The sequence below is a fragment of the Hermetia illucens genome, chromosome 5 (genome assembly GCF_905115235.1).
Source record: "Hermetia illucens chromosome 5, iHerIll2.2.curated.20191125, whole genome shotgun sequence".
In the NCBI taxonomy this organism is placed as follows: Eukaryota; Metazoa; Arthropoda; class Insecta; order Diptera; family Stratiomyidae; genus Hermetia; species Hermetia illucens.
In genome coordinates, this window is record NC_051853.1 from 46,913,803 (window position 1) to 47,057,981 (window position 144,179).

A 144,179-nucleotide genomic window follows, 5' to 3' on the forward strand; every position below is an offset into this window, starting at 1 on the left:
GATGCTGAAGAGCGCTGGCAGCTGAAATTGTGTCGCCCATTATGTTCGGGTTTTGCTTGTTGCGAAGAACTCGACCGGCGGAGGGACCGGGCGGTAAGGGGTTCCTTGAACTAACAACTCCTTTCCTTCCCTCCCCTCCCGTTGGTGAAGGGGAAGCCGGGAGAGCGGGAGGGCTACCCCGAAGTAATGTGTCAAACGGTTCCAGGCTAGTTCTCTGATGACAGGGAGGTGTCTAGTTGGTAGTCCGACAGCGTATTGTTGCAGGAGTCCAACACTGTGCTCGCAAACGCATTCACCTTCCCTATTTCAAAAAAAAACTGATCCGTGCTAATGTTTCCTTCGGGCTGTCGTGCAAGCAGTGCGTTCAAAGTGATGGTTAGTGGAGAGCTTTAGTCTTCCATCAATATTTACTATGACGCACCGTTGGGTCCATCCAGTGTAGCGTCGCCACACAGGCTAGATACCTTTGGGCGCGGTGGATGAGAAAATAAAAGCATGGGTTATACATTAAGAACAAACCACATTTTTTTAGCTGGTTAGCTGCGATGGAATCCACTATGCGGTGGAATCCAATCTTTCTGATATTTCGATGGATGGGTAAGTTGCCCTGGGTAATATGGTTTAGACCAGTTGCGGTAGTTCTAGGCGAGCTGGCGCACATTAATGGGAATAGGCAACCCTTGGGGTATTGGATGAAACGATTGTAACGTTGTCATATAGACACCCTCGAATAAACTTTTAAGTGAATATAATTATAAACGAATATTTCGTAATATTTATTCCTTTATTTCTTCATCTATTCATTATCTAATATGCTATTTTAAGTATTTCTTATAAGGTTCTTTTGGTTTGTCAACATTTGAGTTTATTGTATTTACGTCTACAGTTTTGCAAATTGATGTATATGTTCAGTAAAGTAACAATTGACAAAGCTTTTGCTTTATGTGTTTTACAATTTAAATTCAAGTCAACTTCTTACGGATAGAGTTGTTCTACTTGTAGATTTTAAAATCACTTCAAAAATATCTTGTATTTCCTTTTCTGATGAGATGAATGTGATGATGATCATGCTAAATTGCAAAGTGATATTCATGAGAAATTCTTGTTTGTACAGTGAACATGTCAGAAGTAGTTTGTTACGTGTGTTGGAACTTGTGTTGCTGTTTTTCAACTATTGTAATGATATTGTAAGAAAACGATTTAGCTGGTCACTGTTTCGGGATTATGCTGTGAATGATGTATATTTTTTCCTCGTTTTTTAGTGCGTTATTATGGATGGAGATACAGAGTTTTGCTAATAAATTACGGAGTGTATGGAAATATTAGATTAACTGACGAAGTTTATCAGATAATCAAGTTAAGCTGTCGTTTTCTGATCAGCCCAGCCTTTTCACTGTAATGTGGAATCACTGAAAGTGTTGAAGATTACTCAGTTTAATTTGGAAGACAAAATTGGAACTGATTGAGCAGCAGTAGTCGAGAACTGTTCAACATAATTTTGTTTTTGGATGTTATAAGAATTTATCCTAGGTGGAAAAATCCGTTTAAATATTCATGTTATGTTATAAGAGTCCTTCATTGCATTTGAGATTTGTAACTGCTAAAAAATAAAATTGCAAAGTTGAAACTTTTTTAATTTAACATGCGCCTTTAGATATTTAAGCAATATTTAAACATCATTCTATATGATCACATTTATGAAACCGCTTCATCTTGAGCCTCGACGACTTTAAATTCTTCTCCTTTGTATAGTAGATAATTCAGGGAGTACTTTCCGCACAATGAAGCGTACAAATAAAATACAATTTAGGATACGCAGTATTTCCACGAATACAAAGTACGAGCCGACCACATTTATTATTTTGATAAGTATAATACTTTACATTTTACTTTCCAATATGCGTAAATGTGCGAGGAGTTGAAACCGAAAAAAAGAATCAAAAGAGAATCCAAATATATCTAATCAATGGAAGCTGGAGTTTACTTCAACAAAAAGTTCATATATTCCTACATAACTTCACTGAGCATCACACTTCGCTGCCTTTGAGAAAAAAAAACTCAATTTCGAACAGTCATCCTATCTGCCAAGTACTCAAAGCACGAGGAAGCAGGTTCACGAGGAATTAGAAGGAATTTCCAGAGCTTCTTATCAACGGCTTCCCAACTTTTCTCATTGGTATATGCGGGTAATCGTTCCCTTTTAATTGAAGATATTTATTTTGGAGAAATTACTTTCAAATTTTGGACATGATGAAGAGCAAATTTCACTCTTGTTTATGTCATGTTACGGCTCCTTACGGCTCGCAGTTTCCGATGACAAGTACTAGCACATAGGGTCTAAAAATTGGCAAGAACTTCACTGAAACAAAAGTTCTTCGAGTGATCCGTAAAAGGAAGATGCGGCAGAGAAGAGTAAACGGACAATAAACAAAATTGATGCCAGTGAATCACTCATATGAAAGCGAGTGTAAGTTTTTCCCACTGCACATGACCGGCAAGGAGAGAAATCAACCAAGGAAAATTCTAGGAGGCCCTGACAAACGGCTATAAACATTTTGCAAAACTTTCCTCTCACCACTCGTAAGCTGTTTGCCGGATTTGCCTGGATTTTTCCCGGACGTACAGACATCCATAATAACGACCTTTTTGAGTAAAACATTTCTGAGTACACGATGCATAATTGTAAAATATTGAAAGTAAGATACTCGTAATGTAGATAGTTTAAATCAGTCACTTTTAATTATACATAACAATATATTTATCGCTTGGCGTGTTTTCTTCATTAATTCTACGATATTGGTTACAAGTAAATAATTAACATCTAAAATATCAAAACAGAATTTTCGCTTACAATTCAAAAATTATGTTACACGAAAAGTATTACTCAAAATATCTGAGGATCTAAGTAGATTAGAATTGATATTTAAAAACGCACATCAAATCTAACTTTTTGCTTAATTTTTTTTTCATTTCATTTTAACTTATGACGATTATAAAGAAGTTATAAATATTTCTAAAATTTCGCAGGATCAAAACTTTATACATTGGCAGGCATTACCTGTAGCCTGTGTTACCTTAATGCAAATTCATTAACAAGTAAATCATTAAATGTACTTATCAAGCATTTGGGCTCATCATCTTGCGAATAATGGCAATGTTGGGTTCATTGGGGAGTCTAAAATGAAATAAGCAGGAAATGAGGCACCTGGTATGCACAAAGCTAGTGCACGTAATGTGAAAAGTATAAATCATAGTAGATATGTATGTAATGTAAGAGAAAATAACAGAAATTTCAAACATCAACCAATTGTGCAGATTTCAAAACAAAATGTTTCTGAAATTTGAGAGTAGTATTCCTAACAACTTACATTTAAAACAACTTGAAAAATATTTGCTTCAGTTTTGTGGACCGAATTTACTTGTTATTTTGTGTGACACATTTACAATTGCCATTTCATGTTTTGAATCCAGTTCACAATCGTAAAGACCACTTAAGGAATCTAAACTGAGAAGACGCGAACTGGCACGGCTTGATATTGATGTGTCGTCGACATCGGGCGCATTGTAGAGAGAATTTACATCTGAGAGAGCACCTTCGGCATCTGTTAAGCCAGCTTCATTTAATAGCGAAATATTTTCTAAACCAGGCTCGTCTGTGATGTAGCCAGTCGATTCAGCACCACCTGAAAAAAAAACAAGCACAAAAAAGGTAAATGTTAAATACTGAGTTCTTTTTCTTTATATAAAATGAAATTGGGGGAGTCGGATTGCGCAGTACCGTGAACGGCGGAAAAGTATAGAACAATCATTCAGGAGTTTGGGAGACACATGTCGGAAAGACACGAGGGTTTTGATGACTTGTAGATCCATAGCAGGAAAAAATGGGTTTGCAGCCCGAAGATACTACTTTGGATATATACTGCAATAGTAAGGCCAATGATTACCTATGGAGCGGTAATCTGGGCAGAAAGAAAAGAACTCAGCACACAAGCCAGGAAATTATCATACATAAGCTCCAAAGACTGGCTTGCGTGTGTATCAGTGGGGCAATGAGGACATGCCCAACGGCATCCCTGGAGGTCCTTCTGGGATTAACCTCTTTCCATCTGCCCATACAAATACAAGCAAGGAGGGCAATAATCAGGATGGCCGGTAGTATCAGTGAGGCGGGGAGCTGCCTAAACTGAAGGAAGATTGATATTCTTTCTAGGCGGTATCCCGAAGTACTGATACCAAGGGACAACGAGGTTTCACTTCGATAAGAAGTTTGAAACACGTTGGAGTAACAAGGCAAACTCGGAGAGTGTGGCTGCGACATACAGCTTAAACCAGCAACTGATTACTTGGTCCACTGACAGCAGAGGGTGCCGGTGTCATTGGTCGAAGGAAAATGTACTTTGAGCCAATGGGCCGATGCACTAGCATATTTCAGGCGGAATAAACGCTATAAACAGATGTACCTCTTTTAAACTCCAAAGAAACTACAGGGGGCAGAACATTGCTATTCTCACCGATAGCCAAGCAGCGATCAAGGCACTTAGGTTCAACCAGGTGAACTCTAAACTGGCATGGGAATGCCTTGAGAGACTGAATACACTCGGCTTGACCAACAAGGTCTGGATACTCTGGGTTCCAGGCCATGTTGGTTTGGGAGGCAACGAGGCAGCGCACGAACTAGCCAAGAAGGGAGTGGGGGCGCCTTTACACGGGCCAAAACCCTTCTCTGAAATCGGAGATGGTTTCATGGCTATAACACTAAAAAATGAAGAGGAACGGTTGAGGGAACTATACTGGGTGAAGTAGTCCAGGGTGCTTATTGGGGGATACGAACCCAGCTGTCTTGAACCCATGCGGATAAAGGATTGCTTAAACCTCACCAAAAAGAACCTCCGAATCATAGTGGGAATTCTCACTGATCACTGTCGGCTAAACTATTACCTAGGGAAGCTGGGGATATCTACGGGCACTGCCTGCAGGTTTTATGCAGAGTATGGTCAAACCTCTATACACGTCCTGGGACAGTGTCCGGCACTTGTGCAAAGTAGATTGAGGCACCTGGGAGAACACTTAATACCAGATGCCAGGTTGCAAGATCTGAAAGTAGGGAACATACTAAAATGCCTGACGGTTATAGGCTTGCTTGAGATACTATGATTAATAGGTATACTATAACCAGTAAAAGGGGCACAATAGTTCTTTAAGGACGCGGTGTGACTTTCCCTTAACAGAATAATAATAATTTCAGCTAATTAACTATTTTTTCTTTTCTTTTTTCCTGTTATTGACAAGTAAGCGAGCTGCTCCGCCGTAGTGAATTATGCTGCGATTTTTTTGTGTGGAGCTCGACTGAATCTCCTCTAAGTCGCCCACACACTGCAGCGCCTCTACACTACCCCACCCCCAGCTGATACTGGGCTTCGGCGACTAAACCTGACTGTTGGCCCGCCAGCTCTAGGGACGCAGATCAAATCTCATGCGCCGTGCCCTTCTCTTCCCCGAACCTTACCCCCGGAGACAAAAGGCTTTAGCTTGGACACGGAGACGTTCTTGAGCCTGCCGTCGACGTCAAGCCTAAAGAAGTGCTCGCCTCTGTTTAAAACTTCATATGGACCCTCATATGGTGGTTGCAGGGACTTCCGGGAAGCATCCACGCGAACCAAAACATGTGTGCAGACACCCAGGTCCTTGGAGGCATTAGCCTTACTCGAAGAAAGACGGGATGGCGGTGGTGATTTTAATTTGGCCATGGTGTCTCTGAACAAGCGCAAAAGCCCAATGGTGGAAAGGGCTGAGGCCACCGCGTCAACCTGTCGATGCTTATAAGGCAATACTTGAAGTCATGCGAATCTCGGAAGCAGTCAATAATATCGATGTGGATCGTGTGAAAACGCTTGGTAGACCGAGGAAATAACCCTACTTTTTCCTGTGCTTGTTTGGTGACTTTACATTTCTGGCACGCAAAGCACTGTCTAGCCTAGGAATAAATTGCTTATTTATTGAGGGCCAGGAATATTTGCAAGTGACCAGTCGATTCGTTGTTCGGATGTCTGGGTGCGCTAGATCATGTACTGCGTGGAATACTTCCTTACGAAAAGTAGCCGGAATATATGGCCTAGATCCCTTTTCAGAGGTCTCGCAGAGTATTTCGGAGATTGGGGAAAAGGGAAAATGCCCCGAAATTTCTACTTGGAATTGTCCATGAGGCTCTGAAGCACTGTGTCATCCTTCTATGCTTCGGCGATTGAAGAAAAATCGACTGCGGCAGTGATTTCGATCTCTGAAATGCGTGACAAAGCGTCTGTAACTACATTGCATCCAGACACGTGTTGGATGTCTAAAGTAAACTAACTTATAAAGTTCAGGGGCCGAACCTGGCTAGGGGACGCTTTTTCGGGCTTCTACTTAAAAGCTTAGGTAAGAGGCTTGTTGTAAGTGAATACCGTGAATGGACTGCCTTCTAGGGAATATCGGAAGTATTTGATTGTCATTTACGTGGCTGTAGTTCCGTTGAGCTGTATTCAATTATTTGGAGAAGAAGAGTATTACTCTGCGAGGGGAGCAACTCAATTGCTGTTTCTTCTTTGATGTGCACTGTGGGCAGTAGTTATCCTGTACACCTGTGCAACACAATTTCTGAGATTGGGATCGAACTTTGGCCATCCACGAGTTTTGCCTAAATAGACAAGGAATTGAAAATTTAGGGACATCCTCCAAATTATGGCTTTAGGATGTCAAGGAAGGGAGGGAACCTCAGAGGCCACGCCTCATTGAATATCTGAGGCAGTGAAGACAATAATTGAGGTTGTGATCCGTTGTGGATCCCTCCCCCTCCATCGCGCCACTCGAGTCCGGAGATGGATCGCTCCATTCGCGCGGTTGAACCGTCTTTTTTTTTTCATTTTTCAGGTTTTAGCTCGCGTTTTGGTTTATCTCATAAGGCTTACGCGAATTTGAATATTTGCAGGAACCGGTGCGGACCGTCAGAGACTCACAATTCGGATCTTTACCTTCTGGCACCAGTCCACAAATAACTTTGGATAGATGATAAAAGCTTTCTAAAATTTTTGACCACTGTAGCAGGATTTGAATTGTTTGTAGAAATGCACAGTATTAATTCTCCATTTTAAGAAACAGGCTCGAAAGCATTTGAGAAACCTTCGATGTCCCAATTACCATCTAAATTTTTTTCATGCTGCGATATTTTAATTCATAACTCAATAAATGCGTTCTGATAGTATAACAGGATCTATCAAATCCGTTTGCACATCACATGCTCATTTTCCAAGTATGGTCTTTTTAATGAAGCTGGGGTTCAGCAGATTATCAACATTTAACTTTGGAACAGCTTTTTACCTACTGATAAATCACTTGGACTGCATGTATTAGCGGCTGCATGACTTCACAAGGTAATCCATATGCAGAAATTGTAACCAAATACACTCTTTTTTGATAAAGATCGAAGGACAACTAAGGCTCTCTTTATAAAATAGCTTGGGAAAAGGATTCTGCTACTTATCCCAATCAGCCCTAAAAATGGTTTTCAAGATAACGTTTCACCGTAAACCTCTTGTCACACAAATCGTACAAACGATGCTATGATTTTGGCCATTGTTGTAGATCCCTACATATAGATTTTTTGTTTGCTTTGTTTTCTTTACTCTATCAACTTAGACTATGCAGGTCCAGCAATGCTCCTAGTTGTATATTAATGAAAGATTTCACGTTCGGTTTTTAAACTAAGCTAACTAAGCAATATTATCTAAATAACATACCTGTTGCTTCTTCACGACAGTCTTCATCTGACCACTCCGATTGGCTTTCGACTGGATTCGAGTCGAGTGACTGATGATGGGCAGCACCAAACTTCAGTTCATCGTTTATCACATTTAACTCAGAGCCTTCATTTTGATCATCTCCATGCTCCATACTCCTTCCAGACGCCTCGAATCGATTATCATCCACATCTTCTTCAAATTCGTCATCGTCTAAATTATCCTCGGTGTCATCCCGTTCGCCATTCAATACATCTAAACTATCTCTACTATTTTCGCATTCACTTGACAAACAGCGTCTTAGCCGATGATTGTGATCTTTGGCGTAGTTACTCGATTTTGATTTTGTGTGGCTGTTTGTTGTTTGTGACTGTGGCTGATGTTGCTGTTGTTTTTGCGCATTATTTAAGTAATTGTTGCTACGATTCTCGTGAAGAATTTCACATGATTCCGTGTCAGACGTTTGCCTGGAATGTGGGAAAATATTTGTTAGCCTTGTTCAGAAAAAATTTAAATATGTTGTGAGGGCTCGTTAATTTCATTGGGATATTTAGACTGAAAATGTTCGAAATGCATTGCGAAACAGAGAACATCTAGAAATTGTAATTACAACACCAATTGCAAATTTGAATACATTTTAAAAGCCTTCACATACATAGTTGCATAAAGCGTAAAACAACTTACATTTGACTGGATTCCGAAGGATTCTTATTTCTTGTGATTTCCTTGATTGCCTCCAACCCAACCGGATGTTTCGTGATAAAACTCGTACTACCTCCAATCCGCGATAATCCGCCACCTTTGTCCACCGATTCCAGTTCATATTTGGTTTTATTATTATTTATGCCTATCTTATTGTTACCGCTAGCGTAGCCTAATTCTATATTATTACGACAATTATTTAGTACGTTTGCAGCATTAGCTGTTGAGGAGAAATGATTCAAACCATCCTTTGTACGTGCTGATTCATTCAGGATACGTTGAATTTCACGTTCAAAGGGAGACTTCGCTGCCGCCATAGCATCACTAACGCCGTTACCGCTCCCACTGTTACTTCCATTGCCACCGCTATTGCTTCCTAGTCGTTCATGATATTCAAAGCTGGTGCACGAGTCGCCTTTATTTTGAGTAGTTGTTTGTCCCTGACTCTCAGTTGTCGAGCTTATTTCGTAATCCTTTAAATTAGCAATATCGATCACGGGACTGAGTTTTGGAGATGTCGGATCAACTTGTATATCACAAGGGTACAGCCACTGGAGTGGATTAGCATTTTTCGTTAGGTGATTTGGTGGCCTTGGTGAATCCTCGTCACCTTCACCTTCGGTCGTTTTTGAGTAGCTTTCATCAGAGGAACTTACACTTGGCGAATGTGGGCGGGAACTGAGATCATCTGTTGACGACATTTCGCGCGTTTCTTCAATATCAGGCGGTAATTTTGGCAACGGCTTCATGTAGGTACGAAGTAGAGGAGTATTTGACCGTAGATTCGATGTGACGGTAGCTTTCGATAGGTTCGGTGCTTGTTGCATTGGAAGCGGAGTACTCACTGGTGAGGGGCAGGTGTATCGTGGTGGTTCGTATTTTGGTGGATTCTGTTGACGTGGCATTACCTGATTATTTATCAATTGAAAATGATATTTTGTTAACACAACAAACCACAAACAAATAACCAACATAAATGTTATTTACAAACATTGAGAAAGCATCACTGAACTAAAATTTACATCTGGAGGCTACATTTTAGTGGAAAGGTAGAACGAAGATAGAGAGGAAATTGAATTTTGATATGACACTAACAACATATGGAACATTCACTATATGAGTAAGGATAGTAATAATTCAAAGGAGAAAGAATCCAAAATAGAGATTTTACCTACATGAACATGTTAAGATTTTATCTTGACATTGTTTCATGTTTGATTCTCAAACGTGGGTCGCCATGACAAATACAAAAAATGCCTTCGCAAATTGGTAGAAAATTTTAGGGAATCTGATGAGAGATTTCTGAGGAACTGATGAATTTGAGGGTAAGTAAGGTAATCAAAAGTGGAAAAATCAAATTGTCGTTAATAATATTTCCAATAAATTTACCAGTTGGATTGAATACCGTTTATCCCAATATAAACAAGTCGGGGGAAGCTTGATGCTTCAGGTTTAAAAGGTTTTGTGTTTCCCTATGTGAGAAGCATAACGCAGTTCTCCATCGGTTGACAGCATTGACTCGAGATAATTAAATCGCTCAGTGTTGTCAGCTTCCGTAACCTGCCCAGAACTGAGCGAATTAAATATCTCGAGTCAATGCTATCGGCCAATGGAGAACTGCGTAACGAAATTGCTTCACGCATTAATGCGACCTGCATAAAGTGGCATTCCACAACTGGTGTTCTTTGTGATTGATGTATCAGCGATCATCTCAAATCTAAAATTTACCGCAATGTCGTCCGTTTGCCGCTCTCTATAGTTCCGAGTGTTGGCCGACTATAAAAGACAATGAACGGCGTCTTGCGGTAATGGAGACGAAGATGTTGCATTGAGCTGGTGGCGTGACACGTTTTGATCACATGGGAAATGAGGATATCCGCGACCGATATGAGGTTGCACCAATCGTAGAAAAACTGCGAGTCAGGCGTTTTCGATGGTGTGGTCCCGTAATTCGCGCTAACGAGAATTCACTTGTCAATATTGGTGTGAACATCGAAGTCAACGTTAAACTACCGCCTCGCGATAACATCCAGATGATCAGGCGTTTGATAAAATAAAATGGCGAAACCGATCACGACGAACCGACCCCGCTTTTGAACGGGACAAAGGCTGAAGAAAAAGAAGATGTGAGGAGTGACGAGTGTATGATAGCTCCGTGTCACATAGTTAAAAATTCGATTGCCCTCTATTTCTATGAAATATATCCGGCGAAAAAAATGTTTGAATACCCCCTTTGCATATATGGGGAGCCCCTTTTTAAACTCCACCTAAATTTATGCTACTCACTGTATGCGTGGGATTGCACTTTATAAAGATGAAGATGGTTTTGCTGCTGCAACAGGTGGGTTTTCTTATGAATCGACAAGGAGTTTCCGAGAACAGGATTGAAATGCAATAGCGTCTCCGTCGTTAGTAGTAGTTTTTATTTGGTAAATGTCAAATATTTTGCTGGCTGGTAGACATCCGCAACTTAAGAAGGGAACAAGGTATTCCCGAAATATCGGTATTTGCAAAATAGAAACTACTACTAGCGACGGAGACGGTGTTCCGTTTCAATCGTTGAATTTTTCCGCTAGAAACACCGTGAACACATATTGACACACATTGACTATAATTGAAATGAGCACCAAAGAGCGCGGGTTTGATTTCCACAGCAAATTTTACAATGATCCGATTATAAAACTATCATTGATAATGTCAAAGAATATGTTGAACTCAGAAGCGCGACAGCGACAGTATTATGACAAAAACTGTAATTGAACAAATAAGCTCTAATAACAGTCAGTGCAGTTATACTATTAATCGCTCTGCCATACTTGAGCATGGACACTCGATTGAAAGAAAACCTAACACGACACCAACCCCTAAGGGTTCCATCATTTAGGCATCGACAATTAAATTTTTCACATCAAAAGGAAAGTGAATACGCATTGCCAACAACGAGAAAATGTGCTTACCTACATTTATTTTTCGAACGTTTCATCGGAAAATAAAAATAATTTTTCTAGCAAATACCAGAGGAGGAGAACATTTTGAGCGACTGTAGTGAAATTATCATCTGCTCTACGCTTTGTTCAATTTATAAAGTAGTCATTTAAATTTCAGCAAAAACGGTAATCGCTCAAATTCATGACTTTCATTGGAACAAGGTGGAAAGGGGAAGCTCCAATCAATTCCCCCACCCTTTCAAAGTTTTATATAAGCGTCATAGGACGAAGGGAAATATTTCTACCTAGAAATTTGTCTAATAATAAAAGAAACCAAAACCTAAAGTCTGCATGGAAGTTTACGAGTTGTAAGGAGTTTGTGTAATTTTCTAACAGACTCAAGATGGCACGCTTTGCGACATTCTCACGGTCTTGTCTTTCATGGATAAGTGCTCTCCACCCGATTTTGACAAAGAGAGGGCAATATTCTATTTGTTCCTCTTCATCAATTATGGGAAGAGCAGAAACAATATTCCACTTATCCCCTCTGTTGTTGTTCATTCAACGAAATGAAATGAATGATTGAATACCGATTGGGGTCGTATTTATATTAACATTTTAACCATGTCAACAGAGTTGTTTGTATTGATTGATTACAAGATATAGATCATCTCTCATGGCGGCTTCATATTCTTCAAGCTAAATTGTTTTAATTTTGAGATATCACGTTTAACGAGATTTACCAGGGGCTCTGATGATTCTTACCTAAGCTGCCAACAAGCTTTATAGGAGGAAACTCTGGAATCTGGGAGAAATTTAGGCGCCTCAAACCTCCCTCCAATTTATAAATCACCGAAGGACGAATCAACCAACAACATCAAACCGCACTGGTCAAACACGAACAAGAATAAGGATAGGAGAATACAACTTTGAGACCGTTGACAATTTCTCCTATCTAGGGTCGAAAGTCACAACCGATAACAACTACGATGATGAAATCCGCGCACGGTTGTTGTCAGCCAACAGAGCCTATTTCAGCTTACAAAGACTGTTCCGCTCGAAACGTCTCACCATAGGGTCAAAGCTCTTACTGTACAAGACTATGATCTTGCCAGTCCTCATGTATTCCTCGGAAACTTGGGTTCTTAGCAAGAAAAATTGCGAACTCTTGGCCGCGTTCGAGAGAAGAATCCTCCGAAGAATTTTTGGCCCCCTACATGAGGATGGACGATTCAATTCAATGACGAAATCTATGAGCGATACCATGACCGTCCGGTTGTGGATAAAATCCGGCTCAATAGGTTACGGTGGGCGGGTCACTTAATCCGTATGGATTGATCCCACCCGGAAAGTCTATAAGGGCAATATCTATGGTAGGAAAAGAAGACGAGGCAGACCCTGTCTAAGATGGGGCGATGGCCTGGGCCAGGACGCCAGACAGCTTTTAGGGATATCGAATTGGTGGACCTCGGCGCAAAACCGGGATGTCTGGAGTTCCTTATTAAGGCAGGCCTAGACCGGATACCGGTTGTTGCGCCGTTGATGATGATGAAGGAGTGCTTGAAAGCCATTAGCGTTTAGCAAAACTTCCTTTGTTTGGGTCTAAGTTTCAAGTCAAGCTTCAACGTAGGCAGAGTTGACTTTCCGGTGGTTCGTATACACCCACACCTTACAAGCTGAGAGCAATTTTTAGTGATCCCGGAATGCAGTATACTACGATGACTGGCTGCTCTGCTAAAAACTATTTGCCGTTGTGTTATTCTGACGAAGAACTCTAGTGCGAAGATCAGCCTAGAAACAGTTGATCTTAACCAGATCGAGGAAATGTGAAAATGTTACTGAGGTTCAGTTCAGAACATACTTGACTGCCACGAGGGTGATCGGGCTGAGGCAAGCCTTGTTTGAGGCATTATTTTTTGAAATAACTTCTTAAAAGGACCTGCTGCTCTGTATTTCAGACTTCTTCTTTCAGTGAACGAAGGCCACCACACAAAGCAAACGAAGTCATTTCTCCAAGTACTTGTGTAATAGGTACGGAGAAAATACGGGATATGAAAATTATGAACCACACCGTGTAATAGAACAATCAATCTAATTTTGTTAGTCTTTCTATTCCGGCTCCCGAGAAAATTCCAGATTCAAGGGAATTACCCCCGTTCATCCCACCCCGAGTCTTTTGGATTTTTAGTTCTTTTTCAAGAAAATCAATTATTCTTCCTGAGAATGTAACTGAGCACCGATTTATGTTTTCTTAATCCAGGTGGTGAATAAGTGCAAAGAGGACGATTTTTTGTTTGATCGAAAGTGGAATAACTCTGAAAAATGAGGAAATAAATTATTTACTCCACGAGTTTGCAACTGCCTTCGATTTCGGAAACGGAAAAAATCCGCACTAAGTTTAGCCCTGCTCCTTGCGGCTAGGAGAAACAAAACATTGGATTTGAGATGCTGTAAGCGGATATACTTACTAAGCGTTCGCCAAGACCAAAGCTCATGTTTTACTGAAAAGGTAGCTATATGAAAGCGAAGAGGGCAAGCAGCTTGTTCAATTAGAGCGAGATTGTTAAGATTTAAATTCACCCGCTTTGTACTTGCACTGCTTTAAGCGACCGGGATTCAAATAGATTAAAGGTCATCTTTTCTTTCACCATTTCACTTTTACGGCTTACGTAAGCCGCAGAGGAATCCTTTATTTAAAAATTAATGATGAAATTGTCCTTGAGGAGCCGGAAATAATGGCGATTATAGTTGCAAGGAGGAAGCTGGAAGATTTCATATATCATCTTTGAAGAGTATAGCATATCCACACCGCGGTCTCCTTTGTTATTATGTATTTTTATTTTTTATTTTCTTCCTATTCGCTTGCTCGTGGGACGGTGCTTCATTTTCATTATTATCACACTTAATGCTGTGCAAATGATAAGCGGGATTTGAAATCGAGACTTAAATTTAATCAACTCGATCATCACAACCAATTCGACAATCTCATTGTGGTATATAATATTGGAAACCAGTGACTTGTACATCACCGTCAATGATTATGATAATTAACCGATGAGTCCATCTCATAGAGGTATATTCGTTACAACATCATGCATGCCGGCCAGTCCAATTTCTTAATTTTGTTCGTCCTAAACCAATCTGTGGTCACTTTGGAGGTCATTGGAGGACATTGTCTTTTTCAGAAATATACTGTTACTTTCGATGAAATTTAGTAATCTGGCAGCATGGCTTACAGATAAATACAATTTTTCTCTAATTTGCCTACAACTAAAGTTGTTTTCGATTATTTCGTGACCTATTTGTATTTTCTGACGCAGTGTTACCCCTAGTGGGAGCCTTAATACCATACTCATCGCCTTTCCGTATATAATTCCTTATGAGGCACTCACTTCGATTCATCCTCGCAGCGATTAGCGATCAGGGCCTTGAAGTGTGTTAGAGCACTTCATTCAAGACCGTAACGGTACACTGTAGGAGGCAATGTGGTCAACATTGCGCTCGCAGCGATTTGGCGATTAGAATAGCCCCCTTCTTTCAGAAAATCCACTTTAGCTGGCTCGTCATTGGATAATCGCTTTACCTTTGTCATTTTTAAAAAAATCCTATTATATAATTATTTTAATAGTAATAATTTCAAGGAATGAATACCAAGTGTTTTTACTTTTATTCAAATACGTAGAAACGAGCCTTTTTAAAAAAATCACTTAATTTCATTTTCACTGATAACATGTGCGTATACGAATGTCGCTAATATTTCTATGAAATGGATAGAAACAGTCGCCTAATTGCCTATTTCTGAAGAAAATCCACCATTACTTATAATCGAATTCACTTCATCCAGCGTAGAAGATCTCGAGGCGATCAGTTATATATAAAGTTCTTCACTTTTGATGATAACAAAAGAGTAAACCTCACATATTTGCGATAGGCAAAGTGCGCTTATATGAATGTCTATTACTATATGCCCTTGGGGTGGCCCAGCCGTCGGCCATCTTAGGATAGTGGATTCCACTGCATGGCGTAGCCTGTAATACAGTTTTTGCCCCTCCTTAATGTGTGAACAATCACCTGCCACACCCACCTTTGCGCTGACCAAGTTATTCGCTCGAAATATACATCAACGGCCTTCGTCGAAACGTCACCGACAAATGTTGACGAAGGCTTACCGCTTTTGAGAAACTGTGGTGGGTACTTTCCATGTGCAATAGCAACACAGTTTTAATTTAATCTTGGTGTTGAAACTGAGAACCTGGGAACCATTTTGTGCCATCATAAAACTAACGGATACCGGTGCCAGCAGCAAAAAGAGCAAATGCCATTAGATGGAGGAAGAGTATTAAGATGTTACGAATATCATCCAAACAAATAAGTCGATGCTAATAGATGCTTATAGCAAGTGAATGTAATCCCTCAGCGCACCAGGTAATAACTACGGCTTCTAAGGCAACGGCTAAAGTCGAAATATGAATCAAGAGCTAATTCTGATGTCAAGTAGGAAACAGAGCTGGTGATCAAAAACTGGGGAAGTACTGCAGAGTAATATGTAGGGTATCCACAGTTCCACCACCTAACCCTACTCACAATTCCTTGTGGTGATCGCTGGAGGCAGTTAGTCTGCTGCAGATCAGGAAGCGGCGAAAAACGCGTCGGAGTCGTTCTCAAGGTTGCAGGTTGGACGAAAAGCTACCACTTCATTCCCAGAAGAAACCATTGTTACGAAACCAAATAATTAGCCTTGACTCGGAGGAAATTCGATGGCAGAGGCTTTTGCAAATGACCTCGGATTATTCCATTAGAGCTTGAAACGTTAGAAACCTTAAAAAAACAGGCGCACTGAGCACTGAGAGGATTATGACGACAGGCAAGCATACGATAGTATCGACCGCGACGTAATATACAACACAATGTCTGACTGCAACTCCTGTAAAGTCAGTCCATATTACAAAGGTGACATTAGTGAGTAGCCTTCGCAGACGATGTAAATTCAGTGGCAGGACCAGTTTTTATTTCCAAGGAAAAATTTATCTCTCTGCAGTCAGAAGTCAGACATGTCGGACTACAAATGATTAAAAAAAATTGATTTCATGACCTAGACAAGAAAAAAGAAGACAGGCAAAAAAATTTAGTGTCGTTCTATACTAATCAAGTGAGAAGGGACTTATTTTCAGAACTCTAATCGTAGTTTACAAGGCTACATACCAAAGAAAAAAAGATAACTATAGATAACGATCATTTATGATTAACAGAAGCTGTAATTCAAAGACCAAGATATATGTACCACCCAATGAGGGCAAGGACTCTTATCACTGAAGAATTAGCAATGCTAGTTGTTCTGGGCAAAAAAGCTTAGGCGGTAGCTGAACCGTGTATCCCTTAATATATTCAAATTGCAGACTAAATTCAGAATGGAATTTCAGTACATCGAACTCATGGAAACAATGAAAATATGGGTGATCTACGCTATTTTCGTAACAACGTCAATATACGAGATCATCGATAGCTGGAAAACTAATATCTTACATCAAACAAATTTTTTTTCAATATATTAGGAAAATACGAGGGTAAAAAGTAAAGAACATAACAGATAATTAAAGATGAGTAAAAAATCTATCACAGTTTCCTACCAGGACCTAGACCAACTTATTACCAATGGAAAATTTCTCTCTGCTCCGTTCTCAAAATTTGGATGTAACTGACACTAGTTTTTAAATCAAGGGATTAATAAGGTCGAATTTATAATTAGCTTAGCAAGTACATGACCTTGTATCTAAATTCAATGGCCTACGATTACCTTCAATTTCATATTTAATGTGTTTATTTCGAAAAGTATAAACGGAAACTGGAAAATGAAAAATAGTAGAGAATCATCAAATGTTTGGAAGAAAAGAAGAATAAATATCATAAACAAAAGGTAGATAGATTGAAATGGAGACAAAAACTTCAAGATAGTTGCCTCTTTGCAGGGATACCAGATATTTATCGCGTTCAGTGATAAGCATATAAAACAAAACTTACCTTGGCTACCGGGCCAGGATGTAAAAGCGGTTCATTTTCACGACAACTGCTATAGTTGTTATTAAAATGGTTCCTTACATTCAATTGATCACGTCTACTTATATTATTATAGCTTTCCATTTGCCCATAACTCTCCCTGATATTGTAACTTTCATGATTATTCATAATGTTAGGATTTTCAGTTATGTTGAAATTATCACGAAGCGATTGCTGATGATTATGATGGTAGTTATTGGTGTTGTAATGATCTCTTTTAAAGTAATTATGGTTATTTTCACGAAGGTTCAACATCTCACGATTGTAGTTCTGTTTAAATTTGTACCTGTGATCATCGTGATGGGATGATGGCGCCTTGAGTAAAATATTTGGATTTCCTAAATAATTGAAATTATCTTTCTTTATGTTATAGCTCTCAGAATTAATCATGTTCGGGTGATAGTTTTTCTCATTGATATGAGACTGTTTCTGATAGTACTCGGCTGGATGAGGTTGGTGTGTTGTAGCCTGTTGCTGCTGTGATGGTTGCATGTAGTTTGACGGTTGATTAGGACGATTTCCCAACATAGCGTTGCGAACTTCACCATTTAATGCGTTATTTTGTTGTTCACAAAGGAAGTAAGTAATCATATCACCCTTGCCCTTAACCTTAATTTGACCACGACATCTGTAGCGAAGAAAACAATGTGAAAAAAGATTGGCCGCGCTTGTTAGATATTACATACCTAAATTCAAAATGTGAACCTTGAAGACTATCTACTACTTCTTGTGTAACTTGAGTATATCCTGGAATTCCTGTGGAATCCATGCGACTGGCAACGTTTACAGTATTTCCCCAAATATCATATTGGGGCTTTCTAGCACCAATAACACCGGCAACAACTTGGCCGATATTTATTCCTGTTGAAAAAGTGTATAAAAAGGTAAGGTAGGTTAACTACTTAACATAGTAATGCAATTGCTAAATATAAAATGCTATTCACTCTGTTTTGTGTGTGGATAACTAGAATCAGATTTTCAGTTGCATTATTTTGGAGGGAGAGTCTTTTTAAAACAAATCCCAAATAAAGTAGTTTGACAGTAGTTTCCTTATTCATTTTTATAGCAAGAAAACAAATATATTCAAAATAGAGTCTTTTCTCCTTGTGACTTTTTAGATGGTCAAAAAAGCATCCACTTCAACTTGAACATTCGACTAAACATAAATTCAAAGTATTGACGCTTGTTTCATGATTGGACTGTGATAAAACCGTTTTCTTCATGATCCCGGCATTTATTGCATTCTTAACAACTTCATTCACATAAATTTCCATAAAAAATGAGAAACCCTGGTACTTACCTACTCTCAACAAAAAGTTATTATATGAATGATTATTTATTTCTTGTAATGCGATTCTCATGGCTTTTATATACTCAACTAAAGCCGTCATATGTCGTCGAATAGAGTTTTGGTCGCTTGGATTCATTTTGTACTCTATAAGGAAGATTAGTTAATTTCAACCGGTAGATCACAAACCAAGCATTTGCATATTTACCTGGAATAAGACCTACAGCGGCCATAAATGTACTACCAACAGTTTTGATTTTATCAATTGCATGAAAGCGATCCTCTTTCAGTAGCTGTGGAATAGGGACAATATTTATTTTTTCAAACTCTCTTTCCAATTAATTAATTTCAAAGATACATACTTCATCAAAATCGGCAATGATTTCGTTCAGTAATCGTAAACATTCCAATCCTTGATCCGAACCATCCAGTTCCGTATAAAATTCATGAAAATTGGGCACAGATGCAAACATTACACCCACTTTTACATAGCTTTGATGGTATAACTCCTGTCCAGGGTTACCCTAAAAATATTAGCAAACCAATACTTCGAAATAAAACAAGCTGTAGGGGAATTTGAAGTGTGCAACAACGCTTTCATTCCGTAATACATTACAGATTGAAAATTCTTCAACACTCAGAAAATATGCACTAAACATTATGTACGTGTATATGGAAGCACAGTGTAGAGAAGATGTCGCAAACAATCGTTAAAAAAGTGATAACATTCTGTGATAGTAGAAAAAATATATCAATAGTAGTTCACACTTCAAAAATAAACAAAAGTTCAGACAGAATAGTTTAGGTATCTTCTGATTGTACAATTTTTATTATTTGGAATTTGCATTCATTTAATAACGCATTGCAGTTTAAAAGTTATTTAAAATTGAAAACTGAATTCTGAGGAAACGTTTGAAGGGTTTGGTGTTACACCAAGGATCCTTACATGATAGCATACTAACTTGTTACTTTACTTAAATATGAGGAATGACCATTCCAGAGAAACTCCAGCGGATCAAGACTAAACTCGAGCCACTTCACCTTAATAATAATTATAATTGTTGGCGCAACAATCCAATTGGATCAGGGCCTTGAAGTGTGTTAGAGAACTTCATTCAAGACCGTAACGGTACACTACAGGATTACAGTGCTCTCTAGGAGGCAATTGCACTCGCCCGAGATTATTACCCTGATTTGACTGAGGTACTCATTTACAGCTGAGTCGACTAGTATCCGACGTCAAATCACGATACAAATTCCACTGCTACCAGTGAGACTTGAACTGCAACCATCCGTATGATAGCCTTGCGCTCTAACCACTCAACGATCTGGACACTCCGGACGCTCCACTTCATCTTATATCCAAAAACATAGGACATAGCGGTCCTGCGAAGGTGATCGAGATGTGATCAATTCAGACAAATATCAAATTGCTTATCTTCCTTGACAACTGACATCGCTGTAAAATTCTTACAACTTTAGATTTATGTATTCATAATCAAATTCCACTTGCAACAAGGAAGTCCCGATAACAGCCGCTATCATAATCGCGTTAACCTTTTAAAGTTGCAAGTTAGTCAAACGAAAAGATTGTTCTTTGATTAGGGACAACCCTATTTTTTCTGTAGATTGGGTTGCGGGGTTGTCCCTAATCAAAAAACAATCCTTTCGTTTCATTAAACTTCAACATCAGCGACATTAGAAGAATATTGCTAACACCTACGCATCGCCTTCGAAAATTTAGCCTTCATATTAAAGTCACCAAATGAATCTTCGGGGCTTCAGCCATAAAATATCTCGATCATCGAATTGACGAATGATACTTTAAGATCGCTTCTAAAATGAATAAAAACAGTCTTCGAGTATAAGTTTCCTCGGCTCCACTTAGAAGATTTTCAGGTATGATGAGTTTCTATCGTCAGAGGCCAAGACAACGGATAAAATTCAAATCTTTTGGACTTATGAACTCGACCACACTTTTTTCAAGACTCAATGACATTTCGCTTTTGTCATGGTTTTCAATTATCTACTCAAGAGGAACCTCTCACAATTCACGGCAGGGTCGAAAGCACTGAATGCAACTGTAGAGGAGGTTCCTATACTATCCTTTAGGATTAAATTTTAAAAGCTTGCGATTTTGTATTCACCTTCGAACATACCATCCGCGTTCGCGGCCACAGACTGAAAGCTATTGCCGTCCGAACTTTTGAGCCGTATCTTTCATCATCATCAACGGGGCAATAACCGGTATCCGGTCTAGACTTTCCTTAGTAAGGAACTCCGGACATCCCGGTTTTGCGCCAAGATCCACCATTTCGATATCCCTAAAAGCTGACTGACATCCTGACCTACGTCATCGCTCCCTCTGAGGCAAGGTCTGCCTCGTCTTCTTTTTCTACCATAGAGATTGCCCTTATAAATTTTCCGGGCAGGATTATCCTAACCCATACGGATTAGGTGACCCGCCCACCGTAACCTATTGAGCCGGATTTTATACACAACCAGACGGTCGTGGTATCGCTCATAGTTTTCATCGTTATATAGGCTACGGAATCGTCCATCCTCATGTAGGAGGCCAAAAATTCTTCGGAGGATTCTTCTCTCGAACGCATTCGCAAGTTTTCTTGCTAAGAACACAGGTCTTCGAGAAATACATAAGGACTGGTAAGATCATTGTCTTGTTCAGTAAGAGCTTTAGCCCTATGGTGAGACGTTTTGAGCGAAAGAGGTTTTATAAGCTGAAATAGGCTATGTTGGCAGCTAACAACCGTGCGCAAATTTCATCGTCATAGGTGTTATCGGTTGTGATTTTCGACCCTAGATAGGAGAAATTTTCAACGGTCTTAAAGTTGTAGTCTCCTATATTTATTGTTCTCATTTGACCAGTGTGATTCCATGTTGTTCATTCTTTGGTTTATGGCGCTGACATTGCTACCATGTACCTCGTCTTGTCCTCATTAATGTGTAGCCCCCCATCTCAGGTTGTTCTTCCCATAATGTCAATATCGTCAACGTAGGCCAGTAGTTGGGTGCACTTGAAGAGGACAGCGCCTCTTGCATTAACATTTGCTCGCGGATCACTTTTTCCAGTGCCAGGTTGAAGGGGATGCATGATAGGGCATCCCCATGTAGGGGGCCGACCATTGTCGACGTTGAATGCTCTCGAAAGTAATCTTGTTGCTTTTATCTGGCCTGGGATACCTAATTCTCTCATGGCTTTGTACAGTTTTACCTTCGCTATGTTATCATACGCGGCCTCAAAGTCGATGAAAGTATGGTATTTCAACAGTTTTTCCATCGCTTGCCGGAAAGAGAAAATCTGATTTGCCTGGAGTGAAGCCGTATCTTTCCCTACCTGTATATAGAATGACAATCTCTTGGTTCAATTATTTGAAGGATTTGATATTTTTTCTTTTTTGTTGATATGGAACGACAAGCGAGATTAAACTTTGATGAAATGTGGATGTAGTCGGTCTAAACTGTGTCTATTTCAGCCTCAATGTTTCATACCCATTCTGTTCTCTCATTTCAACTGATGAAGAATGCATTCTCGCGATTTCCTGTTGCTTGAGTCATGGAGGCAAATTTTCATGGCCGGAAGATGCCAAGATAGGTGACATCCCAAAAGCCATGCCTTACTAAGATCTGGGGCAGGAGATACATCTATTGACGATGTCATTCGTCGTGGGTCTTTCCTCTTGATTGCGACATTCGGATCACGTGTTTTTTACTTGAGCGTTCTAGCCGCTTAATTTTATTTTTCCATTTCAGCTTCGGGCTCACAATGTTTGCGTAGTGCCTGTTTTATTTCAGATTCAATTGCGGTGCCAATGTATGGGACACATGACATGCGAAATATTATTAATGAAACGGGAAATACTGAAGTGTTGAAGGACATCCACATTCCCGAGCATGGCTAGCACAGAAGCGTGGTGAGTTAGTTCATTCAGACAAGAAGATTGAGGAGATAGGGTCATATATCCTGTCTAAGGAAGCTTATCTTCAACATCGTCCACTTCGTTCAATGAAAATATTCGTCCGGCCTATCATATCAAAAGAAATAAACGGAAACTTATTTGTTTGTTACCAATTACCAATTAAAAACCTCATGTTTGATGCGATTGCATTCTACGCGATATTAATTTTGAGATTTGGTTTCATGACAATTATGAGTATCACCAGTGAACATATTACACCCTTAAAAACCAGATGCTCGAGCAATGGCGACGTTCGGTAAAAGCGTCCATGGTCCATATAGATATCCAGATTGAATCAACATCTCTTCAGCTCTGCTTCTTGACCTTCGTAGTGCAAAACATTTTATTCTTCGTAGTGCCTTCAAAGTAATTTTCAAAACTGCAAAGAAATTCTCAAAACTGCAGAACTGGTCTGCGGGACTGCTTCGAACATATGACAAATCGGCATATCTTCCTACAGAAATTTGTAGAGGAAAAGCGCTAGATGCGGTCAACATATGCAGAACATCAACATCGCAGAAAGATCACCATATCAGAGAAATTTGAAGTCATAGTGCGGATTTGGGGTCGTGCCTTTGCCTTGGATGCCCACGATAAAATCAAGTTGGAGCATTGACTGATTCAAACGTGCATTTTTTTACGCCGCTACGTCAGATGACATGTAATTTTTTGCCAACATGTTTACTTGAAGGAGTGTGATGTAGGGGCTTACCAGGAAAATTAACGCTAGATACCCATAGTAGATGAATTGTAGAAATAATTAAACCATCGCTTAATTTTTACAGTGAGTAAAAGCCGGAAACACTGTATTTTTTAATGTTTAAACCTCCTTGTGTTTTTTTCAATCCCCTGGAGGGTAATTCATGCCGGCGCATTTGTTCCAAAAGTTGCCTTCACTTTCACAATTGAGGTCTCTTGTTTTTTGGATTTATAAGCTTTGCGAATATGCCCTCATATTTAAAGCATTGTTTAACATGGCTGGTAGTGTAAAACGGGCAGTCTACTATAGCCAAACGTGGCGTAAGTTGGCAACTTGAAACGCCACCTTGATGGTTGTGGAGAAGATGAGATCATCCGCATTGTCAGGATTTTGTCTTTTCAGGCATACGACTGAGATAAAGTTTCCTTGAGGATACTTTGCATTGAAAACAAAAGCGGTACTCTATTTGCTATCCCAAACGGTGAAATTTTGCGGGATGAAAGGTCTTAACAGCAGAGACTTCATTTTCGAGCTACTTACAAAGTCTTTTGCCTACCTACCCTATATGTAGAAATTACCTCTACCCTAGAATAGCTCACATCTGTGGTATTCAATGCCCTGAATCTTCAGATTTTTGATTAATTTATAGAATTTAAGCAAATCAAACTGGTATTGTTGCCATTTTTCGATATAACGCTATCAGTCGGTACAGGGAAGAGTTTCCTTGGCTACTTAGGTCGTACAGAGTTTCTTCAGTTTTATGTGGTTACTGCTTCAGCTGATTCGGCGTGAATTACTGTGCAACATTTAAGGAATAATGAAAACCGTCCTTATCAAACCTGCTTTTTTTCTGGCGATCACATCTTGAATTTTAGATGTTTTCTGAAGATCCACGTTCAGTACTTTGTCAGTGCTTATGCTTATGGGCTCCTTACACGGAGGTTTCCTGTATTTCTTATATAAAAATTTTTAACGAAATATTTGTTCCATTTGTACGTAGCACGGAATGTATATGTTATGTCAGAATATCCACTTTAGCATGATACTGACATTGAAAGTCATAGAGTTTGTACTGAAGCGACCACTTTGACCTACTACAACTTTGCTAGTAATAGTGGGATTTACACCAAACTTAGTAGGTTTATGCTTTATGCCATAGCCTATATTACTACATGATTCTAAGAAGAACGTAAGGGGAATTCTACAATCAATGACTAAAAATTACATTAATATACTATTGTTAGCTTTATTTGAAGTGATGATGAAGGCTATTTCGGAGCACTTTAAGGCGGCGGATTCGAGAGTTTTTTTCAGATTTTTCTTCGGTTGAGTAGGTTCTGAGAATGAGTCCGTGAAAGAAACGATCTTTTTCCAGAAGTATAAAGCAGAGTTTTGTTTTGTTTGTTGACTCCTAGTAGGTTTGGAAAATTTTTACCTCATCTAGTACGAGAGCATTCGGAGACTTATTGCTTAGTGGTAAATGTACAGGACTTTCAGGAAATGCTGAGGACATATATATTGTTGCAGGTCCTGAAAGTGGCACCCACAGCGAAAGGTCGTGGTTAAAATCTCAAAGGGCAAAGGGATTTGTGTCGTGACTGGATGCTGGCTTCGTTGTGTTATTAGTTAATTCCCTTTCAAAGGTTCTGCTTCAAATGAATACTACTTTTCCATTCTCCAGGCATTTGCCTATGAGTCTCTTCTGATTTTTTTTCGTTTAAGGCGTACTAACATTTAAAAGCAATATTTTCAATCAGAAAATACCTAAATTTGAAACCAAAAAACAAGTGACTCAATATCGCGTCTGTATTGTATCAAACGTTTTAACTATTTCAGAAATATTTTAAAGAAACAGTTTTTCATGCAAATATGTTCCAGATTGATCAAATTAATTTTAACAAACTCAAACTTCACTTGCTTCTTGGCATTGTTTATAAAAAAAATATAAGGATAAGTGGATTAACTCTACAACCATACGAATGCAATATATTCACCATATTACTCCTAAACTGATTATCCAAAAAGTGTGCTGCAACGTGCGCGGGAAGTAGATTGTGCAATATTCGTTTGTTAGATTCCTGCAGGACATCCATTTCCTTCTTCTCTTGAGATGCTTGCAATTGCCAGAGGAAATCCAATCGGGCCGTCCATTCAACTAAACGACCATGGACAAGAATCGCTATCATAAATATTATTATTCTAGCTAACGAGATAAGATGTAAAGGGATCGAAGAGCTATGAAAGGAATATTTCGTTAAAAATTAGATGTTGAAGTATATCTCACTGCAGGGTACTTACTTGACACGATGGTCATAGCAGTCGAAAATATTGGTGTGTGATAATTCAATGAATAACGCGTAAACCACTCCCATGAATACAACTAATATGGTCTTAATTATGATTGGTAATCTATTGGAAATAATATGTGGATATAATTAAATTTATATTCGAAAATTCAAAGTAGATATAAGTCAAGAAATATCTTATATAGGATAAACTATCCACCTTAGAGTACTAACCTTAGAAAAACTGAAACTGAGAGAAAGGCAAACGTAGCCGATAAAGAGACATATTGTGGAAGAGAACATTTCCTATGAGCAAAGTTTTGATGATTCAACATAGCTAAGTCATTGTCTAGCGTGTCCGTAGAATTGTATAAGCAGGGATGATCCGAAACGCATGTAAACTAAAAAAAAGTAAGCATATAAACAAACCGCTTTAAATAGGATAGTTTGCCGTACTCACCACATTAACCTGACCCACTGAATACAGTAGAACAATCGTAAACACAGTAATGGCTAATCTTAAGCTGAAACTTTCCGACAGGTCCCAGGCAATCCATTTCAAGCGCACCGCCATCAGAAGCATCAAAATCGAGCTAACCCAAATGAAAGCGGTCAAAAATAGCAGCAATAATATTAGAGTTCTTGGCAAAGCGGTAACTTGCAAGGCAGCTCCTAAAATCAATAGTAGCAAACTACATCCCATTGCAGTCGTAAATCCAAAATCGAAGTCCTTGTGATATTCTCGTTCTTTATCACTTTCACGAAATCGTAATGTGATTCGATCGACATGCACGCTCTTATCACGATCAACAGATCGTGCATTGATTGCTTGTGACAAGAACCGATTTACTCGATTGGTTGGCTGATTGTGAACACTAGAATGTCGTTTTCGAAACGGCCGTTTCAATTTGTCGGTTACTTTTGTCTGGAATAAAATGAAGAGTGGGTTGTAATATTTTTAAATGTATTTGTTGCAGTTAGTTGAGGAAAATATTCAGAGGTGTAAAGAGAACACACCAAATAGTGAAAACTAAATCATGCACTCGTTACAAAATATCAAGATTAGTCGCAAAAACGCTAAATGTAATCCACATACATAGCAAATTCTTATTACAATATATGCACATATATCTATAGAGGGTATTCAGCATACACTAAGTAGCAGGCCTAATATAATAAAAACAGATTTTATCATAAATAAAATCAAACCCTTTAGATACTATTTACGTACATTAGAATTAGTTTTTAGCAGTGAACAAATAGCTCGGAAGTTGGAATTTCCTTAGATCCATTCACTCGAAAAACACACTATCAAACTATTGTTTACGTTAGTTTTGTAAATATATGACGACTTAATATAAAAAATGTGTTATATAATACAAGATGAGTTTGGGTAGAAATGGCTAGTGACCAACCTTCTTGAATCAACCACACCCGTAAAAAGTCTATCTTTAGGTCGATGAGGTTGTTGAGAGGTTACTCTTACTAATTTATGCTGATATCTTTTAAGACCAAGGGTCGTATAGACAGAAGGTGCTCAACCATTAATAGATTTATTTTCTTTAAAGAATCTCTCCACTTCGAAAGAAAAAAAGCTTAAGTGAGTGAAGAAGATTTATTCAAATGCAGTGAAACCTTTTGGAGCTGCCGTTTTTAGCCTAATTTGTTACCAACAATTAGACAAAAATCCTAGTTGACTGAAGATCATCGGGTTGATAGATAATAGCTATAAGCTAATTAGCAGAACAGTTAGAGAAGACAGCAAAGACAGTCTTTTTGGGGAAAAATAACCCTTTGAGGTAATCTCGAACGGAAATAAACTTTATATGAAACGTTGATTCGGTACCGAATCTTCATGGCATGGCGGTGTCTTTACTGAGAGATTGAATCATCGCTAATTTTGCTTGCCAGAAGAGCTCACGAAAAGATGATGAGGAAATGGGAAATAATTCGTTACAAACCCTTCAAGGAGTCAAGTTTAAAAGCCTTGGGTTGGGGGAATCTTGATAGAAAGAAACAGTTTTTCCCTACTTGGTATGGGCAGACGGATAGGGACTCAGATCTTCCTCAATCCTCCTAACCAAACAGTTTTCATCCCCAACAAATGTTATCCGTACTCATATCATGCGAATGTATACAAGTAAACAACCACAGCAAAATTGGTTAAGAAAATTTTAAAAGCATATTAACTTCTTTTGAAACGTACTCGGCAATATTTCGAATCATTCCCATAACTTCTTACCAAAGTGAAATCAAAAGAAAAATATAAAAGCGAAAGAAAAAGAAGCTTAAAGACTACAGCGGAAATAGGAGCTGAATACACTGACTGGACTTTATAATCATTAGATCGACAACTTCGTGGTGAACCCTTCCTCACAATCTTTCACGGAACACTGAACAACGGACTAAACTTTGTCACCCGAAACTAAGCAAATGTCTCATAACTCATGACCGCCGTAGAAGTCGGGAAAAATGTCAATCATCAGAAATTAATTATGACAAGATCAGAAGCTATAATACATGGGAAAACTCAAAGGAGGAATGCGCTGGTTATACAAAACAAAGAGAATGTTTCCACGGAAATATACGAACACATTATAGCCAAATGGTTCGTGGGGGAATTTCAGAATATAGAGAAAAAGTTTGGTCAAAATCGGTGAAGATTTCAATTCCCAGTCCTTCAGTTGGTAGGCGACACGATGATAAAATCTTAGTATGCTTTGATATAAAAGTTCTTTTCCCAAGGTCAACTACTATTTCTGGAACTATTGTTGAGGAGGAAACAGAAAACATTAGAACTGAAGATCCTCAATAGATTGATTGACAAACATAAGAGAATTTCAGTCAAATCTATCTTTAGCTGAACCGAACCGACCTGAGTGCAACTGTGAGGCTTATAAATCCCCATTCAGCGTATCAAGCCACCATTGTTTCGGCCGGCCTTTTGGTCGCTTACCATCGACTACGCTGATCAGACCAACCTTAGCAAGTGAACTCTTGTTGGCGCGAATTAGGCGACCATACCATCGAAGACGGCTTTCCCGAAATTCCGACAGCGCAATCGGTGAAACCCCATATCGATCGCGGATATCCACATTTCGGATGTGATCAAGGCGCGGTACCCCATAGTCCAACACAGCATCTTCGTCTTCATTACCGCAAGGCGCCGTTCATTGTCTTTTATAGTCAATAGTGTGACTAAAACGTAAAAATCTCTTTCCTATTTTCAGTACTGCCGAGTCCAATTTAGGACTTTTCGTAAATCTCAAGCCAAAATTATAATAAATTGAAGGATGGTAGTGGTTAAGAATTGACTGGCATTCGAAATTTCGATATTTACAAAAATGATATCACAATTTGGTACAGGTGTCGATTGTAAATGATGCCGAATTAACTATGCGCCAAGGTTTGAGAAAAAAGACAACGGATCCGTTCAGGATACAAACTTGTTACAAGAAGGGTGAGTTTGAGAGGCAATGCATAAAACAGCAAGCAAAATTTCCCAGCAGGTTCAACAGAATATCATATAAAGGTACATTATTTTACCCCCGACTACCTCTTATGCAGAAAACGCAAAAGTTAAATTAGCAATAAAGGCGGTTTCAAAAAAAAAGGGAAAAACGCTGATTCATCATATGATAAGCATCCGACTTCTAGAGATTTTCGTTAAATATTTGACTATTATCAAGGCCGACAGCACTATTTTAGCATCAGCTTGTACTATTCTTCAGGTACAAAAGGTTTTATGAATTTCTTATATATTTGAGTAGATATTTGTAGCATTTGTACCCAGTTCGTGATGGTTATGCATCTCGTATGTCAAAGTACTCGCTTTAGTGTAATTCTGACATTCATTTCCACAAAAGTTACAACTTTTGCCTATTATAACTTTGTTAGTTATATTTCGGTTTCCACCAAACTCCCCCTTTTTTCATTAAATGCCAGATCTGGACTTGGCTTTGGAAATTATCAATCATTTGATACACTTCATGACTAACATATATTTGGTGAAAAAAAAATCTACACCGCCCTTGCATGTATGGCGACCCACTATTCCTTATTAAGCTCAACGTCGAACGATTGTGGCTGACTGCATGGATGGGTGTTCACAGTTCCCACCTTTCCGTCCAATTTCCTATCAATAGGAGTAACCGTTTCTGAGACAAACAGACGATTTTAATAAGGCTTTGTTTCACACAAACCCTTAAAAAATGTTGATTGCATTTTGACTTTAGTAGTACAGGATGCGGCAGCATAACTTCCTTTTTTAAAATGTGCGCCACTCAGTTAGTTGATATCATAGCGGAGCGCTAGTGGTCTCGTTCAAGAGGGGATACTGTAAAGTTTTGTCCCGACACGGTTCAGTCGCCATCATGCGTTGGAATAATGAGGAGCGTGCCTTTGCCGTTGAGGTTTACTTTTCAAGCGGATGTTCGGCTATTGCAACACAGCGTGCATTTCGGAATCGCTTTAATTTAGCCCCGTTGGCTCCCGTCCCAGACCGCAAATCAATTGTTACATGGGTCACTACATTCAGACAAACTGCAAGTGCGACAAAAGGAAGAACTGGAGTCCCTCGGCCCGTTAGATCACCTGAGAACATTGAAGCAGTGAGAGCGTCAATGTTGCGATCGCCACGGCGTTCTGCGCGCAAACACGCACGTGAGAAGAATTCATCGTGATGATCTTCATTTTCATCCCTATAAGATGGCGATAGTGCAGGAACTTTCAGAACGTGACTTCAATTCTCGGATGAACGCGTGTGAGCTTCTTCTTGATGTCGTTCCCGAGGGTGCTATTGTTTTCTTTAGCGATGAAGCCCATTTTCATTTGTGTGGGTGAACCGTCCAAGAACCCTACAAGATTTGAAGACCAACATCCAAGAAGAAATTGTCAACATAACACCTGCTATGCTAACAAGAGTCATGACAAACGCCAGAAATCGGCTTACGCAATGTATGGAGAATGGGGGACGTCACCTAACAGATTTGATCTTCAAAACAATGTAAATAAAAACTTTAGACATGTACCTACATTATAAAAAATAAATAAATATTTTCCGATGCATACAATAGTTTTTATTGAGTTTTGAAAAAAGGAAGTTATGCTGCGCACCCTGTATATTAAACCTTGATTGACTAGAGAAGTTCACAGAATGAAGTGGGGGGGGGGGGGGGGGGGGGGGGCATACTTTGAATATTTTCACAAAGTATTGATCATGCAGTTAAAGACTACTGAAATATTAGAACGTAAAATACGAATTATGTTCTCTAGCCACCTTTAAAATTACATATTTAGGATTTAACCTAGTACCTCCCCGAAGGGTGTTTTATTTTATGCGAATGAGATAGGTATAAAGTGAAGAAATCTATAAACTGTATCGACCGTTTGGTCGTGAATAAAATCGGATTGAATAGGCTGTGGTGGGCGGATTACCTAATCCGTATGGACGAAAATAATCTAGCCCGGAAAATATATGGGGCAATATCTATGTTAGAAAAAAAAGACGTGGTAGCCTCTACCTTTTATGAAGCAATCCCGTAGGCAAAATGCTAGGGAGCTACTATGTATATCGAATTGCTGGATCTGGCCGCAACATCAGATTGGTTGGAGTTCTTTACTAAGGCGGGCCAAGCCCGAAACCCGGCTGTTGATTAACACAACACTGACTATCATCCTCTTTTTATTGTCTTTATGTTGAGTAAAGTAACTAACTCATACCATTAGTTTTATTGAGGGGATTGCCTTACAGTAGTCATCATTCACGTTGGTAACGATTCACAACGCTTTAAAATAGTCGTAAAAAGGACACCAATAGGTACACCCCACGACAAAACCATAGGACATAACATATATTTCAACGATTTAAGGGAAAATCCAGCAAATAAAGTAAAACAAAGTATGTGCAATAAATAATTCAAAAGGGCGAGGTAATGTATAATATGGCTGACCTGCGGTATTTACTTCTTATGTCCCGATAGTTTTAAATGACCGCGCGTATCAGAGACTATAGGACACTGTTTTTGAGCATTATTAGCTGATTTGAAACCAAGGTCAAAGGGTAGTATAGATCTCAGGGCGAAACGTGGATTGGTACCCACGATGTAGCATAAAACCTGGGAAACGCCTGCTGAATCAACACACCAAATCCTATCTCCACCTCCACGTGGTGATCGCTGGGAGTTCATTCTCCATGAAAAACTGCAGACGGAGAAGGATGAAGACGAGCCTCCCGCACCTAAAACGGGACAAAATGTACCAACTGGTCCTCCAGGTTGGGGGTCGGGTAGGGCTGACAACCCTACACCGAAAACCGATGTTGCGAAGCCACGGAAGGAGCCTCGGACAGGATGGATTTTACAACAACGAACCCGGCAAAGACAACGGATTAAAGATTTGCGCATTTTCTCATGGAACGTGTGCTCCCTGTACAGACCGAATGCTGCTGAGCAGCTAGCCGATACCCTGTCCTAATATAAGGCTAATATAACAGCGTTGCAAGAGATGCAATGGACAGGGTCCGGTTTTCTGGAGAAGAGTCACTACACCATATATTATAGCGGCCATCCAGTAAACCATGTGCTCGGAGTTAGTTTCTTAGTCAGCCAAAAATGAAACCTGCTGTTGTCGGCTTCGAAAACATAAGCGAACGGCTATGCACTCTGCGCTTGCGAGGCAAGTTTAGAAACATAAGCCTCATTAACGTTCATGCCCCTACAGAGGAGACTGCGGAGTCGGAGAAAGATACCTTCTACGAGGCAGTTGAGCGGGACCTTGAAGCCTGTCCTGTGATATCAAAATCATACTTGGAGATTTCAACAATCAAGTATGGACGCAGCCCGTATTCAGGCGATACGTCGACTCCCATAGCTTATATAAGGATACCAATGATAACGGACTGCGGATTATTCAGTTAGCAGTATCGCACGAAATGTTTGTTGGAAGCACCTGCACAGAAAACGGTCCACAAACATACATGGGCCTCTCCAGACGGCACCACTTTTAACCAAATTGACCAAGTGCTGATTGAACGCCGCCACCTCTCAGCCTTGATGAATGTCAGAATAATATAGACTTGGACCACTATCTCGTTGGCATAGTGCTCCGAGCTCGAATTACGACACCACCTACAATCCCCCCTGACAATCAAGTGAGAGTGAATACCGAAGCCATTCACAACACAGTCCTCCGCGGCACCTACAAGGGCGAAATGGATGCCGCAATAACCGCAGTCAACAGAGATCCTGGAGATGAAGCATCAACAAATGATCTTCACAATCACCTGAAGAACGTTATCATTGATACGGCCACAAACATACTTGGCCCCAGCCGCAATAAAAGTCGGAACGGTGGTTTGACGATGAATATAAGCTAGCAACGGAACAGAAGAATGCCGCATACCGAGTAATGTTGCATTCTCAAAGAACGCGGGCACGCACAGAGACTTATCACGAACTCCGTCGAACGGAGAAGCGACTTCATCATCATCATCAACGGCGCAACAACCGGTATCCGGTCTAGACCTGCCTTAATAAGGAACTCCAGACATCCCGGTTTTGCGCCGAGGTTCACCAATTCGATATCCCTAAAAGCTGTCTGGCGTCCTGACCTACGCCGTCGCTCCATCTTAGGCAGGGTTTGCCTCGTCTTCTTTTTCTACCATAGATATTGCCCTTATAGACTTTTCGGGTGGGATCATCCTCATCCATACGGATTAAGTAACCTGCCCACCGTAACCTATTGAGCCGGATTTTATCCACAACCGGATGGTCATGGTATCGCTCATAGATTTCGTCATTGTGTAGGCTACGGAATCGTCCATCCTCATGTAAGGGGCCAAAAATTCTTCGGAGGATTCTTCTCTCGAACGCGACCAAGAGTTCGCAATTTTGCTTGCTAAGAACCCAAGTTTCCGAGGAATACATGAGGACTGGCAAGATCATTGTCTTGTACAGTAAGAACTTTGACCCTATGGTGATACGTTTCGAGCGGAATAGTTTTTGTAAGCTGAAATAGGCTCTGTTGGCTGATAGCAACCGTGTGTGGTTGTCATCATCGTAGCTGTTGTCGGTTGTGATTTTAGATAGGAGAAATTGTCAACGGTCTCAAAGTTGTATTCTCCTATCCTTATTCTTCCTGTTTGACCAGTGCGGTTTGATGTTGTTGGTTGATTCGTCTTCACAGATTTCACAGATGGAAAAATTAAGCCTGGGAGAACTGAACTGAGAACCTGAGAGTCTGTGAACTAGAAAAGTACAGGGAGCAACCGCACCAGGCGCATAAGTCTTAGCAACAAATTAGCAGGATGAAGCCTTATACATCTCGATGCTCATCCTGCCGAGACAAAGAGGGAAATTTGATTTCCCACAGAATAGGCATATTGGAGCGATGGGTTGAATATTTTGATGAACTGCTCGACAATCAAAATATCGGCGAGTTGGAGGTCCCGCCAACTGAAGATGACGGACAAATGCTGCCACCACCAAGCATAGAAGAAACAGTCAGTGCAATTTATCGGTTTAAAAACCATAAGTCGCCAGCAGCCGATGGAATTACAGCCGAATTGGTTAAATATGGAGGCGACCAATACGCCAAGTGGTTCATCAACTGATGCTCAAAGTATGGGACAGTGAATCAATGCCGGACGACTGACAACGAGGCATTATCTGTCTCAAACATAAAAAGAGTAATATCACGCAATGCAGCAATTATAGAGGTATCACGTTGCTGAGTACAATCTGTAAGATACTCTTCGTTATCTTGCTAGGCCGGATAGAACCATACGCCCAGAACATCATTGGCCCATACTAAAGTGGCACCATTCCAGACAAATCACCAACAGATAAAATTTTCTCTCTGCGGCAAGCGATGGAAAAACTGTTGGAATATGAACATCACTTGCACCATCTTTTCATCGACTTTAAAGCCGTCTATGATAGCATAGCCAGGATAAAACTGTACACGTCATGAGAGAATTTGATATCCCAACGAAATTGATAAGACTGACTAGGCTAACCCTGACCAATGTACGAGGCCAGATAAAAGCAGCACGATAACTCTCGAGACCATTCAACATCAACAACGGTCTAAGGCAAGGTGATGCCCTATCATGCATCCTTTTCAACCCGGCCCTGGAGAAAGTGATTCGCGATGCCGATGCAAATGCGAGGGGCACCATCCTCTTCAAGTCCACCCAAATACTGGCCTACGCTGACGATATCGAGATCATGGGAAGAACAACCCGAGATGTACAGTCTATCTTCATCCAGATCCAGCTATGACGATAAAATCCGCGCACGGTTGTTGGAAGCCAACATCATAACGTCAAAACTTTAACTGTACAGACTATGATCTTGTCAGTCCTTATGTATTCCTCGGAGACTTGGATTCTTCTTGGATTCTTCAAAAAAAAAAAAGAAATTGTGAACTCTTGCCGCGTTCAAGAGAAGAATCCTACGAAAAATTGTTGGTCCCCTACATGAGGATGGCCGATTCCGTAGTCTATATAACGAGGAAATATATGAGCAATATCATGACCCATCCGGTTGTGGATAAAATCCGGCTCAATAAGTTACGATGGGCGGGTCACTTAATCCATATGGATGAGGATGATCCAGCCCGGAAAGCCTATAAGGGCAATATCTATGGTAGAAAAAAAGACGAGGCAGACCCTGCCTGAGATGGAGCAAAACCGGGATGTCTGGGATTCCTTATTAAGACAGGCCTAGACCGGATACAGGTTGTTGCGCCGTTGATGATGATGAAACATAAAATATAACGGATTGTTTCAATTTTTTTTGTGAAGATTCTGACTGGCAATTAAAGTAGTTGTGTCCGGATGTGTCACTGGTTAGAGCGCTAAGCTGTCGTACAGAGGGTCGTGGTTCAAAGTCCAATTATTATTATTATTACAGAAGTTTGTATCGTTAATCAAGGGAAAAACATTTTCGCTGCTTACGCCTTCTAGGTTTCTAGTTCCTCATAACGATTGAACAAAGATTATGAAAGAAGTTATTGAATGGAATGGAAAGAATTTAGATTGGATATTAAACAAAAAGTAAAGGACTTACAATTATATCCATAGCTAACTACTCTCTCTAACTACATGTAAATAAGCAATAAAGTTGCAGAGATTTCTGTTCTTCTTAATGATGAATGAGCCCTAAGCTAAACTTTCATCAGCAAGCTCAAGATTTTGGAATTCGAGCCCGGCTTTGGTTTTAAACATATCTTCATCTTTGCGAAGTGGTATGAAAAATTAAGGCCATAAATTGATAAGATTCACAAGGATTGACTATAATGAATGGAATGCACAACACAATTGAAAATTTGTGATTGATGAGAAGAATCGTCTATGTTTTGTGTCCAAAATTTACCACAACTAAATTCAGGGAGTTGATAATAGATGAGGATAAAAAAATAGAGCTAAATGTAAATATAGTCCCACAGTTAGCCAGAAATGTGATAATTCAAAATCCACACACGAAATTTATGTTTAATTTTGCAGTTGAATAGGCCAATTATAGAAGGCATGAAAATCTTACTTTCAAATCGTTAAAAGATTCAAACATCAAAAAACAAGATCCAATATCAAAGCATGAAAGAAAATCACATCTTGTACTATTATATCAACTGGTTCTCATTATTAACGCTCAATTCGTCGTAGGAAAAATGAAAATATTTTATGAAAACATTAAGCATTGCCATCATTACTTCAAACTTGCAAAAGAAAAATCATGATAAAAACCAATCTAGGAAACAGGACGATTACAATGTATTTTAAAATTATATGAGAAAGGAGAGTAGAATAGAGAAATCTAGTCGAAAATCTAAATAGACGGAATATATGTCGTTGAATCAAAGTCTCACTTTTTTACGTTCTGTATTGGTGGACGATTCAACAGTCGCACTACCATTTGTAGGTGCATGTAATATACTTCGAAGATGTGCAACCTGTATTGAAAAGTTAATGAAAAAAAATATAATAAACGATAACACATTCACTTTTTAGTTTTAAAGTTATATATGTCGTCTTTTCCTCTATTCTAATTGTTCTAACCATTGCCTATGACCCATGTGCAGCACCAATCAATCAGTTCAAAGAATTTAGGCTTGTGTTATAGGCAATGCTGAGCATGTTTTATGTTATTCGGACAGCAGTCCCTCAATAACTTCCTAACTTCATTTCAAATTTATTAGCAAGTTTCCTTATTTATATCAAATAATTAGCAAGCATCTAGCATAGTCTTTGGGGCTTCTAATAGTAATGAAAAAAATGGTAAATTTTTGAAGCCAATTAATCGGATAATACGGATTTTTTCAGTGGTAAACATAGTATCGAACATATTTTACTTAAAAAGCGACGTGGTCTAGTTAACAATTATTGATATTACGTTTTATTATGTTCAGTTGAGAATATTCTCAACAAATAAGTATAATGATATTCCGCCGCTGAGTTACCTGCGCAAATTGCCATTAATTTCCAAAATTTCATATTCTGATAATAATCTCTACACGTTCATAGTGGTTAGCCTTTCGGTTTATTGAAGTAAAATGTGAAAATGATATTTAAACTAAGATTCACAGAGCGAAACGTGCTGAGCTGGAAGCTATTCATGCTATTTCAAATAGAATCTAACTATTGTGGCATCTTGTTTCGGATGAAACTAAAAATATATTATGAAAGAAAACAGATTGGGGAAAAAGACTGAGGGGAGTAATACGCGATTTGATGAAAAAATTAATGATATGAATTGATTTGGGATATCGTAAACTAGGTAAATTCGGCCACGATAGCGATGGAATTAAGTTTGACATTGTTCCAGAACCGCCACTGAGCAGCAATAATTTTTGTAATGATATTAAATTACAAGGATGATAAGGCACAAAGTTAACTTCATCCCTTTGTTCCAAAAAGGAATAAGAGAAGGAGCTATCGCGGACTTTTAATGTCCTCCACATACCTCTTCGATGCCAGCTAATTAAGGCTGCATTTACGATGCACATAATGGAATGTCACTTAGCGCAAGGAGGCCATTTTGAATTCCAGTGCATGGTACGCAATGTAAAGATTTGACCATGACATAATTTCGACAGTGCATAGGGGTCATGTTTATGGATGAATTTCTTACTATAAATCTGCTGCCAGTCGTGTTCAGCAAGACTTACCATTTTGTCGTAAACAAGTTTACGTTGCCATAACATTTTGAGATTGTCCAAATATTCTACCGAAATTCGAGAAGTTTTTTTTGCTACTTGAAGAGCAATACGTGCAACATATGGCCGTCATTCTCCCCTCCTTCTGAGCTCGTCATATGGCGTATAATTGATAAGTTGAAGAATCAGTTTACTCTAATGAAGCTAACTCACAACAAGTCGGGAAACCGGAAGCTAGACGCTTCAGGTATGAAAGGTTTTGTGTACTTCTTTTATAAAGAGATTTGAGTGTGCTTCTGTTCCATGAGTATGTAGCACGTAATATACGCATATATTATGTGAAAATATCCACTTTCAAGTGATATCGATATTCAGTCTTGAATTTGCACAGAAGCGACAGCTTTGACCTAGTACAACATTGTTAGTAATAGTGCGATTTTCACCAGGATCATGCTCTATGCTGTAGCTTACATTGCTGCAAAATTTCGTGATTCTAAGGTGAACTTAAGGGGGCTTTCCTGTCAATTACTAAAAATTATAGCAATGTACTATTACTTTTTGAACAGGTATTGGTATGGAGGGTATTTCGGAGCCTAGGCGCCATATAGTGCCAACCTCTTGATTTTTTTCAGATTTTTCGGTTGGGTAGTTTCTGAGAATGGATTCGTCAAAGAAATGATCACTTTCAACCCCCTGCACTCCCCCCCCCCCCTTTCCAACAAATGTCAAAACTAAGACCGACTTCGAAAAGTACTAACCGAGACACCTTTCCACCTTTCTACCAAATTTGGTGTCAATCGCTACAATCGTCTCTTAGAAAAATGCGTGTGACGGACAGACAGACAGTAAACCGATTTTAATAAGGCGTGTGTTTACGCAAAAGCTTAAAAGCAGCATCGTAGAGTGCGTAGTTGGATGCGCATTGGATTATTTTCTATGGGACCATCTTAAATCATAGCTTTATCAAGACTCTGGATGAATTTAGATTCGAACCACCGTTGGTTCTATACCACCCAAATTGGTGCATCGAGCCCGGACCCAAATTGGTCATTTGAATAATATATTGTTGGAATCATGAATGACATAGTAGAATATACCACCAGATATGTCAGTTAGATACAAGATTTATGACCGGGATTTCTTTAAGATACTAACGTTACCATGGCATTTGTGCGGCAGTTGGTGGAAACTAACAAGGGGATTCTTTTCCTAGGGCTCGTATGTTGTCTTTTGGATGCTTATAAACGATGGAAGAATCCTGTATTCTAGGAAAAAATTAGCTGCCGCCCTCGGCACTCAGCCTTTTAAATTGAATTGATTATATAGCGAGTCCAAGTCAACGATAATACTTAAAGGGCTGACAGGGTAACTCACAAGGATCCAGAAAAACATTAAATGATCTTAGTCAAAAGTTGATGGTTTCTGATATATTGGCAATTCAATGGAATTCGTTCAAATCGTTCGAATGTCACTCGAATTGGTGGACCTTGGTGCAAAACCGGAACATCTGGAGGCCTAGACCGGATACGGGTTGTTGCGCCGTTGATGATCATGATGACTCTTAAAAAAATTTATATTCGTAGATTCAGATTTCAAATTTTCTATACTAATTAACCATCTCATTAATCAAATAGCAACCTTTGATTAATAATTCAAAACGTTTAATAACAAATCTGTTTTAAACCGATGCATTAATTTGATGCTCAAGGAGTGGAACAGCGAATCAATGCCTGAAGACTGACCAATGTGCGAGGCCAAATAAAAGCAGCTGGATCACAATCGAAACCATTCAACATCAAAAACGGTCCAGGCAAGGGGATGCCCTATCATGCGTCCTCTTCAACCTGGCCTTGGAGCGCCAGCGCGATTCAGACGTAAATTCGAGAGGCACCATCCTCTTCAAGTCCACCCAACTACTGGCCCACGATGACGATATTGGCATTATGGGAAGAACAAGCCGAGATGTACAGTCTGCCTTTCTCCAGATCGAGCAGACAGCGCGAGATCTTTGGCTGCACATCAATGAAGGCAAGACGAAGTACATGGTGCAACGTCAGCACCAAAACCAAAGAAGCAACATCATCAAACCGCACTGAGCGATACCATGACTGTCAGGTTGTCAATAAATTCGGGCTCAATAGGTTACGGTAGGCGGGTCACTTAATCCGGATGAGGATGATCCAGCCCGGAAACTCTATAAGGGCAATATCTGTGGTAGAAAAAGAAGACGAGGCAGACCCAGCCTAATATGGAGCGATGGCGTAGGTCAGGACGCCAGGCAGCTTTTAGGGATATCGAATTGGTGGACCTCGGCGCAAAACTGGCGTGTCTGGAGTTCCTTATTAAGGCATACCGGTTGTTGCGCCGTTAATGATGATGATGATGTTTTTTTTTATTTTTCATCTGCAAAGTTTGAACTTCCATAAACTGCTGAGCTAAGTTGGCCAGTTACTTGAAAAGTTTGTCCATTTAATGTAGTTTTCGAACTTGTGGAACACCTGCCATTTTACTGAAGAAAGGAGCTATTGTTCAAATAAACAGTTTGGTAGCAATGGCTTATAGTAAGGGACAATTGTAATCTATGGAATCATCTTACAAAATAAAATAAACTGAATTAAGTTTAAAGGACAGTTTTTATTCAACCTAACAAAAATTAAACAATTTGTTCAAATTGCCCACCACCAACGCAAATACAGATGCGGTATCTTCTTTTTCCATCTTGCATTTCTTGCAACATTCTGCTCTTGGGCCGCGTTAGTTATTCGCTGACGTAATTTATGGATATTATTTACTGGTTTGGCATATCTCTTTTCTTTTATGCAACTCCAGCAAACAAAATTAAGGGGATTCAAATTTGGAGATGTGGGAAGCCACAAAATTGGACCAAGTAGGCCAATTCACCTTTGGTCTAAATATTGGCGGACTTCACTAGCGTAATGGGCCGGGCAGCCATAGTTTTGGAACCACATGAATCGGAATGTGGCCAAAGTAACGTTTTCTAAAAGATCTGGTGGATAATTTTATCCAAAATGTAAGGAAGCCTACCAGTTCAGATTTTCTGGTAATTCCAACGGACCAATCACATGTCCTTTTAATATACCGATCCACATGTTAACTTTGAACCAGTGTTGGAACCTTTCTTCTCGAATGAAGTGGAGATTTTCCAGTGCATAACTATGCAAATTGTGCCTGTTCATAAAGCTATCCTTTTTAAATGTACTTTCATCAGACGATAGTACTTTGTTCAAAAAGGTCGGGTCCTCAACATTCTGCAGCAAAACTGTTTCCATAGTCCCGTGGCAACGGGGCTTGAACAAGTTGCACATGATATGGGCGATACTGATATTGCCTAGTGATCATATTTACGGTCGATTTCGGTACCCTGTTCGTCTTGCTCGTGCTGAAGTAGACGGGTAGTATTCAATTTCTCTTAAAACTTGGTCATCATAATCCATTCGGGGTCTTCTTTCTCGAGCGGGAGCGTGACTATTTTTCTTAACCTAATTAATACCAGTATCTCTGTCATTTAAATAGTCTTACAAAAAACAAAAAGGACAGTAGATTATTCGACAATTGTTTACTATAAAGTGATCGCGCCACGATCACAATAATTTGATTTATTACTTGAACAAGTCGGAAAACCAGAAGCTGGTCGCTTCAGGTGCAAAAAGTTTGGCGGCATTTGGCCGATTAGTACGTAGCACGTAATATACGCATATATTATGTGAGAGTATCCACTTTCGGGTGATATTGACATTCATAGTCTTGAATTTGCGCGGAAGCGACAGCTTTGGCCTATTATAATTTTGTTGTTAATAGTATGACTTCTATCAAACTTGGCAGCATCATGCTCTATATTGTAGCCTAGGAAGCTATTTCGGAGCCTAGGCACCATAGGCAGCCTCTTGATTTTTCTAGGTTTTTCGGTTGGGTAGTTTCTGAGAATGGGTCCATTAAAGAAATCATCACTTTCGACCCCTCCCACTCCCCGCCTTTCCAACAAATGTCAAAACTAAGAACGGCATCGAAAAGTACTAATCAAGACCTTTCATTTGATACCCAACATGACCATATTTGGAGAAAAAAAAATTTACAACATCATATTATTAATTTTGAACCGATATTGGGGGATTTTGGGGCTTAGGTATCGTATTATAGTGACTATAATGATTTTTTTCAGATTTTTAGGTTGGGTAACTTCTGAGAATGGGTCCTTTATATAAGTGACCACTCCCCTATTCAGCCCGTTTTCAACTAATCTCAAAACTAAGACGTGTTTCGGCAAGTATTCGCCAGTACCTTTCATTTGAAATCCCCTCCCTCCTTACGACTATATATGTGTGGTGTGAATAGTGGTCAGAAATATGCCTTAGATTCCCGCACAATCTCAGAAAACTTCCGACAAATATCGCAAAATCTCGAGAATGGAAGTTTATACCTACAATATGTATTCGTGTATTTGATATAGGTATACTGAGGCAGCTTTATCAAATACACTAATGTCTATTAAGCTCTGATGTTTGGAAGGAAGTAATTATCCACTTCTTATGTGTGTAGCGATACATCCACGTTGAATATGGAGTGATTCAAAATTTGAATTTCAGGCAGCCAACGGAGATGCACTATTGGCTTATAACAAAGCCCAAGTTTTGTAGTTAAAGTCGATCGATGGTAATTTTTTCTAAAAATTAAGTAGGGAGTTGAAAGTGTTCTATTCGAGAGGTATCGTCGTTTACATATTCTTGCTGCTCTTTCACAATATTCAACGTTAAAATAACATCCCCAGGGCGCCTTGACTTGGAGAGTTATTGTTCTGGTTTCAAAAGTGTCGAAAGTTATGTGTAAAGAGAATTCCACAGACTTAAAGAAAATGTTTATCCACCACAAACTTAATGACTCCCACGAAATGCTTGTCGCGTTGCACAGTAGTTTCCTTTGACTCCCTAGAAATGCTTGTCGTGTTGCACAGTAGTTTCCTTTGCAGGGCTTGGAAATTTTGTTGTAGTATAGCATACAATGCTAAATATAAATGTGTAAGAATCCATTTATTATGATTTACATAACTTTTCAACTAGAGCCACTTCCGAGGATCTAGATATGCAGAAATATGTAAGGCCTATTGCAATTTCGTTAGTCATAAGAGATACTATTTTGTTTCTATCGCTAAGAGTAATTTCGATTTCTTTAATCAACTTAATATATCTGTTCGCGCTTTCCAAATTCTTGAAAAAGTGCCACCAACCATTAGTTAATGAGCATACAAAATGCAATTGTCAGCCGATGACTTTCATTGATTTCTATGCATGATAGAGTATCATTTATTATTGACCGGTCCACACAGAATCTTTTTTTCCTCTTCACAAATTTTAATTGTATTTGTATCGTATATTCAAGCATTTTCACACTTTACTCAATCATCCTTAACACTGCGCCCAACAACAGGATTGGAATTTCTTTTTCGATTATTTTAAGAGGAGACAGCTTTCTTTGATGGCATTAAATTATAAACGAGTTTTTCAATGTTATTTCGGTAACTCGTCTCATTTCCAGATTTATTCCAGATGAAACTTGAATTCTACCATTTAATCGAATATCGATATGAATTTTTTGCCTCCGTTTGAAACTCTCAGGCTTTTTCTCATAAGTTCAGAATACAATTCTATGTTATTCCTAATTTGTTTGACAAAATGATCTATAATTCGAGTAATTGTCATGTTTCGCCAGCGGCACAAGGATCTCTGCACACTATCAATCTGATAATCTTCGATTAACTTCCTGGTGCTGCATCAATTTCTACCTCATTGCACTTCTCTTTTTCCATCTGCTATCATGTTTTTCTTCAAACTCAGAGAATGCTCTCCTCCAGCTGTTTTCCCTTCTCCTCTGGCCGCATATTTTGGGGTTTTGTCATATCTTGGTATGTTAAATATATCAGTTTTTAAAGATTCGAATAACAGCAGCATATGCAAGAATAAAACTCAACGGAGATGTCAACTTTGATTTCAGATCCCAGTACTCAAGTATAAAAAAAAGTTTCCAAAAAGATCAGAAACTAAAAAAAGTCTAGCGATCGGGAAGTAATCAGCTTTTGAAGAGTCATCAGATGAAATCATCTAGAACTACTACCACAGAAAAAGCAAACCGAAGAATGCTCAACAGCTTACCACGTTTCACGAATATTTTCTCGATATATTTCTACAACTATTCAAGCAATAAAGCATAGTTATCTAGTAGCTAAAAGCAGCTAAAGTCATATTTGATTGCTTTCTACGATCATCCAATTTACTTACAACAAATGTTTATCTAAACATTTATCAAATTTGAAGGAAGAACTAGTGTCGGTTTCAATTCTTCCATAATTAAAATAAATCATGATTGTTACTTACCACTACGAACACTAACATAGTTAAGTCTATTATTTATCTACATCGAACGGCATCTACTTTTTGCAACTAGCCTTACTAATTAAAAACTAAAAGAGCTATATGGTTAACGACATCATGTTTTCGAACACTTACCGCATCCTGGAATAAAAGAGAAATTTTCTTTTTACAAAAGGAACAAAAAATAACTTGTTATACAGATCAAGATAGAAACATCGAATTACTAACAATTATTGAGGATTACAACAGATCATGCATTTACTAGTCAATTAGTTACTTTTTTAACATATTCAACATTTAATGTTCGCTTTACTTTTTTTTACTAAAGATTTGAGCGATATTTACAGATATGCATATTAAAAGTAAGAGAGTTGCTATACCTTTCGAGAATTTTTATCGTTTACAGATCCACCTGCACTTCCTGTTGAAGGATAGGATCCAGTAGCCATGTTGGAAAATGGTACTGGCTCTGAGAATTTTATTGTATGCAGCAATTGCATTACAACGTTGGAGACATTACGGAATGAAAGCTTGCGCCGACTGCCCAGTGCTGAACGAACGCCTAAAGTGTTGAGCATAAGTGGCTGTAAAAGAAAATTATATAAGAACCTAAGTGGGATATTTAGTTGAAAAATATACTTTTCGACGATGTGGAGGAGGAACAATGAAGTAAGTATCGACACCATGGTCTCTAAGATAGGATGATCGCTGGTCTCCATGACCAGCTTCAACTTCATACTCCCCAGAGAGCGAATCCAGCGTTGCTCGAGTGACATGCACCCGTCCGGGCTCTCCACCCGATTCCATGTGATTAGCCAATGTCACATCGTTAGACCAGACGTCGAACTGCCATTTACGTAGTCCTAGAACTCCGCATAATACTCGCCCGGTGTGTATTCCTACGCGCATATTTAATATGACATCTGTGGCTTCCACAACAGTTCTAGAGAAAATTAAAATTTTTCTTTCAGTTTCAAAGATATAACAATAACAAGAACAATTTAACCCACATATTATAGACAACTCCGATATTGTTTTTACTTTAACTAAACGATAGCTATTGAAACCGTAATACAGTGAAAACTCTCATGGGCGGACACCGACCATTGAGCAATTTTTGTCCGCTCAAGAGGAGTATTCGCCCATAAGAAGGAATAATATAATTTTTCGAAAAAATTCTGTCGAGGGAGGCCATCTTTGTAAGCAAATGATTCCACTTTCTAAAGATATGACAAACTTTTTATTCCAAAACTGAAAGATTTATTCAATTTTTATTTACATTACAATTTTCAAAAAACTTGGTAATTGTGGATTGACGTAACATTTTCTGTTTTTATTTGAAGAACAGTGTTTGAATACGTCCCTCTACATTTTTTCAATGCTTGAAGGCAATATAGTCGTTTTTACAAAAAAAACTAAACTAATTAAGGTTAAGATTGTTTTCAAAGAAGCCTGATTTGACAGCACCTCTGATGCTTCCTCAGGCTGTCCAGTGTCGGAATACTCTTCATCTAACCAGATTTCGCTACTGAAACACTGGATCTCAAGCTTTGGGAATGTTGATGGGGACTCAGTGGTTAATTCTTTATCAATTTCGAGGAATTCTGTTGCGTCGGAATAGACCTCCCCAAATGTTTCTGCCAACTGAAAAATAGAAGACAACGTCGCTAAGGGCAAGTCATCCTCAGGGTTGAATTCTTCTGATGCAGAATCATTTTTGTCAAATCCAGCAACTCATTAGACGTTGGCTCACCTTTGCCCTGGGAGCAGCGTGACCGACAGTTGCAACAAATGGAAATCACTCGGTTTTGTAATATATAATTGCAAACACATATAATTGCAAACAACAAGCTAAAGTTATTTTTTTTGTTTAGGATATTGGTGAGACAGCATCTGATGAGTTGCCTCTGCCCTGGACGAAACTGTTAGGCATCTTTATTTCTATTTTTTGGGTACTGGAGTGCTACGTCCAAAACGAGGGGTCCGTGGACCAAAAAATGTGGGAGTAAACTGCTCCCCATTTGGTCCGGTCCGGTCCGGTTTCGGTCACGTTGCTGCCAGGGCAGAAGTGAGGCAGCGTCTGAAGAGTTGCCTCTGCCCTGGACGAAACCGGTAGTCCTTTTCTGGTTTTTGAATGCTTGGGTGCTATGCCCCAAACGGGGACTGTGGACCAAAAACGTGAAAGTAAGTTGCTCCCCATTTGGTACGGTCCAACATCATATGAGTGTGGACTTAGGATCTCCTATATCCTAAACAATTATCCAGTTTTAGTCAGCTTAGACTCAAACAACTGGCGGTTTAACATCAATGTAATTCGCAAACTTGTCGTGTTTTTGCGATTATATAAAGGAGTGTTTTCCACCTGTTGCCACTTTCGGGCACGTTACTCCCAGGGCAGAGGTGAGGCAGCGTCTAAAGAGTTGCCTCTGCCCTGGACGAAACCGTTAGTCCTCTGTTTTTTCGGTTTTTCTTTGGACAATTTTCCACCGTGACACTTATCCAATTTTAAAGAAAGCATTTTGTTGGGTAATACTCTAAAGAAAAGACCCGCTTCGTCGGCATTATAAATGTCTTGGGGTCTATAAGGGGTGGAAGTTTTTTTAAAAAAATTGTTCAACGCTTTTTGGATTAACAGCAGAGGGCTCACCAAGCACACATCGAAATGCTATACTGTATCTACTGCGAAATTTCGAAGGTTGGCTACCTTGAACAATTGGTCTCGATAATGGAGTGTTTTAACTTTGGACCTTGCAAAACCAGTCATAAACCATGGCGTCAATATTTTTCCCTTTTGAATTGATAAAGTTTTTTTTACTGTTGATATTTTTTCCAGCAATCCTCTGGCCTTTAATGCCTCTTTATTACACGCATTAAGGGAAGCCTGCATCTTTCTATGTCAAATCTGGTTGAGACAAATCAAATTAATTTATCAATACTGAAACTGTTTTGGATTATTTGTCTATAGTTATACCTTTTGGTTAGCACATGCACTGATATATTTTAATTTTCATATGCGTTGAGAATATCTATTTTCTCTTTTAAAGAGAACACTTTCCTCTCCGACATTATTAATTATTTTACCTTTTAGACTTTTCACTTCAACTTTTTACTTTTCTTATCAGAGGAGTCCCCAAATTAGTTTAGGGACTTTTACTATTGAATTCCCACGCACAATTTTGTGCGCCGTGTACGCTTTTAAGAAGGTCGTGTCCGGCCAGGAGGCTTTTTTTTTAAATTATAAAATCTACTGTCCGCATCCGGTCAAAAGGGGTATCCGCCCAAGAGAGGAAAATTGTTCTAACATATTTTGTATATGTCAAAAGTCATAATCAGAGAAAAATTGTCCGCCCAAGAGCGGCGTCCGCCTTTGGGGTGTCCGCTAAGAGAGTTTTCACTGTATATATTTTGTCCCAATCGCGTCTTGTTAAGCAGTAAAGCAAAAGTAGGATCACTTGCTTCCCGTCGGTAAAAAATAATGATTTTACAACAGACTGAACTTACGCTATGGCGTCTATCATATCAAGTCCCATTTCCACGGCGCACTTAGCATGATCTTTACGAGGTTCGGGAAGTCCAGAAACGCAGTAGTAGCAGTCGCCAAGGATTTTGATTCGTAAGCAGTGATTATCCTGAAATTGTCATGAAACATTAAATTAAAAGTGTGTTAAAGGATGCACATAGCTATATATCTTACATGTGCCAGTTGATCGAAACGTCCAAACAGTTCATTCAAAAGTCGCACGAGTTCTTGTGCACTACATTGCGAAGCCAACACCGTAAATCCCACAATATCGGCAAAAAGGATACTGCAAAAAATAAGTTCATTACACATATAATTCTCTTTGTCCTTTTGCCTTGAATAAATTAATCTAGCACCCAGTACCATACCTGACATTCTCATGCTTCTGTATGTAAATCCTATGGAACTGCCCGGCAACCGGCGACAATATATCATTTTTCATTTGCATGGCAACGTGTTGTGGAAGCACAGATAGCAATAGGCGTTCGAGCTTTTCATTCTCATCTTGTATTTCGAGACGGGATGCAATGCAATTACGTGTGTCGAGGAAGGCTCGACGTTGAGCGCGCTCCATCATGATGTTCACAACTAATCCCGCTATGTTGACTCCAATAAACATTACAACGTTAGCAATCAACTAGAAAATAAACGAAGCATGTTAAAATCTTCTAGCGAATTTGCAATTTACATTTTCCGAGAGAGTAGATGTAATAAATTTTCCACTTTGTAGAAGGAAAAGTTTGCCATGTCAAGGGAATCTATTTTTGAAGGAAAAAGGATATACGATGAAATCTTTTCAACTCCTTTGTTCAGAGGAATTTGGAGGAATAGTAGTTTTCAAAGAAGACATAACGAAAGAGTTGGGTTTAAAGTTTTCAAAGAAGACATAACGAAAGAGTTGGATTTAAGTATTTATTTCCATTTCCACTGAATTCAGCTGTTTTGGGAGATTTAATCCCTCATCCAAAATGACATCTCAAAGGATTTCAAGCTACGAACTAAAAGCGGTTACGGAATTCGAGTGATTAAAGTTTAACAAATTTGTAATCCTTCCCAAGGCACTGGTGTACATGCCATACATACGTAATACTGGTCCCTTCCGATACTGTGAAGTGAAAGCCTAATGAAACGTGGTAAGGCGCATTCTTTTCTTTGAAAAATATTTATTTTGATGGATGAATGATTTGAGATTGTCTATTAATAATGGGCGTGGATCAAGCTATCTGTTTAATGCAGAACAATGGTAGCAGCAACTGTCAGGAGTGTACCTCCTCTACTTTCATATATCAACGAAGGATCGCCAACTGTTTATAGCATTATTGCTTCGAATTCAGGAAACTAGTTCGGAATGAACTCAAAGGAAGGATCACACAAACGAATTTTGGATTACTTTGTTGGACCTCGAAATGGTAGTCCCTTATACAACATTGGAAAGTTTCTCTAGGACGAATGGCTTGGGCAAACTTTAGAAGATGTAAACTTCAAGCGTCATATGTGACTTCAACAAGATTTCATTTTTTCTTCTAAGACTTGTCCTCCAGGTTGGGGCTTCGGATCGATGGACTTACAACTTGTCATCTACCAAAAGGCAAAAGGGAATGTACAGAGACAGAATAAATAGCATCAGTTGGAATCAATATCACGGAAACGACTGTGCAAATGAATGAAAGACTACGCTCTTGAGTCCTGGAATGTTAGTTCACTAAACACATTTCGTGCTTCTAAAGATTTACTGCCAGTAAGTGGAAACTCAGGATTTTAGCAGTACAGCAAACGAATTGGAATGAAGACAACCGACATAAGATCGACATAAGTAAGAAGTTATCAAACGTAATTTTGGAGCCTCTTTCATCCTTGATAGGAACTTTAAAGCAATGTTATCGATTTCAAACCTAAACACGGAAGATTATGTGCGCTTCGATACCATGGTCTGGAAAGACTATACGACTCCCTGCCTCCGAATGATGTCAAGATATTGCTCAGTCATTTTCACGCCAAGGTTGTAAACGACGAAACACATCGTGGAACCATCATACGGCACAGTTTCCATAATTTATCAAATGACTACGACAAACGCTTCATTGACTTTACAAGTCCACCCCTTGGTGGGGTACAGCGCGATTACCTAAAATGCGCTTCAGCTCCGATCACGATTTCTTGAAATGCCTGCATTCCTTCTCTACTATTTTGCACCAAGTGCCTTTGGGGCGACCCACTCGTCGGTCATCTTGGGAGAGTGCGTTCCACTCCCTAATGTGTGACCCATCCATTGCCACTTTCGCCTACCAATAATAACGCATACGGGTGTCCAGCCTGTGCGACGACTTACAAGTAACAGAGATTTAATTATAAAATCGACATGCTACCCACACAAGCGCATTCCCAGAAGGATATGAATCACATTCTCATCACTAAAAGATGGCCAGCCAGCATCCTCGACGTGAGATCATATTGAAGAGCAAACTACGACTCCGACCACTACATGGTAGAAGCTGTTTACAAATGCCGAATCCCAAAGACCGAGAATAAAAACCAACCCACTTTGGAAACTTGAGATCTTTCGACATCCAAAGAGTTCGTATCAGACTGTCAACACGCTTTTTGAGAAGTGTTGCAGAAATAATGCGCCCGAAAATCTAGTGCGACCAAGAGTATTTTTCAATCATAACGAAGCTCTGTTATGCATAGCCTCACGCATGCACGAGTTTTGGGCGAAACAGATCATTCCAATGTTGCCCTGATATCCAGATTTTTTTGATTGTGAATAATGCAGACGATTTAGAAGAAAATGGTAAATAATTCACGATTTCCTACAATCTGAAGACATAACTCACTATGAAAAGATGATGTAAAAGAACAAAATATTCTCTTCACTGAACTCATGGTTTGAACAATATTTTAACGATGATCAGATACTAACAGATCACCCCAACCAAAGCAAATCTATTGCGCCACGAAATTTTCGTTTGATCCAATTATGGTAGACTTGCGTATAATGCTCCATGAAGCTCCGATGATTTCTGCAAGGATTCTTCAACTCATTAAAAAAATATATCCGTTAATAATGCTGGGAATTAACCGGCTCTCTGTCTACAAAGTATGTCTTCATTATTCTTGAAGTTTTATCTGCTCAAGTCCAAGAAAAACATACCTAGAACTAATGGGTAAGCATACCAGTATATTTAAAACGGAAGCATATGCCATAGGTAAGTGCACCTACTTTAACTTCCAAAGGAAATATAGTTAAGGCCTGAATCCTCAGGCTTCTAGACCATATTAGCTAAGAAGGCATGGGGTGGTCAGAAAGCGAACAGAAACGTCTCTAAATGAAGCAGAACGTTTGTGTGAAAGGGGTTTATTGCCATGACACTATGGGAAGAAGAAAAACGTTTAACGGAACGATTCTGGACACAGTTTGGGGTGATTTTGGGGAAATACGAACCAAAGTGCTTGCAGGATTGTTTGAGCTTTGAGTTTGGAAAATAGGATAATATATCTGGCAGAATATCTAATATCAGTCGCAAGGTTAAAACACCTAGATGCATCTATTATTGAGCCAATTATTAAATATAAATGGGAAGAAAGTGTGAAATTTTGAAAAATATCGTTATTTTTGTTTGACATGTTCTATACTTAAAAAAAGAACACTCTAAAATTTCAAGTGCATATCGGAATTAGTTTTTGAGTTATAGATTTCGGAAGAGCAGCCGCTCATTGGTTCGAAAGTTCGCAACTTTCGAACTTAGGGAGAGTAGTCAAGTTATCATTCTGACTCTTCAAACGAAGGTCAATCAGCTCGAAAAAAAGGCTTCAGCCACCCTACTTGTATCTTTCGATGGAGGAGAAGGTACATTGTTTGGGCTTGGACTAGCAGATTAACAGTGGGTTTGATATTTCTCGATTTATAACTATGAAAGAGGATCTAAACTTTAGACGCGCTTTTTTCGAAACTACATTTTTCAAATTTTCTGCAGTTACAACTGGAAGACAAACCATCTGATTGATGGTACCATGAACCCCTAATGTAATTTTGGAAGGCCAAAAATTATCTAATTTTCTCGCGAAATTTGATTTTCTTGTAAAAGCTTTTCCGTCATGATGGGGGCAATTCCTTCTGATTTAATAAACTTTTTGGTTTTTTTTTATATCATGCACTATGAAGGTTCCACCATTGCAGCGTTTAGGGGAACTTTTTGGAGCCTTAGGAGATTGCGAATTTACTCGTCCAATTTTAAATTTTTTTGCCCCGGCCTCCTTTCAGTTATGCTACAGGCCGCTGCCAACCGACAGCTGGAACGTCTCTAGGATCCGACTGGCCTGCCAGTTTCGTCCGTACAGGCAGCCGGTGATCGACTGAAATGTAGGTTTGCAGAACCTAAATGTAACTCCACTGAAGTGTCCTGTCGACAGGTGTTTGTATACCTCTTTGCTTCAGTCCCTCCATCTTATACGATCACATCTTTGAAAGCTTGGTGCGTTAGAGTCGCATCCGTATGAATTGCTAGAATAAGAAAAGAAGAAATCACGGAAAAGGATTTAAAGGAACGTTAAAGCGAATGCGTATGAGTAGCTGCGCTCACGTGGACCCACGATCAAAGAGAGGGAAATCAATTGCAGCTTACAACAGCAGAGTACTTTGGATTCAAGAGTTGCGAGCATGAATCTATCAAACATGACGCAGAACACCAGCAAGTGTGTAAGTCTAGTGGGTGAATAGGGGAAGTAGACGAAATTAAGGAGTGCAGGAAAATTGAAAATCCACCCTCTTTCTCTGTCTTTTTTTTGGAATTATACATAGAAAAAGTACGTTTTAAATATAAACAACAAAGTTAGAAACACTGGGAAGCCTAAGTCTTTTTCTACTTCAATGACACAATAGGTCAAATTGATCTACAGGATACACCTCTTCTAAATATCTTGAGCTTTCAATCACGTTGTCCAGTTGGTAAATTTCAGAGTTTCAGCAGATTTTTATTGGGGCCTTATGCTCTGAGTCTTCCCATTAAGTGGCTTTCCTACTGTTAGGCTTTGCCTTCGAATATCCTTCCCGATTAGGTATTCGCTCGTTAGTCATTCGTTCTATATAGTAAGCTCACTGCAATTTTCGCAGTTTTGCAATCGATGCTCCTGGATGATCATACAAGTTATAAAACTCATCGTTGTTGCAAATTCTACAATCATCTCCATATTTTGTCAATTCAAATATTCGTCGTAGAATTTGACAATAGGATATTATTAACAGACTCCTTTGATGAATGCGTAGGAGTCCATGCCTAGTAACCGTCAAGTTCCACTGTCTTTATAATTATTTTGTAAATCTAGAATTCTATTTTCCTGTAGAAGAATTTTTTGACAACCATTTTTTGCCGCTGGTTTTCGTATTTTTCGTTAACATCCTTTGGAATGATCCTCCCTAGGCAACTTAGATGGTGCACATATTCTAAATTGAAGTCTCCCATTGTCAAGATTTGGGTGCGCCTCCTCGTTTGTGTTATGAAAGTTGTTTTTCTTTCATTTCTATCGGGCAACTTCTTGTACTGTTTCACTGAATTCCAAGGACACCTGTTTGGCAGTTGCGATCGAGGGTGCCATGAGAAGAGATAAGAAGCATTTGTCAGAGCTCCCGCAGAACAAATTCAATCCTTAGACAGAAAATGTTAGTGGAAGGTGCCAAAGTAGCTTCAAAATTGGGTAACGGAAAATAAACCAACCTTCTATGTACAATGTAATGAATCCTGATAAGGCGCCAACCTGTTGAGTATTAATTGAGTTTTTGTTTGTTTTTGAATCTTTCCAACCAAGTCTAAAAAGAAGAGCAGATGTATTTCCAAAAAAAATTTTCCCCGATTACCACAAATTGCATTAGGCATTTGATTAAGGCTACTGATAATTTCAAATTGACTAAAAAGTTTAATTGCTTCAACTCCGATTCTATTCAGATGATCCCGAAGGATTTAGTTACTATTGGTATGATCTGCACAAAGAAACCGCTCCAATTTTCTTGCCGGTAATAATAATGTGGGCGTGTCCTGTTGCTATAGGCAAACTCGATCTGTTTTTTCCGTTTGCTTGTCCGAACATAGATATAAGGAACCACTGATAAAATTGTACATATAATACGCCGAGTAATAACTAATTAATTGGCTTCAAAGTGACGTGTACCTATCTAGTGGAAGTTCGGGAGGAGTAACGTAGAAGAATTTACAGTCTTTTCTGAATTAAATAACCGCCACACGTGACTGGGATATGAAAACGTAAACTATAAATTAATTTAACCATGTGTATTATCAAGATAGATCGCAGTGCTTCAATGCCTCAAAGAGATTCCATCACTAATAGTTTTAGAATAATACTGAGTACTGGAATTTGGTATTCGGGGTAACTGTTTTGAACTAAGAAGTGAAAACTTCCCTCCATGATTCACAGACCTGGGTAGAGTCTAAAATGCTAACGACGGAACATGAATTCGAAGACATTTCCTAAAGTAATATTTTATTACTGTCATCCTAGCAGAGAGATATAAAAACGTACCCTCTTGAAGTAAAGATATTATACCGCTACTTCTTAGTTAGCTCCTCAATGGGCATTATTGCTTTAAACTTCCCCAGTAGATTGCAGAATAAGGATCACTACTGCCGCTTATGTTCTTCTTCTGTGGAAGTCTAAAATGGGGTCACCACCGACTTTAATAAGGACATGTAGTACTGAAATTCAAAATTCAGTCTTCTGCGAAAATACGTTCCCAATGTGGCAAAAAACAGAAAGCCTTAGAAATATGTGTAGGTCTGAGAGAATAGCTGCATTGCAAACCTGGGTGAAATTTACCCACTGACACGAGCTCATGGATTAACCTATTTAGATAATGAGATCCCCTCAAGAAGGTAACGCGAATTTACGCACAATATTATCTGCTTCCCGTAAGCCTCCACTAAAAGGATAGAGTTTTATTGAACCAAGTGTGACGAAAACATTCTCAACACATTGATTGGAAATTTCCTTTCATTTCGAACATATTTTACAACACATTGAATACACATTACTTCAAAATTTTCCATTATGTTTTTCCGGGCTCCTGAGTAAGTGAGTGGTGAACAATGTTTATGTGGAATTTTTTGAAATTTTGATAAACAAATTTGGTTTTTAAACTGGGAGGTAATGTTGTCCAACTATTGACAAAAGTTCAATCACGATCCTGTGAACAGATTTTTGGCATATACATATGTGCATAAAATCATATCACAGATTTCCTTTTCCTCTTGAATATGGTATATCAGAATGTATACGGATCCGACGTAAAGAAGTCATTTTTCTGTGAAAACCTAATAAATTTAACAAATTCAAAGAAAACCAAATATTTTCAAAACATCAGAACATAAACAAAACATGTTTGTTCTATTGGGATTTTATTGTCTAAATTTAAATCACCATAATTACGGAAACTTACCTGATTATACTCCAAGTACTGAAATGTGTCGGTGTAGATTTTATATGCTGTCAGTCCTATATGAACTGAAGGTAAAATTATTCCAAAACAAACAGCCTCCCAAATTTGTAGGGGCATCATAGCGTATGCTAGAAATACAACGAAAACAATTTGCCAGACACCCTCAGCCATGACCTGCAAGAAATTGGAAAAATTGATGTGTTCAATAATAATAAAGGAATAACAATTTTAAAATTAAATATCTGTTTCATTTTCTACTGAGATACTAAATTGCCCGCCCCAGCATGCGGCAAGCGCATATTCTTGAATTATGAGAATAATTCATTGATGTTGGGATAGATGTTATCAAATAGGAGAGCCCCAAAGAAGGCGCACACACTTTTTATAATCGAGCGTAGGCTAACGAAGCAACGCTTCGAATAGAATCGATTATGCGATTTTCCACCAATTAGATAAATGTTGCAATATTTCACACTTGAACGGCTTTGAAATCGGAATGGCTTAACGTTTGAAGACAACTTTCGATACGTAAATATCCGCGAAGCAGTTGGATAGTAGGAACTTGTACAGTATTTGAAAAGAATTTGGTTAGGCCTCTGAAGTGGAGGTGGATATGGATGGAGTTCTATAATTTCACTAATTCACTAAGAAATAACCTCATTTCCAAAAACCCATTCGCTCGGAAATCTAGCTATATTTGATAACAATGGCTTCATAATGTCGGTTCGAGTCGTGAACATCTGATGAGAAAAACTAGATTGATTGGAACCAGTGATATATTACGTTCAGTGAATAATACCTTAGGAAAATTGTAGGAGATTCTGTATGTCTGCTAAACAAGGGAATTTTTGGACGAACCTGGGAACCTTCGTGCTATAAAACGTTGTCATATTTGTTTGTGTTTTTTTCTGGAACGATAAGTCGCGTACAGATAAAATTAAAACACTGCCATACTGTCGACCTGATCTTTTGTCTTCTGTTCTGTGTTCTCCTTCTCCTTTTTTCTTTCGACATACCGTTTTTCTGATGCTCTTGATCCTAAATTCCTATTTTTTTCAATTCCTACCTGACTCCATAATTAGTAAAATATTCTTTTATGTTTAAAATTCACTTTAGAATTTAATCCTGAAACCTCCCTCATTATAAATGAAAAAAAATATTCTACTTGATTTTTTTCATATACTTTTTACTCGTATGTACGTATTTCGAACACCAACTGTACCCTTCTTCAGTACCCAATCAAATTTCTCATTTTATTACTTCTCTAAATTGATTATTCCCCGGCTTTCCGTTGAAATTATTTATTTATTTTTTCCCTTTATTACTGATATACTATTGCTGGCATCAGCGGCAACTATATGAACAGTTAATCACTATACCGGCCGAGACAAAGACCAAAGAGGAAGAAGGTCAAGATTGAGTGACGATGAATAGATACAATCTAGTACAAGCTGATTAATAGGTAAAACCACTGTCGAATTTTTAACGAGTCTATAACGCGCCCCCACCCCACATTTTTTAATGAATGGTTAAAGTCATTTTTTTATGAAAAATCAATATATCTCCAAATCTGTCATATGTCATTTTCTAGCTACACTGATGTAGATTAAAACAATTTTTGTTTACATCGAATTTAAGGGCGGTCTCCATACAGGCAATAGGGGGGTGTACATTTTTTTTCATCAAATATAGTCATGTGGATTATCAAAGGAAAGGTCTCCGTTAGTACTTTCTGAAGCTGGTCTTAGTTCTGACATTTGTTGGAAAGGCGGGGAGTGCGGGGGGTCGAAATTGATCATTTCTTTAACGGACCCATTCTCAACTACCCAACCGAAAAATCTGAAAAAAATCAGGAGGCTGCCACTATATGATGTCTGGGCTCCGAAATACCTGCAATACCGATTTCTGTTCAAATAAAGTTAATTGTTAATAGTCCTACTTGGCCTACGTACAAACCGCCGAGAGGAATTTGCTGCCAGCCCCGCGGAGCTGGTATACGGGGAGAACCCAAGACTCCCAAGCGATCCGGTTTCGACAAGAGATCGGGTCTCACAGAGTCGGGGTTGGTGCGTCTGCTGAGGGACAATCTCCGACACATGGATGGAGAACGCAGTTCCGGGTTCGGTCACTGAAACCCCCCAGGTTTCATCGTGCGGAGTGATGTGGCGCGGCAGGATTCGCGGCATTCGAAATTTCTTTCGAATGTTACGAATACGAGCAGATAGATGGCGCACCAGAACCTTTTACGCTTTTTTAGAACTCGCCACTGGAGTGGAGAGCTAGCGGTGAAAAAGTGCCGTTGTTTGGAAGCAAAGGGACCGCATGGAGAAGAACCGGTCTCTTCTGCTCCTAGTCGTCACCCAAAATGGACTTTGTTACGTTACAACACTTTTCAATTAGATTGTCACTGGTTTAATACAAAGTTACTATTTCCTGCTGTTCGTTTTAATTTCATGCTCCAGTCCTTAGTACATAGTCTGAATTCTCGGCAAATAAAAACAGTGGGCAATAAACGAAACCGCGTGTATTTTTTCTTTAGCTGTGAAATTGAGAATACGATGGGAGGCTGCACCGTGGAATAGTGAACAACTCGACAGTGTGCGTGTGTGCTCCTCTATAGCATATTACTATAATTTTTAGTAATTGGCTGCAAACCCACATCCAGGGCATTCTTAGTTAATTCACAGGATCAGTCACACTATAGACCGCGACAAACAGCTGTTATCGGTTGTGATTTTCCACCCTAGATAGTAGAAATTATTCACGGTCTCAAAGTTGTAGTCTTCTATCTTCATTGATGTGCAGCCCAAGGTCTCGCGCCGCCCGTTCGATCTGGATGAAGGCAGTTTGTATGTCTCGGGTGGTTCTCCCCATGATGTCGATATCGTCAGTGTAGTCCGGTAGTTGGGTGGACTTAAAGAGGATTGTACCTCTTGCATTTACCTCAGGATCACGGATCACTTTCTCGAGGGACAGGTTAAAGAGGACGCATGATAGGGCATCCCCTTGCCTTAGACCGTTATTGATGTTGAATGGTCTTGAGACTGATCCTGCTGCTTTTATCTGGCCTCGCACATTGGTCAGGGTCAACCTAGTCAGTCTTATCAATTTCGTCGAGATACTGAATTCTCTCATGGCCGTGTACAGTTTTACCCTGGCTATGCTATCATAGGCGGCTTTAAAGTCGATGAAGAGTTTTTCCATCGCTTGCCGCACAGAGAAAATCTGATCTGTTGATGATTTGCCTGGAGTGAAGTCTCCTTGGTATGGGACAATGATGTTCTGGGCGTATGGGGCTATTCGGCCTAGCAAGATAGTGGTCAAAGGGTAGTATAGGTCCCGGGGCGAAACGTGGATTGGTACCCACGATGGAGCATAAAACCTGGGAAATGCCTGCTGAACCAACACCAACAGCTCTACTACCAAACCCTATCTCCACCTCCACGTGGTGACCGCTGGGAGCTCTTTCTTGACGAAAAGCTGCAGACGGAGAAGGATGAAGGCGAGTCTCCCGCGCCTAAAAACGGGACAAATTGTACCAACTGGTCCTCCAGGTTGGGGGTTGGGTAGGGCTGACAACCCTACACGGAAAACAACCTGTTACGAAGCCACAACAGGAGCCTCGGATAGGACGGATGTTAAAACGACGGACGCGGCAACGACAAAGGAACAACGATTTGCACATTTTCTCATGGAACGTGCGCTCCCTGTACAGAGATGAAGCTGATAAGCAGCTAGCCGATACCCTGTCCGAATATAGGGCTGATGTAACAGCGTTGCAAGAGATGCGATGGACAGGGACCGGTTCCCTGGAGAAGAGCCACTACACCATATATTATAGCGGCCATCCAGTAAACCATGTGCTCGGAGTAGGTTTCTTAGTCAGCCAAAAAATGAAACCTGCTGTTATCGGCTTTGAAAGTATAAGCGAACGGCTATGCACTTTGCGCTTGCGAGGCAAGTTTAGAAATATAAGCCTCATAAACGTTCACGCCCATACAGAGGAGACTGCAGAGTCGGAGAAGGATACCTTCTACGAGGCAGTAGAAAGAACCCTCGAAGCCTGTCCCAGATATGATATCAAAATCATACTTGGGGATTTTAACAGCCAAGTAGGGAAGGAGCCCGTATTCAGGCGATACGTTGGCTCCCATAGCTTACACGAAAAAACAAATGATAACGGACTGCGGACTATTCAATTAGCAGGGTCACACGAAATGGTTGTTGGAAGTACCTGGTTTGCGCGGAAAGCGGTCCACAAACATACGTGGGCCTCTCCAGACGGGACCACTTTCAACCAAATTGACCACGTGTTGATCGAACGCCGCCACCTCTCAGCCGTGATGAATGTCAGAACATATAGGGGGGCCAATATAGACTCGGATCACTATCTCGTTGGCATGGTGCTCCGAGCTCGAATAACAATACCACCTAGAATCCCCTCTGACAATCAGGTGAGAGTGAACACTGAAGCCATCCACAACACAACCCTCCGCGACACCTATAAGAGGGAAATGGATGCTGCAATAACCGCAGTCAATAGAGGACCTGGAGATGAAGCATCAACTAATGATCTTCACAACCACCTGAAGAACGTTATCATGGATACGGCCACAAATATACTTGGCCCCAGCCGCAAAAGGAGTCGGAACGGCTGGTTTGACGATGAATTTAAGCTAGCAACGGAACGGAAGAATGCCGCATACCGAGTAATGTTGCATTCTCAAAGAACGCGGGCACGCGCAGAGACTTATCACGAACTCCGTCGAGCGGAGAAGCGACTTCACAGGCGGAAAAAGGAAGCCTGGGAGAACCAACAAGTCTGTGAACTAGAAAAGTACAGGGAGCAACCGCACCAGGCGCGCAAGTTTTACCAACAAGTCAGCAGGATGAAGCCTTATACACCTCGATGCTCATCCTGCCGAGACAAAGAGGGAAATCTGATTTCCGACAGAATGGGCATATTAGAGCGATGGGTTGAGTACTTTGATGAGCTACTGAACAACCAGAACATCGGCGAGTTGGAGGTCCCGCCAACTGAAGACGACGGACAAATACTGCCACCACCAAGTTTAGGAGAGACAGTCCGTGCAATTCATCGGCTAAAAAATAATAAGTCGCCAGGAGCCGATGGAATTACAGCCGAATTGGTTAAATATGGAGGCGACCAGTTACACCAAGTGGTTCATCAACTTGTGCTCAAGGTATGGGACAGCGAATCAATGCCTGACGATTGGCAGCGAGGCATAATCTGTCCCATACATAAAAAGGGAGATATCACACAGTGCAGCAATTATAGAGGTATCACGTTGCTGAGTACCATCTATAAGATATTCTCCACGATCTTGCTAGGCCGGATAGCCCCATACGCCCAGAACATCATTGGCCCATACCAAAGAGGCTTCACTCCAGGCAAATCAGCGACAGATCAGATTTTCTCTCTGCGGCAGGCGATGGAAAAACTGTTGGAATATGGACAACAGTTGCACCATCTGTTCATCGACTTTAAAGCCGCCTATGATAGCATAGCCAGGGTAAAACTGTACACGGCCATGAGAGAATTCGGTATCCCGACGAAATTAATAAGACTGACTAGGCTGACCCTGACCAATGTGCGAGGCCAGATAAAAGCAGCAGGATCACTCTCAAGACCATTCGACATCAACAACGGTCTACGACAAGGGGATGCGCTATCATGCGTCCTCTTTAACCTGGCCCTCGAGAAGGTGATCCGTGATGCTGAGGTGAATGCAAGAGGTACGATCCTCTTCAGGTCCACCCAACTACTGGCCTATGCTGACGATATCGACATCATGGGAAGAACCACCCGAGACGTTCAAACTGCCTTCATCCAGATCGAGCAGGCGGCGCGAGATCTTGGGCTGCACATCAATGAAGGCAAGACAAAATACATGGTGGCAACGTCAGCACCGAAGACGAATCAACCAACAACATCAAACCGCACTGGTCAAACACAAGCACGAACAAGAATAAGGATAGGGGAATACAACTTTGAGACCGTTGACAATTTCTCCTATCTAGGGTCGAAAATCACAACCGATAACAACTACGATGATGAAATCCGCGCACGGTTGTTGTCAGCCAACAGAGCCTACTTCAGCTTACAAAGACTGTTCCGCTCGAAACGTCTCACCATAGGGTCAAAGCTCTTACTGTACAAGACTATGATCTTGCCAGTCCTCATGTATTCCTCGGAAACTTGGGTTCTTAGCAAGAAAAATTGCGAACTCTTGGCCGCGTTCGAGAGAAGAATCCTCCGAAGAATTTTTGGCCCCCTACATGAGGATGGACGATTCCGTAGCCTACACAATGACGAAATCTATGAGCGATACCATGACCGTCCGGTTGTGGATAAAATCCGGCTCAATAGGTTACGGTGGGCGGGTCACTTAATCCGTATGGATGAGGATGATCCCGCCCAGAAAGTCTATAAGGGCAATATCTATGGTAGGAAAAGAAGACGAGGCAGACCCTGCCTAAGATGGAGCGACGGCGTGGGCCAGGACGCCAGACAGCTTTTAGGGATATCGAATTGGTGGACCTCGGCGCAAAACCGGGATGTCTGGAGTTCCTTATTAAGGCAGGCCTAGACCGGATACCGGTTGTTGCGCCGTTGATGATGAAGATAGTGGAGAATATCTTATAGATGGTACTCAGCAACGTGATACCTCTATAATTGCTGCACTGTGTGATATCTCCCTTTTTAGGTATGAGTCAGAAAATGCCTCTTTGCTAGTCGTCAGGCATTGATTCGCTGTCCCACACCTTGTGAGCACAAGTTGAAGAACCACTTGGTGTAATTGGTTGCTTTCATATTTAACCAATTCGGCTGTAATTCCATCGGTTCCTGGCGACTTATGATTTTTAAGTCGATGAATTGCATGGACTGTTTCTTCTATACTTGGTGGTGGCAGTATTTGTCCATCGTCTTCAGTTGGCGGGACCTCCAATTCGCCGATGTTCTGGTTGTTTAGTAGTTCATTAAAGTACCCAACCCATCGGTTCAATATGCCCGTTCTATCGGAAATCAGATTTCCCTCTTTGTCTCGGCAGGATGAACATCGAGGTGTGTAAGGCTTCATCCACCTGCCTGGTGCGGTTGCTTCCTGTACTTTTCCAGTTCACAGACCTATTGGTTCTTCCAGGCTTCCTTTTTCCATTTGTGAAGTTGCTTCTCCGCTCGCCGGAGTACGTGATAAGTCTCTGGGCGTGTCCGTGCCCTTTGAGAATGCAGCATTATTCGCTTAAATTCATCGTCAAACCAGCCGTTCCGACTCTTTTTGCGGCTGGGGCCAAGTATGTTTGCGGCCGTTATTATGACAAAGTTCTTCTGGTGATTGTGAAGATCATTTGTTGATGTTTAATCTCCAGCAGCTTTGTTGACTGCGGTTATTGCGGCATTCATTTCCCGTTATAGGTGTTCCGGAGGGCTGTGTTGTAGATAGCTTCAGTGTTAACTCTCACCTCATTGTCAGAGGGGATTCTGGGTGGTGTTGTTATTCGAGCTCGGACCACCATGCCAACGAATAGTGATCCGAGTCTATATCTATATACTCATCAAGGCTGAGAGGTGGCGACGTTCAATCAGCACGTGGTCAATTTGATTGAAAGTGGTCCCGTTTGGAGAAGCCCATGTATGTTTGTGGATCGCTTTCCGCGCCAATCAAGTACTTCCAACCACCATTTGGTGTGACACTACTATTTGAACAATCCGCAGCCCGTTATCATTTGTACCCCTATGGGAGCCGACGTATCGCATGAATACACGCTCCGTTCCTACTTGACGGTTGAAGTCTCCAAGTATGATTTTGATATCATACTTGAGACAGGCTTCGAGGGTCCGCTCAACTGTCTCGTAGAAGGTATCTTTCTCCGACTCTGCAGTCTCCTCTGTAGGGGCGTGAGGCTTATATATTTAAATTTGCCTCGCAAGCGCAGAGTGTATAGCCGTTCATTTCTGTTTTCAAAGCCGATAACAGCAGGTTTCATTTTTTGACTGACTAAGAAACCTACTCCGAGCACATGGTTTACTGGATGGTCGCTATAATATATGGTGTAGGACTCTCCTCCAGGAAAACGGTCGCTGCCCAACGCATCTCCCGTAACGCTGTTACATCAGCCTTATATTGGAACAGGGTATCGGCTAGCTGTTGAGCAGCTTCATCTCTGTACAGGGAGCGCACGTTCCATGAGAAAATGCGCAAATCGTTATTCCTTTGTCCTTGTCGGGTTCGTCGTTGTATTATCCGTCCAGTCCAAGGTTCCTGTTGTGGCTTCGTAACTTCGGTTTTCCGTGTAGGGTTGTTGCGTGCGGACCAGTTGGTACAATTCAGCTGATGGTTTATTTTAATAGATGTCTTCCTAAATGGATTTTAAGTCGTAGCAACGACAGATTCCGCATTCGAAACTTGGAGATCTCTCAATTGCCAATTTCCATACAGAACTTGTCTAATCTTTGTGTTTTTGCCAATTTCACTATTTGGTGGATGTTTTCGCGAATACCCCAGTTTTCTCCGCTTCTTCGTTTCTATTCAGAATTAGAAAATTAGGATCTGGTTGGGTAGGTTTGTTTCTCTGGCTCTCGAGCAGCTTGCTCGTCGATATCACTTGGGTTTCCATCTCAGCGGATACTTTAAAAGTCAATGCTGTCTTGTGACACAGAAAATCCGCACGTAGTGTGCTGTAGCTGCTTCAATGACACTAAGTATAATTCGAATTTTATATTACAATAAAGGTATAGGGTAACATTCCATGTCAATGCCGACATTTTTTTGTCTTTTGTCCACTCCTGTATGAATATTGAACACAGCCTCGTTCGTCTTCGTAGATTTGCCGAAGCGGGATGAATCCACAAATGCACAAAGCGCCAAAACCGACCAAGGATTCAAACTTCAAACACGAGTTCAAGAAGTTGATAACCCATTTTGCCACGAATGATATGCCAACAATTCAGTCGTTTGCACTCAATTATGATGAAGCTATTTGATGAATCGAATGTATGGCAAACGTATTGAAAAATTAGGTCAACAACTTCTCCATAAATGAGCGAAAAAAGAGCTCTACATGGCAAAGCAAACAATGTCAGAAAATCCAACTGAAATTGCTTTGTTCGCTCATTCCTAGGGCTCCTGAAAACCTCATAAAAGCCAACAATAATGAACATCTTTATTGGAGTTTTTCTGGCGGATTAATTTTGAACGATGTAAAAAACTTATCAATTTTCCTCTAGAGAGTAGACATTCGAATCAAATTTAACTTCAAAGGCAATTGAATATTGATTATCTTTCAATTCATAATTGAAATATCCTCGCCTTTAGCTTTTGCTTCCTGTCAGGAAATAAAACAATTGAGTGGGCTTCACATAAACTCACCTCTTTCGTGTCGACGGGAAATATATTTCCCACTGTTGGCATTGATATAAAGCAAATGCAAGCAGTAAAGAATAGAATGCCATAACACAAAAACGGAAGATGGTGATCCTTGATAACTCGACACTGCAGCAAAATTAAAATTATTGCAAACAGCAGGCACATTATGGAGTTGAAGACATTCTGGAAAAAGTTCAAGGTTTAAATTAACAAAATCATCGTCCTTTGAAAATATAAGATACTTACATGTAGCGTCGGCATCTGATTGTATACCAAACTTAGAGCTGCCATTACGCCGCAAAGGACAACTACCAGCGCGACTACACCAATTACAGAAAATCTCTGTAATTTCAGTGTGTAGCGCTGGTAGAGGCATTCTAGCTCGTCGTTTTCGAAACGCAAGGTATTCCATGGTCTTCCTCTTGCCGCTTTTACAGCATGGTCCATGACACTCGAAAGTCCTTTAACAGATGCAGGTTGCCTGGCTTCAAAGCCAAATCCTGAAAATAATTAAGAAATGTTAAAATATATGTGCAAAATCACTAACAGGATGGAAGCATTCAGAGAAATTTGGCCATGATTTCACTTAACTTCGTGCAAGCCTTCAAAGTTCCCGCAGAAATTAGTATCATAACAAGGACTAAAATTTCATTATGCACCTCAAAATTCTGCTGTAATCTGGCATGGAAAGGAAACAAAGCTGACTGACTCAATCATTTCCGACCGTCCTAATTTCATTATGTCCGTGATAATAAAGAAGGCAAGATAATCCGCTAAACCCCTTATTCAGTAGCATTTAATATTATGCGCTTTCACAGCGCCTTGGATCATTTAAAATGTTTGTTTATACGCAGCTATTCCTCATTTAATCCTTAAATCCATCGTTCATGACTCAAGGCAAAATCACATTCAACTTAATGCAATTTAGAGAACTTGTAAGAGTTAAATTATCGATTTTAGATCAGAGCAAATTTGCTGGAAACGGGAGTTCTCTTCCACATATGGGCTAAAGCAAAAGCAAGCGGAAATTGGTGAATGGATTTAGATGAAAGACAATTAAGTTTAGTGATAAGATATTTTTGAATCGACTTCATTTTATTTCCAGATATCTTGTGTGAGTGAATCCATCTTTTATGGATACCTTGCGCTTTTATTTATTAACAGTTCAGTGTTTTTATGTAATAAAATCCAAGGTCCGAATTAGTCCATTGGCTATCAATTATTATTATTATTATATTAAAAAACATCCGCATAGTCACTTATGAATCAATCATCAGGTAAAAGAGTTATTGTTCAATTTCTTATCTTTCTTTGGATTTGAAGCCGATATATGTACTTTACAATAAATTAGTGCACCGTCTGCCAATTTAGGTGTGATGCCTACTTGACAAAACAAAAGATTTGGCAGTGATTTGATTGTGACACAACAAATCTACAAATTGAATAAAACGAGTTCAATCAATCAAATTTGAACCCATTTATCAGATAAATTTATCAATTACGAAATATCTCAAATACCGGTGTTTATGGACGTAGATTTTGATATAAAATATTGTGCCTCCATGTTCATAAAATCATTTCTGACATCGATACAATATAATGATTGTTGAAGTGTTGCATGACCAGAGGACCATCCGGAATTTACTTTTGTAAGCACACCGATGACCAATGCAAATGGAAACTTGAGTTTTGTCAATCGAGACGGCGGAACTGAAACGCATAACTGAAGATTGGCAAATAGTGAGCAGCGGAACTGTCGACAGAGCTTTTGATCTAAACAAACGACACGACCCTGCAGAACTAAACCAGTTGACACTACATAAATTTACCTCATTCGCCCCAACCCAGAATGTAATGAGTGTGGTCTTGAGGTACCCTAGCAATAAGTATGTACGCAACACAATCTGATGTCAGCTAACCTTATGTAACCTACAGGCCGATAATTGCGACCCAGTCATCAGTTCGGATAGTTAGTCAGACATCTGCTCAACCAAATAAAAAGAAGTAAACCCTAGCGATCGAAGGATAGTACAGGTCCCAGGGCGAAACGTGGATTGGTACCCACGATGGTGTATAAAACTTGGCAAACGCCTGCTGAACCAACACCAACAACTCTACTACCAAACTCTATCTCCACCTCCACGTGGTGATCGCTGGGAGTTCTTTCTTCATGAAGAACTGCAAACGAAGAAGGATGAAGGCAAGTCTCCTATGCCTAAAAACGGGGCAAAATGTACCAACTGGTCCTCCAGTTTGGGAGCTGGGTAGGGCTGACAACCCTACACGGAAAGCCTGGGACAGGATCGATTTTACAACGACGAACCCAGCAACGACAACAGATAAACGATTTGCGCATTTTCTCATGGAACGTGCGGTCCCTGCACAGACCGAATGCTGCTGAGCAGCTAGCTGATACCCTGTCCCAATATAGGGCTGATGTAACAGCGTTGTATGAGATGCGTTGGACAGGGACCGGTTTCCTGGAAAAGAGTCGCTACACCATATATTATAGTGGCCACCCAGTAAACCATGTGCTCGGAGTAGGTTTCTTAGTCAGCCAAAAAATGAATCCTGCTGTTATCGGCTTTGAAAATATAAGCGAAAGGCTATGCACTCTGCGTTTGCGAGGCAAGATTAGAAATATAAGCGTCATAAACGTTCACGCCCCTAAAGAGGAGACTGCAGAGTCGGAGAAGGGTACCTTCTACGAAGCAGTTGAGCGGACCCTCGAAGCGTTTCCCAAGTATGATATCAAAATCATACTTTTTTCATCAGTCAAGTAGGGAAGGAGCTTACATAGGGATGCCAATGATAATGGACTGCGGATGATTCAGTTAGCAGCATCGCACGAAATGGTTATTGGTAGTACCTGGTGTGTGCGGAAAGCGGTCCAGAAACATACATGCGACTTTCCAGACGGGACCACTTTCAACCAAATTGACCACGTGCTGATTGAACACCGCCACCTCTTAGCCTTGATGAATGTCAGAACATATAGGGGGGCCAATATAGACTCTGACCACTATCTCGTTAGTATAGTGCTCCTAGCTTGAATTATCCTCTTCTGACAATCAGGTGAGAGTGAATACCGAAGCCATTCACAACACAGCCCTCCGCAACACCTATAAGGGCGAAATGGATGTCACAATAACCGCAGTCAACAGAGATCTTGGAGATGAAGCATCAACAAATGATTTTCACAACCATCTCAAGAACGTTATTATTGATACGGCCACAAACATGATTGACCCCAGCCACAATAAAATCGGAACGGCTGGTTTGACGACGAATGTAAGCTATTTACGGGACGGAAGAATGCCGCATACCGAGTAATGTTGCATTCTCAAAGAACGCGGGCATGAGATAATTCGGTATCCCGACGAAATTAATAACACTGACTAGGCTGACTCTGACCAATGTGCGAGGCCTTTACTGGCAGCAGGATCACTCTCCAGGCCATTCAACATCAGCAACGATCTAAGACAAGGGGTTGCCTTATCATGCGTCCTCTTCAACCTGGCCCTAGAGAAAGTGTTTCGCGATACCGATGTAAATGCGAGAGGCGCCATCCTCTTCAAGTCCATCCAACAACTGGCCTACGCTGACGATATTGACATCATGGGAATGTCTTTCCCATAATGCCAATATCGTCAAGATGTACAGTCTACCTTCATCCAGATCGAGCAGGCGGTAATCGACGCAAGATCTTGGGCTGCACATTAACGAAAGGAAGACGAAGTATATGGTGGCAATGTCAGTACCAAAACCAAAAGAACGAATCGCACTGGTCAAACGAAAACAGTGAAAATAGGAGACTACAACTTTGAGACCGTTGATAATTTCTCCTATCTAGGGTCGAAAATCATAACCGATAACAGCTATGACCAGAGAGAGAGCCTATTTCAGCTTACAAAAACTTTTTCGTTCGAAACGTCTCTTTTGTATTTCTTGCAGGCCTGTGTTCTTAGCGAGAAAAATTGCGAACTCTTGGCCGCGTTCGAGAGAAGAATCCTCCGAAGAATTTTTGGCCCCCTACATAGCCTACATAATGACGAAACCTATGAGCGATACCACAACCGTCAGTTTGTGGAAAAAATCCGGCTCAATAAGTTACGGTTTGCGGGTCACTTAATCCGTATGGATGAGGATGATCCAGCCCGAAAGTCTAGAAGGGCAATATCTATGGTAGAAAAAGAAGACGAGGCAGACCCTGCCTGAAGTGGAGCCATAGCGTAGGTCAGGACGCCAGACAGCTTTTAGGGATATCGAATTGGTGGACCTCAGCGCAAAACCGGGATGTCTGGAGTTCCTTATTAAGGCAGGCGTAGATCGAATACCGGTTGTTGTGCCGCTGATGATGATGAAACCCTGCCGGACAGGAAAAAATAGAGAAGAAATGTTAAACGCAACAAATATGTAGCTCCTTCCTTTCACACTCCAGATTATTTTATGGTATTCCCAGTAAACTTTACTAAGTAATCAACAGGGTGATTCATTTAAAACTTTTTTAGATTATGTATCTTGGTCTAAGCTTACAAAATGTTCATAAACTAAAGCCAGACGATTTAGGTTTCCGACATCGCGTCAGTGAATGATCTCAGGGTCAGCTGGAATTAAATCCGTTGTTTTCATTTGAGCCATCAGCCACAGAAAACAAGGGGTTGGTGTAGTTTATGGGCCCGTGGACTCGTTTGTCCATATATCTTCACAAATCATGCAGGACAGAACGTAATGATCAAGATTGATTGCCATCAGGCCAAGATAACCATTATCGTTTGCCACTTAAAGTTTTAGATTCCTACTTTCACAACTATTCGGAAAATAATCATTTGTGAAGCCTAATCTAACGACAACTGCTAAGAGAGAAATGAGAAACTCTATTCAATAAAAGGCTATATTTGCTAGAGCTATTGCTGAAAAGTACACTTAGAACTAAGTCAGGCACAACGTCTTATCATCTTAATGTGATAAATAAATAACGCAGTTTACTATTTTCATGGATCCAAGACTCATATTTATAGAAAAACTTTACTTGCTTAGTTTCTTCAGTTTAAGCAATGGATTCCAGCGTTATAAGCTAATAATTTTGGGGATCGTCGAGTTGAGGTGATGAAACTCTAATCAAACAGTTTTTGGGTAGGAATCAGTGGTTGCTTTGGGGTATTCCAAGGACCACGACTGCTGCGAAAAGAGCAAGAGGCCCAGAACGTAGCCGGCTCAGATCTCCAAAGCCAGCCCGTAGCAACTAGAGATCTTTTCGAGGTTCCAAAGAACTTTTTACCTAATGTTTGCGTGTTAGAGCTGAATAATCGCAAAGAAAGTGCCTGAGGATTCCTGCCTCCGCGTCGTAACTTCGGCAATACGAGTTGTAGGGAATGGTCAGTCTGGCGATATGGTCCCCTGTGAACCAGTGTACCGTTCAAACCGCCGCAATCCTGTACGTGTTTGTACGCGGCTGAGTTTTGTTATAAGGGAACCCAACCCTCCTCGAATTGGTGCAGGTGGTGAAGCTTTGCCTTCTATTGTCAACGCCTGTCAAGTGTGCGGGTAGATCCCACACTTCACAATCGATAGTGGGACACCGATTGCTCCCACCGAGTGACTGGCAAGAGTGGAGCCGCTCTGACCACTCAGTCGGCCCGCTCTTTCCGACCTATGTTCCTATATCCGAGAACCCTGAGCTGAGTGACTTTGAGCATTTGGTCCAAACTGTTCTGCGCATCCCAGCACTGTTCCACCTGCTGCTTGGCTGTCGACCAGAAAGACTATATTATCCGTGAGACACAGCTCATATCCCACTCATCAATAGGCCTACAATATCGCCAGTGCCTTCACTTGGAATACACTGGCGAATCCTGCAAGATCGTACGACCCGGCTCTGTGTATCCCCTGTACTAACTCCACAGACCATTTTTGATTCATCGGTAAAGATTGCTGTGTCATAATCTTACAAGATGTCACTTGTCTTCCACTCTTCCCTGGTTTCAAAATTTCCCTTGAAGCTCGATTTGCTGGTAACGTAATCCGCTAGAAATGCCCGCAATTCCCGAAGTACTTCGTCTAGAATATTACTAGGACTACGTGGGGCATCGTTGTCTAACAAAAGCTATAGCGTAGTTAAGTGGAGGTCTAGGAATAGGAGGTGAAGGAATTGATTGAGAACATCTGCCGGGCAGGGCTGTAGGACACGAGAAGCACTTGCACACGCGGTTCTTTGAATCCTAGTAAACCTGGTTCTGTTGTGCTTCTTGTTCCGCGTTTCCATCATATAATAGAACCGTACAGAGAACCATCCTCTCCCAAAGTTGTTTAGATTTAAAAAATGTTGTGTCGCTGATAAAAATTCAGGCAATTGTCAATATAAATTTTGACTTTTAGGAGAATCCACTTTTTAATGTGAAGAATGACAGTTCGACCCTAAGCCAAATAGAATGCAAACTAGAAGCACTAATTATTATTTTTCTTTGACTTTTGTCCGTTGTTTCACCCGGATAATCCAAACCATAGAAAAATACAAACATTCACAGTTTCGACCATTTAAAACCGAAGAGCGCTAGAGACTGGTATTCAGTAAAGAACAACAGGAAAGAGAAGTCACAATCATGGTGGGCCCCAAGGTCATATAATCTTATCATGACTTCTTAAGAAGTTTTATATATAGATTTATTGAGGAAACAACGCTGACAGATATAACACGTGTGTCATTAACTCCCGAGACTAACATACACTTCGCGCCGCGGTTACTTCGGTAGAACCAAATTTTAGAGAATACGCGCAAAAATTTTATGGCAATCGGTTTAGTAGTTCTTGAGATATTGAAGGCTAATCGACGATAGATTTGGATTTGTTTAAACGATGACAAAAACCGAATTTTGCGTGTTAATCAGAACACCTTTTTTTAAGGGGAAAAAATACCGTGCAAGCTGAAAAATAGTTGAAAAAGTGTTACCCAGAAAAGTGCCTGTCGAAAGCAACTATTTGCCGATGGTATGCGAACTTTAAAAGTGGTTGAACATCTACCGAAGTCGCCTTATTGAGGTGGCTGCGTCCGAAAACATCCAAAAAGTCCTAAAAATAGTTATGTCCAATCGTAGAGCGAGGTTGGAAGACATAGGTAGGATCCTGAAGATATCAAATGGCACTGTGTCCAAAATTGTGCTTGACAATTTGGATATGGAAAAAATGTTTTTTCAAGTGGATGCCGTGTTTGCTCACAGTGAAGCAAAAACAACAGCGAAATTATGATTCAGAGCGCACTATTTGCAGCTGTTTACGCAGGATATTAAGGATGTTTTACCTCGGCATATAACAATGGATGAAACGGTGGATTCATTATTTTACTCCGAAATCAAAAAGAGCGTCAGCCGAATGGAGACGAAAGGGCGAAAGCGTCCGAAGGCGCAACAGTCAGCAGGCACGAATTTTGTTTTTGGACTTCTTTCGACGGGCAAGAGGATCAACAGCGAATAAAATATTGTGAATTATCGGATCGATTCATCATCATCATCAACGGCGCAACAACCGGTATCCGGTCTAGGCCTGCCTTAATAAGGAACTCCAGACATCCCGGTTTTGCGCCGAGGTCCACCAATTCGATATCCCTAAAAGCTGTCTGGCGTCCTGACGTACACCATCGCTCCATCTTAGGCAGGGTCTGCCTCGTCTTCTTTTTCTACCGTAGATATTGCCCTTATAGACTTTCCGGGTGGGATCATCCTCATCCATACGGATTAAGTGACCCGCCCACCGTAACCTATTGAGCCGGATTTTATCCACAACCGGACGGTCATGGTATCGCTCATAGATTTCGTCATTGTGTAGGCTACGGAATCGTCCATCCTCATGTAGGGGGCCAAAAATTCTTCGGAGGATTCTTCTCTCGAACGCGGCCAAGAGTTCGCAATTTTTCTTGCTAAGAATCCAGATTTCCGAGGAATACATGAGGACTGGCAAGATCACAGTCTTGTACAGTAAGAGCTTTGACTCTATGGTGAGACGTTTCGAGCGGAACAGTCTTTGTAAGCTGAAATAGGCTCTGTTGGCTGACAACAACCGTGCGCGGATTTCATCATCATAGTTGTTATTGGTTGTGATTTTCGACCCTAGATAGGAGAAATTGTCAACGGTCTCAAAGTTGTATTCTCCTATCCTTATTCTTGTTCGTGTTTGTGTTTGACCAGTGCGGATTGATGTTGTTGGTTGATTCGTCTTCGGTGCTGACGTTGCCACCATATATTTTGTCTTGCCTTCATTGATGTGCAGCCCAAGATCTCGCGCCGCCTGCTCGATCTGGATAAAGGCAGTTTGTACATCTCGGGTGGTTCTTCCCATGATGTCGATATCGTCAGCATAGGCCAGTAGTTGGGTGGACTTGAAGAGGATCGTACCTCTTGCATTTACCTCAGCATCACGGATCACTTTCTCCAGGGCCAGGTTAAAGAGGACGCATGATAGCGCATCCCCTTGTCGTAGACCGTTGTTGATGTCGAATGGTCTTGAGAGTCTGCTGCTTTTATTTGGCCTCGCACATTGGTCAGGGTCAGCCTAGTCAGTCTTATTAATTTCGTCGGGATACCGAATTTTCTCATGGCCGTGTACAGTTTTACCCTGGCAATGCTATCATAGACGGCTTTAAAGTCGATGAACAGATGGTGCAACTGTTGTCCATATTCCAACAGTTTTTCCATCGCTTGCCGCAGAGAGAAAATCTGATCTGTTGCTGATTTGCCTGGAGTGAAGTCTCCTTGGTATGGGCCAATGATGTTCTGGGCGAATGGGGCTATCCGGCCTAGCAAGATAGTGGAGAATATCTTATATCATAGATGGTACTCAGCAACGTGATACCTCTATAATTGCTGCACTGTGTGATATCTCCCTTTTTATGTATGAGACAGATAATGCCTCGTTGCCAATCGTCAGGCATTGATTCGCTGTCCCATACCTTGAGCACAAGTTGATGAACCACTTGGTGTAACTGGTCGCCTCCATATTTAACCAATTCGGCTGTAATTCCATCGATTTTTCGTGTTGTGCGATCACTACGTGGAGGTGCAGATAGGGTTTGGTAGTAGAGCTGTTGGTGTTGATTCAGCAGGCATTTCCCAGGTTTTATGCTCCATTGTGGGTACCAATCCACGTTTCGCCCTGGGACCTATACTACCCTTTGACCACTGGATCGATTGGTTGACGCAATTAAGCTGAAAAGGCCTCATATGGTAAAGGAAAAACTGCTGTTTCACCAGGATAATGCGCGGATTCACAAGTCGATGAAAACGATCGGGGAATTGCATGATCTGTGATCCCACCCCCCCATTCACCAGATATGGCCCCATCTGACTTGACCGACTGGGACTTGCAATATACAATCCCATGTTGGCATAGAGTTGAAGTAACGTTAAGGTTCTTATGCTCTGGAAACTAAAAAGTTATCTGCAGATTTGTCCAAAGCAAAAGAACCTCATTGAACGTGGCCTTATCAAACAAATGTGAGGGCGATGTTGATTCCTTATTCATAAACAAACTATGATTGCCAAAAAAAAGAACAAAGTGGAAAGTTTGGGGCTTATGCTGGCCCAGAAAAAAACTATTTCTAGTTGAGGCAACAATTTCTAAGTCAACATCCAGTTACTTATTGCCCTCAGGAGGAGAAGAAAGCAAAAACGTTAACCTATGCTTAAAACTACTGTAAGAAGAGAAGTTTAAAGGACCAAAGTGTTCTGCTTTATAAGTTCGACAAAGTCTACGAATCGGGGAATGAAAGTAGAGTTCGAGATCCACGCAAGGGAACGGTGAAAATGTCAGCGTTACGTGTACTATAAGACGCAGGACGACAGGTGATGTTTGGAGCAGTCCATCAGATCAGAGGAAAGTTTAAAAAATGTACATAAATCCAGATAGGTTCTACGCTGTTGTAGGAGAAGGAGGTTCAGAAAGCGAAGTAGGTAGAGATAGTCCACACGAGAAAAGTTTTTTTTAAAGAAGAGGGAACGGGTAAATTTACGTTTTAGCAATACTAATGAGGGTACTTCTTATGAGGGAGTTGAAGAGAACTAAGGAGGGTTGGATGGAGTCAAAATCAGAAGAGGAACGAAGTATAAAGCCTGACAATTTTACTGCTCGTTGGTTGCCGTCCGTTGTCTGGAAGTCAACGGAAGTAGAAGCGAAACTTATTGTTGAAAGTTACTCCCAGATATTGAATGGAGTTCTGATATGACAACGAATGTCCGTTAAGAGTGTAGGAGAAGGAGGTGGGTGAGGATTTAAGTGACTAGCACATAGAGTGACACTTTCTGATGTTTAACCAGCCATTAGCAAAACACCAACGAACCAGAGTGTTTAGATTTCATTGAAGGGAGATACAGTCCGTACGGGACGATATAGCGGAAAACAACTTAAATTCATCGATATAGAAATAATAGGGGCGGGTGTTCAGGAGGGGGAAGGGAAGACTAATGATAAAAAGGACCCAGAATAGATCCCTGTGGGACGTCAGAGGAAGGAGAGGAACAGTCAGTATCTTGTGATTTACAGTGAGGTGGCCAAGGTGGGCGGACAACCAGTCACTGACATACCTTTCCAAGATTTTGGAGCAGGGGAAGAGAGGCGAAATTGGGTGGTAATTTTGAACGATAGTGCGATCGCCAGTTTTGTGAATAGGGATGATGAAAGCCTCTTTCCACAGGTCAGGAAAATGATTCTCTTCGAAACTTTTGTTGAAAATTATGGATAGGGGAAGGGAAATGGATTGACCAATTTTAAGCAAAAAGCGTTTCGGAAGACCGTCGTAACCAGAACCAATATCGGTGTCAAGTTTGCCAATGAGTTGCTCGACAAGATATGTAAGGAGGGGAATGGTAGGCGATGCAGATGAGGCTACAATAGGAGAGGAAACATAGACTGAAGGAAACTAGCGGCAGATTAAATCACAAGATAGTTGGGGGAAGTTAGCAGAGGAGCCAGAGAATTTTGAGGACGAAGGCGATAGCTGAGCCGAACTGCGGAAGTTGCTAATGTGGCACCAGAAAGGTTTGAGGTTTCGGTGCTCCAGTGAGTCTTCAACACTGGTCAGATATTCCTTTCTGGATTTAAATGTTAAGGATTTGACCGAGAGTTTTGAAAAAACGAAGTCATCATAGGTTCCAGAGGAGAGGAACTTCTTTCTCGCAGTGTGTTTTTGATGACGATTTTTGCGGAATTCAATGGTGAACCAGACAGGGTAAGACCGCAGGAACTTAGGAGTGAGGGGGATGTAGCAGGGGAGAAGATCTGATAAAATGATATAGAAGGTATTGAGTGCTTGACCACACGTTATTGGAGAGAGGAGGGGAACTCAGTTGATTATCGCCAAGCCTGAGTTCAGACCTTCGAAAATTAAACTTGGCATGCTTGCGTACTACAGGGGAGGGGAGTCGAGATATCTGCGAATCAAACTTAAGAGCAGGATGGTGGGCGTCAGGCAACGCACAGGAAGATTAGAGAGGGCAAGATCAGGAGTGCGATTTAAGTGGTTTGGAAAGGCTAAATTGCAGGGCGGCGCAGGTGTTCATGAAAGTGGATAAAGGAAGGAAACAATAAGTGGAGTTATTGGGGAGAGAATGAAGGCCGGGAGTGGTAGGCCAAGAGAGCATAGGAAGGTTAAACTCGCCACAGAGAATGAAAGGAAGAGAGGGGAACAAAACGACTAGGACTAATCTGTCGAGCAATTCTTAACAGCTATTAGGGTCGCCGATTGTCTTGCTTAGCGCAGTCTCTGTTACAACGACATACAGAGTAACCTTCGAGAATACTGAGGAGTGGACAAACGAAGGACAAATTTTGAGATGTTTCAGGTTATCCAACACCGGTTTTTTGTCTCGGTTTGTGACCATGGATGAAATATAGATCCATCATTTTCATCCAGAGACCAAGCAACAGACAATAATTTGAGGCAACGTTTCCTAGGTTGCACAGGAAATTATCATCATTTATTACCCGGAACAGAGAGTTAACGAAACCGGATTTTACCATATATAGCGTTTAAACTGAAGGCTGCAGAAGTCAATTAGTTTCCAGCCAGAGCAGTTTTAAAGTTGGCTTAGTTCGGTAGTTTAATCCTAAGGGGCAAGTGGTCGATATTCCACTTTATCTATTTGTCGCTAGTTAGATTCCTTTTCTGAAACCCACGGAAGTCCCTTCTTATATTTTCACTGGAAGCTTCAATAGCAAAAACTTAGTTTATCCCAACATTTCATATTTTTATAGCATATTCAAATAAATTCGAAGATGCTAGCATTGATTCGGATAATGTAAACTTTTCCAAAAATCAACAACAATGGCATGAACTCATATTTTTCAAAACAAAACATGGTATGGTTCCGATTTCAAGGAGAAATGCCCTGGGAGCAGAATAACCCTGGCTCCACCAAGTTGAATTAGCAAATGGACATTGAGGACGAAATTTCATTTTCTATTTGCTTTGGCATTGAATCCAATACCACGAAAGGCAGATTGGAATAAACATTCGTTATTGATTTCAAGTTATATCAGGGAAATTGGAAGTTTTCATGATTTCAGAAAAAAAAATGTTATCTAATAACCAAGAAAGCTGTAGAAAGATAAGCTCACCGCGAAATTTCTATTGTATCTGACTCAATGAGGCAAAAATGATCTCATTTAAAAAGTGGAAATGGTGACTAAAGTGCAATTCTGATTTTGAATTAGACTCACATTTGATAGACACTTTTTGTTGGAAACAATTTATTCGAAAACTACTTGGGTTGCAATATTCAGTGGTCGATGGAAATTAAAAATTCAGCAGTTGTACACATTTGCGTGATTAGAATCAGGACACTGAACACGATTTATCGATTGCTATTTGTCATGGAGTCCATGAGAACGGGTTAAAGGAAGAGTATAAAATTAGAAGGAAAGAAACACATCATAGAAATGGTACGTGCATAATGCAGGTATTTTATAAAGAGAAACCTCTCTGTCACCTGTATCGCTTCAATTAACAAAGAAACATTTCTTTTATATATCCAAGGTTTTATGAAACCGTTCGTCTTTTACACTTCAGCAAGCAAAAAGATTGAATCAGGGTGTTATTTTGGTACTCAGTTCAGTTAAACATAAAGTTCGCACAGTAATGGAAAAATAGTAAAGGTTCATCTGCAACTAATGTATCTGTTCTAGTTACAATCATGACTGCCGTAAGCGACGCTCTTATCATTCGAAAATAGTTCCACCATGAATGTACTTCCAGAAGGCGAAATATCAATAATTGGTTTAAAAATTCATTGAAGCACTTTATCTATTAAATTGTTTTCCAAACAACCATTGATTCGCGTACTTAGCTTCCCTTCCTGTTGAAACTTGAGAAAAGCAAATTTCATTATTACTGAATGGAGTCGAATTAGGGGAGCTCTATCAACAGGAGGAAGCTTTTATCATCCGTTTCAGTGAAATATTAGAAATTCTCTCAAGCGTAGGAGCCCCGGGAATACAACATGGTTTCCATATGAACACGGCAAATTATTAATCTTTCATTTTCTTCTATTTCTCAAAGTAAATATTATCATCTTTATGGGGCAGGAATGGTTATTAATGAGGTATGCTCTGAGTTTCTTCATTGTTGCTCAAGATATTTCAGCCATCAACAAAATACTAATCCTGGAGCAATACTGAAATATTTTTGTTTCTCATATTCAACCCTGATATTTTCCCACACGAACATGTCAGCCAATACAAAATCAATTATCGTAGCTTACGCAAACGAAGACTCTGATGCTGCTCCGTTTTTAGAAAATCGCTTGCTTTTTTGGAATTCATAAATTCTAAATTTATCCCCGAGAGAAGTTTGCTTTTCCTTTGATGTACTTTTATCTCTAATAATTTTAAAGCATTCAAGGACTTGAGGCCATTGAAGGGCAATAGAATATCTCGAACGGAAGTAATATAATGTGAATGGGTTCAACGAATAACGCAAATTATGGCTAATTTGTATGCTTTGCAAATAAAAATTGTCTACACTTTGCTATCGAATCTTTCAGTGCAAATATCATATTTTTGTATAATTTGCTTTTATGGTAATTTAACATACTATGACGTCTTGGAATGGGCATCTACGCAGATGAATACCGGTCCGCATGTACTGATCTAAGAATTGAGTTAGCATTTTTAATTCCACATTAATGCTTTCAATTACCACATGTTCACATACGATCGCTACTATATTGAGGTAAGATCTTCTCTCGATGGATCGTTCACGCTTTCTTTAGAAGCCTAGGAAAATGGGGGAATCTGGTATTCTCCCCAGGTTAATCTATTTAGTAAGACAAGAGGTACTTCTGTCCATCTTTCCCAAATCCATTTCCTTATTATTATTATCTGTCTCTTACATAAAAAGGGAGATATCACACAGTGCAGCAATTATAGAGGTATCACGTCGCTGAGTACCATCTATAAGATATTCTCCACTATCTTGCTAGGCCGGATAGGCCCATACGCCCAGAACATCATTGGCCCATACCAAACAGGCTTCACTCCAGGCAAATCAGCAACAGATCAACTGTTGGAATATGGACATCAGTTGCACCATCTTCAAGGCCATGAGAGAACTCGGTATCCCTATGAAATTGATAAGGCTGACTAGGCTGACCCTGACCAATGTGGGAGGCCAGATAAAAGTAGCAGGATCACTTTCAAGACCATTTGACATCAACAATGGTCTACGACAAGGGGATGTCCTATCATGCGTCCTCTTTAACCTGGCCCTCGAGAAAGTGATCCGTGATGCTGAGGTAAATGCAAGAGGTTCGATCCTCTTTAAGTTCACCCAACTACTGGCATATGCTGATCATGGGAAGAACGGCCGAGACGTACAAACTGCCTTCATCCAGATCGAGCAGGCGGCGGGAGATCTTTGGCTGCAAGACAAAATGGAATGAAGGCAAGACAAAATATATGGTGGGAACGTCAGCACCAAAAACCAACCAACCAACAACATCATACCGTCTCACCATAGGGTCAAAGCTCTTACTGTACAAGACAATGATCTTGCCAGTCCTCATATATTCCTCGGAGGCTTGAATTCTTAGCAAGAAAAATTGCGAACTCTTGGTAGCGTTCGAGAGAAGAATTCTCCTGAAGAATTTTTGGCCCCCTACATGAGGATGGACGATTCCGTAGCCTACATAACGACGAAATCTATGAGCGATACTACGACCGTCTGGTTGCGGATAAAATCCGGCTCAAGAGGTTGCGGTGGGCGGGTCACTTAATCCGTATGGATGAGGATGGTCCAGCCCGGAAAGTCTATAAGGGCAATATCTATGGTAGAAAAAGAAGACAAAGGAGACTCTGCCTGAGATGGGGTGATGGCGTAGGCCAGGACGCGCAGCTTTTAGGGATATCGAATTGGTGGACCTCGGCGCAAAACCGGTATGTCTAGAGTTCCTAATTAAGGCAGGCCGAGATCTGATATCGAATTGGTGGACCTCGGCGCAAAACCGGGATGTCTGGAGTTCCTTATTAAGGCAGGCCTAGACCGGATACCGGTTGTTGCGCCGTTGATGATGATGATGATGAGATCTGATACCGGTTGTTGCGCCGTTGATGATGATGGCAACTTTGACTTAACTCTGTTAATAATAGTGCTATTTCCACCAAAATTAGTATTATGGTCAAAATTATAGTCTATATTACTGCATGATTCTAGGATAAAGTTAAGGTGTTTACCAGTTAATTTCTAGAAAATATACTCATAATAAATATGGTAATATATGTACTATTATAAATTTTATTTAAACAGATATCAGTATGGGAAGTATTTTGAGGCCTAGATAGCATGTGCATGGTCCACGGTCCACCATATTTCTTTTCAGATATTTAGGTTGAGTAGTTTCTAAGAACGGGTCCTAATTGTTTTCGGACCCCCGCACTCCTCCCCTTTGCCACCAATGTCATAATTATTATCGGGTTCGGAAATTGATAATCGAGACCTTACATTTAATACCCCACATGACTATAATCGATGAAAAAAAAAATTACACTCCCGGTTTGAATGTATGGGAACCGCCTAACAGCACGTCAGGCTTGTTGTGTGAAATGTGGTGATCAGTTAGCACTTGCCGGTCCCAATACATGTTGTAAGCAGAACTATCAAGTGGCCGTGATTAGCCCATGCTTGTATGCAAGGTTTTGATGAATCAGCGTGTGGCGCGGCAGAATTCGCGTAAAAACAGCTGCATGCAAGAGACTCGCCTGCTCTTTGCTGTAAGAATAAGCGCTTAGCGAACCGACTTGGCGATGATGATGTGTCGCCACGTCAACCACGCCCCTGCCTCCGATATCACGAGGTAGGTTCATCCGCTTCACGACAGAATTTGGATGATGCATAGTAGTTCGTATCCGCTGCCTGACGTTTTCCAGATCGGTCTTCGTCCACAGCAATATTTCGAATGCATAAGCCAGTGAAGGGATAGCGAATACATTCAATAGCCTTATTTTATTCTTCCCCGAGAGATGCGATTTGCTTTATACGTCGCACAAATTCGGACAGCAGAGCATCATTCAGATCCCCAATTAGAGCATGCGTTCCTTGCAGAATTCCTAGGTACTTGCAGAAATCTGTCGCGCATAGCTTGGATGTGGAGGTCATAAATGCTATGTCCGGCATGTGGCTCGTGATGACCTTTGTGAATAGCTTGGATTTGACACTTGCCTAATCCTAATTCCATCCGAATATCACGGCCGAACATGTCTATTATTCGCTACCAGAATATAGCTTGATGTCATCTAAGTACATCAAGTGTGTTAGCTCACAGTTAGCACGTAAGCCATATTTGATTGCGAAACTATGCCCTCTAGCATCATTCAGTAGCCATGAAGCCCCTTGGAAGATGCCTCCACGTATACGAATGGGCCCTGAGATATTGGCACCCTCAGATGAACGCACTGACAAGGTGATATGCCACCCCACCATAACTGTCGCCAAGAACTTTATTAGTTTGGGGTCATTGCGTTTTAATTATAGTTTTTTTTCAGTTTTTTTAAGGAATTATAACTTTAACTTGAGCTTTTCCTGCGTTTGATATTCACGCTTCCAAAATGGATTAAAAAGCAATTAATGGCAGTTACTTTTATTTGACTTGAGGACTTCGTCTTCCCCACTTCCTATCTAACCCCCAAAATCCACACTGATAGAGGGCATCGTCCAATATAATGGTCTCCAAGACAAGACGGGAACCCTAAAGGCTGCGCCCCATGGATATTTGAGGCAGTAGGAGCATTGATTGAGTCCAGAGTTTTACGATCTCCCGGGGGGTGTCTAGCCGTTTACCTCGAGTATTGATCTCTCGTTGGGTACGGGTGATATCCCGATATTTGTTTGTTGTTCAGGTTCCGATGCGGATCCACGAAGTGATTAAGAACACGACACAACGATTTTGCATTTTCGGCCATTTTTACGACCCGGGGGTCGTCGAAATTTTCAATTTTCTTCGATGTTTCTTAGGCTCTCTGACCATCGCTTTTCTACGATATTTCGCGTTAGCCATGTCGTAGAGTAAAAATTCCTACATTTCCTGAATCTGGGACGCCTCCCCTTTTGAATGAGACATCACTCACAGAAATCCGACGATTTTGCATTTTCGGCCATTTTTACGACCCGGGGGTCGTGGAAATTTTCAATTTTCCTCGATTTTTCTTAGGCAATAGCAATAAAATTCATATAATACTTTCCCGATTATTGTACTTTTAATTCTATCAACAAGGTAAAGCGTACGGACCCAACGCCATAGAACCACTCATGTATCTAATTATTCCATCTTGTTTCCTTTTATCAAAAACTACGACTCTGATAATCGAGCTAGATGTAACGAAATGTGGTAGGTTTCCTCATTAAGCAAAGGGAGACGTCCGTGTCAATTCAGAATCAGACTGTGATTCGCTCGCAAATATTTATAGAGTGAGTGAAGTGAAAAAACAATTTCCATCGATGCGACAAACCCCTTTAGGTTTGCTCGTATTTCATTAACTGCACGTTGCTTCTGGCTGAATTACGTGCCTATTTCCGGCTTCACGTGGGCATAGTGTTAAATAGGATTATGCTTCTAGAAAAAGTGTAAAAATATTGATGGGAAATGTGGTGTACTATATTTCAACCGTAGTTGTGTGGAAAGTACAGACTGGGCTTTATTGAAATCATAGTTGGCTTAGGGGATGGATTTTGCTAGCGAGTCGTCAAAAAATAAATAGGAATGTCTATTTTAACAAATAGCGTATTTTGAGAATAATTTGTTAATTTCTTTGGATCACGCCATGAAGAAAGGAGCTACAGGTTCCCAAAATATTTCATCTGGAAAAGGAAACAAGTCGGGAAACCGGAAGCTGGACGCTTCGGGTATGAAAGGTTTTGTGTATTTCTTTTATAAAGACATTTGAGTGTGAATTTGTCCCATTAGTACGTAGCACGTAATATATGCATACATATGTTATGTGAGATCATCCACTCTTGGGTGGTATTGACATTCAAAATCTTGAATTTATAACTTTGTTAGTAATAGTGCGATTTCGAACAAAGTTGGTAGGATCAAGCTCTATATTATAGCCTACATTACCGACAAATTGTGGTGCTAGGATGAATGTAAGGGGGTTCTGTAACCAATTACTGAAAATTATAGTAATATACTATTATTATTTGAAGAGATATCGGTATGGAAGGTATTTTGGAGCCTAGCCGCCATATAGTGGCAGCCTCTTGATTTTCTTCAGATTTTTTGGTTGGGAAGTTTTTTAGAATGGCCCCATTAAATAAATGACCACTTTCAAGCCCCCGTACTCCCCGCCTTTCCAACAAATGTCAAAACTAGGACCAGCTTCGGAGTACTAATCGAGACCTTTCATTTGATGCTCCACATGACAATATTTGGTGAAAAAAAATGTACACCTCCATTTTGCATGTATGAGGACCACCCCCCCCCCCCTTAAGTTCGCCGTAAAAGGATGTAACTTACTGTATGCGTGAGAGTTCAAAGTTCCCACCTTTCCACCAAATTTGGTGTCAATCGCTGCTACAGTCTCCGAGAAAAATGCATGTGACGGACAGACAGACAGTAAATCGATTTTATTAAGGTTTTGTTTCACCCGATTTTACACAAAACCTTAAAAAAAATCTCGAGCTAAACAAAGAAATATTTTTTTTTGTTTTTCATGCTCTAACTAGTCGATATGTAATATCTAAATAGTAAGAATATGCCTTTGTAGAAGTATCGGCTTCACTACTTGATTGTATATCTCAATTTCGTGGCTAATATGACAACTTTATCTTTTGCAAGCCGAACGGCCCTGAAATCTGAGGTAAATTCAACACAGAGCCACTGTTGGACACCGATTGCAGGCTTTACATTTGTAATAAATCAATCAAGATATTATAGATATCAAAAGTGACATTCACAAATGTACATATGACCATATTATTGCCTCAGTGCCCTCATCATATTACCTTACAGTTCGAAACCATAGTAGGTGGTGTACACCATGTGACATGATACGCTGTGTGGTATGCATTCCAATAATTTTTATCACGAATGGATTAGAAGTTGGTTTCCGATTGCAGAAAATGCGCATAGCTGAGTATTGATTATCCAAGTGCAAAAGGGTTAAGGCTATCGATCTGGTTGATAGGCAGCCGATATTGATGTGATGTTATGTGGATAACTTTACGTAAAGGAACGTGCCACAACCGTGCCGCACGTTTCGCTCAATATTTTTTTCCATAGGCCTCCGTACTATTTGCACATTGAATTTATGGAGCTCGTGATATGCCTGAAATGCACACAAATTGAGCTTCGAGTGTATCATGCTTTCGAATACTTCCTCCAACAAGTGCTATCGATTTCTTTTCATCTCAGGACGAGGCAACTACGAGGAATTCATGTAAATGTGGATGCATTCAGAAATTATCAGAAAATCTGTTCAAATTCAAAATTCCAGAGTAATTGCATTTGCAAGTACGCTATTTACTGCAGAACGGTATATATTAACAAAGTTCAAGTTTTCCAGCTATTTGTAAAGAATTTTCTCTTTCTAGAGTAATGCTGCACTTGAGACTGAACTAATTTGCCTGTAACTTAGTTCGGATGGCTTTATTCAAGATAACAGATATCTTGCTCCGCTACCCCAGTTAAGGTGGGTTGAAAATCGATAAACTCAATAAGACCTAGATTAGATCCTAAGATTAAAGTAGATTGCCATTTAAGATTTTCCTTCCAAATTCCCCTATTCCTGTGCCAGAATCCGTTGTCATTCTGCAAGATGATTTACTTCTCGTTAAAAATATCGCACGGTTACGTATGAGTTTCCGGCTATGAATAGCAAATATGCAAAGTAAAGTGATGTTTGCGTCAATCTGTCGTTTTTTCGTCTTTACAGAGAATCTTTCTTAAAGGTTGTTTTGACGAATTGTAGAACAACAAATGGATTTGCATTATTTCCCCTTCAGCACGTCAAAAGTGAGGAAAAGCTGATTTTACACGTTAAATTTGCTTTTCCACCTTCATGCCATAAGTACACCCAAAACATCTGCTTTATGTCCATTATAGATATTTTTTATGGTTTCATACATTAAGGAAGGTAATTACCGGAATCTTATAAAGAGCAGGAAACGTTGAATACCGGCAAACAAGACGATAATTTAGATACAGAATCTTCGTAAATATGTACAATCTTAGGTCTGTCTATATGTATGCACATATGGGAGAGCAGAACTCGCTTGTTATAATGCTAAGTAAATGTGTGTACCTGCAAATGGGTTTCTTGCAAATGTTTACATTAGGCGGGTAATTATTCAACAGTTGGTACTGTCGAAATCTAAGTTAAGAAATATTGTTAAACAATTTCAAATTTTGTGTGATGTTTTATTGTTTTGAGGAGGAGGAGAGGTAGAAGGCTAATATTAGGAGGAACTGTTTTTTTTTCCAAAGGAAATCTTATACTCTGCTCCTCCTTTTGGAAAGACAAAGATAGAGATCCTTATACAGTTCAGAGCATCCAAGCGCAGCCAAAAACTCTTTCAGCACTTCCAATCTATTTCTACTGAATTTGTTGATAAAAGCAAAGATAAACACTTTGCTAACTCATTTTGGCATTAATGAAGACCACGATAAACAACTGATTTGTTTAGAAAAAGCTTTTATTACTTATGATACTCAGTTGGTTAGACGGAAACTGGCCATAAGAACGCAGATTAACCATACAAATTATTCGAATTTGGCAGTAAATTTTGTAGTTGACCTTGTGGCCTTAAGATTCCCATGACATTGGTTATATTTCTTTAATGTAGCAATATTTCTTCTCAAATTTATTGCATGGTTTTTACTTTAGTTTTGTTCATTAAAGAGTTCCTGAATATATATGTTTCGATGATTGAACACTTAACCTCTTTATAAGAAAAACGATCGCATTGAAACCTGAAACAAATCGGGGAAACCGGAAGCTGGACGCTTCACGTATGAAAAGTTTTGCGTATTTCTTTTAAAAAGAAATTTTTAGGGTGCATTTGTTTCACACATAATATATGCATATATTATATGAGAATATCAATTTTCGAGATGACTGACAAAATTACATCTCTCGTCACCTACATGGCACTCTGCTCTAAACTAAGTGGAGAGCGCCGGTGACGTCATCTGTCCGCTGGTATTCGCAACATTCGAAATAAATTTCGAATGCCGTGAATCCTGCCGCGCCACAGTAATAGTGCGATTTCTAGCAAACTTAGTAAGATCATGCTCTATGTTGTAACCTACAATGCTGTAAGGAAGCTGCTACGAAAAACTTAAAGGGGTTTTGCAGCCAATTACTAAATTATAGTAATATGCAGTATATATTGTTTATAACGACATATCGGCTTCGAATTTTAAAAGTCCCGGCCAGAGAGAATACTTTTGTATAAGGACATCGGATATTACGACCAACCTTTTATAACGACGAATTGTCTGAATTTGAGTCTTATAACGATGTACTCATGAGCGCAGTAAGTAAACGCCAAGGAATTATTAAATCGGGGAAACTACCGAGTTATAAAAAGCCAGCGCGACAGAACGAATGCAATCACTTCAATGTAGTGTTCAGTGGTCAATTTGACATTAAGTTTCTTGGTCTCGGTGAGTACTTTGAAGAGTAAAATTTTTGTTTTGATTGGGATTGACGTTGTAAGAAAAGAGGGTAAAAGGTTATTTTTCATGAAATGCGGTTATTAGGAACAAATCAGGAAAACCATTGAAAAACGTGTTTAAAGTAAAAATGTATCGTTTATTGTTTCAAAACACACAAATAATAAACAAATCGAGAAACCGGAAGCTGGGCGCTTCAGGTATGAAAGGTTTTGTGTATTTCTTTGAGTGTTGAGAGGAAGGTATTTCGGAGCCTAGCCACCATATAGTGGCAGCCTCTTGATTTTTTTCAGATTTTTCGGTTGGGTAGTTTCTGAGAATGGCCCCCGGAACTCCCCGCCTCTTTAACAAACGTCAAAACTAAGACCAGCTTGGGAAAGTAGTAACCGAGACCTTTCATTTGATACACATTACTACATTTGGTGAAAAAAAGTACACCCCCCTTTTGCATGTATGGGGCCTCCCCTTAAATTCGACATAACATGATGTAACTTACTGCATGCGTGAGCATTTGCAGTTCCCACCTTTCCACCAAATTTTGTGTCAATAGGTGCTACAGTCTCCGAGAAAAATGGGCGTGACGGACAGATTTTGTGATTCTAGAGTGAACTTAAGGGGGGGTTTTCCTGCCAATTACTAAAAATTATAGTAATGTACTATTATTAACTTTATTTGAACAGGTATCGGTATGTAGGGTATTTCGGAGCCTAGGCACCATACAGTGGCAGCCCCCTGATTTTTTTCAGATTTTTCGGTTGGGTAGTTTCTGAGAATGGGTTCGTTAGAAAAATGGTCACTTTTAACCCCCCGCACTCCCCATCTTTGCAACAGATGTGAAAATTAAGAGCGGCTTCGAAAAGTATTAACCGAGACCTTTAATTTGATACCCCACATAACCATATTTGATGAAAAAATAAATTTACACCCCCCTTTTGCATGTATGGGGACCCCCCCCCCCCCCTTAAATTCGCCGTAAAAGGATGTAACTCACTGTATGCGTGAGCGTTCACAGTTCCCACCTTTCAACCAAATTTGGTGCCAATCGCTGCAACCGTCTCCGAGAAAAATGCGTGTGACGGACAGACAGACAGACCGACAGTAAAACGATTTTAATAAGGTTTTGTGTTTACGACATTGTTTTTGGTAAAATAAGTGGGGAACCAGCAGATGCACTGGAAGGGATCTGTAACAATTGGATAACCACAGTATGGCCAAATTTAAGAAAAGGATATAAAGACGAAGAAATTTTCAATACAGATGAAACCGGTTTATGTTTTAGAATGCCAAATAATACAATCAAATTTTAAAGGAGAAAAGTGTATTGGAGGTAAATTTTCCAAAGAAAGATTCACTGTTCTTGTAGCAGCAAATATGACTGGATCAGAAAAATTTGAACTTGTGGTTATTGGCAAAGCGAAACGACCTCGATGTTTTAAAACTGTTAAATCGCTACCTGTTGAATATGAAAACAACCCAAGAGTCTGGATGAGGTTAGCATTATTTGAAAAAATTATTGCGTTGAGATAATAAACTTATTCGAAAAGAAAATTTTATTGCTCTTGGACAACTGTTCAGCTCACCCGAATATCCTAGTCTTTCTTCCTCCAAACCCTTTTAATGAAGGTGATTTACTGCCCCCGGCGGAGTTACGTCGTCCACAAAATGATCGAGATGAGGATGAGGATAATTTACCTTTAGCTCATCCGTACTTTGGCTGTAGATGACTTGGCAACATAAGAATGCTGGAAACATTTTTGAAGTATTGATGACGACCTTGAAGACTTGATGACGAGGATATGACTGAACATGAAATTTTAACTTTCACAAATCCAAATTTGAATTCAGACATAAATAACTGCGGCCACTTACTTTAAAGGATGCAATTTCAGCGATTCAAATGATTCAACTTTTTTTATACTTTTTTGATTTTGCTTTATAAAATTTGGAAATATATAATTTTTGTTGTACTCATTTACCTTACTCTTTTCTATCATAAATAAAAAGTATTTTTGGAGTATTTATCTGGTGTATGCATATGACCTACGTCCTACGGTTATAAAGACCAAATTTCACCCGTCCCTTCGAAGTCGTTATAAAAGATATATACTCTACTATTATTAACTTTATTTGAACAGATATCGGTATGGAGGGTATTTCGGAGACTTGGCACCATATAGTGAACACCCACACTCGGCGGCAGGCCTAAGAACGTCTCCTTATCCAGGTTAAAGCTTTTTCGGGGAAAAGGGGTGCACAGCGCGTGAGATTCAATCTACGCCTCTAAAGTTGGCGGGCCAGGAGTCGGGTTTGTAGCTGAAGCGCAGTATCAATTTAGGGTGGGGTAGTGTGTAGATACAGGCTAATTGACACGGATTCGTCCGGGCTCCGCACGGGAACGATGCAATTCACCACGAAGTGAAACTCACCCGCCTGAGTGGCTCGCCTAGCTGTGGGTAGCGGGGTGAGGGTCACGAGGCAGTCAAGTTTTTCTATTCTGTACTTACTAACTCATCCGTAATTTATATGTTATGTTTTACAATTATGTTTTATGATTTCAATTACTGGACAAAAGTACCCAAAAATCATTTGTGAATCCCACACTTTCTTCACATGTTTCGTTGTTTTGTACTTTTGGCATGCGATGCACTGTTTAGCCCAGAACTAATGTCTTTGTTCATGGATGGCCAGGAATATTTTGCTTTGACTACCCGATTCGTTGTTCGGAAGTCTGGATGTGCTAGGTCATGAATGGCGTAAAATGTTTCTTTGTGGAAATCTCCCACTTCCTAAATGTGGATTTGGTACTAAGGCTCTGAAAACTTTTGCAACACGTGACATAGCGTCGGCAACTATATTATTATTTCCAGACAAGTGTTGAATGTCGGAAGTATACTTACTGATAAAGCCCAGATGCCGAAGTTGGCAAGAGGACGTTTTGTGGGGCTCTGTTTCAAAGCATCAGTGAATGGTTTATGGCCCTTGAACACTGCCAACATTCTGTCTACAAGAGGATACCGCAAGTAATGTTATTACGAGATATGCTGTTAGCATTTCACGATCGTATGCGCTGTAGTTCCGTTGAGTGAGTTGCTTGGAAAAGAAGATCAACGGCTGCCAGATTTGGTTCGCCTCTTGGTGAACCGTAACACCTACGGAGGGGATGCAACTTCTTCATAGAATGCCAGAAGCGTAGCTTCCACCAGCTGTTGTTTGGTGGCCTCGATCGTCTGTATAGCCTCTGTTGATTACATAATTAGGTCTTTGGAGTCTTTGGTTTCCCCCAAAGATTATCAGATGGCACAGGAATCCCACCTCGGATTGTAAGAATTTGCATTCGTCAACATTTAGTGCTAGTCCGATGGCTAGCCGACGTTGAAAAATGAACTCGAAATGCTCTAAATATTCGGACTCAAAAGAAGGCGCGACCAGAACATCATTTAAATTGACGGAAAAAAAGTGAAGGTTTAGTAGCATAAAGTAGAGGAATCTCTGAAAGGTTTGCAACGCATTGCATTCGAAGAGTCCTTAAGGTGTGCATATTGACGTTTTCACGAATATCATAGGCAACTGTAGGGATTTGGTGACATGCCTTGATTAAGTCCAAGGTCGAGAAAAAGCAGCCGTCTCGGTGGATGAATGGAATGTGATATCGGTTTGGAATCGTCAGACAATCTCCATTCGCCATTGGAATTAGCGACCGTGTGAAGTGGCAAAGGCCAATAGCTGTCTGAAAGTCTACAAATATCCTGCTTAAGAAGTTTTTCGAACTCAAACTCTTCCCGCGAAACTGCGAGCTTCTGCGGTGGTAATGAACGCATCTTGGAAAAAATACGGAACCAAGTAATGTTGGTGTGATGTCGAACTCCATTTTTAACTAGTTCAGAGAGGTTATGCTCGATAGAGATGTTGCGGTCTTAAAAAACGATGGAAAGAGTGCTGGGCGTGAAATTTTTCCTCATGAGCTAAGGGAGGTTATTGCGTCGATGGGGCACCAATTCATCGTGGCGCAGGAGTTGTGCGCCAAAGATGGAAGTGCTGATATCCGCTATAATGACCAAGAAACCGCTCAGTGAACTCCTAGACTCATATCTACTTGCATGTAGCCATACGTGTTGGTCGACGAGGAATTTGCTGCCCCGAGTTTTAAAGATTGTGGTATAAGTCGATTATTCCGGGATGCGAGGGGAACCCAGACTTCAGCGCCTGCATTTATTGGGTAAATGGCTCGGCTTAAACGGTCATAAATTGTTATGTGGCGTGATTTTGCCTTTCGGGTAGCCGTCGCCAGAGCCTCCAGCAAGTCGTAGTTCTTTGGGGAAAAAGTGCTGGGGCTGGTGCTTTTAGTGCGCTTGGGGTATGATCACCAAATGTTAGCTCTGTTAGTAAGACAGATCGTTCATTATGATGGCGGTCAATGGAAATTTGACCCCAAGTTGTAAATTGAAAGATAGGTGAGTGTCTAAATGTGCACAACATTTGATCATTCGCTTTGAAATTTTAATATGTTATTGTACACATTCAAAGCAATAGAATGAACCTCGGAGACGAAGGTAGGTGCTAAATATTTTAATTTACAACAGATTTTTTGGCGCCAAAAACCGAAAAATTTGAAAAATCGCCGCCATTTTGTTATTTTTAGGCGACATTTTTGATTGAGGTTCATTCTACAGAGAATTTAATGCGGATTAAGACCCCATTTTTGGACTTCTAAGCGACCCGAAATCACGTCGTCAATTTTTAACATTTTATTAAAAGAATTTGTAGCAACCAAAAACCAGCCGGGAAAATTTCAAACATTCTTTTTTTTTTTTAACTTGACCATTATGACAATATATATGCAAAATGTCATTCAAATATCTGTCTTTTTTTCAAAATAAACCGTTTGAAAAAAATCAAAATTTGAACCCGACACGTTCCCTTGAGTTCATCCTATGAGTTGCAATAGCATAGAAAATAATATCGGGCATAATACTAGAGAGTTTCATGGAAATTCAGTTATTAATATCAAAGAACTAACTAAAATTTACTGGATCTTAAGCCATGCGAATAAGATGCTGACGTCACAATTAACGAAAGTAATTGACATTCCACTGAAATATCAAAGTTTCATAAATGAAGAAGCTACTTTGCTCCAGGCCATTTCGATTCAATGTATGTCGGCTGAGGTTATTGCCACGAAGTTTAGTGAGAACATGTCGTACCTTTACATACAGCAAATGACGTCACTTTCTGTTAGAATTAACGGGCGAGGTGTCTAATTCTTTCACAGAATATGGTCATATGGGGTATCAAATAAAAGGGATTAGTACTTTCCGAAATTGATCTTATTTTTGATATTAGGTGAAATATAGGAGGGCCCAAAATATATGCTCCGAAAAGTGTAACTGGTCTCGTCCTCAAGACCTATCCAACTAAAAAATCAAAAAAACAAAAAAAAATGAAAACTAGGCCTGAAAATACATCCCATTCTAATGCCTGCTCAAATAAAATTAATAATAACAATGTGTAATTCGTTCTGTCTGGGCGTGCGCACTGCATAACACAGCGAACCGGAGGAAGGTAAGCTTGGCATACCGGCCAATCGCGCTGAGGGTGTACAGTGCATATAGAACGGTATCAGTTGAGGCAGTGTGTGTCATCACGGGAATGATTCCCTTGGATCTTCTGGCGAATGACGAAAGGAGGGTGAATCCGGCCGAAGTGACTGCGGGCTTCCTAAAAGCCACTAGGAAGGAGCTGTATAGGAGATGGCAGCAACGGTGGGGTAATTCCGAAAAGGGCTGCTGGACCCATACTGATCCCGTGCATTGAGAGATGGGTCGAGCGCAAGCATGGAGAATTAAATTACCACCTAACGCAGTTCCTTACGGGACACGGTGGATACAGGAAGTATTTGCATGGAGGATATGGACGGAGAAGTGGGGGTGGTTTTAGTGGATGAAAATCCCACACACTGTTGCAACCTGGCGCAGCAGCGTGTTTTGTTATAGAAGGTCAAAATTTTGTATTTCACATGAATTTATCGCAATCTAACAAGTGTATGACGTCATCACATAAACTGAACTCATATGAGCAGCGCAGTTGGATATATCAAGGAATATTTTGAATTTTTAGTTATCTTCGAATGGAAAACACAAGAGGAACAAAAACCTTTATACCCGAAGCCTCTAGCTTCCGGTATTCGAATTTATTGTATCTACTCTTCACACTCGCTAATAATGTTGAATTCCTACTCTGAAGCGTATTAAATTAACTAGTATCGATGCAGTATTTTTCAGAGTAAATTTATTTGTGTAAATGGTTCTTATATGTTTAAGTAGGGTTACCATGGACACAAGGTTCCTCGGATAAGGAAACACAAAACCCTTCATAACTGAAGTGTCCAGCTTCCGGTTTCCTGACTGGTTCTTTTTAATCAAACCAAAAATCCAAAGATAATTTTCAAATTGCTATTACCGTATTGCAAAATTTCCAAACAAAATTATTTTATTATTCTTATTTAACTTCACCAATATGATTCATCGTAGATGACGTGGTATACACTTCTGAGATCATTGATATCTACGGCAGCTTCTGTTTCTCTGGTCAACGCAATAACAAATTCCCTTTTGTCAAAGGGCACACTACGCTGAACTTCTCGGGATTTCGCTTGGTATCGATGTTCCAGCGCGTCACACCCGCCCTCATCCGCAGCGGTCAATAGAGCCTTCAGTCCCATCCTTTCATCGGTCCGCTTCCATAATTCAGAAACCAGCTAGATCTTGTGACACCGCTTCAGGACGTAGGTGAGGAGTAAAGAATATTGAAATAATGGCGGATCAATGCTCATCAATATTCTTAGGCGGATTGCTCAGGGTATCTGCCCTTCGATCAGCAAGATAGCTGATCGATGCTGCTGGGATACTGTTGGGATCAGGTGGGGATCCCTTTTGAGGCCGATGTCAGCGCCTCTTTTGTTATGCGCATCCAGGAGACAACTCCTAAATCTACTGCTGATCGCGAAGTGGTTGATCTAATTTTTCGTACAATGCCGGGCGGTTGAAATCCAACCGAACCTATGGAAAGTACTGTACTCGAACAATGCCCCCAATGATGAGGCGGTGGAAGCTGCAGGAATCAGTTGCTGCTTAAGTTTGAACGCCAATCATGTTTACCTTTAGCTTGACGAAATTATGATCATTAATGAGATAATTAATAGGACTTCTGATATGTCGAAAATCGGCATGATTATCGGATCGGATGTTTACTTGGTCTCGGATCATGAAATCAGCCAGCACAACATAGTTAAATGTGGAGTCTGGTAGCGACGAAGTACATACATAGAGTGGGTCGTAAGCAACCATCTGGCTTTATGCTTACTTATGATACACTGTGGGAGACACTGAGACAACTAGAATACACTGAATAAAAACACCGCATCTGCACATCATGATCCGACTGCATTCAAGAGTTTGAAATATTGAATACCCGGAAATAATTTCTAAACATTCCAGTAAACCATGACATCATATCATAACAATTAAGACTCCACTTAGCGTACACACACTCTCTACGTTGTTATTTAGTAACGACAAAACAAACTAATAAAATATATCAAATGGCCATAACAATTCCCGTCCATCTTTCACAAAGGATCGCATATCAGCATCAATTTAGAGCGAATCAATTTTTGTCTAAAGAGCAACCCAAGTAATTCTAATATAAATTCTTGCGCTTGATACATTGATACATATCATATATTGTGTGCCAATTTAATTTGTTATCTTCATGGACATGAGCAATTCCAGCTGGCTGAGTGTCATTTTGCTGTGGGCTCTCCATTTCAATTTCAGATTGTGGCACACAAAAGAGGAACATCGAGAACGTTCTAGTGTGAAATGTCCACTGCGTACACAAGTGAGATGCAAGTGCCCATGTCGACCCTTGTGAAATAAGAACTGTTTTTCCTCATTGACTTCATTATCAACTCATCACATTGCATACTTGCATTGCAATTGCCTCCCGTTGCATGCTCTAAAAAAATCCTGCTAGCGTCCTTCTCGAAGAAGAAACTTTCCGCAAGGAAATTACTTCCGCCTAGACACAAATATTGGAAGAGGGTGTATTGCACAAGACAATTGTTTCGCTATCACTTCACCTCATCTGCTCTGTTTGCAGCAAACATGTTGATAGCTTAAAGTGTGCCATAATCAATGGTTGCGCATGTGACGGAGAAAGTACGTCTCCTGGAAAGCAGACGTTGCAGAAGTTTGTGTACACAGATTGGGTTGGTAAGAAAGTATTCTCAATTTCTGATTATAGATGGGGTGTTAATTATTTGTAGCGATTGCCTCGTTTGACTCTTTCGGAATATATTTCCTAAAATCTCCTCTTTCCCTCGTATATATAAAATCTACTATATAAATTCTACTACTCTTTCTCAGCTTTTATGGTGGATTTCAATTACTGATTTGTTTTGTTTTGATTAATCATTAGTGATTCGCATTAGCAACAATAAACATGTGAGAAAACTGGAAGCTCAGCACTTCAGATATGACAGGTTTTGTTTGTTTCTTGTGGTGGTATATTTGAGTATAGAACTATCCCATTTGTACGTATCCCATAATGTATATGCATTTAGCATGTCAGATTACTTACCTTAGTGTGATATCGATATTTAGTACTTTACGGGTTCAAGTAAATTTACACGGTAAAGACATCTTTGAGCTACTGTAACTTTGTTAGTAATAGCATGATTTCAGCCTCATGATGAGAATGAGTCCGTTAAAGAAATCTTCCCTTTCGATGCCTCGTACTCCCCGCCTTTCCCACAAATATCAAAACTAAGACTGGCATCGAAAAGCACTAATCAAGACCTTTGATACACATGACTATATTCGGTGAAAAAAAAAATTGTACACCCCCCTCCCCCGCTTTTTCATGTATGAGGACCTCCCTTTAATCGCAACCTAGAAAGATGTAACTCACTGCATGTCTGGGCGTTCACAGCTCCCACCATGTCACCAAATGTCGTGTCAATCGATATAACCGCTTCTGAGAAAAGTGTGTGTGACAGACAGACAGACATTGACCTGATTTTAATAAGATTTTGTTTTAAAAACAAAACCTTAAACATACGAAAACCGATCCAGTGTGAAGTGGGTACTGTGAATATTCTCTCATATTATTACAGTGCAATTATTTTCCATGGAGGTAGTGGGTTTCATCCACCGGATATTTAGTTGAACGGATCAGGGAAAAGAAGAAAGAAACGAGGAATTTATTTTTGTGTGATAAGTTGACCAATGGCTTAGACATTAGGAGAGAAAATTGGCAGGAAACACACAAACGTCAGATGGAAGGACACGTGCGGTTGGCCATGGAAACTTACATGTGCAAAACCTATCCAAAGATTCGAGTGAATAACAAAGAACAATGATGAATGAGACCGGGCTAAAATTTCTTAATCGGTCAATGAAAAGAAATTCCTTTCTAACACTACATCAATAATTTTTTGTACTGTAATTGCTTCCTGGTAAGAACAAAAAGATGATGAGAATTGTGCTCTTTACTTCCTTCTACTTAAGATTCAACAATACTTTTCACTTTTTTATGTTGTAGCCTTATTGGAAACGATCAAGGGGCGAGGGGGCTCTCCGGATGGGCCCACTTTCAACCAAATTGACCACGTGCTGACCGTAATGAATGTCCCAACATATAGGGGGCCAGGCTAATATAGACTCGAACCACTATCTAGCCTCAATAATACCACATCGAATCCCCTTTGACAATCAGGTGAGATGCAGGTGAAGTGCAGCGATCCATAACAGAGTCCTCCGTAACACCTATAAGGTGGAAATGGATGCGGCAATAACCGCAGCTAACAGATGTCCTGGAGATTAAGCATCGGCAAATAATCTTTAGTGGTGAAAGGGTATTATAGGTCTCAGGGCGAAATGTGGATTGGTACCCACGATGGAACATAAAACCTGGGAAATGCCTGCTGAACCAACACCAACAGCTCTACTACCAAACCCTATCTCCACCTCCACGTGGTGACCGCTGGGAGCTCTTTCTTAACGAAAAGCTGCAGACGGAGAAGGATGAAGTCCAGTCTCCCGCGCCTAAAAACGGGACAATCTGTACCAACCAGTCCTCCAGGTTGGGGGTTGGGTAGGGCTGACAACCTTACACGGAAAACCGATGTTACGGAGCCAGAAAAGGAGCCTCGGACAGGATGGACTTTACAACGACGAACCCGGCAACGACAACGGATAAACGATTTGCGCATTTTCTCATGAAACGTGCGCTCCCTGTACAGAGATAAAGCTGATGACCAGCTAGCTGATACCCTGTCCCAATATAGGGCTGATATAACAGCGTTACAAGAGATGCGATGGACAGGGACCGGTTTCCTGGAGAAGAGCCGCTACACCATATATCATAGCGGTCATCCAGTAAACCACGTGCTCGGAGTAGGTTTCTTAGTCAGCCAAAAAAGGAAACCTGCTGTTATCGGCTTTGAAAACATAAGCGAACGGTTATGCGCTCTGCGCTTGCGAGGCAAGTTTAGAAATATAAGCCTCATTAACGTTCATGCCCCTACAGAGGAGACTGCAGAGTCGGAGAAGGATACCTTCTACGAGGAAGTACAACGAACCCTCGAAGCCTCTCCCAGATATGATATTAAAATCATACTTGGGGATTTTAACAGCCAAGTAGGGAAGGAGCCCGTATTCAGGCGATACGTTGGCTCCCATAGCTTATACGAAAAAACAAATGATAATGGACCGCGGATTATTCAATTAGCAGGGTCACACGAAATGTTTGTTGGAAGTACCTGGTTTGCGCGGAAAGCGGTCCACAAACATACGTGGGCTTCTCCAGACGGGACCACTTTCAACCAAATTGACCACGTGTTGATCGAACGCCGCACCTCTCAGCCTTGATGAATATCAGAACATATAGGGGGGCCAATATAGACTCGGATCACTATCTCGTTGGCATGGTGCTCCGAGCTCGAATAACAATACCACCTAGAATAACCTCTGACAATCAGGTGAGAGTGAACACTGAAGCCATCCACAACACAACCCTCCATGACACCTATAAGAGCGAAATGGATGCCGCAATAACTGCAGTCAACAGAGGACCTGGAGATGAAGCATCAACAAATGATCTTCACAATCACCTGAAGAACGTTATCATGGATATGGCCACAAACATACTTGGCCCCAGCCGCAAAAGGAGTCGGAATGGCTGGTTTGACGATAAATGTAAGCTAGCAACGGAACGGAAGAATGCCGCATACCGAGTAATGTTGCATTCTCAAAGGACGCGGGCACGCGCAGATATTTATCACGAACTCCGTCGAGCCGAGAGGCGACTTCACAGACGGAAAAAGGAAGCCTGGGAGAATCACCAAATCTGTGAACTAGAAAAGTACAGGGAGCAACCGCACCAGGCGCCGAAGTTTTACCAACAAGTCAGCAGGATGAAGCCTTATACACCTCGATGCTCATCCTGCCGAGACAAAGAAGAAAATCTGATTTCCGACAGAATGGGCATATTCGAGCGATGGGTTGAGTACTTTGATGAGCTACTGAACAACGAGAACATTGGCGAATTGGAGGTCCCGCCAATTGAAGACGACGGACAAATACTGCCACCACCAAATTTAGGAGAAACAGTCCGTGCAATTCATTGGCTAAAAAATCATAAGTCGCCAGGGGCCGATGGAATTACAGCCGAATTGGTTAAATATGGAGGCGACCAAGTGGTTCATCAACCTGTGCTCAAGGTATGGGACAGCGAATCAATGCCTGACGATTCGCAACAAGGCATTATCTGTCTCATACATAAAAAGGGAGATATCACACAGTGCAACAATTATAGAGGTATCACGTTGCTGAGTACCATCTATAAGATATTCTCCACTATTTTGCTAGGCCGGATAGCCCCATTCGCCCAGAAAATCATTGGCCCATACCAAAGAGGCTTCACTCCAGGCAAATCAGCAACAGATCAGACTTTCTCTGTGCGGCAAGCGATGGAGAAACTGTTGGAATATGGACAACAGTTACACCATCTGTTCATCGACTTTTCAGGTTCAGCTGCCTATGATAGCATAGCCAGGGTAAAACTGTACACGGCCATGATAGAATTCGGTATCCCGACGAAATTAATAAGACTGACTAGGCTGACCCTGACCAATGTGCGAGGCCAGATAAAAGCAGCAGTCACACTCTGAAGACCATTCGACATCAACAGTGGTCTGCGACAAGGGGATGTCCTATCATGCGTCCTCTTTAATCTGGCCCTCGAGAAAGTGATGCTGAGGTATATGCAAAAGGTACGATCCTCTTTAAGTCCACCCGACTACTGGCCTATGCTGACGATATCGACATCATGGGTAGAACAAACATGGCAGACGTACAAACTGCCTTCATCCAGATCGAGCAGGCGACGCGAGATCTTGGGCTGCACATCAATGAAGGCAAGACAAACTATATGGTGGCAACATCAGCACCGAAAACCAACCAACCAACAACATCAAACCGCACTGGTCAAACGGGAAGGATAAAGATAGGAGAATACAACTTTGAGACCGTTGATAATTTCTCCTATCTAGAGTCGAAAATCATAACCGATAACAACTACGATGATGAAATCCGCGCACGGTTGTTGTCAGCCAACAGAGCCTATTTCAGCTTACAAAAACTGTTTCGCTCGAAACGTCTCACCATAAGGTCAAAGCTCTTACTGTACAAGACAATGAACTTGCCAGTCCTTATGTATTCCTCGGAAATTTGGATTCTTAACAAGAAAAATTGTGAACTATTGGCAGCGTTCGAGAGAAGAATCCTCCGAAGAATTTTTGGCCCCCTACATGATTTCGAAGCCTACACAATGACGAAATCTATGAGCGATATCATGACCGTCAGGTTGTGAATAAAATCCGGCTCAATAGGTTACGGCGGGCTGGTCACTTAATCCGTATGGATGAGGATGATCCAGCCCAGAAAGTCTATAAGGGCAATATCTATGGTAGAAAAAGAAGACGAGGCAGATCTGCCTAAGATGGAGCGATGGCGTAGGCCAGGACGCCAGACAGGTTTTAGGGATATCGAATTGGTGGACCTCGGCCCAAAAACGGGATGTCTGGAGTTCCTTATTAAGGCAGGCCTAGACCGGATATCGGTTGTTGCGCCATTGATGATGATGATGAAAGAGCGAGGACAACCGCGAAGTTAACCTCTGAAGGTGGGATTTTTGGAGGCTGTGGGAAAAAGGAAGCATTTCAATCACTTGAGACTGACAGACATTTCGGGAGCTTAACCCAGCCGACCTAGTGCGAACGAGAGCGATGAAAGGCTTTATAACTCCCAAATTAAAAATTAGTCAGAAAGGTGGAAAAAGTTTATCGGTTCCATATTCTTGAAACGAAATAATTTCCCAATATCCAATAAATGGTCAATTTCTCACTGTGGAATAGGCACCCTTGCAATATCCAGAAGCTTACAAAGGGATATAATATTTAAAAAGAGTGAATCGAATCTCAGCACAAATGCTCAGAATATCTCTTGCGCTAATATATTAGTGGGAATATAAACAGCCGTTTCTTGAATGATTTTTTCTTGATACAATAAAATATACTTCTGGTATCTTTCCCCATAATCGATAGATGGGGGGAAATTTTCTGAGTAGGGACTCTCAGCCCGAATAGATGTACATTTCAACACCGAAAAGGGATAATCAGGGACGCAGACAGGGAATCTGATCTCAATGGCAACTTTTTTTTCTATGGAGCCCTAAGATATACTGGAAAAATAGGTCACGGATACAAATTAGAGCACTCGTCTGACTTGAGACATTTTAATCAACATATCAATCAGACGAAGAAAAATTATCCATACCAAAGTCTCGCTACTGATGTAAAGCCTTAATAAAATACAAGGACATACATCAATGTCGATACTCCTTTTGGTTGATTCGCTTCTAATGAACGAAAACGAATATCTGAATATCTTTTAGGTTGGTATTTTGATTGGGCAAATGTTTGTGTGTTTCATTCAAATTAAATGGATGTTTATTGATTCTGAGGCAATTTATTTTGATTTAGAATTACGAATAATGAAAGCGGAATAATTTTGAGTTTTCGGTTTAATCCAATTATTTAAACGAGCATATTTTGGGTGAGAGCTTTGCCCTTGTCTTGTTCCATGGATTTAACGAAAACCGGCACCACGAGCAGGTGGGCATGAATTACAAGAAAATTTTCCGGTCTTCGAGGTCAAACATAATTTAATTTATTTGATTGGTGACATGAACATAGTAATTTTCCAATTAGCAGCAAATGCGTTGGCTATTAAATCTGTGAAAGACTACTGAATAAATATTTTCAATTGAAACCACTAAGTGTGCATCTATTTATAAACAGGAAGCTATCCAATATCTATTACTGGTGAGACATTATTACATGAAGCTCCACTGATCCCCCAATCAATAGTTCTGGCTTTTATTCAATTATTTATTCCGCGCAGAAAGCACTCAAAATATATACTATTTCTTTTCATAGCAATTACTAAGATTAAGATGCTCAGGCTATGTATCTAATTATATAGCATTTAATTTAATTGTTTACGATGTAAAGATCCAACAGTTCGTCTATTTGCAGGGGAAACAAATGAAAGGGAAACTTTCGCTTACGTCCAGAATAATAATAAACATGGCTGACAATACGAATGAAAATATCAATCTGTTTTTTTTTTATTTATTCTATTTAGAGCGGTCATTTGTTTATAATCAAGTTCGAGATAAGAATAAATAATTCTCTACATCATTCGATTTATTGAATTTAGTGTTATTGTGGTTTAGCTAAAAAATCAGAAGAAAATGTATTGATATATTTATCACTCTATTATGTATAATTTTAAAGAAATCAAAAGATAAATAATAAAAGAACTCGAATGAAATCAAAAGATAAGTGAAAGCGTATTGTATGAGTATTGATAAATCAATGTTGACTAGACAAACGTTTTTCGTTCACGTTGAGAAGCAATGTCTGGACATAAGATACAATGGTTTTCGTCTGATTTGGCACAAGATAATTAATTAGATTTAGATAGTTCAACTTTGTTATTGAGCGTTTCTATCGAGTAGACGGATATCTGTTTGTGCACAAAGATGTTTAAATGGACTCGTCCCTGCAAAAGGGTGGAGAAAAAGCCACTGTAAATGTACTATTATTAACTTGATTCATAATTTTTTTCAGATTTTTCGGTTGGGTAGTTTCTGAGAATGGGTTCGTTAAAGAAATCATCACTTTCCACCCCTCCCACTCCCCATCTTTCTAACAAATCTCAAAACTAAGACCACTTCGAAAAGTACTAATCGAGACCCTTCATTTGATACGCAACATAACTATATTCGATGAAAAAAAATGTACATAACCCTTTTCCATGTATGAAGACCCCCCTTAACGTAGAAGGACATCACTCATTGCATGTCTGGATGTTCACAATTCCCACCTTTTCACTAAATTTCGTGTCAATCGGTATAGCAGTTTCTGAGAAAAGTGCGTGTGACAGACAGACAGACGGAAAGAAAGGGGGAACTGGTTCAATTGTAGATTTGACTTTTGTCAGCTCTGCACTAGTACGTGACATGTCCTGGCAAATTAGCGAGGACTTTACGTACAGCGACCACCAGGCAATCACCTTTGAACTAAGGACGGAGCCACAAGGCAGGAGAACCGCACCCCGGAAGCCGAAATCCAAAACTACACCACCAGGATGGTCTGCAAAAGCGATGGATGCGCAAACATTCATGGAAGTTTGGCTAGACATGCCTAACAAAGCAGACGCCTCCACGGATAGAGCTCTCCATGTCACACAAAGCATCTCTAAAGCATGTGACGCGTCGATGCCTAGGAGATGCTCATTCCCCACTAGAAGACCCAATGATTGGTGGAATAGTGAACTTGCCAGCCTTCGGTCGATTTGCCACAGAGCCAGACGAATGGCACACAGGAAAATAGGTTCGAGCGATCATGGGAAAAAGGAGCATGCCTATAGCGAAGCCGCAAGAACCTCAAGCTCGCCATCCAGCGGAGTAAGAGGGAATGTTTTAAGGAGCTCTGTTTGGAAGCGGACATAACTCCATGGGGTAGCGCGTATAAAATCGTGACAGGACGATTCAGAGGCTGATCATCACCGCAGATCACGTGCCCCACACTCTTGTTGAAAATAATCCAGGGGTTATTTCCACAACAAGAGGGGGGTACTGACACCTTCCAGCGCCCCCTGAATGTGACGCCGATTCCATCAGTCACCAGGGACGAGTTGCTGGATTGCTGCAGTCGATTAGCCGACAGCAAAGCCCCGGGTCTGGACGGCATATTGAATAAGGCCGTCAAATGTCGATCGGATATGTTCGCGGAGCTGTTCGAAACGTGCATGTCCGAGGGTATCTTTCCTGCACCATAGAAGCGGCAGAAGCTCGTGCTGCTGCCTAAGGCTGGCAAACCATCCTCTTATAGACCCATATGCCATCTAGACACTATGGGGAAAATGTTGGAGCGGATTATTTATAATAGATTGCTCCCAGTCATCAAGAGCCAAGAGGGCCTTTCAGATAGGCAGTATGGGTTCCGTAAAGCCAGATCAATCATTGATGCCACCAAAATGGTTAATAGCTTGCCCGAAAATACAATTCACGGAAGGGCAGCTCAGCAATACCAGCAAATATTGTGTGGTGGTGACCCTGGACGTGAGGAAGGCATTCAACTCGGCCAATTGTAGCCTTATACGAAAGTCTCTGGCGACGATTGGTGTTCCCACTTACCTCGCCGCTATTATCGATAGCTACCTGCATGAGCGAACATTCTGGTATAATACCGATGATGGACCCAAGGAGTACGTTGTCTCCGCGGGTGTCCCACAGGGCTCTGTAGTGGGCCCACTAGTGTGGAACATCATGTATAATGATGTACTTAACCTTCCGGTTCCGGAGGAGGCCACGGTGGTGGGTGACGTAGATGATATAGCACTGGTTATGGTCGCAAAGCATCTCGAGGATATCGAGGTTGCTTTAGATTGGATTCTTCTTCACATTTTCCTGGATATCTAGCCAAATAATTTCAAAAGGGAGTTGATATGACTCCGTAATTCAAAGTAAAATAAGGAGTTGTCTCGCGCCCTAGTGTTCAGGGAAATGCATGTAAATCGAATGCTATTGGATGTAACCTCCTCGGCGTATTCGTGTAGATGGATGCGGTACCCGCGAACTCACTTTCTTTCAATTTTCAAGTCTAAGATCTATATCGTAAAGACTATCAAATAATCTAATAACTTCCAGATATGCGGAATGAACGAAAACTAGGAAAAAACTATGGAGACTTGGCACTTTCCAAGCTCGAAAATGTGTTGACTATCTGCGAGTCATGCACGGAAGTAAAGCCTTTTGTCTCTCCTGCATACGGACATGCTTCCCTGAGTCCTTGGGAGGAAAATGTGGTTAGAAACGTTCAAAAATCTATCCTAGATACACATGAAAGTAATTATGAGCAAATGGCGTATCTACATATCGCTGAAAGTCTTGAATACTCCTTGTATAGATTTCAATTGTTTATCAATTGTACTTAACATCCATCAAGTCAATTGTACCCAATATCCATCAAGTCAGAGCAAATAAATTATAACGTAAATACAGCAATCTCCTCGAAGTCTGAAAACTTTGCCTTGGTCCTACTTTCTGTTCAATAAGGCGAAATATATTTAGCCAAACCACTCCATTCTTCATTACGTCGTTCATTATTGTCCGACAGCTTCTGCTTATTTCAACGGCTCATAGTGAAAAGACGCCTTTCGACAATTGCGAAGGAACAACAGCCTTACAAGCATCTCTTAATAGTCCTTCAGTTTCACAGTAAAATAATGTCAGTTTGGCTGTTGATTTTGTCGATTATTTTCCAGCCTGTTAACTGCAGACTGATGTGTAATATAACTTTTGGATAATTACATCTTTCTCAGTTGATTGCCAAAAGTTTAATTAGTACATATTGTGCTCAATTTGTTGATTTTTGGTTTAATATGATTGATTTCTTTGGCATTTAGAATCAAGTGCGGTTCATTGTTTGGAGGACTCTCAATAACTATTGTACACAACCATGTCCTTGTTATATGTCTACGCAGCTCTTCGTTTGAGATTGTGTCGGGTCAGAGGAATCGGATGGCAGAGGGGATACAGGTGTTAGCGAAACCTTGGAGCCTTTGAACAACAATGAAAGTCACTTTCTATGTCCTGCTCTCGGGTAGCAGTACAACATTGACGTGGAACAACCTCAACTTGATGTTGATATAGAAGTTTCTGCATTATCAGATATTATACAAAAGGACGAAAGCGGAAGCGCCGAGTGACATCAAGTTCGATGCCACCGCCAGCAGAAACAACACTACTAAGATAGGAAACTGACCGACGCCCTTAATGTTGTGCCTGTTACTGCAGATGCAGTATGTAAAATTTTACACCAACATATCATAAATCGCTTTAATAGCAGCTATCGGTTTCATCGAAATCCCCGTCCTGTGTAGAGCACTCTAAATAACCGTCGCAACGTTAACAGCAGCAGATGAAGAGCTGGTAGACGGGAAACATAAACTTAACATATTGTCCTAAAATTATCCGGAGGGTGTTAATGAGGTTTAATGCAGGCGGACTCAGAGTGTCTCGTTGTCTACTCCAGGATTATTTTAACTATCATCTTTGCGACAGGTGAGAACACGGAAATACCCTACCAGTTATTACTCTCAAATTGAGTGCCTTTCTTCGAGATTCTGACGATAGTGATCATAGGAAATATCTGTCTCCCAGCATTTTTGAATTTGTGAAAGTAATATTTCTCCAGAAATTCAGGAGCCTGCAAGGTACAGTCTCATGGAGAGACCTTCGGGGGCATAAAATCAGCCGGTCCTCTGTTACGGCAACGAGAGGTGAAATAATAAACCAGGCCGGAAAGCAGAAAAGTAATGCTTTCGAACGTCGAGTTCTCAGTAGAATCAGGCGATATCTTTTATAGGACGATCCAGAAGCCATCATCCAGATTAAGATTCGACAGTTCCAAGTAAGATGGAAAATAATCTGCCGCTTGGAAAACCACAGAAGCCTACCTCATCTCTCCTGGTGACATGTCCCGCCACAGACGAACCAAAAATAGACATTCGTTACAAAAAAATAGAGCATGCCAATTAACGATACCAAGCTCCAGGAAATTATTAGAGCGTCCATCTCAGTCTTGTCGACAAATGAGCAATGGATCAAATTAGCCTGAACCATGCAAATCCGTATCTACTCCTACTACTACTCTTTAATACTGGTACCCTCACTGGTAAAGGCAGAGCAACTTGCAATAGCCCTTTAGAAGAGGCGCATACAAATTTGTGCTCTGCAAAAAGTGAGAGTAGAAGCTCTAAGGATGAAGTTCACTATCACTTCGTCGTATATGCATAACAGAGAGGTCAACCCGATGCCGAGAAAGAAGTCTTTTGGAAAGTACTTAACACAAAGAATTGTAATATTCCTGCCGATGATTAAATCGTCATTGCAGAAGATCTTAATCTAATCGTAAGTAATCCAAACCTGTTAAGCGGCGCATTAACGAGGTACCAGGACTAGACTGAAGAAATCCAAATGGAAGTCCCTAAGTGGAAATCGAGAAGCAACCGCTGTTACTCAAGCGGTCCATTATAAAGAATTTTATGATAATTTTTTATTATTATTATGATAAACTGGACACTCGGGATGGCGAGATAAGATATCAAACACTTCTGCTGCGTTAATAGCAAGTGAAGGCAGGAATCCTTTGAGCAGATTTCAATTCAGAAAAGCAATAACTCCAGACGGCATCGCAAATGAGCTCTAGCAAACTTACAGCTGGGACCTAGAACTTTGGCTCAATTGCGTCATTGAGGGCAGATCATCGTTTGACTAGGAAGGAAGTCCGACTATTCCAACATGGAGAAAGAAAGGTAGGACGGGAAAATTACTTTGCACTTCTGTAGAAGATAGCAATACCTAGGCCCAGAGGAAACCCGGGGCTTGATTACAATGGCTCTACTGTGGAAGAGCGTGTGGAAGGCATATCGAAGTCGGAGGTGTGGAAGGCATATCGAACCCGGTTCGTGTTTCTACCAGTGTTCATAAAAAAAGCGTCCCCTCGCCGTTCCTCTTTATGCTCGTTACGGACACTGTCACACGGGAGATCCAACATCTAGGGTTCTGCTCTATGCAAATGATGTTTCTCTAGTATCTCACTCTCTTAGCGAACGCTTCATATTCAGAATCTGCTGCAGTCTCGTTTGCCCTGTTGCGCACACTGTTCGACTATTAAAGTAATGAACGGCACTCGCGGTAATCGAGTCGAAGATCTTTCGTTGGACCAGCAGCGTAACGCGATATGATCACATCGGAAATAAGGCTATCCGCAATCGATGGGGAGTTGCATCCATCGTGGAAAAACTGGGAGAGACATCTTCCATGATATGGTCGTGTAATTCGCGCTGACGAAGCTCACTTGTTAAGATTGATCTGAGTCTTGAAGTCGATGAGAGATAACAATGGTTTGATACGCCAGATGTTGATTTGAAACCTTCTCGATTTCACCTATATTGGGCGTATATATGATTGCTATTCACCCCTTGGTGAGGTATAGTGCGTAAACTACACCTACACCCCATCGTTCGCAGTTACCTGAGATGCCAGCTCAACTCGCCCACGACTTTCCAAGACGCCCGAAACTAATTCTCTACTATTCTGTGCCAAGTACTTTTGGGGCAATCCACTCGTCGGCCATCGTGACATAGTGGGTTCCACTGTATAGCGTAAGTAGCGTGAAAGTCTCTCTCCATGTGCTAGTACCACATAGCAATACAGAAAGAGCGTTAGCACAGAACAGTCTCAAATTGATCTTTCTGTCGAGACAATTGCATTTCCAGATTTTAGATAAGGAAGCGAAAGGCAAATTTAGTGCTATTAATGCGTCGGGCGATATCCAGTTTGATACTCTCATCGAGAGAAACCACGCATCCTAGATATACAAATTGATGGATGCCTGCGATGCGCTGTCTATTAATGCAGATAGGAAGTGTGCGACGACTCGTCAGACCAGGAACCTTCCGATTCTACTTGCCTCTTTTCAAATCGAGAGCCATGGCCCATGACCCAATGAGATCGGTATCGAGGTGTTTGATGTCCGTTGAACAATTTCACGTCTTCCGGACAAGACAGCATTATGAACGTCACCGATAACACAAAAAAATGATATCGGTGACAAGATATAATCCTGGCGGCCTTCGCTTTCGGCCTCTAAATTCATCATATGTCGCCTAACTATTGGTTTTTCCGGAATGCCCCTCGTGCGTAGAGCCTGGTACACTCCTTATTCCCATTATCGAAAGCTTTCTCGAAATCGACGAAGAGCACCATGTGTGTGATGTGGTCAATCCAGAACGATCCCGCTGCAATTATCTTTGCGACGGTAGGGAAGGAGTAACACTAAAAATCGCTTCTCTTCTTCCACTCTCTGGGAAAGGTTTCGTATTCCCAAGTTCTCCATAAGTGGAACTAATATATATATAGAAACTGAATAACTCTGTGGGGAGATCGTCAAAGCCCAGTTGCTTTACTCCGCATGTGACCACGGTGACTGGCCATTTCATCCACAAGAGACGGATTTCACTGAATGTGACACGATTAAGGACTATAGTGAAATATTCCCTCCACCTTTTCAGTTGGACTATGATGAAGTATTCGTTCCACCTTTTCAGTTGCTCCTGTACGATGAGTTGATTAGGACCATCGAAAAATTTTCGATTAAATGCAAGTTCTTTGGTGATGCGGTATACACTTCCGAATTTTTCCAGATAATATATATATGGTGGCCAATATCGCCTTAATAAAGCATAGCGTGTCCACCACGTCCACAGGCCATCGTTTCCGGTTCAACGAAATGCGCTTAAGTTATTTCTTTCCTCCTCTACTGTTTCGCGGCGGCGTCCATGTAATGAAATACACTTCCCCAGGGACTAGTGATTCTGGGAAACTGTGTTCCATTACATGGCATAGTCAGCTATGTATCCGCCGTCGTTCCTTAAAGTGTGACCTGCCCACTGCGACTTCCGTCCTCTAATTAACACATCTACTGATACCTGCTCCGTACGTCGACTCAGCTCACCATTCGAAATTTTCTCAGGATAGAGTGCCCCGATGACACAGCGGAGACAAGTGTTCTCCCCTGTAAGTTGGGGTTTTTAAAATTCACTTAAAATATTTCATGCTTGACGTAAGACAGGACTAGAAGAGATAGAGATTTGGAGGCTAGTAAAATCCAACTGTTTAAAGTCATTATGATTTGGAAACGGCTACCATGTCTCGGAATCAGACTGATCTTTCGGCCACGATCTTCCGCTATCAGCAATGGTTTACCATTGGACTATGGCATGCGCGAACGTTTCTCAAGAACGGTATCCACGTTGTCCAATATGCTCGCTTTCTCTAAATTCAGCGAGTATTTCAATGATACAGATTGGACATTCTAGAGTTAAGCGAGGTAAGATGGTGGGACTCTGATGATCACTTCTTTTCTATTGCGGTACTGTACAAGTCTACTGGAAATAAGCGTGAATCCAGTATTGGATTTATGCTTATAGCATCCGCTAAGCACTGCAGTCTTTCCAGATAAGGAGCTTCTCAAGTATAGTAAAACCCAGAGGTGCCAAGATGGATACTCATCACATATGAGGCCGAGAATAATTCGTTGATTTTCCATGACATCTTTCGTGTCGTTCGCATTTTGGAGTCGTTTAGTTTGCGCTGAATGATCTCTTTACTATTTTCTGTTGAGGTCCCACCGAGGATGTATTTGTAGTTTTCAGTTAGATCTGCTTCCAATGTTGACAAAAGTCAATTTGGGAACGTTTTCTCGCCTCCTATTATCGTTAACATAAGGCGCATGAAAATTGCATGTTACACTGCGATGCCTGCCCGGGAGCTCAAAAGAGCATTGAAGATTAGTCGAGGGAGTAATAAATGAATATCATTGTTAGATATAAGATTCAAGTCAAAATTGATCAATCACCAAACGCGGATTGTCTAACAGAGTGGATTAGAAAAAAAACGAAAATTATCTTATCACTCGCCCTCCTACTTTCTATCTCAATTAGTTATTCCTATGACATAATAAGATTAATCCTAAAATCTTTAACAATGGTAGCAAAACATTTCATATTCATATATATACACTTTGTGATTAAATCTGTGGAAGTCCCGAAATATCAAATGACATCCGCTGCGGATTATTTGGCAGAATATCTAACTATAGGAGAGATAATGAAGTGTGTTACCTAAGCTTTTACACGGAACGGCAGGTCCCAATGAGTCAATCGATAAAGTGCTATTAATAACAATGTAATGTCATGAGAACTGACTTCAGCTTCTGTGGATCTGTCCGTTCGTATCTTATCGTAGCACTAATAAATATTTTATTAGTGAAATATTGGTCAATATTAGTTTAATGGTTATTATGTCAGCGTACGACTTTGATTACAAATCAATTAAATAATATATGGAATTAAGACATTTTCATTTCATTTTCACATTCATTTCATTTTCAAAAGCTTCTATTTCCAGATACGGGCAATGCATCCTTTGTACTGAATTGAAGAAGATGTTACTATTTCACCTCAACATCTGCTCTACTTTAAGAGATCTACAATCTCGTAAATAGCAAGTCGTAACTAAAGCAGTTTGCATTGAAATATAGTTATGCCACAGGCTTTAAAATACTCCCTCGGATAGTATGTATGCATATCCCGAAATATGAGAGAATAAACTTAACCTCATCGTAGCGCCTTACTACGGCTCGTCTTTTGTTCTTTGAAAAACTTGTAGGATACAGGAAGTATTTGTATTCATTCTCATATTCAGTCAATCCTTTGAGCTTCTCAAAGTTAAGGAGCAAGAACAAAAAGTCACGGAGAGCAGGACTCAATGGCATCGCAGTTTTGCCATACATGTATTCTTGTGAATGAACATTTTTCATGGTCCCTTGCAAAAGAATGACATAGGGGAAAATGAACTGAACATAGAACGGAGCATTTCCCCAAAACTGCTGGGTCGATTTTTGCTACTGGGATAGTAATGCAATAGCGACTTTATTCTTTGAGCAGTTCATTTTCTTCTCTTATTTCTTATGATTACGGAAGGGGAAGAGTCTTTCTTTGCTAATAATTCATAATTATAAATTCGTTATAAAATTATTTTCAAACGAAAAAGATTTACCTTTTCTACTAAACTAATCCTTTCTTCAAAATGAGTCTCGTCTCCCTTACACGTGTACCACATTGTCCTGATTCCCCTTATATGCAATCATACTTTCAATGTCAGAAAAAATAAAGGCCTTGAAATTGTGCCTCTTGTTCAGTTGAAATTCTCCTCAATCCTTGAGATTGAAGTTTTTTGAACCGAACATTGACAGATCCTCAAGGATTTTTCATTGCAAAGGTATCGTTGTGATATTGTTTTGTTTTTACCGTGATTGTCATACAGTAGAGATGATGTTCAGCCAATTCACAAGGGTGATTTTTGGGTTCCCGAGAGAATTTGAATGAAATGAATACAAAGGACTTCCAATGATGTTCCATGCGATTTTCATTTTTGTAGAAAAGATATATGAAGTATGTGTAGTTATCAAGGAAGGTACATTTTTATATTACTGAACTTCAGCTTATGAGAATTTTCTAGCGGTTGTATTTGTTGAAAATGTGTGATAGCCGTTGGGGATTTTCATTATGCGAGTTGAAAATCCAACCCGATTAGGTAGATGGCGTAGATAACCGCTAGCGACTAAAAGCAAGGAGGTAGGACGAAGAACTCCACCACCTTTGTTCTAGAACCTCTGAATGAAATGAAGCAGAACGTTTCTCATTCCTTACCCGACAATTAGCTAATTAAGAAGTCAGGCTTCTCCCTCTAAATCATTACCAGAACCCCCGAAGACTAGTCTGTAGTCAAGGAAATTCTTGTGGAGAGGAATAATCAATTTTTCACTCACACGCTTCTCTCCGAAAAGATAGCCAGTCTTATTCACTGCGATTTTGATTCTTCTTTTCACACAGAAGAAATCGCTGAAAAACTGAAGGCGCAGGGAATGTCCAGCGTTATCAGCGTTAAAACATTCGTTACGAACTGGCTCACACTGGATTCGACGTTCTCCGAAGAACATATCAAAAATATTCAAATTACTGTATATATCATTGTTCCTTCGAACAAATTAAAAACGAACGTCTCACTACCATTCGAGCAACAAGCTATCTTACTACCAACTCGGCCTTAACACGTCTGTCCGTGTCATTCGCACACACCGTGCGTAGCGGCGCCACACTATCCATCTAGTTCCGCCCACAAAACCCCATTAACATATCCACGTTAAATTTCGCCAAAAATTCATAAGCGTGCGGAGGCGGAATGGAAGACCAACGACTTCATCACCGAGAGAACATGACACCCATCCATTTTGTCACATCGAACATCGTCGGTCATCGTCATCGGTGTCGGATGTGCCGATTAAAAACAAGAAATGGGTAGGCCCAGACAAAATCCCACCCATAGTCCTAAGAAAGCATTCCCACCTTCCTTTCCTCAACTATCAACCATTGACTACTCACCGTCAAGTGTGCTCGTAACTCCAACCCCCTACAAAAAATGAAAACATTCTAAATCCCAATAACTGCAGACTTATCTTTGAGTAGACCATTAAATGGATTATTGACGAGCACTGTTATGCCAATCGCGCACTTCTTGATTTCCAATACGCCAACCTAATTACTCGGTTGAAACAATTATTTTTGGTGGTAACATATGGCTCACGCTGAAAGTACGAAGATACACTGCTGTCCTGTTCTTCAAAATCCATGATACGCCCATTCGCACTATGAATGAAGTCACTTAGCTAGGGCTGACAATGAACTGTCGTCTTTCCCACGTATCGAAAGCACTGAATCGTGTAAACGATGCATGCAAATCCCTGTATTCCTGAAAATTAAGCTGTTCTATTACCAACAACTAACCAGATCTCTTCTAATTTTTGGCCTCATCTTCTTGTCTGATAGTTCCTCGTTCCAAATATAGAGAATTGAATATCCTCTGGCACCGCTCTAAGATCTACAAGAACGAAAACCATTTTAAATATATTTCTAACCAAACTCGTCCGTCGCGGCATTAATTTCCTAACCAAATATCGGAAACATACCAATTTATCGCCCCGATCAACGAGAACGTTGAAGAGAATCTTCTTGGTACTCGTCAGTTCACTCAATTCCCCAACTACCCATAATTCCAAAAGCGTCACTTCGCACTCAAGATAGAGCAGGGATTGTTCCCATCACAAATTTGCAAAACATACCCATCCTTAATATCAATCTCTAACTACTAATCGCCAATCCTCTCCTGCATTTATTCCATGCTACGTTCTGTCCATAATCCTACCCTACCTATCTACCATAGATCTCGGACCTTACTTTCCATCAAATGCCAAAGGCGCGTCAAAAACCAATACCGTTCTCACCAAGTTAATAACATGTCTTTCTGTCTGCCCAATTTCAACACTTGGCATTTATTAGTTTATTCCCACTGATTGATGCAGATCATCATGAACAACTAGTATAAGGGTTAATCATCAACGGCCCAAATGGTGGATAGTGGCGTAGCCAGCAATTGTCACCTCCTTAATGTGTGATCTACCTACTGCAACTTCCGCCTTTCAATCGCATTGCATACAGGCCTGTGCGCCAACCAAGTTCTACATTTGTAATAGTATCAGGCCAGCGTATGATGATACGACAGATACAGGTGTTCACGAAGGTTTTTCTGAATGACAGTGGGAATTATTTTCCATGTGCTTCCACTTCGGTCACGCTGCTCCCAAGGCAGAAGCAACTCATCAGACGCTTACCACAAGTTGTCTATAATTTTTGGATTTGGGTTCTAGCCCATAACAAAGGGGTCCGTGGACCAGAAACCGAGAAATAAAGTTTAGTTCCAATTGGTCTGGTCTTGCGGACTCAGGACTCCCTCAAATCCCTACAAAAAGTTCAGATCAGCCTCGGTCGATGTAGGCGTGAACTTACCTCGTAGATTTATTCGAAGGTCATCGTCAGTGCTCTCAGCTCCAAGTGCGCTCGCGGTCCAGATCTGGAAATCTTCGTCCTCAGGGTATATTGTAGTACCACTGGTGATTCAATTCCAAAGACACTAATCGTACGAAACCGCGTAACTAGACTCCAAAAAATGCCAGGAGGAGTTTGCAGTTTAAATGCAGTGGTAAATCTCTTCTCATCATTTCACGCCGCCACTTTACATTCGACATAAATGCGAGGACAGGATTCTTCACAGACGCATGACTGATATATTAGTCTCCTTCATCATCAGTTGAAGAGCACGCCAACCACTTAACAACTCTGCACCAACGATTGAAACAATATGGAATGGCAGTGGATCCATGCAAAAATAAATTTGTGGTCAGTAAGAGGTCAGGTTACTCAGTGAATTCGCACCACGCTGATGTGGATGTGTGCGCGTGTATTTACATCTCGCCATTATGCCTTATTACAAGCGGTAACGCAATTGCCTCACTATAGTGGATTGGTTGTTAAGGTCGTCGTTTGTAACACCATTCCCTGACAGCTAATGAGGTATTTCTCGACGTAAAGACCTCCAGATTCGACTTCAGACCACCTCTGATTAAGGAAAGCAAGTTGCGACGTAGTTATCCAAAAAAGTCGCCAACCTAACCGAAGAAATCCACATCAGAACTGCTGCGTACCATTCTGCAGGTAATGATATTGTCAATGGTTTTCATCGTAACTTCAAAGCAGAAATACGTTGTCACAACAATTGTTGAACGGAAAGATATCGTGCCATTAGGTATCCGTACACCTTGAAGACCTGGACGAAATCGCTGCGAAAATGGTGTAAGGGCAAACATTACGAAGCCTGGGATATTTCTTTGACTGACAAACCAAAAACAAGCAATTCTACACGTTTGACTTCGCCAACGAATTAAGGCAGCATATCCGCATCGATGGAAACCGATAAGGCAATAAGCGAATTTTTGTATTTAAAGGCGAGGCGATAACAGGTCGTGTCTTTATTCGGAACGAAGACGCGGTGGCCCGAAGGGATCTACTGCAGCAGCCATACCAGGATCCACAAAAGCCATTTAGATTGATCAGCAAAACGGAATCGCACTTTGAAAATTAATATGGTCAGACGAAACACCAGTGTCCATCGATGAACGCAAACTGCATACCTGATGACTGACGCAATCGGAAGGAACTTGATTACGATCAGGATACTACGTTAAGAATCCCTGCACTCGGCAGAGGCATCCCAAATTAGTTAAACTTCCAATCAGCAACCAACAATGGTAAACTCAAGGAGATATGGTCTTGAATTTTTTTAGTCCATATTTTTTTTCTTAATGTTCTTTTTAATGAATGTACTTTTCAGGGATGATATGTCAAATTTTTAGAGCGACTGGAGCAAGACTAACGAAATGAAATTTTAACCATGCAAAGATCTGAGTCGCCCCTCCCGGTCTATTGAACTTCACTCTACGTTTTCCAAGTCGATGACGCCGGCAGTTTAGAATCTATTGCACCGATCGTTTTGAAATTTTGTACACCATTTTCCTTTATAATTGACGAGGTAACGTTTTCGAGCTTCTTGTTATTTTTTATTTTAAACTAACAAATATGCCAGTTTTTTAAGCAAAAATAAGGGTTTTTGGATTTTTCAGTGTTACTAAAAATGGAAAAATCATTACAAAAAGAAAAACTTGGTAGCGTTACCTGAAGAAATTCATATACCAATAGAATCACTTTGGTTTCTTTGCTCCAGATGATCAAGTCATGAGTTACAACCGTCACCGCAAAACGCCTTTTTTAGGAGACATCTCGGGAGATTTGCTACCAACAGCTTAAATTTTAATATTTTTCGGTAAAATTTTCAGCAAATATTCTTAACATGTTATTCTATAATATTGTAGTATTTTCATTGCATTGCCTGCATCTCGTGAAATTTTTTTTGAAAAAGTGTCTCTTTTCCACAGTACAGACCGTAACCGCCCCCTTAACAAACTGTACCATATGTTTACTGTCTATATCTTCCAGGCGAGATTTATTCGAGACATTCTTTTATTGGAGATTCAAGACTGTTGGCAATAGATTTAAAGGAACATATCCTGTGGCAAGGATCAACATGGCTGAAAGAGAAACTTACTCATTGGTTTCAATTCGCAGCCTTCAACGTCGTTCTCATGCGAATTAGAATTGCGACAATCTATTCCACATCTTTCCATGATAAAGTTCTCCCAGAAACGTTAAGCCACATCTGTAATCATTATTGGTTAATCGGAGAACGAGAATCTGTACGATCTTTCATAACGCATAAAATGCGGGAGATATTATTACCAACAAGTGTGCCAGTTAATGAAACGATTGCAAACGCCCCGGTTTACACCTCAAGTGTCATCATGTTTGGCATTTAGGTTGGTGAACTGAAAGAAGGTTCTTCTCCTTCTTCTTGAAATACAGTATATGCTTAACAAATCACTTTCTTTCCCAAAAAAGAAGGACCTCATTTAATGTCAACACCTTCAAGTGCTGTTTTCCATACAGGAGTGCACTACTACACTACTACCCTCAGCTCATTTCCAAACATCGAAGGGACGAGGAGCTAAACCGTACAAGGTTTTAAGTACAATGAGCTCCTGAGTAGTTCCGTTATGGTCACTATGGTTAGACTAGTACGGTTTATGTCCACACCCAAGCATGCAGATCACCTACGCATCTTCCTTGGCTTTCAACTCCACGAATGTCTGAATTATTAGAGATGATGGATTGCTCTTGTGAAATCTTCGGGCACATTAGGGTCATATGTTTTTCACCATTCCATTCCTTTTTTCTGAGACAACCACAATATCCTACCTCTGTAATAAGCCGTTCATATGTATTTCATATCCCCTTCATGTGATATATATACCATGGCAAATAACAAAGTTCTTTCAAGTTTCGGAATTTACAACACATTTGATGCCTTTAAGGATATTCGGGCTGTATTTTCGCCCAAAGGGTAGATAATTTAAAATAACCTCTGCCTTTCCAAACTGCACATAGTCGATAAGGACTAACATTTGCGATGCTTTCACTGATTAAGTCAAAAATAGCAAACAGTCCTGCTCCTTTCAGATAGGGGAGCCACGAACTGAACTTGAAACTAGTCTTATCTTCATGTCTAACAGGATACGGCATAGAAATCATTTTTGGCAGGAGTTTGAGCAGTCGCAAATTGTCGTAATCGATCCGTCACCATATTTACTTTTTTGAATTGGGGCTGGTTGAAATCGAGACCGTTTCGGTGTACATATGTCATTTAAATTGATTTGGGCGCCGGAAATAAAGCGTCACGAAATGTGGAGCATGTGTTCTATCGTTATATTCGTATGTGATAATCGGAAACCCGTCGAATGTAGGCAATCGAGTGTTTACACCAGGCCCTTTGCAATATGGCTAAGCTGCTCCGTTCGCTGTGGAAACACGTGCATGTATTGAACATTCACATGTGACGATGAAACACGCCTGATTAAAAATAGACACCATAATAGAGGCAAAGTGATTCCGATGTTTTCAGTTCAAGCGCTCAGAGCTTGGCATGACATTGTTTCAATTTGAAGCCAATTTGCAAGCGAAAATACACAGGAATGGCGTAATCTCCTGATGCATAGTATGTTTACATATTATATATAACTGAACGGGATTATTTCCAAGTGCGAAACTATTCCTTCGTCTTGAATTGCACTCGTTGTCAATATAAAATTTGACCGTCAACATCGATTTTAGATATCCACCCTTGCTTTCGACAAAATTGCCCGATAGATTTGCAATTCTTTGCAACTATTATGCGTTGCACAATTTAAGGACCAGACTCAACCAGGCAAGAGGTCGATTGCAACGAACAGAAAAAAATCCAATTATCCTCAAATAAGACTTATTTATTGCCACTTCGCCATCCAATCCATTCATTCAATAGGACCCGACGTAAGCTCTTCTTTAAAACCTGGTCCCCAAAAATATGAGGTTCTTTATCTTAAGGTTCTTGTGTGTGTTTGAGGTGGGGGAGAGGCAGGCACTCTAAAGACTCAGACGATAGTGGTCAATTATACTCGAAAAATATGTTTAACGAAATATCCTAGACACTTTTATGTATGGCAGGATTTCCGTTAGTGCGACTGGAGTACATCAGCAACAAGAATCTGATGTCTGATGAGTCCATAGCAAATGTTCCGTGGATTCCGTTTCCTCATTACAGGGCACGCACATCCTATTCTTATTCTGACCATACATATGTCAAGACCAGCTAGTGAATTATGGTCAGTGCAATGCCCACAATACTTCTGCAAGTCTTCCTGCTTTTCGGTAGGATCAACTTTGCAGTAGATGTTTGGCATGTCTAGTGCTTATTCCCAGTTTTGGTTAGCGGCATTATCCTTATATTGTTGGTTCTGATCCCGGCATGTGGGAAATCGAATCCTCTTTTGCTCTTCATTTCCCTCTACACCACGGTGATTAGTCACCCAGAGTAGTTCAACAATATTGAATCTGGAAATAGAGTTCAAACCGTTTCTGAACGATTTTAAGGTGGTCAAAATACTGTTCAAAGCCCTCAATGAAGATTGCATTGCATCTGCCTTGCAATCGCTCGTCAATCGTCCAGATCACTGCCCTTAAGATGTATGCACTCCAGCCTGAAAGACCCTTGCATATTGTACCAAGGGAAAAATCCATTTTTCATTTTTACTTGAGAGGTAGACTCTTGCTCCAGAACCCTGTTCTGTTTTTGAGCCATCGGTGTAGAAAACGTCAGTATATCGTTATACGCATTGTTTTGCTTCGTCCCAGTTTTCCTTACGTTTCAGGATAATGGATGTGAAAATTTCATCCGGTACTCTAAGAGAGTCCAACATAGCCTTACAGTCTCTCCTTCACTTTCCAGTTCCTCACAATATGTTCTAAAGGAATCTCGTTTCTAGCCCCTAATGAGCCTTTTGTATTCATGCTGTGTGCTGCGGAAGTTTAACCGGTCTTCATCCTTATTACTCTTATAAAGACAACTCAGAAGTCGTCTGCTTGATTTCCTTGAGTTTTCCCAGTTCTCGCTTCCGGGTTTGCCTCCGAAAGTAAGACATGCCTTAGCATAACGCTCTAAAAGTGTGCGATTCAGAGTTTTCAATTCATCTTCTTTCGCGAAAGGAGTCCTTAGTCACCTAGAAAACTCCACTTTGTTACCAATAAGTTCATTGAACTTTATCCAATCCGTTTTCCTAAGATTCCGTCAAATTGAATTCTAGGTATCGTTGATCGGACAGTGGGACTTATTCAGCACCCGCCAGTCTGTAGTCAATTCTAACACCTTTAAAGTGTAGATTGTTAGATCAATTACTTCACTTCTTCTTGGTCCCACGAACATAGAGACGGACTCTACGGTTGCAGTCACGAGACCGGTTGAAGTAATGAAATCAAACAGCTTCTATCCTCTAGGATTTCATTTGCTACTTATCCAATAAATATGCTAAGCTTTCGCAACGCAACCAATTAAGAGTTCTAGACCATTTGATTCTGCATACACTACCAAATAGCTTTGTTTTTGCATACGTAGAGCCAACTATGACGTTTTTCCAATTATTATCGTTAAATTTGGTATTGTAAGATGAAGGATTCTGGGAACAGGACTGCCTTAGCATAGTTGCCTCTAATAGTTTCGACATCAGGACAATAACTCTCGGTCTTAACGATTATTAATCGTAAGAGATCCCCTTTAACTGATCTAATGCCACAGATTTTATTAAGTAGAACCTACCTTTCCGTTTTTCGACATAAACTGGATCTGATATGTAATAGAAAACAGAAGCGTTTAGCACATCGGTGGGTGACCAGACTCGATCCCCTCATAATTGATTTCTCTGAAAATTGTCGTATTTGGTGATCCTCACGCAGACCACTTAGCACCTTTTCTGGTTTGCGGTGTCCGATCCCACAAACCAGCATCAAGCCAGTTCGCTCACCTCCCTAATTTCTGTTTCTTCGGCTTGTTTCGTTAAAAGTGTGGGAGATGTTAATAATAAGCATAATTTACTCTGTAGTCCCTTCGCCAGTGCGAGCCCCCATGCGAGGATTCCGCCACTGTACGCACTTTCTTCTGCACACAATTCCATTGTAGAGAAGTGCACCGAAGATATTTAGGAAAAAATGAAGCACCATATTGTGACTTAGTTGAGAATTTTCAGACTCTCTTGGCCCAGTTGGAACACCAAGCTGAAACCCTCCATATTTGTAGATTTGTCTTTCCTCACATTCATCAAGTTTATCCATCAGTACCTGAAGTAAATGCCCGGATTTTGTTCACCAGGCATGCAAATGATATCTCCTGCCTTCCTTCGATGGCCAGGTATCAAGCATCCGGCATGATCTATCCTGAACAGCTCGTATTCACAATGTTGAACTTGAGCCGACCGCCAAGACTCAGAGCTATGATAACCTGCTGGAGCCACTTTAAGGCAGCTTCATAAGCGCAATGCAAATGGAGGAGCCCATCGCGAAAACCTTGATGGCTGTTCCTTGGCATCGTTCCAGGTTTCAACATTTTCTACACGGGCATTTCCGAAGGATGGCAAATTATCCATCCGATATTTATCTATATTTAGAGGAAACTTCCTCAGCAACGATCATAAATGAGGCTGCAGCTTGCGCATATTCCTTTTCTTTCCCACCTTTGCGCAGGACCACTCTTATTGAGATCTCTCTCGTTGATTTTATCACCTCTAGGCACACGGGTCCTAGTCCCTGCGGGGAGCGTGGAAGTAGATCCTAGCGGGGACCACAATAAAGCGTTACTCACCACAGATGTATTGGTCGCGTCTACGTTATAAGATTCCCTCAGGGTCAAGGAGAGGGCTTTGACAGGCAGGATGTAGTCCACCCATTATCGCAACAGAAGCATTCGATATCCTATGCGTGTTGGTGTCTGGTTTTGACAAGTCGATACAGATCTTTTTCGCGTGGACCTCTCGAGTAACAGCGATCGCTTTCTTTGCATCCCGGTTGGAATTCTTATAAATTTGACAATGTTTATGGTAGAGACTTTTTTTTTCCGGGGCCTGTTTCAATTTAGGTTTATATTATTCGAAACCCCACTCCTTTATTCGCAATCAATATCAAATCTTTCATTTGATACCCTACATTCTATATTTTTATTCATAGAATTCATAAAAAAAACTTTGCTCCCTCTCTTGACTCCTATGTTTCCGAAAAATGTGCATGCCGCAAATAGGCCGTCAACCCATCTTTATAAGCTTTCGATTTTACACAACAGTTTAGTCGCCAAATTCAAAAAAGGATCTGGTAGCAGCTAGAAGTGATTTACGAGGAGCATCGAAGAAGGAGAAATATAAGGGTCTAAAATGTTTTCTCAAAAATTTTACTTTAGAGAACGAGGAAGAAACTCAATTGGCAAATTTAGTACGAGTCACCGATTGTTTTTCGGTCGAGTAGGCTCCATTCTTTGCTCAACACTTGAGTCGCGTTTTCAACCAAACTTCCCACTTTCGATTCTCCAAAATGCATCCCAACCGATGCGTTTCAAAGCTGATGAAGTTTTGAGATTCTTAAAAAACCACATCGATCCTAAAAAGGCTGCTAGTTTTGATCTTATTACTGGCAAGCTCAGGTCGTTACCCCAATTTTTTCCATGGTCGTTTGAGAAGCAAGGTTTGGATGTTTCGTTTCTTGAGGTTCATTTTTAAGGCTTTGTGTAAAACAAAACCTTATTAAAATCAGTTTACTGTCTGTCTGTACGCCACACCCATTTTTGTCGGAAACGGTTGTAGCAATTCATATCAAATTTAGTAGGAAAGTGGAAACTGTGAGCGCTACAGTGAGTTACATAATTCTACATGGAATTTAAGGAAGGGGGGGGGGGGTTTCTCCATACAGGCAAAAGGGGGATGCACTTTTTTTTTTCATCAAATATAGTGATGGGAGTTATCAAATGAAAGGTCTCAGTTAGTACTTTCTGAAGCTGGTGCCGAAAAATCTGAAAAAAATCAAGAGGCTGTCACTAGATGGTGCCTAGGCTGGGATGTTGATCTTAGAGATCAGGGACCAAGTGTCGGTGATCAAGTTTTCATTACCAAACATATATTGAATTTTCAAAGTAAACTGGCTTATGAGAGTTAGTTGCCGGGGAACGTTTTGTCGGCTCATAACAATGTGAACGACCTATGTTTGTCAGCGTTGGTTCACCTCCTGGTGGAGAGCAACGCCTACTGTCTGAGGCATCGACGAATATAACTAGGGATCCATTCTCTTGAGGAAATGCTAAGAGGGTAGCATCTATCAGTTGCTGCTTGGTAATTTCAAAAGCCTGGATAGCTTCTGGTGATCACACAACCTTACTCGATCTGATTTTAGGCCGAGAAAGGAAGGCGTTACGGAAGGATCGATGGTGAGTGAATTTGGATAGGAAATGACGGTATTAGTTGACAGTAGTTTTCAAGAAAGACACGTTTTTTTTTATAGGAACATTTGCGTAAGATTCGGAGTACTGCCCAGCGAGCGAGTGGCCCATCGATGAAAACAGATGATAGTCAGATGGGGTCAAGTCTGATGAATAAGCAGGGTGGTGTAGTATCTTCCGCTTGAGCGTTTGTAAGTAGTTTCGATTTTTTTTTCGACGTGTGCGACGGAGCATTATCATGGAGGAAAATCAGCTTTTCATGTTTTTCATAATATTCTGGCCGTTTTTCATTCAGAGCACGATGCAATTTGATAAGTTATTTGTGATAACGGTAGACGTCGACAGTTTCACCAGGTTTCAACAGTTCATAGTTAAGTCCTTGAGGGTTTTACGTGAGTACCTGTCTGGAAGACTTAATCCCACCATCTTCTTAGGACACGGATACCGAACTAAGGAGTATAGCACCCGTGTTGAAACGCAACACCACGCCCAGGCCCGAAGGTATCTTCCCGCTTGAGCATAACCACAACCCCCATGAAACTCCCACTAGGGGGCCAACCGCAAACAACCGAGCTGTACTCACATACAATGGGAGTTCACCCGAAGTATGAGAGTCCAGGGGCTATCCCAGTTCCCATGGTACCAGTACACCCCTGGTAAGGTTTCGTGACCAAGTTGCCACTTCAGATGAGTCCCCGTGTAGACTCGGGTCTGATCGCCCTGATTAGGCCTTTGGAGCATTCGCCTACTGCATCACGACCGGCAAGCCAAAGTGAGTACAGCGTCTCCCGGTACCACCACTATGGAGGTTCTCCTCGGCCACTTGGTTTTGGTCTGGCCGGAAGGGTTGCCGCCCCGTCGAGATGGCGGTGAGTCTCTGAGTACCAACAGTTCAAAGTAGACAATACGCCGCTGATCCCACCAAACGCATAGTATCGTCTTCCGTCCGAAGCGATTTGATCTTACAGAAGATGTTGCTAGTTGGCTGGCGTCAACCCGCGATTTTTTTCGTTTAGGATTCTCAAAATAAATCCACTTTTTGTCGCCAGTCAGAATCCGATGCAAAAACATTTTTTTTTGTGTCTGGTAAGCAAGATTTCACATGTGTTTTGGCACCGCTCCATCTGCCTATCGTTCTATTCATGCGGCACCCATTTTCCGATCTTCTGAACCTTACCCATTGCACGACGGAACCAGTCTCGGCACGTTGTTTCCGATAGAACATTGTCGCCGTAGGCCTTAGCCACAAGCATTCGATGCAATTCAGCGGCTGATTTCTTCAAATTGAAGCAAAAAAGCAGAGCCTCCCGCAAATGCTTCTTTCCGGGAACAAAACTAGACATGATTATTGGAGAGAAAAAAATATTTTTGCATGAAATTGCTGATGATATGCACTGACAATTGTTGACAAATGTCGAACTAAAAAAAAAAAATATGGCGTACTCATAGCAGCTTGATACCCTCACTGACGCCATCTGTGAGCAAACAACGGATTTAAGCTTGTATAACTAGTAATATATGCATATATTAGGTGCTGCCTGCTAATGGGACAAATGCACACTCGAATGATATATTATTATAAAAGAAATACACAAAACCTTTCATACCTGAAGCGTCTAGCTTCCAGTTTCCCAACTTGTTTTCCATGTTCACTACAGATTCTGCCTTCTCAAAGATATATCTGAATATGATTGATAAGCATCAGATCTTGTGTTGGTTGGGGACGTTTAAGTTTCACAGGATCAGGATAAGACAAGGGTTCCAAACGAACGGGAGGACTCCGTGGACGGGGCAAGTTACACGCTATTCGGCTTCTGAAATTGGAGGGTGTGGTTTCTGGACTGAAGATGCCAACTCCACTTGTATCCAATACAAAGCCTAATCACTCGATAACAAGGGACGATCCAAATGCTCATTGAATGGGAAACTGATTCAGTTCTCTATGTATGATCTATGGTTTAGAATTAGAGTGGGTTAGCTTCGTGGTACCTACGTTCAATGACGTTACTAATTATGGTAAATGCGATCAACGTGAAATCTTGAATGATTGAATTTTCTGCCCAAAATGTTCATTGTTCACGATTTGAACGAGGCCACCCACTATACTTGCGGCTTAGCGAAGTCTACTCCTCTAACATTTGAATTACAATATGATTTGCTAAGGGCAGTTTTGAACATTTTGTCCACATCCATATGTCATGATTTGGAAAAATGCAGTTGGCCTTGGGATAAATTTAAAAAAGTTGTCATTCCCGACCACCACACCCAATCCAACAATGCATTAAACACTTCATAACAATTATTCCAACGAACCACTCAATTAAACACACATTATTCTCGCTTTAATGCTTATCTAATTACTGTAACGCTTAATTGGCAGCATAAAAGATTGATATTTAGTCAATCAACTTTTATACAAAATAACTTGGACACATTTAATTGTTTTTGTTGCTGTATCTTGTCCGTTGTTAATAGTTTGATGAATTAACACTACCATTGGAGTAAAAACAAGCTGCAGCCAAATAGTTTGTCAGTTGACACTATTCGCGCCAAGTGCAATTCCACGGCAATTGGGGTAAAAATTATTGCAGAGTGCAAAATTCAGCAGCTCAATGGAATGTATTAGAATGTTTGATTCAGTCATTGCTACAATTTTAGACCGTTAACTCGAGTGGAATTGTTGCTAATTGGGGGAGGGGTGTTAAGAGATAAAAGGAAAGAATTAGAATGATATCAAACACAAACAGAAATTCGCAAAAAGTGGTTGGTTTTCTTGATGAGAGAATAAATTTTATGAGGCTGAATTACTGTTTTATTTCGATTCTTGAATCGAATTGCTTTTAGACTTTGGAATTTTGGTAAAATCAATTAAAATAATATTTTCTTTATGAAATACAGATAGCACATGTTAAGTAACTTAGAGAAGCTGAAAATAATGATGCGATTGCGTTCCGGCGGTCACGTTTTTAAGGAAATGCAATTCCCTCGGCTATACCACGTCGGAATTTTTAAACGGACAGGTGAATAGAATAAGCAAACGTGCATGCCAATTAGCGCTATTTGACACCAGTCTCGTTCGTTTCGGTTCAAGGGAGTACATGCTTTTAATCCAAGTAATTCCTTCCCCGCCGCCTCCAACTGAAGTGTTTTAATATGGAAAGCTGATTTGTAAAAGTGTCAATATGTCAAGAATTAAATACAAATAAGCTAGCACTTGCGTTGGCAGTTTTGTCTTTGTAAAGACATTTAGCAGTGGCATTAAGAGGCTCGAAGGAATATCAACGTCACAATATGAAATATCGCCTCTAGTAACGCCAATGGGAATCTGGGGATTTGAAAATTAGTTGGATAAAGTGGAAAAGGTTTAAAGAAATCTAGGATGAGCTTTAATGTTCTGATTCTTTTCGAGAAAGTTGAATTGTAAAAGTGCCTCCTTTATCAGAAGAAAAATTCTTGATAGATTCGATGTGTAGTTTTATAATCAACTGGAAACACCGAAAGTTCGACCTTTCAGGTATGAAAGATTTTGTGTTTCTCTTCTTGTCTTTGACCATTGAAATGTTCCATTTACATGTAGCTTGTAATGTATAGATTTGACATGTCAAACTACTCACTTTAATGTGGTATTCGCATTCAGTGTTTTCAAGACTAATGTCGAAATCAATACTGGCTTCGGAAAGCACGAACTGAAACCTTTCATTTGATATCCCACATGACTATATTCGGTTAAAAAAATTATCAGCCCACTTTTACATATATTAGGACTCTCCCTTAAATTCAACGTAGAACGATGTTACTCACTGTATGTGTGGACGTTCACAGCTTCCTCTAATGCTACAAGTGTTTTAAATTTGGAGAAGATGTTTAAGCGAAGCACCACTTTACATGCAACTCCAGTAAGAAAACTGGAGAAAGATAAACTGGAACAGATCGTCAGATAACAAAGCGTTTACAACACTCACCGCATTTGTTCAAGAGAAACGATAGCAGGAGCTACTCCAGGATCAAGAAAAAGGACGAAAAGCTCGTCAAATCTGAGATCTCCGCTTAAGGCAAAGATCGTAAAAGATAGAGGAGAGGAAAGATCTATTATATGAATGCCAAGGGTGAAGGACTATATAAAAAGAATTATCCTTCGCACAGTTTGCTGCAAAAATAATTAAACTGTCCCAGCTTATCAAGGACAACAACAACCTTCACCAAGTCACAAAAAAAAAATATGGTGAAAGCTATTAGAGTGCTCTACAATAGATCGAAGGTGGAAGTTCCGAAAAAAAACGAAACTAAAACTAAGGAAAGGGGAAAACAGGCCTCCCAAATGCGAGCTCCGGAAATCGAAGCAAAATCCAAGGGGAAAGAAAATGGTAGATGAATCAACATCATAAACAACAAGACGGCGAAGAAAAAAGCAAAGGTAAGAATTGTGATCTCCAGCAGAGGTAATCTGTCATACGGGGAGGTATTGAAAAAGGTCAAAACCCACCCCGACATAAAAGATCTAGGTGAAAATGTAAGCAACATTCGAAGGATCCAGAAGGGTGACCTCGTGTTTGTGCTGAAAAAATCCAGCTTAGGCTTCATAAGTCAAGTTGGGGAGAATGTCGCAGTATGGGATCAAAAACATGAGGTCTACTATATATACAGTACCACCATCTCGACGAAGTGACATCGAACGAAGAGAATGAGGAAAAATTTGCACTGACCTGAAGGAACAATTCAACTTACCGAAAAGCCTATGGATTTACCCAGAAATTTTTGTTGGCTGGAAAGTTCGAATTGAATGGGTTGTCTGCCGTCTGAATGAGCATATTTCATTAAAGAGGTACTTCAGTGCCTCATGTCATTCCCCGAAGGCATACACCGGCATTGGCCGATATGATCGATGCAGAAGGTATGAAGGAAAAGCCATTTTGCCAAATAGTGCAATAGGGACCCCAAATGCCTATTGTGCGAAAGAAAGGAGGGACGAGGTACACGGCATATTGCCGGAAGTTTTAAGGGGGTCATTCCGTGTGTCGGATCGGAGGAATCGATTTTTTTTTGGCATCAGTTGTGTCTGGATATAGTGTAGAATATATGGGCAAAGTAATTTTTTGATATTCGGAGTCGTTCTGAAATTATAGTGTTAAAAACGAGATAAGTCACATGCCAGATTTATGTCGATCACCGAAAAAAAGCGCATATTTATTATCGAATGACTTCGCTAAAAGGGCAAGAATTGAAGCCAAGGCTGTACATGTGTTTCTTGAATGGCCAGTTAAGGTTTTATGGCTAAAAATTGTATACTTTACTTTTAACATGCATTTTTCTCGAAATCCTATCCAACAAAATTCTTTGAAATTTTCAGGACTTATTCAGAACATATTTCCACGGTCCGCAAAATAGGATAATTGCAATTCATTCGTTTTTTTTTTCTTTTTTTTTATTCATTGAAGAAGCCGTGAAAAAACATCAAAATTCACAAAAAAAAGTTTAGCACGACACCAAAAATTTAGCTTATAATATTTTTTAATAATCCTAGTTTGGGGACTGTAGTTAAGTCTGTACGTTAAAATGCCGTTTACTTTTTTTAATATGATCGCAGCGCCCTCTAGCGGGGCAGCAAGAAAACACCTTCTTTGGAGATGGGTGTATAAATTGCTGTGTATTTCAATAAGAAACTGCGATCGGACTGGAAAAATTACTATACACGCTCAAGATATTAATAAATCTATGGTGAAAAATTCGTATTTGTATCTTTATCCAGTTTTTCACAAAAAAATTCTAAAAAAAACCAAAAACACGACCTTCACACGAGATGACCCCCTTAAATGGAAGGCGAAACCTCAATCGTTGCAGGATCGCTCAGGATTTACTTGAGCAGACTACCTACGAGTCTGAGATGCAAATTGCCAGCATAAACAAACCCTATACAAACCATTATGGTGGCGAAGTACAGATTCGACTGGTGGAGCGGCGATATGAGCACGCGATCGAAAAGCTACACAATGTACGGCACGTCAGGCAACTAGTTGCTTTGTGTGGGACAAAATAAATAGTATCCATTTGTACAGCTGCTCCACCCCACCAAATTTGACACTGATCGAATTCGAGGAAATGCTTGATAATCTTGTTCTCGACGCAATGGGACGTAGACCAAAAATAACTCCAGATGACTTGGACGACCTAAATGGGTTAGCAGAGAACTAAATGCAATAGGGCGTAGTCTATTACATGTTTTTGCGCAGCTGGATATTGTTCTGGCCAACGAAGGTGATGTAAATACCTTTCGAAGGGAGGGTCTTCCTCAATCGTAGACCTGATCTAGAGCGTAGTATGCCCTGATGCGTCTGCGACTTCTACACCCACAGTGACCACCAGGCAATCTCTTTTGAGCTACAAGTGGAGCGACATGGCTGGTCCAAAAAAGCTTTGAATGAGCAGACCTTCACAGACGTGTGATTAGACCAACGTAATAAAGCCAGCGCATCTACGAAAACAGCTGTCTATGCGACACAATGCATCGCCAAAGCATATGACGCAGTTCTGCCTAGGAGATACTCATTCCCCACTAGAAGACTCGACTGTTGATGGAATAGTGCACTGGCCAATCAGTGACCAAGCTAGATGAACGGCTCCGTCCAGCGGAGTTGCTGAAGATGCATAGTGCAAAGGATTCATTTACGAGAAATTTATACTTCAAATTCATCTCGAACCTCAGCGGAGACTTCAGTCGAACGGTGAGTACTGAAACTGTTGCCTGCAGTGCAGCGAGGTGGTGTTGATGTCACCGCCTGGGCACCCATCCATTATTGGTCTGCCTATGGGAACCTGTTGATGTGGTCGCCACAGATTAAAGCAAAACAGCTGCAGCAGGTGGAGCAATGCTCCTGGTCATCGTGGCACCTAGATGTCGAATCGCCCCACGATTAGCGGTTTCGACGCCGTCCTGTACATTATGGGAGCCTGACGCAGTCACCAAGTCAGACGACTCCCGCCGATTATCCGTATCGGACCCGGACCTTCTTCTTGTCATTTTTCATAGTGAATTCTATATCTAACTGTCAAGTGCGGTGATAGCTTCCTCAGTGAGTAATCTGCAAAAGTACAAAGTTCCTCCACTTGCGTCACCTACCCCCCTAAGACACTACGGTGGCGTAAAGCCATTCAGGCTGAAGCTATCTATCTCTCCTCCTTTCACAGCCGAGCTTGGGACCGGCTACGGCGGATTATGATTATTATAGCCAAGGTAGTGAGGTCGATCTTGCTCTATGCGGCCCCAGTTTGGAGAAAGGAACCGTAGGTCTCATTTCACGATAATAAACACAATGCAGTCCGAAGAAGGAAGGCCTTATGCTATGCTATTCCTCCAGGACTGTCTTAGATAATGATCATGCTGCGTTCGTAAATTCGGGAATGATGCTGATTGATATCTTGGCAGATGAGATGACCAACGTATATCAGGTTAGGTCCATCTGCCCTTTATCGTAAACAAAGAACAACCGGAAGAGAAAGATCTGGAAATAAATGACAAAAGCGCAAACGCTCAAGAATGAGTCGATGGCACGATGAGGTCAATTATAATCTTAACCTGTTTGTCCCGAGACAAGGAGGAGGTCACCACTACTTGTGTAGGTTTAAACTGGATAACTCACTCGATTCTTATTTGTTTTCAGTAAGTAAAAATACAACAACCTGACGTGTCGAGGCCAAAGTATTTTGAAGATTCCTACCTCCTCAAAAAGAGCAGACAGACATTGAACCAATTTTAATAAAGTTTTATTTTACACAAAACCTTAAAAATTATTTATATGTCCTGAAATCTAAAATGAGTTTTATCCTCTCTCCTCAAAGCAAATGTAATAATCATACCATCTATTGATAGAATCCTGACTTGGTGCTCACATCAATCGAAACTTTTCCCCCACAATCCAGTATGCTACGGTCAATATGCATGAAATCTCTGTTGTGAATTGTTTTTAGATATGCGAGCATCTATTCAAATTAAGATGGATTTCTAGAATAAACTAGATTTTTTGCATGCGGATGTACACTTTTACTGTTTGCACTTTCTCCTAGAATGTCGATTTTCTGCTCCAAATAGACACAACGTGCCAGTTCTATTAACACAAAGGCGATAAAATAAACAGCAGCTTTCATATTCTTTCACTTTACCAGGCAAAGTTCCTCCTCAACATACATATTTTTATCTTCATTTATCGCAAGTCCCCGGCAGCACATGCATGGGGATGAATATTCTGTGCTGGAAAATGGCAGGTGCAAAACTTTATAAAAAGACGGCGTGAAACGTTCGACTAACCTAACAAAGGCATATGCGATCCTGTGCTTTGTCGGTGTGGTCATCCTTACCATGAAATCGATTAGAGTGGGTCAGTGAGGATTATATATTGCCTGAGTGAGCTCACCTTGGACTATCACTTCATTATTTTATTTTGGTTTTATTCGGTATCGACCGACTTAACACTATATTAGCATATATGGGAGGAAAGTTTATGTTTGTTGTGTTATATGACATCGTGTGCCAACTGCTTTGTTTAGAAAAAAAGGCATATTAAACCCACCAAACTCCCCTAGAAAAAGGAGAGGATGTAGCGCATTAGTTTAAGTGCCCTAAAGCAATTAGGCGTCTCGAGGATGGACAGGGGGGATGAACACTAAAATGTTCTATGTACCAACTCGAATACGGACAGATTTTTGATTATCATACAAGCACAAACTTCCTCAGCCCCGTTGAATGACAAGAATAGGAAGGCATCTACGGCTCGAGTGACCCACGTGGGCGCCTCAGAGGATAGATGGGTGAATTTCTTGTGCGGTTAATTAATGAACACATTTCAACGCACACATTAAGCTAGTGATTCCTTCGCAAAATAGGAATTAAGAAGTCTCACCTTAAAGGCAACTAAGCGAGATAAATATTTTTCTGAAGCTAGACTTCCTGAAGATGGACTTTTCAGTTACAATTCCTGACAGTGTAATGATCTACGTAGGTTGAGAGTCCTTACCCTCCAGTCCTTATTTATTTTCAAACCAAGTCGACTCATACCTCTTAGTTGGTAGCCACGGATAGCGAACAGCGGCATGTCACGGACTTATGAGTTGGCAAACGATTCAGAATAGGTTGAACATAAGCTGACAGCTGTGGCAGTTTTGCACCTCACTACCCCAGAATGACATCTCGTGGAGACGGTTTTCAGGTTAATTTTACAGCTAACACTAACACTTTTGGCAGGGCTGTAGATACGATCAAAGCTATGGCATCATTAAGTTGGCCGTGCAGACTCAATTGATATGGACTCCTGAGTAGCGCCTGATCCCAGCTCTGAATAATTCAATGGCAACAAAACGCTAACAACGACCGCGACAAAAAAAAGCAAGTCGGGAAACCAGAAGCTAGACGCTTCAGGAATAAAAGGTTTTGTGTATTCCTTTTATAAAGAGATTTGAGTCTGCATTTGTCCCATTAGTATGTAGCACGTAATATATGCATATATTATTAACTTTATTTGAACAGGTATCGATATGGAGGATACTTTGGGGCCTAAGCACCATACAGTGGCAGCCACCTGGCTTTTTTCAGATTTTTCGGTTAAATAGTTTCTGAGAATGGGTCCGTTAAAGAAATGATCACTTTGAACTCCCCGCATCCCCCACTTTTCCAACAAATGTCAAAACTAAGACCTTTCATTTGATACCCCACCCCCCCTTTTGCATCTATGAGGACCCCTCCTTAAATTCGACGTAACAGGATGTAACTCACTATATGCATGAGCGTTCACAGTTCCCACCTTTCTACCAAATTTGGTGTCAATCATTACAACCGTTTCCGAGAAAAATGCGTGTGACGGACAAATAGACAGACAGACAGATAGTAAACCGATTTTAATAAGCTTTGTGTTTACTCAAAAGGTTTTGTGTTCGCACAAAATCTTAAAAATGATGTATTATACTTGCCAACCAGGTGAAAACGCAAGTCATGTCACCGGATAGGACGGACCACATGCGAAAGTCAAGGCTATTCAAGAATTGCGGGATGGTTTTACGGAATATGAAGGTTGCCATCACCGCTCAGTGAAACATATCAGTCTACGTCATAATGGAGATGGAAAAATTTCTGGACCTTATTACACATCAGCGAAAGTCCTGGAAGACCATCGAAGAGGAGTTGAGGAAAAAACAAATCGTTAGCACAGCACTTGACTGCACAAAACGTGGCGCCCTCAGTCGGCCTGTGGGGGAATAGCGAATTGATAAAATGAAACGAGGGGAAAACGGCGTGGATTAATCTGCCGCCAAGCACACAGCAAGAAGAATTCCGTGAGTCGGTAATCAAACGGACCGAACAGCGTCGGAAAAACCAAAAAGCAACAACAGCCTAAGTTGAAAAGCGACGACAGTGACTCCACTGTAGCAAAGTCGAGGTCAACTAAGATGACAACATCAAAAACATGGGACAGATTAACCAAAAAAGAAGAGCTGACTTGTTGCTTCTCAGTGAGTAATACCGAGATAGGGATTCACCGGGGTGGTATTCCAACGCACCTGGCATTGCTATCATTTGGATGAGAGATACGGTCGACTTGCGGGTACGGCACCATCGTTGAGAAGGTGGCTTCGTTTGGGTTTGTTGTTTGGGGATGACTTTTTTTCAACGTTTACCTCTCATCGAACGAATCTACGTCCGCTTTTCGGAATGAGGAAGGAAGGCCGGATTTAAGTAAAAAATCCAAAACAATTTCCTTTAACTTTACTAGACTTTTTTTTTAATTTGCAAATACGCATATTTCGGCAACTAATCGTCGCCTTCCTCAGTGCTTGGCTTTGGATTCAAATATGCATATTTGCAAGTTAAAAAATTTTAGTAAAGTTAAAGAAAACTGTTTTGGAGTTCTTGTTTATATCAACACAACTTTACACACAACTTAATAATCATGGAAGGGAGTTCGAGGCGACTTAAACAACAGATCCTTCGAATGACGCATGTCTTGACTAGCTTCTTGAGCGCACCAATTTTAGAAATGGACGCTAAGAAAGGACGGTACAATATTGTCAGATTTCACAGCCATCCTCCTTGTTACGAGGTAGTGCGACATGCTTAAAGCGTTGGAAAATCGTTCCCATAGGTTTTACAAAAAAAAATCTCTAATACGTACCCAGGGCATCAAGTATCTTAAGAACAGCTCGCATCAACTCATGTGGCGCATGCAAACCATTGTCAATCCGGGTGATTATCCCAGCTATCCCCAACATCTACGTTCATTACGCTGCTACATCAGATCGTAGCAGTATTTGCAATCCTTTCGCACTAAAATCAAGTCACTTTCTCCTTGGTCCTTCTCTGGAGAACTAGTGCTTGCATTTCAAGCGACCATGCCGTCTGAATCCATATTACAACAAGGTTCATTGCGTGTAACTTTTCCGCGATCTCAGCATTTTCCCGATAATGTTTTGCGGATTCATGCTGGGTTTCAGAAAATGTTTTCTTTGAGACAGTGGAAAATGATATTCTCTGGGTATTCAGGTCACCACATTCAGGAGAAATGGCAAATAATTTCGCCGTGTTATCTGTGTGGATTCAACGACCCTTTTGCGAATAATCTCACTGCTGCTGCCACTTTTTCAGTCATTCTTGTCATTTTCACGAATTCTTGATTCTTCTTCTCTCGTACAGACAGCGTAACTTATTTACTTATACTTAATTTATTTAATCCATCGGGTCTATTCCTGCTTCATCTGAAGTAAACCTAAAGGCGCTGCATACCGTTAGCATCACAAAATGGCAGGTCATGTTAACCCGCATCCGATTGCTTTCACACGCTAGTGCTTCTTGCTAGATCAGTGCGGCGTATAATAAGGTGAAACGAATCGCTCCATACAGAAGATGGTCTCCGGTACCATACACGTCAGCACCTTCAGATTGTTTCGTTTTGACAACATAGTCAAATCATTCACAAAACATATTATCGTAATATTTTCTTTCATCAAGTATCGCCACGTGCAATATCAAATGAAAGGTCTTAATTAGTATATAAAGCAGGATTTCGTTTTGACATAAATTTTAAGAGGGCAGACCAGAGTAAAATTTCAAAAAAGTATTCTTTTATTAGCTTAAAAAATTCTGTTTCCTCCTTTTTCAAAAACCGCTGACCAGTGTAAAGCTGGCGGTTCAAGGCAACCGCAACAGCTGACACTTGTAAACAGACGCGCATGCGCGGTTTCCTTAACTTCTCTGGGCTCTCCTCGAGAGTAGGATCTAAGCCCTTCAGCCCTTGAGAAAACTTGTTTTCTAGTTTATTAGAACCGGCTCAGTGTGTTGATTTGGTGTTGATATTATTGGCGCCATGCGATAAAGCCGAGGTAGTTTTCAACTTTTGTCGGAGATGTCCTGAAAAGGTGATCGTTTGGAATTCTCCGCTTACGACAAGGGGTCCCATGACAACCCGAATCGACCTGGATGACCGAAGAAAAGAAAATTTCACGGGAACAAGTACACCTCTAACCTGAAAGACGAAGAGCCGATTGTCGAAACTTCCGCATCTACGAAAAAACTTCGAGATAGTGATGAGTTTGTCAATGGAATCACTGTCCAATGGGGTTGAACATGTTGGTATGAGGATGGAAAGCAGAATGAGGACTTTCGTGAAAGCTAATAAGGAACTGTGCAGAGGCAGGGAAAGCTGACGGGCAAGCAAATCGACAATGGCATTCGAGACAACAAACATGATCCTGATGCTATGAAGAAAGTCACTAGTTTTCAACTGATGCCAAGCTCCTCTAACTGGTGTGGTTACCTCAAGGCACAAGTGAAAAGCGAGGTCTAAAAGTATTTCAAACCTTTCCCCGATGCTGGTCTGAAAGCCACTGATCCCATCTAGAGAGAGATTACTCTAAAGGACCGACTGAGAAGGTGCATTGTTGGGTTGACTCAGTACAACAATGAGATTTTCAATTCCACTGTATGGAAGATTGCCCCCAAATCCAAGTGCTCTGGAGCTGTCATTGTTGAAAGTGCCAGCTATGTGGCAGCTGCCATTTTAACAATGGCTACAGTACCATCTTTGCAATTATGTCAGATTTTGGAATAACAGTGGGCTCACTCTGTCTGGCAGAGGAGGGATGAACAATGTATCAACTCAGCTAATTGCAAGACTGCCCTAGCAACCAAGAAAGTCTGAATCGCCATCAGGTAAGCAAGATTGACAATAATGGAGCAGGATGCTGTTGATTAGGGGCGCCTGTATGCTCCTGGAATGTAACAATAGCGATAATAAAAGTTACCTTCATAAAACCGCTATTCAAAACTTTAATTAGCTTCTCAAAACGCATTGGTTTGAAATTATCGAATTGAAAAAGGAGGTTAACCAGAGCTTGTTGACTGCTCTGCAGTGAGGAGATTAAAACCTTTAAAAGGGTTGATGTTGATGGAAGTATCATCGTCTCACAGCATCATCGCTTCAACTGCGATAGTAACGTCAGATCGAAAGAAAGATGAGAACCTTCCTGACTGATGTAGCCACATAGTTGTACCGAAATATTCATAAAAAAACTTTAGAGAAAAAGATTAAAAAAGGTCTGAATTGAAGCTTCAACATTATCCACGTAAGTAATTAGACTTCAAATAAGTCTAGACCAACATTACTCACCATTATTAGCAATTTCTTTAAAATTTTTAAAGATGCTTTTACATCTCTGAGTAGATTAGAATAAATGCGCGAAATTACCAAGAATAAAAATGAATATTATGACCTTTTTACTTTGTTTTCAAACAAATTATGTCTGCCACCCACACATTCAGATAGCATTCAAGATAAATATCATAAATACAGAGCGCGGTCTTTCGCAACGTGCCCTTTGACATTTTCGAAGTTTTCAATAGCAGAATAGCAACAACATATGGATGCATGTATTCTCTGAAATTTAATACTTTTCATACAAAGATAAATACTTTATCTACATAAATATATTGTATCTAGAAACAATATCTGGAATCAGATAAATATTACGTGCCATTGGAAACAAATGCCCGAATGAAATGGATAAATACTAATTCACATGCAGTATTTTGGGGAATGGTTCCCTATTAGAACTTTATCGCTTTAGCATGTGTTTCTTCTGAACCGACAACAGAATTTATGATATTCACGGCATACACGTTTGTATTCTATGCGAAATTTATGTAAATCGGTTCTATTAGGTTTTAAATTGAGTTCATTGGTTCTCTGCAAATTTGGTGTGTATCTCGACCAGTTGATGAATGCTGAATCCATGAAAAGATGATCATCTGATGCATTATGTAGTGCCTGTCACGCTATTTTGGTTTGACACTAATCGTGACACCATAAACTAGTAGGTGCTACAGAGAATTGAGAAAGGGATGAGTCACTATAGTCTGACTGGTCGTGTAGCACCCAGATGGAGAGATCTCATGCCTTATCAATAATAATCACTATTTACTTAACACCTTATATGTACCCCGTTGGGACAGTGACTTCCCTTTGAGGTTGGGGTCAAGTCATTCAAAGTATAGTATTTGACGTAGAAGGCTAATAAACTGCAATTTCTGATACTCCTAGTTTCGGAACGATATCCCTGCCTCCGATATGGATAGACATATCTCCTGCGGTTCTCTGATATTGTGACATATAAGGACTTGAACTAGTTTATAAAATCGGTGATGCTCCTCCTCCTTCTTGAATGAGGAACAATTCAAAAGTATAGTTTCGCGCGCTAGTAAAGACTTCCGATAAAGTGGAGAATGACTTAGACTCCCCAAGTTCTGCAGAGTTACTACTTCTACTCATTTGGTAATCCTAGCAGTTTTAGGTCTTTCCTAGCGAATGGATGAGGGAGATAACCGTTAAGATTTAAAAAAACGGCACCTGTATTGAATACGATAATTGGACGGGTAGTTGGGAGCTTTCAGCTGTCGTAAAGATAAATTACCAGGAAACGCATCAACGAGCCCCTCGAAAGCTTGACAAAGATCAGGTTGGTTTCCACATCAGCTTCTTCTGCACCGATTACATTACGACCCTTGGAACAATATGCGACGTTCAGATCTTTGCTTCCACCGACTTTTGTCGATTTTGCGAAGGAGCGTTGGCATTGTGAGCATCTGGGGCGCTCTGCGCAAGAAAAACATTCCAGGAAAACTAGCAGCTATTATCAGAACAACATACGATGACGCAAAATGTTACGTGCTGGATCAAAGTAAAATTTCGGAGGAAATTTGAAGCCAAAAACTAAATTCAGGATTGCATCCTGCTGCTGATGTAATTTTTTTCTGTTATTAGTGACTTGGCCGGGGCACATAGAGGATTTGCATAAATCATGACATCCTTAACAAAATGTGTAGCGCGCCTTTAAGTAATAAAAATACAAATTTTTCTTCTTCGTCTTACCAATTTTTTCTTTGGCAAATATGCCTATTTCGACTACTTGTCATCTTCTTCAGTGCCAAAGTTTCAATTGTAGATTTACAGGTGATTCAAAGACTGACATGTGTGTGCAATACTGAGGGGAGGGCTATAATGACATTACTGGAGGTCGTTTTAGGATTGACTTCTCTTCATCTTTACATAAAGATGCAGACAAGGAGGGTAATCTTCAGAAATTGCGGCGTCATCAGCGAGGCGGGAAGCTACCTAAATCGAAAGAAAATTGACATTCTTTACAGGCGGTATTCTGAGTTACTGTTACCCAGGAATAACATGACAATGAAGTTTCATTTTTATAAAAAAATTGAAGTATGATATGACTACAGGGTGGACTGAGAAAGCATAGAAGTGATCGATCTACTGCTAAAACCAGCAACTGCTTACCTGGATTCTTCATAGCAGGGGCAGCGAACGCAGAGATCAATGGTCCAAAGAAAAATCACTTTAGACTAACGACTAAGCATACCAGTATATGGTGTTTCAGGTGGAATTACACGGCAAGTATATAGGTATGCCTACTTTAATCTTCAAAGAAAATGTATAGGCAGAAAATCGCGTTGCAAACTGACGGCCCAGGCGACCATATATGTGGTGAGGTTCAACCAGATAATCTTTAAGCTACCTCGATAATACGATAATGATACGCTTGACTTGTACAATAAGATCTGGCTATTTTAGGTTCCAAGCTATATTGGGGTAGAAAATAATGAGACAGCGAATAAATTGCCCACTAAGGGAGCAAAAACGTCGCTAAATGGAGCAGAACCTTTCTGTGAGGAACTATATTGGGTGAACTAAATAGGAATATAACAGTCTAGTGTCCTTATGGGGAAATATGAACCCAAGCACTCATAAGATTGTTAGAACCTTAGTATCATAATACATAGGAATACCCGTATGTCACCGAAGGCTAAACAGCCTTCAGGAGAAGCTGTGGATATCCGTGGACATTGTTTGCAGAATTTGTAGAGGGAGGAATATTCGCCACTTCTGCAAAACAAGTAACTTACTCCTGAGAATACTAAATACCAGAAGCAAGGCCAAAAAACCCAGAAGAAGACTTCTTAAATTTCTATAGGTCATAGACTTCACTGATATACTATGATTAATACGCATACTGTGACCACGAAAGGAGCACAGAAGTTCTTTAGAAGGCAGTGTACTTTCTCTTGACATTGTTATTATGAGATGCCCCTTTCTTGGCAAGACTTCTCCCGATTTAACGTAGTGCGGTCTTTCCCTCATTTATAATTATGCACAACACATTCTGGGCGTAAGATGAATATTTACGAATTTTGAATGTTGAGTTTGCGCTTTATAAGGAATTTAGGCCCCTAATATTAGAAAAACGGCTAATACGGCGCGATGCTTGAAGGGATAGAGCGTCAGCCTCTGAATCTCGCTGCTCTGGGTTCGAATCCCAGTCGTCATGGGTGTTTTTGTTCGTATGGTATTTGTCTCACTACTGTGAACTTATCATTTGCTCAGCGTTAAGTATGACGATAATGAAACTGAAGTAAAGTCTGACTATGTGTATGCCCTATACTCCACTAATGATTGAATAAAAAACACCGAGATCCTTCTCGACAAATGACTACCATACAATTTGTTGCTCAGATTTGTGTGTATTATAAATAAATAACTTACTTTTAATTGACGTTGATCTTTGGAAGGCACGATTCAAACTTCAATTACACTTACATTATTCTTATATCCAATGAATGATAACTCACCTGTAAAGAAAGATATAAGCTCATTATTACAATACTGCATTGGTAAAACTGATGTGCACATCTATGTGATTCTAATCAGGATAAATTTTCAGATTAATGACCCAAAAATAAAGTTTAGTTTAACGGCTGAACACTTATATTTACTTTTGTCGAACAAGCAAATCATTTGTCACACAGTTTCCGATCGTAGAAGTACATTTTCCCCAACGGATTGGAAGTTTTTGAATCCCATATTTCAAAAACTTCTTGGGCCCTCATATAACCATCAGTACCGAGAGGACTCACGCTCATCTGTGTGTCATTGAGTAGTCGTTTCAATCAGTACGTGTGTTAAGGCATTCAGTCATTTTCAGAAAGACCCCGCCGATGGTCCGAACACCGACACGTCATGGCGTGTGACATAACACATTACGATAAATAAATCTAACTCTGAAGTTGCATTTTAGGCGGTAAAAGCATCACCTGTCGTATCGGTACGCAGTCATACGGCAGTATAAATCTCAGATAAAAGTGCGGTAACAACGAAGAAATACAAAATCTAAGAACCATCTGCTGAGCCAACATCAAAAATTCTGCTACCAAATTCTATTTTCAATTCTGGACTGATCGCTGGCATTCCTTTGCTAACAAAAAAACTTTTTCCTTTTTTCTTCAGTCTTTGTCCCGTTCACAAGTGGGATTAGATCGTCGTGATTGGTTCCGCCATTTTCTTCCATCAAAGCCTTGATCTGGATGCAGTCGCGAGGCTTTCAAATCACCATTCAGCGTATCAAGCCACCGTTGCGAACTAACTATCATATCATCGAAGACGCCTCTCTTGCAATTTTTCCAAGATCGGTGCAACCCCATATCGATCGCGGATATCCTCATTTTGGATGTGATCAACGCGTGTTATACCGTTCATTGTTTTCTATAGTGGGCCAACACTCAGAACCGTAGAGGGCGACAGGGCAGGCAACATCACGATACATTTTAGACTTCAGACGTTCGCTAATTCGTCGATAACAAAGGACACTAATTGTGGAACGCTACTTCGCTTATGCGTGAAATAAGTTCATAGCGCAATTCTCCATTGGCTGATAATGTTGACCCGAAATATTAGACGCCAGTAGAGAGGGCGATGCTTCTCCACGTGAAATCGTACAGTAGTTCCGCAGTTCTTCACAAACCCGGCTTGATTCACGCATGCAAATACGATTGTGAAAAATGCGTTCAAAAATCTTCATGGCATGGGACAGCAACCGGATGGGACGGTAATTTGAACATTCTCCCGGACTACGTTTCTTTTTTCATATTAGAACGGACGTGCTTTCTTGCCAGTCAGATAGTGTTCTACCTTCCTGAATAACCCGGTTGAAAAATTCACTGAGCCACAGGGTTTTGTCCATGCTGCTCGCTTTTCAGAGATCAGCTGGGATGTCATCAGGTCCTGCTGGTTTCCCTGATATCAATCGTTTTATTGTAGACGGAAAAAGATGAAAGCGAATCTCCTGCATCTAGAAACGGAATAAACTATACCAACTATTCCAGCAGGTTGGATCTACATATTTATCTTTTTATATTTCTCGTTCACTCCTTTTTGCCATCGCAGACACTTTTTTATGATTATTTTTTCATTTCCAATTTTGAATGCGATTATTTTTCAGCAGCGATGTAAACACAAAGACGAACAGAATCGTCCATGACGCAGACTTGCTTTGAATTACCGTCATTTAATTGCAGACTTTAGATTGTGATAGATAGTTTACTGAACAGAAATGCCTTTTCTCTCAGCGCCGATAATGGACTCACAACAAAAAAATATCTTTGTTAAACTTCAAGAAGAAGGTTTGGGAATCAACTCCCTCCGGATTAAATTCATGACTGAAAAAAGTGGGGAAAAGTGGGGTCGATCTAGACGCACTGTATTTCTTCGATACTGCTGGGGCTGCATCTAGAGGAAAGACCGTATCAATATCAATAGATCTTCGCTAAAGAAACAAAGAGAAGGAAAATAAAATCATCATTTATTTTCTTCGATGATTTTTGACGGAAAGGTTTATATTTAATAAATTCTGTACTAAGGAATGGGTATTCAATACTTCAGTTTAAATGCGGGATATATTTTTCTAACATTTACAAGGGATAATTTGAATTCAGGTAATATGATGTTGCCAGAGCATCCACAAAAGATGACATAAATTTTGATAAGATATGTACAATAAAATTTGAATAGATACATCATGGTTTGTCACTTGTTCACCAGTGTCTAGACCTCTCAATCTTCCTCCAGCTCATAAAGGAATACAGTTTTGTAAAAAGCGACAAATATTGTCTGATAGGTGAATTCATGAATTTAATGTACGCCCTCTGGTTACTTTTAAATGCGCTGAATCGAGAGTGCATTACGCTGATTTAACACATACAACCTTACTACCAAATCAAACCCCCACTCCAAGTTGTTAGAACCTGGGCAATGTAAAGCAGCAGAGAAAAGAGAGGGTGAACGGCAACTTCTCTGTGACGTATAATAAAGATTAACCGACTCCAGGTCTCAAGGACTCCTCTAGGTTGAAGAATGCCCAAATGGCTGAAAACCTGTAGTACAGTATTGCCTTGAAACCCCAAATTGGGCTTCGGATTGGATCAGCCATACAACGACGAATACAGTACCTGTTCACACCTGGTACTCTGAGAGCATTCATCGAACAAGTCGAAAAGTATAAGATAGATGTCTTGGCGATCCAGGAAATTATTAGGCAGTGCAGAATTTCACTGCGGAAAAAAAAATTAAAGCCCGAGAATGCTACATTGGTTTTGTCAGACTAATCAATGAAAAATTGGTTCACTTCGAGCGAATACTGAATTTGTCAACGGTTGACTAATCAACGTACCATGCTCCAATGGAGGACAAGGATTGCTCAGTAAAAGACGAATTTTGTTGTTTTGAGTCGGTATTTGATTTATTACCCTCCAAAAACGTGAAGAAAGTATTCGGCGACTTCATCGTAAGGTTCGGAAAATAGCTAGCTTACCGTGAGACTATCGAAATCTAGTCTCTATGATATAACTATCGAGAACGGAAGTAAGCTCATATAATTCACCTTCAGCAGAAACACGACAATTCCATCGACTGATTTTCCTCACTGCAAGAGGCACGTGGTTCATGGACCAGATGACGTTCAACCATATTGATCATGTCTTAATTGAGAAGTGACCTGCATCTAGCATTCTCTTACTGTAGGACAAATTGGATAAGAGCCTACAGACAGAGAGCCAACCCAGAGAAATTCGTAATATGTATTAAGATGTACCACTGACGGGATCTGTAGAAAGAAGAAAAGCTACAGATTAAGCGATAATCTTAAGAGACATAGTTTTAGATCCGCTTAAAACTTGACGAAAACAAGACCATTCAAGGATGCACTAAAAACACCTAGAAACAACAAAGCGCCAGGTGTGGATGGCAAATCTACGGAGCTACTAAAGTCAAGAGATTTGGGAATGGTGACCAAGTTTTATAAACGAATAGACACTATTTGGTCTGATCAAATTATGCCGGAATATTGGCGCAAAAATGTCATTTGCCCTATTTATAAACAAGCCGCGAAACAGGCGTTGTGTATTTCTTATATAAAAATATTTGAGTGGGTATTTGTTTCACCTCCATGGTATAGGGGAGTCGAGGGTGGTTTTAATGGCTAAAAATCCCACACGCTGGCATGTCCAGGACAGTGTCTTTTGAAGATTTACACCTCCACTAAAAAAAGACAGACTGACAGGCCGACAGACAGATAGTAAACCGATTTAAACAGGTTTTGCATTAAACAAAACTTTAAAAAGGTAAGAAATTTTGCTGCAGAAACTAAAAAGGTATATAGTTGTTGCGTACATGTTACAGAGTGCTGCCAAACAAATGGAGAAACCAGAAGCTGGACGTTTCAGGTATGAACGGTTTTTTGTATTTGTTATATAAAAACATTTGAGTGGACATTTTATTTTAGCTGGTACTCCAATTCTAAAAAATATAATGGTGCACAGGAAAATAAAATTCACAGTATATAAAACTTTAAATCGACCTGTCCTGTGTTACGACAGCTAGAGGTGGGCGATAAATTAGGCCGAAGAGCATGAGTTGTACTTGTTATAGGGTTAAGTCCTTGAGGGTTTTACGTGAGCACCTGTTTGGAAGATTTAATCCCACGGTCTTCTTAGGACACGGATTGATTTTGTGACCACAATCAGAGCCCCGCTGTAACAAGCAACAACGGGTCCAGTATATACCAAGTGCATGGCTGCATACTGGTAGATGCAAGACATACCTAAATCTCTACCGAACTAACGAGTATGGCACCCGTGTTGAAACGTAACACCATGCCGAGGCCCGAAGGTCTCTTCTCGCTTGAGCATAACCAACAACCCCCATGAAGCTCCCACTAGGGGGCCAACCGCAAATAATCGAGCTGTACTCACATACAACGGAAGTTCACCCGAAGTATGAGAGTCCAGGGGCTATCTCGGTTCCCATGGTACTACTATACCCCTGGTGGGGTTTCGTGGCCAATTTGCCACTTCAGATGAGTCCCCGTGCAGACTCGGGTGTGATTGCCCTGATTAGGCCTTTGGAGCATTCGCCTACTGCATCACGGCCGGCAAGCCAAAGTGAGTACAGCGTCTC

At 40.5% G+C, this 144,179-nt stretch overlaps 1 protein-coding gene across 2 annotated transcripts; it reads right to left on the reverse strand.

Annotated features, from left to right (window-relative positions):
- Window positions 1-765: 765 nt before the first annotated feature.
- On the reverse strand, window positions 766-65,044 carry LOC119658368 (Ca(2+)/calmodulin-responsive adenylate cyclase). Of its 2 annotated transcripts, none has more exons than XM_038065730.1 (22): window positions 64,844-65,044; window positions 64,601-64,780; window positions 55,209-55,382; window positions 48,133-48,401; window positions 47,939-48,050; window positions 47,746-47,873; window positions 44,884-45,187; window positions 44,625-44,828; window positions 44,380-44,385; window positions 36,575-36,658; window positions 26,166-26,630; window positions 25,940-26,106; window positions 25,719-25,829; window positions 25,415-25,655; window positions 19,106-19,252; window positions 18,952-19,036; window positions 18,756-18,890; window positions 18,142-18,316; window positions 17,420-18,083; window positions 8,457-9,382; window positions 7,773-8,239; window positions 766-3,683 (listed from the first exon to the last, which is right to left on the reverse strand). In XM_038065730.1, the coding sequence occupies exons 1-22, from the start codon at window positions 65,042-65,044 to the stop codon at window positions 3,397-3,399; spliced, it is 5,532 nt and encodes a 1,843-aa protein (XP_037921658.1). In that variant the 3' UTR covers window positions 766-3,396. The 2 variants fall into 2 exon arrangements, with proteins under 2 accessions (XP_037921658.1, XP_037921657.1); XM_038065729.1 differs by having other exon boundaries at window positions 19,106-19,267.
- Window positions 65,045-144,179: the final 79,135 nt, after the last annotated feature.

What these genes read in the sequence shown, in the direction of transcription:
- LOC119658368 (XM_038065729.1), bottom strand. Translation starts at nt 65,044, where the DNA reads ATGGACCATGCTGTAAAAGCGGCAAGAGGAAGACCATGGAATACCTTG. An exon ending in ATCAGTTTAGGAGTAATATG is followed by an intron (nt 19,268 to 25,414) that starts GTGAATATATTG and finishes TAATATTTTTAG; the next exon opens with GGTAACCCTGGACAGGAGTT. An exon ending in GGTTCACATTTTGAATTTAG is followed by an intron (nt 18,084 to 18,141) that starts GTATGTAATATC and finishes TCTTCGCTACAG; the next exon opens with ATGTCGTGGTCAAATTAAGG.